At 39.8% G+C, this 121,896-nt stretch overlaps 2 protein-coding genes across 2 annotated transcripts; one reads left to right on the top strand and one right to left on the bottom strand.

The window, feature by feature from the left end:
• Window positions 1-350: 350 nt before the first annotated feature.
• On the bottom strand, window positions 351-94,660 carry TRPM1 (transient receptor potential cation channel subfamily M member 1). Its single transcript, XM_056500248.1, has 28 exons — window positions 94,545-94,660; window positions 67,272-67,374; window positions 34,069-34,148; window positions 33,143-33,338; window positions 32,680-32,893; window positions 31,885-32,009; window positions 31,029-31,200; window positions 28,439-28,613; window positions 26,834-26,957; window positions 26,399-26,471; window positions 25,688-25,788; window positions 23,986-24,159; window positions 23,668-23,802; window positions 23,351-23,401; window positions 21,720-21,860; window positions 21,168-21,197; window positions 18,488-18,777; window positions 17,721-17,949; window positions 16,215-16,337; window positions 15,744-15,875; window positions 15,073-15,201; window positions 14,525-14,776; window positions 13,822-13,996; window positions 11,937-11,957; window positions 10,190-10,334; window positions 7,920-8,119; window positions 6,664-6,796; window positions 351-4,822 (listed from the first exon to the last, which is right to left on the bottom strand). Exons 2-28 carry the CDS (start codon window positions 67,272-67,274, stop codon window positions 3,562-3,564), a joined length of 4,884 nt encoding a protein of 1,627 aa, XP_056356223.1. The 5' UTR covers window positions 67,275-67,374; window positions 94,545-94,660; the 3' UTR covers window positions 351-3,561.
• Window positions 94,661-98,846: 4,186 nt separating this feature from the next.
• On the top strand, window positions 98,847-120,012 carry KLF13 (KLF transcription factor 13). The gene is made up of 2 exons (XM_056499545.1): window positions 98,847-99,912; window positions 118,459-120,012. The coding sequence occupies exons 1-2, from the start codon at window positions 99,372-99,374 to the stop codon at window positions 118,743-118,745; spliced, it is 828 nt and encodes a 275-aa protein (XP_056355520.1). The 5' UTR covers window positions 98,847-99,371; the 3' UTR covers window positions 118,746-120,012.
• Window positions 120,013-121,896: the final 1,884 nt, after the last annotated feature.

Here is a 121,896-nt window from a genome sequence, read left to right as displayed (position 1 = left end):
CTGGACAGGACAGTGCTGCAGAAGCATCTGTGGGACCCCAGCACCATGCTGACATTTGGAAAGCTCACCTGCATCTCATGAAGGGCTCCAGCAGCACACTGGCTTTGTGCCAGCCCAGAACACCTGTAACAGGGCACAGTTCTCTTATTCATCTTGCAGAGCTAATGAAATGATCCTGTTAACATCCTTGGTCGTGCACCTTCCTCATGTTCCTGTTTCCTGATAAGGCCTTGCAGATGAGTTATTTTTATTTTTATTTAGAAGAACAGATAAATATTTTGCTGAAGATGATAGTCAAGCACAGAACCTTGGAAAGCACCCAGATAAGCAGCATGGAGAAACCATAGTTGGAAGGTTTCAATGGCTACTTTAATGAATTGGTAAATAATATGGAAAATTGACTTTCTTGATTCTCAGGTATCGAACTCCAGCTTCTAAAATGGATAGAGTGACTCTGCAAAAGGAAAGGCTTGTGAGGGCAAAGTTAAGCTAGTCCTTGAATGATGCCATGTAAAAAGGGGTAATTCATAGAATCAGGTGGTAGGGTCATGAACCTGCCTTTGCAAATATGACAATTAGTCACTGTGTTGAAAACATTTGCCTTGAGGGAAAGGGAAATGTCTGTATTGCAAGATACTATAAGGTGAACAAATTTAAATTTACCTCAGAGTAATAGCTCTGCATAGACAGAGCCCTAGAGCACACACCCTTTCAGCTTGACCTGCTTCACTATAGGTCAAGTACATAATAAACCATGGCAGTGGAATTCCCAGTGACATTGCTGTGAAGTCACCACATACTTAGCAGTGAAGGGGGAACATCTTCCTGAAAAGCAGCATTAAACATGCCTCTTCAGAAATGCAAATTCTCTGCCTGCATCCTTTCAGCCAGTATTCAAGCAAGCATGGAGGCAGACATGCAAATGTGTTGGTCATTATTCTGCTTAGTGAGCTCCAAATCTATTATTGGTTTTCTATGTATGTACAAAATCATATTTAAATCTTATTAAAATGGCTTTATGTATAAAATGATTCTGCCAAAGCAGTGTGGTTACTTAAGATGTAGTGGCAGAGAGGTTGTCATTCAGTTCATGCTGTGCGAGAGCACAGAAAATATCCAAACCTCTTAAAATCATCCCTGTATAGAAAATTTTATGGAAAATTACTGGCAAGTGTTAAGAAAGAAACTTTACTTAGAAAATGTTTGGCCCATGCACTGCATAAGAAGAAACAGATTAGTGAAGTGTTTTGACATTATAGAGAAAAAATTGGTATATTGAAGTAATTTGCCATATTTTTCATGTGTTTCTTTATAAATATTTTTACACAAAGGAAGTATATAAATACAAAGGTAAAATATTTTCATTTGAAATCTACATACTATCAAATAAATCTTCGATGTAAATGCTAAAAAATTAAGTGGTCAAAAGCATGATTAACAGACATTTTATAAAGACAATGTAACAAGTGGTATGCAACACACAGTATTCCATTCCACAATGCATACTGCTTGTTTAGCACAGTGCTGCAAAGCTGCATCCCTTTGTGTTTGTTAATGAATCCATTTCTGGTGAATGTGCAGGCAAACAATAAAAAGGCATTGGCAAACAGGAGGCTATTTTAACCACATATACACAATGGCTATGTAGTTGCACAGAATGGTAACACAAGTAAACATGGAAGTGAAACAATTTCAAGTGTCATTCTGTTCTTACAAAATGTCAAGTTCCCTAAAGCTGAAGAAAAGAGAAGCAAAATGTCAACACTGTTCCAACAGCAGTGGAACCAGTAAACATGCTGGTAAGAACCAAGATAGCAAAAATCCAAAAGAAATTGACAACTTTGTGAAATGTCTCAGCACTTTCCATAATCATTCAGTTTGGTAACACTACTGCAGGGTATAAGTATGGATGAAGTATGAAAATATAATGCAAACAATACAAATCAGTTACCATTAATGCATTTGCAGAGTCTTCCATCAATCTCTGCATTTCAAAAAACTGTAAGTATCATTGTTAAGGGGGATACTAAGACCTGCACTGTGGGGCTGATGGTGAGGGAAAAAAGAAATTATATCTTTTCAAGATAGCATATGAATGAGTCCTGATAGGTAATGAGTTAAGAATAAACCTTTGACCAGTATTCTGTGAACAAGTAACATGTCTAACTCATTTTCAAAATTGTCTGCTCACTGGTAAGCATCCCCTGCAAAGAGAGGTGCTGAATATTTGGGAAATCAAAGTTCCTAAAACTTAACAGAGAGGAATGATGCAAATATGACACCTTGCTATTATGAAGAAAATTATCAAAACCTAGTGCTTAGAATGCCACGGCAGAGACAAGTGCTCTGGATACATCTAACTACAGGAGTTGATTTCCACTCTGAGTCCTCAAAACACATTTGCTGTAGAGACTTTCTTCTCCTTTGACATTTGTTTTTGAAATTTACTCAAGAAAATGTACAGAATTTCTATTCCCACCTGGAAAAACCTGTATTTTGTTTACATGAACTCCTAGAAACTGTTCCTTGATCTTCGTGTGTCATAATGAAATTGCAAAATGGAAGGTGAGTTTGTCACTGTAGATTTGCTTCTAGCAAAGATCAGCTGTATTTTGATCTCACCTGATCAGAACACCTTTCCTGTTCTGTTTTGATTTGTTTTCTCTTACAGGCATCTAAGTAAAGCCAGAATCTTATTCTAAGTCTACATGGACTTCTGTTGTAATCCTCCTTTATACAGAGCACTAATGCAGATCTTGGATTTCTATTATTAAAATCTCCATGTACTTGATATTCTTAGAATCTTCCTAAACATTTTGAAACAATTATCACTGTTTTTCAACAGTTTAAGGCTGTCAGCATGCTTTGGGTTGGGGACAGATGTGATCCTGAAAGCAAGATTATGCCACTAAAGTTCAAGGACAGATTAAGGATATGTCTACACGTGGTTTTCCAGGTCAGATTTCTTTAAACACAACTGTATTTTGCCACTCTGGCCTATTTTAGTGGATGAAAACTCCTATGTCGTGCCCTTCTGAAAGAGAAGCTAAGAAGCATGCATGAAATCAGAAGTGAAAGAGGGGACTGCATAATTTTTCTTTGCCTCCAACCATTTTGTTTTGATCTGAAAAACACCATGGCCACAAAGAAACCAGCTGCATATGTAAGGATGGAACTAAGGCTGGTTAAAAATTTGTTCAGTTTGAGAAATCTTCTGATAAAATTATTGCATTATAATATTGCTCTTCCTCTAAGAGCTTTTATAAAGAGCTTGTCAGTAGAAGAGCTTATGCAGGAGGCTGAAATGGAACAAAGGAAGATCTATATAGTCAGTGTCTGTGGACTATACCTAGTTTTTATCTGCCCCTGAGAGAATATCTCCCTTTTGCCCAACCCAGCAAGCATTTATTTAAGAACAGAACATGTATCTATTAAGTTTAAAAGAAAAGAAATACATATATTCAAAATTCTTCTTCAGAATTTAATTTTAAAATTGCTAATTTGTTCAATTAGTCACGCTGCTTTTCTTGACTGTTGGTAAAACAGGGGCCATAAGCCACTTTAACATTCAGTTTCTGTGGATGCATTTTCTTGTCTGGTTTTCTGTTCTGCTGCACTGCCAAATGCTACCACCAAATTAGTTACACTGCTGGCGTGTCCTGGTCTATTTAATTTGTCCTTTACAGACTTGGCTTTCCGGGAATGGCTGTGCAAACTTTTGGAACGTACTGTTGGGAACCCAGAAGTCCTTTCTGGCTTTACTGACAGTAAATTCTCCTTCTCGGCCTTGGCAGTGGCAGGCATAGAGGTGTAAGAGGCACTCAGACCTGCTTCACCAGCATTAGTCTCATCATCTGTGTCCAACTGCTTCTCCTCTGCTTGCCTTTCTGCTTCAGAGATCAGCCCCGGGTACTCTGGAGGCCGCTCTTGAGAAAGCTGCTGCTCAACTTCGTATTTCCACTCTGTGGCCCACTGTTCAATTGTAGAAGGGCACACCTGATCCATAATGCTACTATAGGCCGAGGTCCACTTGTTAACTCCTCCAACCAGCTTTCCACCTTGTGCAAATATAAAGCTCCTTGACTTCATCATAGTGGTTTGACAAGCACTGAAAGTTTCAGGAGGAAAATAGCGCATTGCTTTGGATTTGTCCAAGGGATAAGAGACAGTCGCTTCTAACTTGGTACGTTCTACTTTTAGCTGAGTGTTCTGGAAATCTAGTCCTGCTACTGGCTGACTGTTCATAACAGCGTTCATCTGGCTTACACTTTGAGGAATCATTCCATCAGTACTGAAAACCCCCCACTTTTCACTCCCCAAACTGCCTGAAGCAGAATGGGGTCTGGAAACATTCTGTGCAATTTCTAGTGTAGATTTACTGTGATCTCCTGTAGTGACTGCATTAGCACTCGAGGTATGGAGTCCAGTTTGGTGTTCTGGAACCAGCATCCTTGAGTCTGCTCCATCCTCTTTGGTACCAATAGAGTGGGCTTTTCTACGCATGGCTGGCGACATGGGCGTGCTGCTATCATCAAAGGTCAGCTCGTCGCCGCTGATGTGGTATTTGTACATGCTGCAGCCATCAGAGCTGTTCACACTGCTCTGCCTCAGCAGGTAGGCAGCATCACACTCGGACGAAGCCTGCGAGCGCGGGTACGTCAGCTCGGCTTTGTCGATGCCCGCCAGCTTCTCCAGAGCGTTCACCATGCGGCCAGAGAGCTCCTCCAGCTGAGACAGCCGCAGGTCCACTGTCTGCAGAGAAGCTTTCATAAAGTGCTCTCTCTCATTCACTTCTTCCAGCCTCATAGACATATTTTCAACTCTATGGAGTATAAAAAGAAGCAGAGAACAGAACCTGTAGACTGGTGCAGTAACCCATTATAAGCACCCAGCTCCTGATTTCTTCCTAAGGCAGAATTTTGTGGTGTGTATCGTGCCTCGTTCTTTTTTCCTATGGGTAGCAACAAAAGCACGAGCATTTTCTTGTTATCTATGCTTTCTGTACACTATATTAGAGGGGTATTTGAACTTAGCCCTTATATTCATGGCATGAGTGCCCCTAGGGACAGACTACTAGCTATTAACATTTCTGTGTGCGCCACCCACTGTGTGCTCAGTTGTTCTCTTTCACTGTGGAGCATCAAATTAATTACATGAAAAGTACTTTCTAATGACGTGGTCACACGATAACTCAAAATAGCATCAAAGAATGTTGTAAAGCAGGTTCTGCAGCTGTATGAGAGAGAAACATACACTGGTGTTGATGGGACTGCTTTAGCTCTTGAAATACCTTTCTATTTTGTATCAGCTGAAGGGAGTGAAACTATTATTTAGTTCAATTAAAATAATACTTTTCCCCATTTGCTTATCATTTATATCATAATGGATGTGATGGTACTAGAAAAATGCATATAAAAGTAATTAATTGGAATGTGGCTTAGAGATCATATACTAGTAAATCTACTGTGGAAATTAAATTAAAGTTTTCTTGCTCCCATACACAAATGATGACGAAGCATCTGGAGCAAGGAGCCATGAGAAATAAACAAATCTGCTTTGAGGCCATAGACCATAGTGAATCAGTGAGGCTTATCAGCCCTGCTTTATTCTCTGCCACAATACCTAGGACAAAATACACAAATAACCAGTGTGATAGAAACTACTCGAATACATGTAGCAAGTTTAATTTACTTCTCTATTCTCACATTTCAAATATAATAATGCAAGATGCTCAGGGCCTCTCTCAAGAGAAAGAAGTTTATCTATTAAAGAATTATATGTCTCACACAGCTAATTAATAAAAAATATAAAAATGACAATACATATAGACAAATATGTATGTGGAGTACTTTATCAGAAGAATACTGTGAGGTAGATTAAGGCAAAAGAGCATTTAAAATACATGTAATTCTCATAACAGGGAGAATTTTTCTTCATTTCAAGGGAGTGAAAAAAGACTCCATCTCTTTATTTACTTAGATTTACTGATAGAATAGGCAGAGCCTTTGGGAACAGTCCTGCCAAAAGACCTGGTAAAAAATGGTATTTCCATTAGCAGTGTGTGCTTACACAGCAAGGTGCAAACATTACCTAGTCCTCAGAAGAAGCATAATGATTTACATGTGAATATTCCCCATCTTTTAAGTGGGGAAGTTCATACTGAAAAGCTAAATGCCTTGTTCAAAGCCTGCAAGAGAATCTGTAACAGAGATTAAAATTCAGCAGTTGTGAGTGCCAGACCCTAATGTAAACCACAGGTCCAAGGGAAGAACCCTTAGTGCTTTTGTCATTAGCTCCCATGTTTCCTCCATGAATGGAGGAAATTCAACAAGCAGCAATTTTCTGAAATGGACAAAAAACCATAACTGTGATCCTCAGATGGATGAGAGGTATGAAATTCATCATAAGCAAAGATGTTCTCATAACAAAGCTACCCAAACCAGGAGATTTAGTGACACAACTGAAGGAATAACTAGAAGTTTGCTCTTTTGAGAGATACATCTGCTCAGATAGTTATTTGGGATTCAGCTCAGCTTCTGAGTTGGTTGTGGTTTTCCTCAAGATCAAAATCTATTGTATTTTTACACAACCATGGATATAAAGAAGGCATTAAAAAGACTGATCCTGACAAATGGTGTGGATGGTTTTTGTTTCAATAGGTACCTTTCAGAGGTGACTCTGATGCGTTCATCATTGGATGATTGCTGCTCATCCTCTTTCTCCTGGAAGTATTCTTCTACACACTGCTCTTCAAACTCATAGAGCTTTTTTAGCTCTTCATCACTCAGAAATAACTCTGTGAAAAAGAGAAAAACAAAAGAGGAGTTTCATTTTTCCGAACTTCTGGCAGACAATTTAAATCCAAATTAGTGGTTTATTTTGGGCATGGACATACTGCAAATTCTACTTCTGCACTAAATGAACAGATGATTTTTTTTTAAAATAAGCAATGGGCACTTATCTAAGGATGGGCAGAATTGTGAAGGCAATGGAATGCATTATGACCATCACCTGCTTCCATGGCCATCCACAGGGCCCTCGATGTTCTGAATGACTTTGGCACTGTATAACAGCTGTGCATTGAATAAACTGACCAGATTTTACAACATAAAGACTTGGGCAATCTCTGCCAGTTTGACTGTTCCTTCATTCAAGTGTTATTCTTAACAGGATGCCAGTTATAGACAACAGATAAACTTAACAGATTGTTCACAGATATTCTTTGGATGAGATGTTAAGGAATTTCTAATCACATAAGAAAAATCCAAGGGGAATAAAAACTTTTGGAGACAATTCATCCTTTATCTGGATTTGTCTCTGCATTTGGAAGGAGCGTTACATTTCCTTTTTTTCCTTTTTCTTTTTCCTGTTGTGCAAAAATATTTTCTGTAAAATTAGAAATAGAGGGATGTTGTGAGCCTCTGATTATTTTCATGAGGATATAATAAAAATATTAATTAACAGTTACAAAGCATGTTAAGAGAAGAATTCTCACAGTTTCCCTGTGAAATGACAGACAAACCTCTAAATGATAGTGGGGATACTTGCAATCACAGATTGCTCACAATCACAGAGCTGACACTATAGCTGACATTTGAAAATGTGATCCCTTCTGAAATTCCTATTTGCCCCTCCCAACATATGGGCTTCACCACGACTTGGTAAAACCTGAATTGAGTAGATACCATCTCACTGTTTTAAGAAAGCATATTAAAGGAAGTCTTTATTAGCATCAGGAAGTTGCAAATTTTTAGGCACCCACAGAGCCCAAGAGCTGCTAACTTGATACAAATACTGGCCCATATTGTCTTTGCAAATACATTTGATGGTGAAGGTGAACAAAACAGTTCAGTGTTTTAGAAGCTGCTGCTTTCAGCTAATATGGTGCAAAGAGCTCAATTTAGAGATTTCCTGCATACTCAGTCCCCTGTCACGCTCGTCCTGGTCTCCATCATTCTTCTTGCAGCGGCAGCAGATCCGTTTGATGATTATGTAGATGTGGCTGAAGATAATCATTGGTGGTGGCAGGACAGGTCTGTCATGGAATGTCATGATCAGCTGGTATCTCTGGAACTTCCAGACTTGGTTGGATATTGATTTTACCTCAAAGAAGGTATTGCTGAAAGTAAACACAGGTGCTGTTTCTATGAGGTTCCTCATTATCATTGAGCAAGTACCATGTTGAAAAAAGCAACAGCTAGATAACCTCATGGAGCCACATGATTTGCTGGTGCTACTGAAATAAGGATTAAATTGAACTCATGATTTCACTACACCTTTTGAAGGTAGCAAACAGAAGGTGCTCTGCATCCCTCAGGCACCACTCAGAACAGTCCTCTCAGACCATTTGCTCCTACTGCACAAATCCCTTAGTGCCAGTGAAAAGAAACTCACACAATTTATGCATCACATAATTGGTGTTTTGGGGCTTAGTTATAAACTATTTCTTTTAACACATGCCAGTATTTGATGCTACACAAAGTATTAAATCCATGGAAAGTATTTTGTATGCTAAACTCAGAAGCTTCACATAGTCTGCCTTTAATATGCTAATCAGCCTGACCTACATAGAAGACTTCTCAAGTTTTCACAGAATGTCCTAAATTCAAACTTTACTCCCTCAAACTTCTGACTTGAAAACATAGTGCATATTCTTGTAAAGGAATTTTTTTCTTGGAAGCTTCATCATTTTTACAGCAAAGTAAAGGTGTGTTATAAAGATGTTTAATTTTGGAATTCAGTTGATCTGAAGTGACAGTAGTCAACCCAGAGATAACAATAGTCACAGTTATAAAATACCAGCTAAGAGAAAGAAGACTTGATAGTCTGTCTTAGAAAAGGCTTTTCAAGCTATTTTAAAGTATCTTCAGACAGTTCACTCCACCTCTATGATGGTAATGATACTGGAACTTCCTTTTTGTATTTTCTGTCCTTTTATTTCCTAACTTGATGGGGTTTAGAATGTCTACATTCATAAAAACAGTTTAAACACCTCTTAAGAAACCAAAGAATTCCTGTATACACATAGCTTTTGCTTTCTTTAGGTTAAGTATACATGAGACTGTGATAATGACAAATAACAACCTGCCTTCATTCCATGTCTCCTTTACAGCAGGAATTCCCCAGCTAGATCTCGGCCCTGTGCAAGCAGGCTGGGATGGCAGGAGTTAACAGCATGACCTACTTCCAAAACTGCTGATTCCTGGGTCCTTCAGCCAATAATAGCTACCATTGTAAGATTCTTCCCCTTCTCCCCAGCTATGTGACTGGCATTTGAGTACTTTACATTCATGACCTTTTAAGCTACATGCATCAAATGAAAGACAGGCTTTGTGAGCTGCAGATTTCTGGGCACATGAAGTACTGTTTTTGTGTTTGTGACACAAGCTACAACACCAACAAGCCCTCCAACACTACATGCTAGAAGGCAACAAAAGTGGATCACCTGCTTTTCTCAGGTGCCTCTGTTCAGAAAGTATTGCTAGCAAGTAATTAGTGTCTTTTTGTTAACCCCTACATCATGAGAGGAAAAGCATGCAACCTAAGTGCAGGTAGGAAGAACAAGCAGCAGAAATTTATTTAGTTTTACTCCAGATAAGTCCAAATATGGATATGTGCATACTGCACACTGCTTGCATTGGCCACAGACCTTGGCAACACACAGCCATCCTTCCTGTTTGTTCAAGGCAATACAGACTATTTTTTTGGGTCACAAAAGGACTCTGCAAGGCCCTATTTTCTTTTTCTAAATGGAAAACAAAACAAGACAAAAAAAATCCAGATGATGTAGTGGAAATGCCTTGGGCTTTTGATGTTCAGGGTTTTGTTCTGCTGCTCTCCTGCAGAGCTGTCACTGCCAGTGGCTGCCTGGGTTCCTGCCAGGTGTGTGCCAGGTTTCATGGATTGTATTTCTCTCCTTTCCAGAGCAAGCTTGAGGCCTGTCACTATCCATTACAAGAGGTAGTGAAGCACTTCCATTGGAAGCAGCCAGGTTCTCTCACATGCATTGCTGTAATCACTGGCACATTCAAAGCCACCTGTCCTCACTCCTCTCCCCATTGCCAGTGTTTGCCAGTCACATCCATGGACTAATGAGATTCTGAGAATGCAAACCCTTGCAGAATCAGCTGATGGGCTCAAACACAAACTCTATCTCGACAATAAGACAAAGATGCACGATTTTACGTACTTGAAGACAGCAATCAGCAGGTTTACCAACAGGATATTTGCTACCAAAAGGTAACAGGCCATAATAGCAGGAGTGAGCCAGGCTCCTGGAATGCAGGGAGGGAGACGTTTACCATCATCATCATAAAGATTGTCCCCACAAGGAGCTGAAGGAAAAACGGGAAAAGTATTTTTCACAAATTGCCTGATACTTAAAAATACTATTCACATTTATGTAATGATAATGCATGCATAAACACTGCCAAGTTTTGTCAGTTTATTTCCAGAAACAAGTATGTAAAATTTCTACTTCAAATTCTGCTTCTAACATTTCCCATATTAGTGAACAGAGAGGCAACTCCTTTCTGTAGTGTGCCTTTCTATTCACATTCCCATGGACTTTCTTTTTCTCACAGTAATAGAGACCAGATCTTAATGTGTATACATACATATTAACAGTGGTATTACAAACAAATTATTAAACCTAGCTTGTGAGCATACCTTGCCAAAGAGATAAAAGCATTGCCTTAGTGGGACCAGATTACTGAGCATAAATTCAACATTTATGGGGGCCCAGTGTATTGAAGAGGCCTTTAATGGCCCTGACCAGCTTCACTGGAGATTTACACCTATGCCCCCTCTGCACACCTGTCCCTGCCTGAGCTGTGTCTCACTCTTGCCTCCAGGATGGACCTTGGACCAGTGTTAGTGCCCTGGATGGACCCTTTCTGTCTTTGGCCCTGTCTCTTTTTGTTCTTACTGGATTCTCTAGATGGATCCCAGGCTACTACTTGACTTGTCTGGGGCTGTTAATGTTACCAGCAGGTTAATGCTACCTAAAAGATCAAATTCTAAAATGAAAATTATATAGTAACACCAAAATAAGACTACTGAGAAAAGGACAAAAATTGAGAATATTGATCAAACCAATATAAAATAATTGTCTGAAGTAATTCTAAGATTACATAGGTTGTCTTGGGTAAGAGCTCTATTGGAGTTGGGTAAATGCAGCAAGTTTATTCTGTCTCTTAAGTGCAGTGCAAACATATCTGATTTCAAACACAAGGCTAACTTTTGGAGCTATTTAGTAGCAGATAAAGTTTTTGTCAGCCACAGATTCTTTAGCTGTAATCTAAGCAAAGGAGAAGTCTGACAGTTCATAGCAGATTTAGTTTATGTGAATAGAAATCCCAGTATTTTTAAACATTTTGCAAAAAATCCCAGTGCTTCAACGTCACTTGAAAAATACTTCAAAAATTTTGAAAATAAACTAAGCTTGTTTAGTGATGTCTCAAAGAGCTATTTGAACTGTAATTAATACCAATTTACTTGCTTTTCAAACATCAGACCTACATTTTTTCCTGGTTTTCCTAAGAAAAGTATAGCAGGAAAGTTAAACGAATCCTAATTTTATTCAAATGGACCAATGAAAATACTGCCAAAACCACAGTAATATTGTGTCTAGGTAAGCAAACGGAATTAGCTATTCAATGTCACTTATGCATCATAATTTTAGAAAAACCCAATTATTTTACTGTTGGTGTACTAGAAACAAGTCTTAGCAACAAGTTTAACTCTGTTAAAACTTTGATCTGCATTTTGTATTAGAACATTTTTCCTCTGCTTATTTTCAAATGAAACTATTACTAGAAAAACATTCACACCTGAATATTGGATGAGTGCTGTAATTAAAAGGAGTAACTAGTCAAGAAGAAGATAAATGAACATATTCAGCTAAATGAGACAATCATCTCTCCACTGAGACTTACGATTGATTTCCATGGCATAGACTGAACACAATTCCAAAGGAACAGAATGGAGAAGGAGGCAGGGAGAGAAAAAAGAAAACAATAGAACAGTAAAGAAACAGAACCCAAAAAAAGAGGATTGGAAATACAGTTCTGCTGCCAAGAAAAGATAAGCAACTCAAATGTCAGAACAGTAGAGACATACGCTGAGAAAAAATGTCTTTGTTAAAAATGCATTGCATTCTGCAATTTCCTTTTCATGCTGTTTCCCCCAAATGTTACATATGGCAGCAAATTAATGATAATAATATATCACAAAATGCTTCTGGCAGATGATCATTTAAATATACATGATATTTCTGGCAAGTAAACAAAACTGGCTGTCAACATGAAGCAACTCAAAATTATCACACAAAAATCATCCTTTTAGCTATTATGGAAACATTTTTCTCCTTTTTTTTTTTTTTTTTTTTTGTCCTTCCCTTCCCCTACCTTCCCTTCCTTTTTTTTTCTTTTTTTTTTTTTTTAAACCACCCTGCCATTGACTCTGTCAGCTGTTTCTTTTGAATAGCTATGTTTATATTATTAGGCATGCTATTGTACACTGTAATAATGGTATCATTATCACTGTAATAATCAGTATCATTAATGCCCATTTTGACTACCAGTCTGGATACTTGCTTGCCAATTCCTAAATGCTAGTAAGTCACAGTATTGAAAGAAATCCAACCAGGCTTCTCTATTGTTTAAGAACATGATGCTGTTGAGTATAAGATGCTGATAACTTCTTGCTTGTGCACTTTATGTCAGGTCTCTGGTTGGAGACAGACACATGACCCAATTACACTGAGGGATCTTGTGACAAACAGAGTGGTTTATTGTTCCTCACCTCCTTTTAGAGTGGCTTCAAAACTCCTGTGCTTGAGTACATGACTGGTTAAGATCTCTGTACTGCCCAGCTCCCTGGCCAATAATATGTCTGCAATGGATGGAATTGGATTGGCAAAAGGTTTCCTTCCTGGGTTTGAATCCAACCTATCATTGCTTTACCTGGGGACTTATTTGCTTCTATAATAAGCTGGGCCAGCCAGATTGGGTTTTCTGTTATGGCCAGATATATTTGTCCAGCCACAGTCCAGCTGGAACATCAGTTTGTATTATTTCAGATAAAGTGCAAACTTTATGATACACACTAGAGGAGGCCAGCTGCACATTAGACAGTCATACAAATTTCATATATTAACACAAAATTAGCAGTAACAGGACAGCTTACATCTCCTTTAAAATACTGACACCTATTTTGTTAAAGTGTGCAGGTTTTCTGTAAGAAAGGCTATTTCCATATCCCAAGCTAATCAAGTGGGGTTTGCTTTTTTGGTTTTGTTTTCCAGCAGGTGTAGAAAAGGACAACATGAGTGATTCATTAAATGGAAATGTTTCTGAAAGTAGACAGATGTATGACTGGGAGTAAAAATGTATGAGCTCATTGCTTGCAAGCTGGAGATGAAAGGATATGTGGATTTTAACCTCTTGCTCAAGGGATTTATTTCTTTTCTTCTCTTGGAAGTGACTCTTAGTAAACCTTTGAATGAAAAGAACATTTCAGAATGGTATCTGTTGATCCCTGCAGGTAAACAGAACGCTTTATACTGCCATACTCTTGGACAAGAGAATATTCCAGACTGGATCACTTTCTGTGTTACATGAATTTGAATATAAACCAAGAGAGCAGACATGCAAGTGGGGAACAGAACAGTGTTCAGTCTCAGGTCTGCCAATAGAAAACAACAACAATTTAATAATAAAGCAAAAACACTACTTCCAAATTAAAAGCAGTCTTTAATTTGGATCTGATCATCTGCCTCAGAAACAGGAAACAGACTCTTACTATGAATTCTACTCTTACGGTCTATCTGGTCAGCGAACACCTCTCCATAGATCATCCAGTAGGGCATGTAGAAGATGTTGCGAGCCAGTCTCCAGGAGGGCTCCTCGTCCGGGTGCAGGATCGCCTGGCGAGCGACCCCAAAGCTCATCAGAACCACAAGCATGATGACCACAAAGTACAGCATGTCAATCATCTGCAGGGAGAGACCACAGAGAGGCTCTCAGCAGCAGGACTGTCTGCCAGCATGCACTACAGCAAACAAGAAAATAGCAAGGAAATCTCCTTGAAATCGTTCTTTAAGTACTACTCAGGTATTAAGCATACATACAAATGCAGAGAAAGCAGTTACTTAAAGGATACCAGATTATATTTAAAAATACTTAAAAGGCTAAAATCTTTGCTATCCCTGTTCTCCTTTGCATCAAATGAACTATGCTGTGCTTGCAGCACAGACCTCCCCTGTGGCTGCAAGGAGATGATATAATCATTGCTGTACCATCTCCTGTGCACAGCTGATGGTTTTCTGGATGATCCTGGTGTACTTGCAATCTGTTATTGCATGAGTATAACATCTTGTGTGTGAGCACGTGAAATTCACGTGGCAGCTTTTCACAGGCTGTATTCAGTGCTACTCAACAGAAAACCTCTTTTTAAAGCAGAATGGAATCTGGTTTCCCATGGAATTCTTAAAGAGATAATTTAAAGCAATTTAGGCACTAACCATCTTTCCAATCATCATGACGTAAGGTCCCAGATATTTGTTCACACCAAAGATATCCAGCACCCTGATGTACCAGAAAATGATATCTACACAGTAAATCACTCTTCCATAGCCCATGTAAGGCTGGTTCTGCAGGCGAAGAATTGCTCCTATGATGAATACTGAAATAGCCACCAGGTCAGTGATATTCCAGTATTCCTGGAGCCAAACTTTGATTTTTTGGCTCAGCTTTCCAGGCTCTGACATCAGAATCTGAAATAAAAACAAACAAACAATTAGAAAAAACTACAAGTTATATTTTTGAAGTAATGGTCATGAAAAAAGACCAATCTTGTAATATTCAACAGGTGCCTGAGGCTTCCTGCACTGTCAGCAAAATCTGTTTCAAGCAATAATATTTTTAGTTATTAATATATTTTAGAATATGAAACTCTTTTCTCTCCTGTATGGCCTCTCAACCCACTCTGTGCACAAGTCCATGCCACTATAATCTCTAAAAGTAAGCTTCATTCTAAGGATTATGGGATGTTGGTATGGTCAGACTGTACCTCTCTGACTTTCTCCAAAGCCAGTGTCACAATGTAGGAGATGACAATCCATTCCTGGACCGATGGCCACCGTTCCATCCGCACCAAGATGATGTAATTAAATAACATCAAGTAACCAAGGTATGATATCTGCCAAAAAAGAGGAAAACCCTTTATGGATTCTAGAGGATGTATCCTAGGATCCTTCCAAATTAGGAAGTATTCAGTTACTTGAGATTACTTACATACACACACACAAAAACCCACAGTCTCCCATCTAGGCTGCACCCACCTGAGCACAGGACAAATGGCAATGATACTATGGGGTTACTTCTTGGGTCCTAAGGGACATTTCAATGCAGAACAGAAGCCAGGTCCTTTAGAAACCAAGAGAATCCAGCCTAGTTTGGATTGAGTTTGGATAATGGATCTTGCACTTAGTTTGGTACATTCCACCCAGAGCCTCCTTCACAGCATGTAGGAGCTTTAGAGGCTGACAATGTAAGCTTCAGTTATTCATTCTGTCCCATGGTCTGTGCATTTTCCTCTGAATAAAGGAAGTGCTTTACCAACTTTCACAAAAGCTGGTAAAATATTTATTTATTACATGGTTATTGCTTTTACATTGGAGTCCTTTCAGTTTCACAGGCATGAGAAAAACAAACACTATCAGTTTAATCATCATGACTTACTGTGTAGAACCAAAATTTGACAATAGGTGCATTGTAGAATTCGTAGATCTTTGTTCCAATTGGAAGGCTCTGTTGTTTTTTCTTTCCATTCTCTTCATCCCCTTTTCGAGAGCCTGCATCTGCATTTGCATCCTGGAAGACCAAAGTTGTCAGATTTCATCAATACATAGCAGTAAAAATAGCAGTTCCCCTCAAACACAGCCCCAGCCAACTGTTAACTGTGCAGGGGTTCCCCTGAGCAACAGACATTTTTAAAAAAGTAAATAAATAGAATTCTGTAAATCTGTGGAACTACACAGACACTTCCAGTGCCCTGGGAATCCAGTCTGTACACTCCCATAATTCTTCACTGATTTTATCCCCCAGAGGCAGTTGAGATTTTAACCTGAGAGAGCCACAGCATAATCAGAAAAGTCAGAAAAATGAGCATTCCTGAGATATTAGAACTTTCTAATAATCTCCATTACTGACCACATTTTCCTCCTCTTTTTCTTTGCCTTCCTCATTTTCTTTTGATGTCTGGTAGGAGTAGTCATCATAACTCCTATACTCGAGGAAAAGGATGGTGGGAGGGAAGAGAATTCCCATTATAACCTGTAAACAGGAAAGAATTCAACTCAATATTTGTTTATATTATATTTTCTTTATATAGTATTCAAGATATTCTGCCATCCTCAAGCCTGTAGAATGAGTAAGAACTTAAGAAGCATTGGCAATAAATATGGCACTCTGGAAAGCTTGCCATCTCTACAAATACCCTGCAATTAAGAAATTGTGCTCCAAAATTAGTATGCAGAGAAATGTCATGGAATGGACACAGTGGTGGTTAGAAGAGGCCCTCAGGTTTGTTACTGGAGTTTGTAGTTATTTCAGTCACATACTATAATTAGTTTTGATAGTTTAAAAAAAACTATGAAAGGTAAAAGAATCTTTGCAGATAGCCCTGGGAAAATTGTCTTACTGTATGAGATTGATTAGATACAGAAACACAATCCAAAGTACAGAAAAGGAGCAGAGAAAAGAAGGCAGGTAATGAACCTAGAACAAACATCAGGAGGTTGATTAATTCTTTGGAGGAAAAAAAGGAAAATAATAGACAGATGTGGGAAGTACCATGATGCAATTTGAAAGGCAGGACAGTTTCCTGAAGATTTTAAACAGATTTAAGAGGTAGATATGAGAGAGTGGAAATAAACTGAGAATGGCAGAGACAGTGTCACGTGTATGTCAGCAAACTTGGGAATCTGACCTGGGAAAACAGATACAGCTCTTTGTCAGTAAGGGGGATTTAAGGAAATAAGGATGGGCCTCCATATGGGTGAGAGCAACTGCATAACTCAGCAAAAAAAGGATTACATTCACATGAAAACACACAAGCAAACACTGCTCTGCTTTCTTAGCATTGACTCACTCATGTTTCCTCTTCTGTGAGAGCCCTCTCACATTACTCAGTTTTTTATGTGAATCAGAAAATTAGGAAATACTAAAATCAGTAAGAGAGACTGCATCATCAAATCACAAAAGCAGGAAATAAAAATCACATGGTTTCACACTATGCAATTGCACAGATTTCATTCTTTTCTACACTGAGCCTCAACTGGTACAACATTAAGCAATATAAGATGCATGTGTCCATTTATGGTTTATCTTATCTCTATTCTCATTGCATGGACTCCTAAAGGAGATACTTTTGCTTGTCTCCAACTAATTTTTAATAGAAGGAGTATATTCTTAATCAACAAATCTCCTGCTTTATTGGAAGCCACAACTTCTCTCTCAGATTCTAATCATATTAAGTGTTTTATGGAATTCTATTTTCCTTTGTCATGGCATAATATTCCTTAGATATCCTGAAACTGGAAACAAAAGAAATTAGCTTTAAAACAGATACATTCCTAAATCTCTAAGTAATATGCCAACATTATGTATAACAGAGTGCTCCATGCAACTTTTCTTGGAAAAGAAGAGCAGGAATACCTTCAGGCCGGGGTTTTTCCGCATGCGCAGCCGCCCCATCCACATGTCTGTTAGGAGCATCTGGCTGCAGGTGTGAGCAATGAAGTCCCTGTGCTTGGCTGCCACTGCCAGCTTCAGGCAGGTAGAATTACTCCAGTTTTTCAGTTCATATGTCAGCAGTTTCATGGCAATCTGCTCATCATGTTTATAGGATTGATCCAAGAGTTCAACAGCCAGCTGGCCAAAATCTCTGGAAGACACAAGATAAAATCAGTGGAGTTTGACTTAGAAATCAATCTGCTTTGGGGTTTTAGCTCTGTTCACTGCGCATCATATTTCTCAACACACAGGTATAGTGACAAGAATAACTAATCTCAAGCTTGATTTGGAACAGTCTATGAAAGTTCCAAACAAACTGTTAGTGAACAGAGGGGCTTTGCTTAGACCAATAACATCTTAAAGGCAGTTTAGATATATCATCAGATACTCCTTAATTTATGGGAGTAAATTCTGAAAATAACTTTGTGAAATAAAATTAGCTAGTTTTACAGAGAGGAGCTGAAGAAAGGACGCATTCTGTCAGAAAAAATGCAAGTCTTCTCCTTGTTGTGTTGCCTTGAGATACTGAGACCATGTTTAGCTTTTGCCTTTGCTTTGCATTTTTGATAAACTGGCTCCAAATGCTATTCTGTGAAACTACATTTAGAAATGAATTGTACTGAACTACAAGTAAAGCTCTCAGCGAGCTTATGGCAAGTGGATATAAAAACTGCTCTGCATCTACTAACTTTGAGTTGTTGTCCAGATCCTGAGAGATGTCATCCACCAGCTCACTCTCTGAAGACTCATGGGCCATAGACTTGTAGAGTTTACAAGCCACCAGTGCCTTGGCCATGGATTCCTCTCCTCGTTGCCAAAGGAACAGGGCCATCTTCTGCCGTTTCATGAGCACAGCCCACACCATCAGCTCATGGAAGGGGTACTGAAAGCGGCTGACTTCTGGGTCATCCACATCAATATCAATCTCTTCCTCCTTCTTTTTCTTTTTCTTCTTCCCTTTGGTGGGAGGTTCGTCATCCTGGGAAGAAAAATTGCTCCCATCATTTTCTAACAGCTCACCTGCCAACAGCACCATGCATGGAACAAGTACTGAGAGAACACATTAATACTCAGAGTTCCAATTTGGTTTTGCTGTTTGCTACCATGAATGCAATAGGACAGAGCATGCACTGGGCAAGCACACACAGATTTTATCCAGGGTGCTGCTTCTTGTACACACAATTACAAGTCACCCATCCTGGAACTGAAGGCATAACTTCACACTGCATTGTACAGAGATCTCTACTTCTTGTGGAACTGCACAGGCTGCTCTGCAACAAATTAATATTTAATGAATTCCTCTGCAGTGTCAGTGGGACTGTAACAAGGCTGAATTCCCTACAGATAGGCTCCAATTCTGTGTGTCTGTGTCTATCCCTGCAGAGCAGAACTGTACATCTTCCAGGTACCAGAGCACTTTCCCAACTGATGTGCAGGCCATGGCAACATGCAAAAGGCAGACAGGCACACAGCACCCTTAAGAACAGCAAGATACCAAAGGGAGTCTTCACCTTGGAATAAGCAATCTCCTCTTATGTATGCAGTGCACATGGAAGGTATTAAGTATCCCATTTCTTAAGGGGATGGGGAGGATAGGCCATTACTACAGGAACCAACATGGAAGTAACTGAAGGGAAGTAGTGAATGAAGCAGGATCCTGAAGGGAGAAAAGCCATGGTTGGGAAAATTAGGGTTTAAAAAATGTAGGAAGAACATTGCATATATAAGTGTAGGCAGAGTTCATCATCATTGTATACCTGGAGTCCAGTCTCAGAAGTGGATTGTAAAACAAATTGCTATTCTATAGAGTCAATTCTCACTCAAGCAAGCTCATCATAATGCACTATTTTTCAGCAAAATATGAATTTAAATCCAAATTCAGAATTCAGCCTCCCACACCATTTCCAAAGATGACTCTTTAGCTCAGCAATTGATCATGTACTTCTTCAGCAGGTGTAAGAACTGCAAGTGGTGACCTTTGTCTTCTAGGAAAATTCAGGGGTCATCAATTGCACAAAGTATTTAGCATCTCTAAAGCACAGGCCACAAAATCCCAAGTGGAGGACAAAAAATTAGGTCCTCTACACTCTAGGAAAATAAAATAAAAACAAAACCCCATGTAAGATAGAAAGTGCTGATGAGTCTAAACTTCCTGTTTTAGAGCTGCTAACTCTGGAAATTAAAAAACCCAACCACACAGAGTCACAGCAATTTACTTATTACTTCAGCAAAAGAAATGTAAATGTTCCTTTAACTTTTTATTTCTCTTGGAAGAAGGAGAGGGCTCAACCTGCAGTCAAGGGGAAAGAACACTTCAGTTCATGCCATATAAAACGTTTCTCACTGAAAGAAATAGGAAGATCAAAATGTGTTTTTGGAGAAGCACTGTGATCAATGCTGATCAAAAAGGGTTGCACACCTCTGAGGGGCTGAGCTTTTGGCCTTGATCCAGTAGAAAATAGGAAGCTGATGAGAGATTAAACACAACCTCTTTCAGAGGCTCTCTCCAGATTTTCTCTGTTGAGAAAAGGGCTCCTTATCTGCCTGGAGAAACAGAGGCATTTGTGTGGGGGGTATGGTTCACATCACCTACAGCACAAGCCAAATGAACACCTACTGTGCTTGAGCACTGTCACAGCATTAATAAAACCCCACTTGCCAGAGAAATGCACCTGCCTCTGGATGTCATTGCTTTCCTGGTCTAGAGTGGTTTTTTTTTTTGTTTTGTTTTGTTTTTTTTTTCTTTCCCCAGAAACAAAAGTAACTACCTCCAAAACAGAGTGAGTTTTTAAGTAATCATCCCAGATTAGTTTCTGCTCAATTACACATTTCTGCAGACACGAAAGCAATTGAGGTACAGGCTGGACCCAAAATTCTGGATCAGCATCACTGTTTACAAAACATGGTGCCATGATGTTTTATAGTGGAGGACAGCATCTGACCACCTTGGTTTTCACTTAAGTTAAATGCTTTCTCTGTGGTAAAATGTCATTAAGCACAGAAACTGCTATTTCATGGTTAAAGGAGATTTTGCCATAAATAGCACTGCTGGATTATATTATCTTTTCAATATCATTAATGTATACACAAGAATAATTAAATCTACAAGATGTTCCACCATGAAGCATGTTATTACATAATAGTAATAAAAACTGCCTGAAGACCACTAAGGAGAGCTTTAGGCAGTTCAAAATATGCAACTCTTCAAAAAATCTGGTCAGAAGTAATTAATACGTTTGCAAAATGGAATATCCTGTCTAGTTGAAATTTTCTGTAAATCACTGTAATAATGAAAAAACTAAGAGCAAGAACAGAACTGTACCAATAAATGCTTTGATAAAGCCAGTATTTTAAATAAATCTAACTTACCTCCATCCCCAGCAGTTTAAGAGCTTTTGGCTGAATATTGAAAAATGGAAAAGAAAATCAGTTAGATGGGAGGAAAATTTGAAAGAGCAAACAATACCAAGCAAACCCATTTTTATTTACAAATGTACAGCATTTATTATGAAGCTTACTGTTACAAATGATTGTACAAATAATGCTGCTATTAGTTACTCTTCATTTACACTGCATTTGCAGGAATTCAATGGGTTAGGAAATATCTATCCTGCACTCAAAGGAAAGATTTTAATTCAAACTGAAGAATTAAATAGTTAGGAATACTTGGATTGCAAACTGCTGGAATAGGAGGAAATTCACCTCCAGATCAATGTATTCACCACCACTCATGTCCTCACATCCTTTAACACAAATGTCTCACAACTTTCTTACATAACTTCACTCCTGTACTTTCAACTTCTATCTTGCAACTTCACTTTAGGATTTAATATGCAGTGTTCCACAAAAACAAAGGAACAGAATGTTACTTATTTTTTAGCATCAGCACAATGGCCACATCCAGAATGAACTCATTCTTACCCTCTTTGGTCCAAATAAATTATTATAAAGAGTCCGGAAACTTTTCCGAGTATAGTTGCAGCGATAGGCTCCACCCATGAGATACTCCAGGACAAGACCAATATCTATTAGGCTGATATGATAATCTGGTGGAAGATTTCCCTACAAAAAAAACCCCCACAACTTAATAAGGATTTAGGATAAGAAAACATGACACAGATGAAGTTGCCTGGCTAGACATAGGTCACAATTAAATTGGCACATGGGAATTATTTACAGCCACTGGGTTCAGTCTTTGAACATTTGTATGAAATTAGCTGATTCACATAATGAAAATTTTTGGGGTCATTGCTTTTTTGTTTTGTTGTTAACAGAATTCACATTTCTGAACAAATTTTCATTTGATTTACTCATACAGTGTCCATACAAATTTATGTTATTTACAAGGGTTATATTCGTGAACTTGAGAAACTCCATACTGATTATCATTAATCCAGTATAAAAGCATGACAATTTCATGGTGAATATCTCTGATAATCATACTTTACATACTTTTTTTAGTATAAACTTATGTTTCATCATACTATCTACTGTTGAGACTGCAATGCAGACCATGTTTAATGTGCAGAACCAAAAAGCAAAAGGCAAATTCTAATTTCAGCAGTTACAGCTAAAGCTGGATAATTGTATTGACTCCACTGGAAAAAAAAAAAAAAAAAAAGTTGTTTCATTGTCCAAGCTACATCCTACAGCAATGACTGATTCTACATCACCACTGAGCAGCTGCTATGATGGAACAAGTACAGCCTGAGGAAGCACATCACCTCCAGGTTAACCCAACTGAATCCCCGGGATTGCCGCTGAGGGAGGAGCACGGAGATGACATGGAAACAGGAGAGACAGACAGACAGACAGCAGAATGCAGACAACGTTAGTGACCCTCACAGTGACAGCACTGAATGAGAAAAGTCTTGTCAGATGAAGCAGATGAGTATGAATTATACATTTACACAGTGCTGCATAATCCACACATCTGAACCTCCCGGAATAACTGGGAGGTTTCCTTGCAGAAATGAATAAAGGTGATTTCATGTAGCTGAATTTTACTGAATAAAACTTCAATCCCTCTAAAGACAGAAAATATGACAAATCTCACAATAGCCCCCCCCTATTCACATATAATGAACAAATGTTCATGTAATGGAAACAAATGAATAACAAATTTAGGACAGAAGAGATTTTCTCCTATGTAAAAGTTGAAATAGTGGGAGAAAAGTAACTGGAAAACACATGAAGAAACAAAGAAAAGGTGACAAATTCTGCAGTCATGAGTGGGGCTTCCAGTTAACCTAGCAGGCCTTTCCTTCAACTCCTCCCCTGTAATGCTGCTTTCGGAGCTTCTTGTAGAGAGGAAACAGTATAAACCTAAATCTCAAATGTCATATTACACTATAGGAGCTTAATTTAGTTAACTCCTTAGTTTTTAAATTACTAGCACTGCCACACCCGAGTCACTGTTTGCCACAGGGAGACATTTAACTTTTCTTAACAGCTGCCATCCAATTTCAAATGCCTGCTTGGCCCCATGCTATGCTTGCTTTTACTGTTGATTCACATGGCTAATGCAATCACATAAATGCAACACTGCTTACCTTTTTCACATCTCTGACTAGCAAATGCAGTGTATTTGGTGGACCCAGTCTCTGAAACAAAAATAATTAATGGCCCATTAGAGTTTCAGTTCTTCAGATTCTTTGCAAACACGAACACAATTAATGATCTCTAGATAACAACCATGTGCCATCACACCCCAGAGGGGTGAAAAGAAGGAACTTGGCTGCAGTGACAAACACCTTTCTATCAAGAGCTCTGTAATACTCCCTTTTTACAAATCTTTCTGTGGGGATTCAAGTCACATACAATACAGTGGCAAATACCACAGGGCTTTTTAGCATTTCTGCTCACTCACGGTATTGTACAGCTCCTCCAGGCGAGGAATAGTCAGGAAGTGCTGCATGTTCACTCCATTCTCAATAAGCAGTTTCACAAAGTCCACTCGATCCAGGACCAGTGCATCCAGCATAGCCTGTTCCAGGGAGTTCACCTGAATTGCAGGGTGGAGAATTGAGACCACATGAGCACAAATGACTACAGCTGATCTTGTGGGAATGTGCAAGAGAGCATTCTACAGAATCAAAGTATGTATCTTCCTTCTGTCCTTGTACCTCAGAATGAAAAAAAAAAAATAAATCTTCAGCAGTTTTTTATACAAATACTTCTATCTCACCCAGTTCAGGAGTTCAAGTTTTCTTGGGTCTGTTTCTTCTTCTGGTTCTTCTTTTGCTTTTCCTCCCTTTTTCTTCCCTTTTCCTTTCCCTCTGCCTGCTTTAGCCTGAGGTGCTGGAGATTTCTTTTCCTTCTCAGGAGCTGTACCATCAGGAGCTGTCAGGCTTCCTATAGGCTGTATTTATAATGAATTAAATATTAGAAATGAAATTCATCTTACAGTAAGTATTGAATTGAGCACACTTCTACCAATCTCACTCCCCTGTCACCACTTCTCACATTGAGTCAACTAAAAATGATAATTTCTCTAAATTTAAGAGCCTTTCTACATAGTCACAGCTTTACTCTTTTGAAAAAGCTGTTATGTCTAACTTAGTAACACTGAAAGTCAAAGCAGTGAAGGAGATTGACCAGGGAGAATTTCTCTCTAAAAATAAAATCCATGTGAGAAGACTGGGACACTTCAGTTGCTTTGCTGACTCTGAAATCAATAGTTGTCAAAATAAATAGCAGCAAGAGCTGGACAGCAAGAGCTTAACAAAATGCTGCATGATGCCAAACAGCATCCATACTGCAGAGCAGAGAGGAGAGGAGAGAGAGCCACTCACTGGTTCATTTCTGTTCTGCAGACTGTATTTTTGTTTATACCTCTCAAGTCAAATTTATCCTTCAGCTAAAGTCCTCCCCCCTTTCAGCCTATCTGCCCAGGACAGAGGCACACATGCACCACACTACTTGTCTGTGATTTGGAGGCTTATCTTGCTCCAGATAATATTTAGGTCACATAAACTCCACAGAGAAAAGAAGTGGATTATAACTACCTGTGCTCTGCACTAACTACAGGACTGAGCCTTTAACAAGACTTCTTTCCTGGGGTTTTATTAGTCCTAAAAATCTCTCCTCTGCCCAGCTATCACAAATCCATTCAAAAGCCTGGACAAAACTGCATCTGCCAAGTGGCAGCACAGGCTGGTATGAAAGCAATTTCAATTTCTATGAGCCTGGAATAACTGAATCCCAGCTGGCTGGCACTGCTTCCACAAACTGCAGTGCAGGAGAAGTGTGAGCCAGGCCAAAGCAGTAACAGGCTTCAGTTCTTGGTGGGATCTCTGAATCTAACCACAGTAACTTGGAGACTGGGGCATTCCATCCAATTCAATATTTAAAAATAGTTATACTCCATAATCTTTAGGATTATTAAATCCTCTCTGTAAAAGCATTTTAATGAACCTTGAATATTGAAATAATCACATTACTAGGAGTGAAGGACTAAAACTGCAAATGCAGCAACCTGTGTTTAAATTTAATGATACAGGCTTCCACGTGAAATAAGTCTCTCCATTATGCACAGCATGCACATGAATGGTATTCCTTCAAGTGTCATTTTATTGCATAGCTACAAGAAAGAAAACTAAGCAAAAAAAAACCACCAAAATTCTTTCCCTTCATTCTTACAGCTTCTTTCAGGATCCTCTCCTCATGACACTTTGGAGGAATTCAGCATCAGATGGTTCACACAGTTAAGCACAAAGCATCAATACAGTGAGACATGAAAATAGATTAAATAAAGGATTTTAGTTACACAGGTGAACTGCAGTGTTTCACCATTACTGCTAGTGCAGCATCAAAATCCAAGGTGCAAATATTACACAAATTAATTTAAACTACTGACAAACAAAATGACAAAGAAAACTTTGCCTTACTGGCCAGTGGTGTCCAAAGACAAAGATTTGGCTGCGTGCAATATCTACACGATTCCAGGCCAAAGCCAGGCTGAGCTGGTCTGGAGCAGAGGCATTGGTACCTAAAGAGAAACACACACATGTTTCATATTTCACACATGAAGCAAGACTGGACTACCTTCTGCAATAGCTAGAAAACCACAAACCTGGCTCCATATCATACTGCCATTTGAGTAATTCTGGCACAAAACAGTGGATTCATCCAATTGATTTATAGCATCTTTCATTTAACCTCATAATCCTAATTGCCAAAGGATTAATGAGATTGTCCCCCCCCTTTTTTATTTTTTAAGCTTCCACATTGACTTTTATTCTGATGCTAAAGACAATTCTACTTAAAGACTCCTCTCAGCTCCTCTGGCTGATACTGTACATAAAAGTGTAAAAATTCCCTTCTTTATTCCTTAGCTTTGGGGACTCCAGAGATCCCAAAGATATAGAGCCTGTATATAACTACTGTATACCCACAGACAGAAAACAGATGTTTCAGCAAACATAACAAACCCCTAATTAAATATGGAACCAATCCTATTGCTCTAAGGTTTAAATGGTACAATCTGAGACCTGGAGCCATAAAAAATTTTCAATCTAGATTTTATGCTCATGCTAATCTGAACATTAACCAAACACATTCAGGCACTTTAGAATCCAAGTACAGAATTCAAAACCCACCTTTGAGGAGAGCAGTGAGGATGGACATCTCAATGTCATGCTGCCCTTCCGAGCCCATGCGGAACACGGTGATCTAAACCAAACACACAAAATCACAGCACAGGAAAGAGACACTAAACACGTGCATAGAAAATAGAGCAGAATGGCACAGCTGTGTCATTTCCTACAATTTAAAATTCTTCAAAAAGTACAGTTCCACTACATTTTTTTTGACATTTAATTTTCATAGAAGTATCCTATCAATTTACACAGGAGAAGAATCTGATATTTATTTTTGGGGCTTTCCAGAAGATGTAATCACTTCTGGGCTTATGCTTAGGAATGAATGTGTACATTTAATGCAGCTATATGGGGGAAAAAAAGTTTAAACTGTAACCCTGGGAAAATGGCATTTGGAAGTACTCTATATTTGTGAACTACTTTTAGGATACTTACAAGTTCTTTTTTTTTCATGCACTCCATAAGAATGATGAACAGCTGATGAGCTTGAGTCCTGTTGTAGTTAAAGGTCTTCTGGATGGTAACTAGAAGCTGGTCCCTAAGGGATTCATTTATTATCCTAAAGGAAAAGTGAGACATAAAAGAAGACATTGCCAGAATGAATATATATTCAGAAGGCCTACTATTTAAGAAATTATAACTTCCAGGTATTCCTCTTATATACCATAAATATACTTATGTTAACAAGTTCAGTCTTCAGGATTTTATTGCTAGGCATTTTAGGATCTCTACCTTTGCCTCTAAATGTTCCAAGTTCCTTTGCATATAGCTAAAAACCGAAAAATACTTCACATTCCTTATGTTATCTTGGTTATGGTCTTAAACAGAGGACTGAACTTGCTAATGGATCTGAAACCTCATAATACCCAACTGAGAAACAAATGAACAATCCAAAAGATAATTAAAGAAATTAGATTGAAAACATTCTAGAAAGGTCAGAAATGTTTGATCTCCCAAAGCAAAACAAAACAGCCCTTCAATCTTCATCCATTTCCCAATAAAACACATGTATTTTCAGATTATGGTAAACATTACCAGCAGGTGCCTGAAAGGTGCTGCAAAATTCAAAGTTCACTGCAAGAAAATGATTGGACTGGCAAAAAAATTCTCATTATAGATCTGCCTTACTAGATGAACACATTTATCATAATTATTGGAGAAGAAAATCAGATACTGCATCATATGCACTGTCACTGGGAGGGAAAGTCATGCAGTGAGCATATCTCAAGGAGACTGATCCTGATAAGCTCTTTCAATTACCTGTGAACTGATAGGAAAAATAAGAAAGAAAAGGCAAGCCAAATTTGATCTGAGCTAAGGAAGCTTGTTAGACAGAAAGGAAAGTTGCTGAATCATAAATACGTTGGTGCAATTAAATATGTGCTAAGCACCAAAAAAATCTAGCCTAAGAGCTGCTCTTCTAATTCACCAAATAATATCCACACTGCTTGCAACACTAGTTGTCTGCTTAATATTTAATCCAAGCTAAGCTTCAACTTCAGTCAAGGAAATAGTTTCTATCTTAAGCATGAGACAGTTAATTAAGACAATATACGAGGTGTTTGGCACGAAGGCAAAAGCAAGAGAATGAAGGAAGCCCAAAATTTCCACAGCTGGTCTGACACTCCTGGGCAGTGAAGCTCATTCAAGCAATATCAGGCAGTACAAATTTTGCAAATCCATGCACCAATTAACCTCAGCCCTGGCCTGAAGAAAAGAGTTACCCCTGGGAACTTGTCCTTGCTTCTACCATGCCCAACCCAACACCAAGTACCAAGTACAAAACCCTGATGGAGCTTGTACAACAGTGTGCTGTACTGAGAGCAAGCTCATTTCAAAGGACCATAACATGCATTCAAGGTGGTGACAACTTCTGCTCAGTAACTTCAGGCTTAAGACCAAACGGGCAACAAAAGCTGAGTGACAGCAGAATGCCTCTGCTAGCAGCATTTTGTCCTTGAGGCTTTTTGTTGTAATGGAGCTCTATGAAAGCAAGGCATACAGTCCTACACAGCTTTGTTGAAGATTTGGAAAGCTTACCCTCCTTCTTCTGAGTACTTGTGTGCAAAGGACAGGATGTCGGAGGCTCGCCCGCTGCCGTCACAGATCACCACGGGCAGAGGGGGGTCCTCCCGCAGGCACTCCAGGACGATGGAGATCACATTGGGGCCTCCTTCCACTATGAGCCCAACTACAGGAACACCTTGCCCCAGTCCTGCAAAAACCAGAAGGACAGAAACAAGGCAAAAAAGGAGTGTTACTGAAACTTAGTTTAAGAAATTGGGATAAGTGGATGTGATTTCTGTGTTTACAGTTTCCAGCCAGAGCCCTTGGGAAAAGTGATGGCCAGCTCACAGCCAATGTGAGCAAAAATGTCCATATGCTCTTCTCCAAGCCAAAAGGAAAAGAGTAAGATATCTTTCTGCCCTTGCTTTTGCATCAGCTCCATATTGATAACTTATCCACTCAGTGTTGGTGGATGTTTGTCACCTCTCTCAACAGAAACCAGGCACAGAAAAAGCAGCTAACATGACTGTCCTATTGCTGCATCAGCTTCACTGTTACTTGGATGGCTCCCAGCCTTTGATGCTTTACCTTTTCATTGGTTACCTATGGGAAGTCCTCAGTAAGGTGACATACCTATGCTTATACCTAAGGTAGAAAAAAGAAATCAGTGTTTTTATCGTGAGGCTGACATGGTTGGCCGATGGAAGAGACGACAGCTGAGCATCCCTTTGCTGTCCCTGCCTCACTGTGATCTCCAGGCATAGGATGACAAAGGGAAGCCCACAGGTCACATGGTCTCAGTAGCCTTGGTCACAAAAAACTTAGGGAAATGAAGGACAAAACATTACCTGAATGCTGACTAATTCCACTCTCATAAGCATTTGAATTCAGTTCTTAATCTGTGAAATGACCAGCGCTTTATAAAGATGCACTTTGTTTGTTTGGCTGAGAACACATGAGAGAGTTCATATTTTCAACCTTGATTCCTCTCTGAAGAACAGGAACACCATGCACAGTAACAGTAGAAGCTTCCTGACATCCTCCTGTCAGTGCACCCCAGCTCTGATAAGGAGGAGTCAGAGCATGGGCTGGCCTGTGTGTCCATGAAATCTTTAGTGATTCCTCCTGAGATTTCCAGCAGAGGTGCCTGTGCTTGGAGTGATTAAGAAGAAACAAAACAACTCCCTGTACGTTGTAACTAGCAGGTGTACTGCAGCCCTTCTCAGAACAGGTTTCTATGTGTATTCCCAACTTTGCCCTTCTCACAACAAAAATCATCAAATACTACCTAAGTCAGAGTTGATATCCCCAAGCCCCAGTGGTATTAAAAATTGCAAGGAATGACACAGAACATCTTGTCTCTGGGCCATGAATTCCTGATCTTCCAAGCCAATGCTTCCCTTTACAACCTTACAGTTCTGCCAGCACTTCTGCAGAAGCCAAAAATGACAAAAGCAGGCTGAGCTGCTTCCCTCTGTGGGCAGCAGTACCTGGCACTGCCTCCATGCTCAAAGCAAGGGGCAGCATTTTCCTGAGCTGTTGCTTAGGCTCACCATAGGCACAGGGCAGTACTTAGAGACTTCCCAGAACATTTGGACCTCATGGCTGGTGTCTAATTGTGCCTTTTGGCTTTACCTGGCATTTTACTTAATTTTTCTGATCTACCTGAAAGAGCACTTAGACCCTATAAGAAACTTCTGTGGAGTTCAATGCAATTGCCATTCTGGATATTTATTTTCTCTTATTTTTTTACAGGCCTGCACAATTTACAGAGGCACCAGTAAGAGGTAAGAAAAGCAGCTGGTATGTCAATTCTCCAGTAGCTCTTAACTGGTGTGTGAATTCAAAGACTGTTAACATTTTTTTTGACCATTTTTAACTAGGGTTATGGGGTTATTTTTTAATAGTTTATGTATTTTTTATTTCACCCTAAAATTTTTTTTTACATGTTAATGAAAATATGTCTTTTAAAATAATTTTTTTCTAAATAACAATGACAGAAGTCCTAGAAAATTATTTTAGTGAGGCCATAATGACTGGAAGAAATTTTGAAACTGCACAAAACTCTAATTATGAAAGCATTAAAGTGAAATATCTTAATTATCATTAAAATCAAAACCCCTGCTAAATTTATCACTACAATCAAAGAATTTTGAGTGTGATACTTCAAATTAAACAAATCCCTATATAAAAGAGAAAATAAAATGCTTGTGTGAACATTCAGAATCAGAAATCACTGAGGATTCCTGTGAGCAGGAAAAAATCCTGTGAAAAATCCTGTAAAAAACCCTCATTCTGGGTGTTTACTGATGCTTATGAATTCTAGCCTAGAAGTGCACAAATTCTTAGCATTTCCTTTTCCTTAGATTCTGCTTTGAAGCTTCTCATCAGTATTATTTGTCAATTTTTCTTCACCCCTTTTTGCAATCCTTGCTCTATGGTTTTTCTGCCTGGATCCATGTGGGATCTTTCACCACTTATCAGACAGCACGTGAGAGTCCTGACCACATTGCCACTGGAAAGAGCTGGAAGAAGCCCTTAATTTCCATAATTTCAAGTACTTCAAGCCCTCCTTCCCCCCCTTCAAGAGGTCATGGTTCCAGTTTGCCCCCCTCATACTCACGTGTGTTAATTTTCTGGAGGGAAATGTGTTTTTCCAACTGGCGCCGTAATTTTACTTCAGCTCCATATTTACCTAATGTGCCATTGTCTGCCAGAATGAAGTGGGTGTGGGAACTGTTGAGCACAGAGAGCTTGCTGAGAGGGTTTGACATTGTTTGGTAAACTCGTGTTACCTGTGTATCAAGAGGAGAGATGCACTTAGATTAGAACTAAGAATCAAATGGGAAAATGCCCCACAGACCCCAGCAGAGGCACACTCAGAGTCTTCTGAGGAAACAAAGAAAGTCTACCTTAATAGCCAAAACCAGAGTAGAATTAGAAATGGAGTTTGCTTTTACATTTCAAATCTGCACTCCTGGCAGCACTGTTTTCTTTGGAGGATGACAGTCAGATTGTGCACTTCTCTGCATGTTCCCCTAAGCTCATTACCTTGCTCTCCTTGTTCACACACTGTGTTGTTACATAATCCTCTCAGTCCATTAGAAAACACATTCTCATTTGGAGTTCCTAGCAATTCATGTGCCATTCCAGAGTACCCACCTACAATAAATGCCAGCCTTGCACACATAAAACACCATTACATGACCTGTAGAAGGCTCAGTGTGCCACACTGAAGTCAGGACATAAAACTATCACCACAGAGAGGTCTTTCGTATGAAATCAATGGAAATCTCACTAATTCCACATTTATTTTTAGGTCATATATGACAACGTGAGAAATACACTTAAACAAAAGGGTTTTTTTCCAAGAAATTGTTACATTTCACCTCCTAGGCATACTTTAGAAATGGAAAAATATAATGCTTCAGAAATACTAACAATCTATTTTTTACACAGCTCTTTCCTTAAACACTTACATCTCTTCCTATGAGATCTTCCTTGTTTTCTACAATGCCCCAAGGTGCAATTCCTACAGCACATATTCGTCCTCTGGATTTGGAAGAATGATCTTTCAAGGCATCTCCCACGTGACGAATGACACCTATGGGTACAATTAATTCAATTCATTTTTGGCACTTTAGATTGATCACTAAACAACAGAATTTTCCTCTCATGATGCTACTGGGTTGCTTTCACTACTAAATTAATACTGGTACTTTATAGTAGTTTTATGTTGTAATGGTTGTGTGTAATCCCCAATAATTTCTCACATTATTGTGCTGAATTCAGTGAAGTCTGTGCATGACTTACCCCACTGCTAACTTGCCACAGTATATTCTGCACCCTTGTCCATCTTGATGTAAGTTATTCATTGGACACAAATCATGACAACAGGAAATATACTTTTAGTAATAAAAAGATCTTTGTGCAAAAAAAAACATGCTAAAGCTTGGCAAATTTGGAGTAGGAAAGAAGGATAATCATGTACTAAAAGAAGTGTATTAGAACTAGTGGTAGATTCTTGATACTGAAATCTGAAATCAAGGCTGAAATCTGCTTTCAGGGGAAACACCAAGTAACACAAATCAACACTGACCCAGGAAAATCTTATAGTCTGGGTAGGAGATTAACACAAATGATTACAATGCTCCTTTTTTGGTCTGGTGGGTAATGACTCATTCACACAGACCTAAATCTTCCGCCTGTGGGAAAGATTAGTGAATGAACATCACTGAATTCCTAAGTAAACTAAAATGATGGCAATTGCTTACCTGTACTAACACCACCAGTGAAAATCCAAGCTCCTGTGGTCATGGCAGCCTTTATCAGACCTTTTCCAAACACTTGCTTTAATTTTGGTTGCATTTCAAAGTTCTGGAGGCCTCCATGGACAGAGATTAAGAGTTTGGGCAGTTCCAGTTGCCAGTCTTTCACCATGAGATGCAGCAGAGAATCCGGTTTAGTGTCATACGACACACGGATGTACTGCAAAGAGCAACGTGTGATGTTATCACTCAACCTGCTCTGTAATTGTCTGAGCAAAGAATGGTTTCCTTTCATCCTAAAAAGAGAGTTTTACAATTTTCAAACAAACAAACAAATCTAAGTTTGGATTTCTTCGGAAGAGAGGAAAAACAAAGAGAATTTTTAATTGCTGTTACTTTTACTGCTAAGAAAATTCAAGAGTCTGTTGAACAAATGAATAAATACCTGAGAGCACCCTGTGCCCCTTACCATGGCCTTATTTGAATGTCCTCCTCCCTGGAATTCCAGGTTTCCATAGGCATCAGTTGGGTATGCTTGGGTGTGTTTACTGACAGACCATTTCTCTGGCTGAGCTTCCACTTGCTTCGTTTCTTCTTCATTTTTATTAGCTGTTATACTTGGAGGAGGTGGAATATGCTGGTTAATGAGCTGGCCACAGCAGCACCTGCAAGTTAAAATTTGAAGTGACTTTGATTACAGTATCGTCAAAATAAATAATAAAAAAAAAATCAGAAATCAGATTTTCAACTGCCCAAGTCTTGCTGCACACAAATCACAGAAACACCTCTCACATGCACAACTAGGCCAGAATTAGCAGGCTTAGGTGTATTTTAGCATGTGAAGATAAAAAAATACATTTCACTTGGGTTATGCACTGGAAAACTGTTCTAGATAAAAGGCCAGGCAAGGAGGAAGAATGCAGAACAGGAGCACTGACCACCCGTTTCTTATTTAGAGGTGACAGCTCACATATGACATCAACTCTTCTGTTATCCACACAAGCTGGACCACAATAGGCAGCTAGCCCATGGAGTAATATCAATATTTAGACAAAGAAATCAAATCCCTCTGTCTGCTATTGGTAATATCATACCAGCTGTGAAGGATGGCATCACATTACTGCACCTTTGCTTTCAGAATTCAGTATGAATCTATCATGGTTTGCAAAGGAACTAACAACTCACTGCCTCTCCTGCTCCCAGCCTTCCCATCTCTGTGTGGCATGTCCCATGGCTCTGGGCAGACTGGAGTGCAAGCATGACTTGTGCTTTTGTTCCCCTGCCATCTCCCTTTAGGGGCAGTGACTAAACTGGGTTTCACACGTCTAAACCCAAATCAAGTTGAGTTTCTCTGGTATTAAGCTTTTCTGTTGAAACAAACATTTCAAATGTTACCTGGTAGAGTCTTTGTTGTTGGCAATTACATAGATGCATTCTCTTTTAGAAAAGGTCTTCTCTATCCAAGCCTTCTGACCCTGAAAAGAGAAAAAAGGGGGAAAAAAAAGAGAAATGTACTGATATATTTCTATGTGGCAGATACAGTAACATTCACCTTCTATTTCAGCTACTAAATTCATTACATCACTTTTAAGCACCAGATATATCTGCCTATGAAGTGATGTGAATTTCCATGACTTGGATAAAATTCAAACCTTGAATGTGTGGAAAAACCCTTACACAGAAAGACGATGGTCTTGAAGTTTTAAGGTCTACCAAAAAATGCACCTGCTCCTTCCTACTGCAGTAAACAGTAAATGGATTTAATGTAGTACAGAAAATCAGCATAAATTGTGAAATAATAGATAATAATATTTACTCCAAATAAGGATTTAGTATCATTCTTTGTATGCAGAAAGTGCTCCTCAGTAACTTTCCCTTACTAATTAGCTATCACCTCAAATAATTTTTTCCTATTGTAAATCAAGTTCCAGTCTTTCCTGCGGCAGCTTGCTCTGAATGAGATGTGTCTCAGAAGGTGCCACTTTAAAATTGAAAGGCCATATGACAGTAGAAGCACAAACTCTTTGGGTATCTGTGAAACAGCAGGAAGCAAATGACCCTCAAATTGTGTTGGCCTATTATACTGTTTGCAAACCAATTTTAAAAAGTGAATTCAAAGGAGCCTTTTAATTTTAAAGAAGAATAAATGTTTAAAAACACTCACAATTTGATGACACTGATAACTTTGACTTGCTGATAGAAGTTGCCTCTCCTGAGTTTGAATTATGAAACTGTCTTTTCAAGTTGCAAGCAAATGGACCTTTTGCTTTAGTTTCTGCTGTGGAAGTGAAATTAAATCTTTGCAGACACAGAAGCTAAAAACGACACAAGAACTTTCAGGCCGACTTTAATAAAAGGAAGGGGACTTTTCCTAGAGAAAGAACTAAAAACCTTGCTGATTTTGATTTAAGAAAGTGAGCTGCAGATGCCTTCAGCTGACCTGCCAGCAGCTGTGAGCCCAGCCAGGCTCCCCGAGCGCTGCGCAGGCAACAGCGATGGACGGAGGGTTTCATTCTCATCTTCCTCATGCGAGGCAAGAGCTGCCTCTGCAGCTCCTTTGTTGACTTGTTACTTCCCATCTGGCTTCTTCAATTACTCCACTATGTCTAAAATTATAGAGGACTACTCCAAGTTCTCTCATTGCAAGTAACTGCAAGGGAGCTCCCACTTCACTGAAAAGGTCTCCACAATCTCTCAGGTACACAAACATTCACCTCTCTCAGGTGCCTCTGAGCCAGTCTGGGCAGTCAGTGGCCTGGGAGATCCTGCACCTCTGCTCTCCACTCTCATATTGCTGATTTACCAAGGCAGAACCATCTTGGGTCATTTTAGAAGGAGTTGTTTGGGACCTCAGAGCACAGCAGCAAGGAAGAGCTAACAACTCACAGACAAAACTTCCAGTAGCTAACTTCACTTGCTTTTTGAAAGACAAGGCATGTGGCTCAGGCATTTAGCATAAAGAGATTGGTCATGTAGCAAAATAAGAAGGAAAAGAGTATTAAATTTAATATTGAAAGACTGTGAGACTTTGTTGGCTTTTCTGTCATGACTCTACAAATTCCTTCTTCAAATGAAACTAAAGAGTCTTTCTTCCAAAATTATTGAAAAGGTTCTTTTTATGCACCTTCTGGCAAGGCTTTTACAACATGACAAATTTTAGCAATGGTGTTATTTGAAGTGGAGCTTAGAAAATGCTTTTGTTCTATAGTATCAGGGTCCAGTTCAGAAAAATCCAGAAAACACATCCCTGACAGGGAGATCCATGAGAGCCTGTGGTATGTGGAGATGGGTGATTAAATCAAAGAAATGCCATTTACCTGCTCAGAACGAGATTCTGCTATGTCATAGGTATTCAAGCAGTTCAAAATATTCAGAGATCCAAAATTAGTCCATTTGACCTGAATCACAGTACTTTTTCAAAATTAATCCAAAACCACACAAAGTGTAAAATTCACTGCTGTTTAACAACTATGTTCAGTGTTGTTACTTCTCATACAGTTAATGAACTATAACATTATAAAATGAGCTTAACAGGAACCTGTTACATAGCTTACATAATTTCTGTACTTCTTAAATTTTATATATTTCATTTTTAAATTAAATTGGTTTTATTATTTTATATATTCTAAGCATATTCACTTTCTCCCCCTGATTTAAATGTCCAGCTTCTGTGCTGTCTCTGATAACTCCTTGACAGAAACCCAAATCAATCCACAGTGCAGGAAACACTCTTTAAAATAAAAACTGGAACAGATGCTGACACTTAACTGTTCTGCAGAGAATACTGGAAAATGCAACCTAGAAGCATCAAATCAGTTTGAATTGTTACACTATCCCAGTGAATACTGCTTTACCTTATTCCTTGTAGCTTACCAAAGCACAGAGGGTTTTTTTTGCTGTTTTGAGCATTTAAAAATAGTTAATTAACCACTGGATTAAGTCACAGAATTAACATCTGTGTTTGGTATCCAAAAGAAGCTCTACAAACAGCTGAACTCTCAGCTGTGCAGTTGCTCTCCAAACCCCTCTATTAGGAGTTCTATTATCTACAGCTAGGTTGGAAAAAGCCTTCAATACTCACCCCTAGAACCTGTTAGGAATCAGCTGCTGCAGGCACTACAGAGGGACAACACATTATGCTCTACTGGCTTATTTTTCTGTGCTAATGAGAGGGAGGCAAAAGCAGGCATTACAGACTGGGGAAATAAAAACCTCAGCACATTTGGTCAGCCTTTGAAGTTTCACTGCTTTTGTCTGTCTAATCTGCTTAACCAAAGCTTCATTATAATCCAGTGCAAATACTTGAGCAGAAACATTTACTATCAGAAAATGTGCACTTTCTCCATTTACTTTGTACAGATTCTGTACATTTCTCTCTCTGGATTGAAAAGCTCTTGGTCTTTCAAGGAAAAGTATAAGTACACATACTGTCTCTTGTAAATTTGAAAAAAAATAAACACTTTTTAACAGCCTTGGAATGGATGAATTGTTAAAGGACTATGATAGGTCAACTACAGTTTTCAGACCAACAGCCAACAGGTGGGGGTTTTCCATACACCTCTGAAAAAAACAAAAAATAAAAACAACAGGTCCCAATTTGTTGACAGTAGTGAAGTTCAAACTTGATTGCTATTGCAAATCCTGAAAGCATTAATTAGAACCTAGCTTTGAAAAAAACATATTTCAGATGTTCAGTATTATATTGGTTCTCCTTTATGTAAACTGGCAACAGGTTACCTAAGCTATGATAAAAACAAAACCAAACCACTGCTAATTCTTGTACTTCAGCCTAGAAACCAATAAGTTGCTAAGAAACAGCATGAATTAATAATGGATTTATATTATCCCACTATAGGGTTTTACTAGTTATCCTTGGCATTGAAATGGTGTCCTTCTGCAGAAATGAAAGGAAATCAGTATAAATGGTTTGTAAATTAGAGCAACAAAATCAAGACCCTAAACCACTAGTCACCTTGCTAATACAGGAACTAATGAACACAAGAGCTAGTTTTACAAAGACCAGTTATCATTTTTACTATCCCAGTTATTGCAAAAGAATGTCACTATTTGCTGAGAAAAAAGCAGGTCTATGGCTGCAGCAACTGAAGAGAATTTTCCTTCACTCCCACAAATATATAATTTCAGTTTTCTACTAAATTAACATTAAATTTTATGCATTTCACTTCATATATAACCAAGCATTCAATGAACAAATACTGTTCCTGAATTTCAGGCTGTACCAAAACAAAACCTGCAGCCCTGCTTCACTGCAGCTTTGTGCAAGAGCAAGAGGTGGGCTATGGACCAACAAATACATCCTTGGTGAATCTCCAAGGTGGGAAGCCAGACAGGAAAAGAGAGCCCCTGGAAATGTCATGGTAAAAACTCTTACAGGACATTGTGTCACCAGATGCTGTGAAGTTCAGTAAAGATATACCCCTGCAGGATGGCACAGTATTTAGAGATTGTGATAAATGTGATGACCAGCAAAGGAAGTGAGAAAATTTGGGGAGTGCAAAGGGGCAGGGATGAGAGTCAGTTCTGTCACTGGAGCACATCCAAAATCCACACTTAGGTGGATCTAAAAGCAGTAGTGAGTTCTCTGAACTCCAATGACCCCCAGAGTGCTGCTCCTTGGAACAAGGACTCGTGGCTTGACTTGCTTGTCTTGGGGACAGGCTGGGACAGGGCTTTGGCCTCACCCTGTAACTGCAGAGCAGCCACTGTCCCACAGCTCAGAGGAAGGAGCTGCAGCCCACAGCTGCTGCCCTCCAGAGATGCTCTGCCTGGACCAGGCTCAGCTGGTCAGCAGGCATGTGAGCAGCAGGGCTTGGTGCAGGCTGCACAAATGGACAGTGCCTGGGCACAAATGGACCGAGGGAACCAAACAAATGCATGTCATGAATAATACAGGGTTTGACAGAGCTCTTCAGGCTAAATCAAGCACAGAATAGCACAAAAATGGATCTGGCTGGGCAGCAGAGCTTACATCTGTGGGCTAATACAAATTATTTTGATCAACAACTTGTTAAAATTGTTGTAATTTTTGGAAACATTCATCTGTAGCCCAATTAACACCATTTGACCAACTTTTCAGGTAATCCTGCTATGGCTTGCAGTATTCTGTTAAAAAGGTGGCATTACCAGGGAAATAACATCTCCACCGTGTTGCCCAATTATAAAATTAGAATACTCTATAGAATTAAACTGGGATATTTATGATAGATTTGAGCACAGGCATGTTTGCTTTGATGAGATAGTAAGAGAAAGAAGTAATCTGAATGTGAAATGATATTCATATCAAGAGAACGTGTACTCTTTCTTAAAAGAAAGTAAAAAAGAACAATGCACAGTTGAGAGAAAAAGGAAATCATTATATTAGCAGAATCTCTGTTACCTGGAACTTCAACCCTGCCATGAGAAGAACAATTTCTATTTTGCACTGCCTTTAAATCCAACATCCCAACTATACTATCCATCATTCTTCCTCACTTTGAAGGAACAGTTTTTCCAAGTGCCCAACTAATTAATCTTTCAGGTGATTAGTTCTACTTAGAAATTACTTTCCTCCTAACAACAGGGTCTTGCTTGGAGAAAAATCCTCCAAACTATGTGATTTATGTTAATAGCTAATTCTGTCATCACTCACAAACTGGTAAGATTTTACTGAAAAGTTCTTCATTGCTAAATATGTACAGGGCATAAAACCACAAAGCTGTTTTAAATTTGTGTTATGCCATGAAGAAGCCAGAACCATGAACAATGTCCCTAACTACATAACACAGTGACAGCCTATAAACTTACTAAATTTCCAACACTCTCATTAGCATGAGTTCTATCAAAAACCTATTTGTAGAATGAAGAATAGCTTTAGTAATTGTTAGAATATGAAGTACCAAACAACGCCCAATAGAAGAGCATCAGGAAGGGATTTGTAGCAGTTTTAAGAGTCTTTAAAATAAAATCCTATTTGCTCCAGACAATTTTTAGTGATAGAGGGAGTTCTATCAAATCTTATATATGATCTAGACACAGTCATTTTACATTTTATTGCTCATTTTGAACCCATGCTCTTGTAGCAACTTTGTCAGGGAACCACTGGCTCTGTCACAGAGACTAATGCACACCAGGCAGGATTGCAGTGTCTAAGCAAGGCAAGCAGTGTTTGTATTTCAAATTGAGGCCAGAAATCCCTCCTGCTGCTGGTGTGCAAACCAGAAAATGGTGCTACACTGCATGGAGAGCTGTAAGGAGCTTTCATGGCTTCATTACTCTCTGTGTTCCTGGAGGGGCAGGGTAAACATCTGCTGAAATAAGAAATTCCATTTTCTCCCCATGTTCATTAACTGAGGGACAGAGTTTGCAAAGCATGCAATAAGAAGTAACAAGCTCTTTTTTCAAAGCTAAGACAATTCTGCTGCTGCTCTGAGAGATACACAGCATTTCCCCAGAGGTTTTGCAATGGGAAAAATACATGACATAATAGTATGGTTTGAGACCTTTTTCTTTATGAAATAGGGCAAACCACAAATGCAAAATATCTGAAGAAAACGACCACATGTTGCATGGAATATTGCTCATCTATGAAAGTCTGTTCTCAATGCACAGTTGTAATTAGTACCACTTGAAGTACAAAGCATGCTGAATAGTTGGGCTTGAAGAAATTGTGACACTGAAATTTTCAAAATGCCAGTACTTAAGGCATACCAAGATGCATGCTAATAAAACACACTTTAAAATTGCTACAAAATACCATTTCTATATTCACAACATAAAGAAGACATGCAAAACTTGTCTCTAAAGAAGAAGTCTCTAAATTCTGGAGATGCTGAACAAATGCATATTTTGAGAAAAGATACCATAAACATTTAGTTCTCCTGCACCCTTTTTGCAAATGTATGCAATACACTAGTTAGCCAATCTGTCTCTGAAGAAATTAACATTAGTTTGCAGCACATAGAGTTTTCCTGACAGCAAGATTCTCCAGGTAGAATTCTGTTAAAGAGTTTGAGCTGTTGAAAATTTGCAACTTTCTGTGGCTAATTTCACACTCAGTAGAGCAATTCTTTTCTGAGCATTAGCTAAGACCTAACACTTTTCACAGAATATGCCATAATCAGATGCATTTTATTCCCTGCTGCTGTCATTTTCAAAAAAGAATTTCCAGCTATTTGAGCTCTTGGGCTGCAGACTTTGCACAAAATTATGTTTCATAATCTTTCAGAAATTCCTACAAAAGCATTGGAATTCAAAGTTTAAATTATTTCCTGCAGACTCTAAATGCTAATGTTTGAAATACTGCATTATGTACACCAGAGAGTTGGCAACATTCATTGGGAACTTCCTGAAAACTTGAATATTTCAGGGCTGAAATAATTACAAAGGGTGAAGGCGATGGGAGGTTGCAGAGCTTACAGATTAAACAGTTTTCAAAAAATCTGGTCAATATTTTCAGTCCTCATCTAAAACTCATGAAGAGGTGAGTGAGGAGAATTAACAGGTGCCATAGAACAGAAAACAGTATGTCCAGTGATGTTTCTGGATGTTTTTTACCATGGTGTGCAGAACATTGCTCCTTCTCTTTAAAATGCTGGCCACAGTCTATCCATGATTTGAATTAAGGTGATAGGGGGAGAAACTATAATAAAAGTTTCCATTTTCTGGATTTAATCTGTTATTAAAAATGGAAGAGAAAACTTTAAAATGGTGAATTAGGGGAGCTGAAGGAGACTGGAACAGGGCAGTTCCAGCTGTTTCCACGGCTGTCTGTGGCTCAGGGCCCTAGTGAGACCACAGCAAAGGGCAGGGAGGACACCACAGTGCATGGGAGCCTCTCTGGAGCTGGGATTCAAAGAGCTGGGGTAACCAGGGCTAAACCTGAGCTCCCTTGGCTTCTCAATCTCTAGAAAGATTGGTATGTGAATATTCAGAGACCACAACCCAATGAGCTTTATGGCAGGAATGCATTTCTTCACAGGACAGCAGCAGCACTGAGGGTACAAACATGATGGGGCTGCTGATGTTTGTTAAATGCTTTTCACTGGGAACCCTCCTTTATTGCCAACACTCACTGATGTGGGGAAAACCACCATAAACCACCCTTTTCCCATTCTAAGTCTTCCATAATATCTGACCCACCATCAGCCCTTGATAAACTCTCCTGGAAACAAATATACACAGAAAGAAGTTTGCTTATCAGAAGGTGTATTGCCACAAGAGAGCACCAGAAAGTAATATTACTAATTTTGAAAACTCAAAAGAGCCCCCTCCCCAAAAATGAAAAAATCACAGCCTACAAAACAAAGTAAATCCCAGAACTCCATCCTCATTTTCTGCAGAGGTAACTCGAAATTAGCATTCAAAATACTGAAATATGTGAGGTACATTATCTTTGCCAGCATTTCTACATCTCATTACAGTCGCACTCAAACAATTTTTTAATTTTGACGTGTTGAGACACCATTTTGGGACCTGAAAACTCATTTTGTCTTCTTGCAGTTAGTAATTCATATTTCTCATCCTTCAAAATGAGAAATCTAAGGAGTCTAATCAGAACACTGTCATTTCAACAGAATTATCTTTCTCCCATCAGCTGCAGGTCACTATGCAGCTGCTCAGCACACATTTCAGTTGTGCACATCACTATTACAAAGGTAGAAGACTATCAGGAATGAAATTAAAAATGACGTAAAAGCATGTCCTACCTGCTTATCTCTGGAAGTATTTCAGAGTTTGGAAAGATGAATTACAGCTAGAATAAATAAAGTGCATTTAACTCTGCACTTCTGTCCCATCTTTCTTTTATTGTTCAGACTTCTCATTCATCTTACTGTTAGGACTTCCAGTCTTTCTGAAGTTCATGAGAATTCCCAAGGACAAGGGTTTCCACCACTTTAAGAAGAGAATCTCATATGATAAGCATGTGAGCAGCTTCTTTGTTCAAACCAATCTCATGACTCCCTTTGAAGGTAATCCTTTAGAAGTCTCATGACCCATCTCTCTGCCCAGAGGGTATTTTCATCTCATGGTGGAACAAGGCACAACAAATCTACTTTGATAGTGCCCAAATCTCCAATTTGTTAAACCTCCTTTCCTCTCTTCAAACAGTGGATGTACTTGCTGTAAAAATGCCGGCTCTGCAGAAAGGCTAAAGTAGGAGCTGAAACTTTTAATTTGAAGTATCCCCTCCCTTCTGCTAAAATATCAACCCTATTTGCATAATTGAGACAATTGGACATAATAGTCCTTTCAGCAGTCCTCATTAGATGTACAGCTCTACATTCTTTGAAAAGAAGAAAAAAGGAGGTCATACAGCATTAATTATATCTAATCCTTTTTAGAACAATTTGAAGTTGGACAAAATGCCATGCTAAAACAGCTGAAGTCGTAAATAAGCCATTAATTTTGTAACTTTACATATTACATGCATTTTCATACCCTGTTGCCTTTGTCAATATAATTAATCCCTTTGCAGAAAAGCACCTTTTTGCATCTTCTAATACTTTAAAACCACCAATGGCACAGGACGCTGTGTATTGCAGGTAGTTCTTTGTGCCAACTTTCAACATTTGCCTTGCTGAGCCAGGAGCCAAAATAATTGCCATAATGCAACAGATAAGAGTGAGATCCAAAATCACATCTAAGGATAAGAGTGAGATCCAAAATCACATCTAAGGATCCTGCTGTCTGGAGCTAAAGGCTGCCTGCCTGGTCCTGCTGCACTGCACTGCTAGACTCTAAACTTACTTCCCTGTTCCTATAACTTATCTCCAATGGATTGAACACTTGCCCACCTGTGGCTAGCAACAAAATATTTTACAGATATAATTTCAACTTCTGTCTGCCCTAAATGGTAAAGTGTGCAGCTGAAACTGCTTTGGTTTAAAACCAGACCCTGGGCCTCCCAGTGAGACAAAGTTCCTGCTGGCTTAATGAGAAAAAGGATGGAGTATGGAACACTCTTGAAAGGTCAGCACAGAAATGGAGAGAGGACATAGAATGAAGTCCACAGATGTTTCTTTTGCCAGTGGAAATTAATTTGAGAGGCCTTTATGGATGCCTCTCTTATCTAGAATGTGGGGTACTCTGTGAGCTAGAAAAAGATGACCTATTGGACGAGAAATAATATCAAAGATATAAGCCAAAAAATTAATACAAAAAGGTGATTTGAGCACTTAACTCCCTCCTGAAAATGGAATACAGTCATGGAATATGGTAGGTTTCTTTGGCTAGGTACTCTATAGCAATGGATGTTAAAAAGGAATTAATTCCTCTCTTCTCCTGAGCAAGATCTCCTTGGCCAGCATTATGTAAGAATGGGAGCTGTTTCTACATTACCTACACTTGGAAGGCACAACACATTTTAAGAACAAATAGTGGAAACATCAGCCCTGTGTGCTTCGTTCTTCCATTTGTTAGCCCAAACTGCAATGACAGAAATGCACACCTGAGAAAGTACAGCATTTATAAAAAACAAACACAGGCATTGCAGACTCCTTCCTTATCAGAAATTTGATGGACCTGCAGCCTGCCAGCATTCCCCTTTGGCAGCACCATAACTGCTCTGGCACTTCAGTTTGAGAGTCATGAAAGACAACCAAGACATGCATCTACCCAAAATGAACAAAATTGTCATTATTAAAAACTTCAGTTTAAGGGGACTGAGATCAAAGACCCTCTACAGGCAATACAAACACTTTCCTCACTTGCCATTGCAAATAAAGAACAAGTTTTGATAATGCTGAAAACTACACTTTTCAGACTTAGCATTTGAAGCAATGCCACAGCTTTTCAGTGTCTACACTGAATACTCTGAACAGTACTTCAGATAACACATAATTCTCTTTCTCTAAAAATATAATGTAATAACACAATAGTTGTAGAATACAATAGGAAATAGCCAGCATGTTCCAGGGGTGGGGTGGGGAACAGCTCTGTGAAAGCAAAGGGCCTTATACACAATGTGTGTAAAATAAACTGTAACCAAGTTGCCTAAAAACCTAATAAAAGTGCACTTCTGTTGTTAAGGGCAAACAGCCCACTGTCTGCTGTGCTTACTGTCTGAAAAGCCTAGGACAAAATTCTGCATGGTAAGAGGAAGAAACTGCTGGCATTTAATTCTAAATGTATAATTCTGCCAAGTTCAGCCAAAGTGCTCATTCAGAGTTCAAAGGAATAACACACATGAGTGAAAAAAATTACATTCTCAGAGAAAAGGCCTCTAGACAAAGGATAGTTTTCATGGATGCCTGCACTCATACTATGGGAAGGCTCACAGCACTTGGAGTTTGTTTTGTGACATGGCTTGATATAAATGCACTGTGAAGGAAAGGGATAAAGATATGCATCTCTGCTGCCCTCACTGTGACTGTCTCAGAAAAAAGTTCCCTTGGTTTCTAACAGTACCCATATGCTTACAGGGAGTAATCAGCAAAGAAGAACTCATTAATTTGGTCTTATTGATTTAAACAGTATTTTCATACAATAGAGTCCACACCAAAAAAAAGTTTTAATTACATTCACTATCAAACCACACCCTTATTACTCCTACCACCAAAATAAAAATATTCTTGCTTCACTGATAGCAAAAAACTTATTCATTTTAAAAAAATCAACAAGTTTTATTACAAATGCTGCAAATTCAATATCTGGGTAATCAGTTGTGTTTATGTAGGAATAATGGACAGCTCACATAACTTTTCCCAAGTGGTAAGTTTTGTTTGGTATTTTTGATAACTCACTCACTGAGTGCAGCTAATATTATCCTTTCTAACAAAAAGATAAAACACATGACACTTTTCTGATCTGATGCATTTGTTGGTCTCTCCTAAATGTGTGTCTATCAATGAAAACAACACAATGTATCATTTCTTATCAGATACTTATTGGTCTTGAAACTACTCCCCTAATAAAAGCAAATTAATTCAAATTGTATGATGGGAATTCTCCCCCCTGAATTTCTTCTCCTGCATGTTTATATAACATTCTCTGAGAGCTTCCAAGCCATATCATATAGACACTCATGCATACACTGATCAAAAGTAAAATTTATGGAGAGCAAATGTGGGAGCTGAACTTTGAAACACCAAAATGCACTGTAAGAGATGCAATGTTTTAGGGTTTTTTTGTTTAAGACTATTTGTAAAACTGTACACAGTAGTTTAGTTTTTTGATTTTTTTTACAAAGAGTAGGAACTGAGACAGACTACATGAAAAACACCTAAGGTATATATTGTAATCTTCCTTTCCACAGGCATTATCACACCAAATCCAAACTTGAAATGCCCCAGTAAACTATAAAAGCAAAAGGCACAAAGAAGTGAGCAGTAATTACAATGTGACATGATTAAGAAAAGGTTGAAGAAGAGGAGAAGGTGGCAAAACCACAAAACCCACTGTCAAAACCCCCTTGGATCCAAGTTTCATCATTTGAGAGGAGCCAAATGCTACTTAAAAGCCAAACCTCTTGTTATAACAGAGGAAAACTGCAGCTCAAGGAAGCCTCTATTTCTTTTCTAGCTGAATTAGGGCTTGAACCAATCACCAGGATTTCAGAGGATAAAACACTACTAACTAGAGAGAATTGTGATGAGGATTAATACAAATGTCCCAGCTATGGATGCCAGAATACATGAGAGATGATGGGATGACCATGTCACTGCAACTGCTGGTGCCTGTGGTACAGACAGGGCAGGGCTGGCACCTCCCTCACTGAGCTGTGGGCTTAGGCACAGCACTGTCTGCAACCTCTAGAACTCCAATAAAACCTGAATTAATTCATAAAAGTCAAAATGTAACTCCAAAGAAGAAACAGTTTGATAGCAAAATGATCACAAATTCTCTTCCTACCAGTGATGAATCACCCAGGCATTCTGGGTGTAGAACAGCTGATTGAAACAACAACTCAACAGCCTTGAAGAGCAATCAATTACCATTATAACTCATTAACAGAATTGGTAAGAAATGGCTGAATACCCAATCTGATTCCTATAACCCAAGCTGCATTTAATGTAATATGATAAACTCAGCACAAAATGGGTTTGGATGGATTGAAATTATCTGTCTAGCTTGAAGTACAGGCTATCATCCTCAGAAAATGTATTATGAACTTAAATAGGATCTGATGAAAGCACACAGTGCAGCAGCAGTAAAATATTTCACTTATTCTTTCCTTTATACAATCCACTCCCTCCCTCCCAGTCTACAATCCATTGAAAACACCTAGTTCCTGGAAAATATATACTCCTGCTTATGCAGGGAATAAGTGCTTTTAGGTGGACAAGACTATAAAATAAAATTGATTGTTCCTTTCAGCTTTTTGATGCTATCACTGCAATTCTTCTCAGGATGACACAGATGTATAACTAAGTTAAATAATTGCCTTCTTTACTTCCCAGATTCAACTCTGAATTCATCTGCAGCACGCCTGTTGAGTTATGTCAAGTGATTGGAACTGGAAAGAGTATTTTTAAAGCAGAACAGACAAGAATTGATGCTAACATAAGAAAGGTTGTTCGATCCTGTGAGAAGTGTGAGGGAAATTAATTATTTCTGGCAAGATTTCACCCACTGATATATGTTTCTGTAATACAATCAAGTGCCATAAGTACTATTCCTCCCTAAAGGAAAGTTTTTAAACTTCACATAGTAACGGTGGAAATGCAAATGTTCCACAATTCTCCTTCCCCCATCCCCTTTTTTTGGTGTTTGTAGAGGCTTCATACAGAAAAAACAGCAACCAACTGTGTGTTCTTCTTAAGCAGAACTGACATCAAAGATGAGTTGTGACAAAGAAGAAAAAGTGCTGATCACTCAGGGCAGCAACACTGGAGTGCAATCAGTGCCAGCTGCTCCACGGGGGACTGAGCACTTGAATTCTTCTCCTACCTGGACTGCTCACATCCAGCTTTTAACACACAGGCATTGGCTTAACTCTTGATTCTGTAAATACTTACACACATCCTTAATTTACACTATGGTGAACCCACAGATTGCTACAAAACTATGCCATACCCAGAGAGCTGTTCACAGTCAATGATATGTGAACACATGCACAAACCAGTGTCTCCACAACATAGAGAGCACTCTCTGTTTCACCAGCTGTGTTCATCTGAAGAGTTTAATGTACAAACTCCCACTTAGCCCTACACACTAGGCAGCTATCTATCTCCTGATCAAAGTTTGTGAAGTTAGTGTTAGTCCCAAGCCAAACATTGGAGGCATTCTGGAATCATGGGACATTTGACTGGAAATCTGCTGTCATAAATTCAGGTCCCACTGATAAATATGGGTTAAGATAAATTAAAACCACAGTATGTTGCTGAAACAGTATGAGGCACAGCAGCTTTCAGCTTTGTCAAACACATTATGTTCCCCCCAGTAATTAAAACAGAAATGCCAGCAAGCAGCAAATACTCTTGTTAGAGAGATTCTGAAGTTAATAATTATTCTAAGAATTACTGGGAAGGGGAGGAAATCTCTAAATCTTATTTAGTTTCAGTAATCTTCAGCTGTATAACTGCTAGAAAAGAATTTAGGAATTTTCTCCCTTGTGTATTTAGCTTCACATTTTTAAGAAAGTATTTTATTTGTTACCAAGTGTAGTAGTGGCTGAAAATATGCAAGTTTTTCTGAGTAAATTTCAATAGATGCCATGAGACATGCATAATTTACCTTTTAAACTTCCATTTCCAATTTTCTCCTCAGACTAGCACTTAGAGAAAAGAAACACATGGGTTACAATATCATCATTTCACCTTGCAATGCCATAGAGTGTGCAAGTCAGCAGGTAAATTTATATAGACAATCTTCTGTCTTTCTATTCAAGATAATCTTCAAGTTCTCTTTGACTGAGGATAGCATGTTCAAATATGGCAGCTCCAAGCTTTATTATATCCCTCTGTAAAAACTGGGGTAATTTAAATGACTCAGTGACTCTGCACAGCAGCACCAGGCACAAAAGCAGAGCTGACAGCACACCTAAGGTTAACCCTAAAAGCCATTCTACAGATGCATTAATTTGCTGAGCTTAAGGTTTGCTACCAGTCCACTTGAGAGCTGAGCAGGACACACATCCAGCCCCTTGCATCACAAAAACAGCTGGAGAGGAATGTCACTGGTGGCCAACACAGCAGCATAAGGCACAAGCTGCTTCAGCATAGAAGTTAAATAGCAAAATACTTATAAAGGTTAGACTCTAACAGCTGATGTTTGTTGGAACAATAACTGAGAGCGATACTTGATACTGAACAAATGCATACTTTGTAATAAATTAATTTATTTTCAACGGAAGGCTGTCAAATTAATTACTTGATATATTCCTCATAAAAAAAAAGAAAAAATTAAGAGAGTTCAAAGAGAAGATGTTGTTCATTCTCCTATCCTGTGCTGCTGCCATACTCATCACAAGACTGCTTTTCTGACTTGTTCAGTGTGAGCAAAGTTCATCAAACATAGAACACAGTTTTAGAGCAAAGCAGGAGTTTTGAAATTTGAAATAAACTTATAATAAGTAAACAGAGCTTCTAATGAAAATTGGTAACAGGCTTTATATGGGAAGACTTGACCATATCTATATGGCTATTTCCATGCTGACTCATCTGAACAGATTATAAGGAATATAAACTCACTACAAAAGGTCTGGTACCCTGCTGGATCTAACCTGAGATGTGAGTACTGAGAGGTGGAAGTACAAAATACATGATCAAAAACATCCAGACTTCCAATCATGCCCTGCTAGTGAGACTGAGAGATTGCTAAGTCTGACAGAAATTTTTTTTTGTTTGTAAAGTGCAAAACATAAATACATATATATGGATAAAAGTACACATGCAATATATTATACACTCCTTTGAAAACATTTAGCAATCCACTGGTAATTTAGCTGTACCAATCACATCTGTGCTGCTTTCATGTGGCAGACTGAAATCTGGGGCATTATCTCCCTTCTGAGACCTGCTCTGTAATAATCCTGCTGGAATGCACAATGTGTATCAGCCTCCTCAGCCTGCCCTTTAAGAGTGAATGTCTCTTGTATTTCATCAAAGCTAAACCACAGTAAGTTACACTTGTTGTGTATACGTGCAGTGCTCTGGTTAATCAAAATATTTGCAGCACTTTCCTTTCAGATATTATTTGGAACCCATGAGAATTTCTCTTAGATGACTTCCCTGCTTGCTTTTCCTTTCATTTGGGAGGAGGACCATAACTAACATTGTGGGTGCACTCTGTTTGGACCATACACTTGCCTGTTAATATAGTTACATTAACTCTCATGGTTTTTATGCATTCAGCAAAATTGTAGCATTCAGGGAGGGTGGCAGGGAGCAAAAAGGGAGAGAGGGAAGGAGAAGCACCTATTTCTGGTCTAAACTTTCTGCTACCTAGGACCTTCTTCTCTATTATGACACTTTGTCTTTTTAACAAAAGTAATATAAAAGTTTTGCATACTGGCTTCTTGATAAATTCCACTAGGCCTGAATAGAATCCTCTTATCCTACAGCTCTATAAGCCTAGATTTCAAAGAGTGCTTCCAGAGATCCCACTGCATTTATCTCAACATCCTTGGGAGTGCCTGCCACTCTCTTCCTGCTTAGTTGGTAGTAAGGCTGTGGTTTGACAGATACAGGCTGAAGTCTATTCTGGTCTTGGATCCTCTTCTGTCCTCAAACTATCACAGTTTTGAAAAATCCTGAGATGATGCACTCCTTTTCTTCTTGAATGACTTCCTGAACAAGCCCAAGAGAGTACTACATCCTGGTCAAGGGGCATCCAGCCTCACTGAGGGGTTTAGGAAAAGTCACTATAAAAATACAGACCATGTACAATTCACTATGCACTGCACAGAATAATTCAGACTCTTCCTGCGTGTGAATAACTCTCTTTACTACATTCATTATTGTTCATGCTTCTGACAGAGGCATCTATCCAAATTATGTAGGTATACTTAAATTATGCCTAAAGTCAAAAGAATGGCTTTTCAGGGAATGACAGAAAGCATCAGTGTGCTTATTTTATGGGCTTTGCAGGCTGGAAGTTCCCATGAAAGATTAGGTAAGATGATTTGCGCTTTTCAGTTGCAAAGCTCAGGATAAGCTGGATGTTCTCAGGACATGTTCTCAGCACTGTTCAACTTTGCTGAATGTGCAGTTCCATTGAACTCTGATTACTACAGAATTACAGCTCACTGGCATAAAGCACTAGCATGATATTTACTTTTTGTCCCCCATCAGCCATTCAAGAATGGTGCAGGGGAAAGAAAACAACATTCTGAATCAAGAATCACAGAGGAAACAGGCATCTTATTTAAAGTACTGACAGCAATCTTAAATTTATCAAAATGCTATTTCAGGACTATCAGTAAGCAAATCTGTGCACATAAAGCACTTTGCACTTTTTATGAACAAGAAAGCAATAACCTTGATTTACAGTTACAGGCTGCAGGTTAAAGGAGTTCTTCCTAAAGGGAAAGTTTAGGATCAGTGCTTTCAAGCACTGAAATGCACAAGTGAATAAAACAGATGCAGAACCCAAAGCTACGAGCAGGAGTTGATGAAAGCACGTTGTAATTCCACATGCTCTGCTGCACAGCCAAATTACACAGACCAAACACCTCCTCACTTTTCCAGAACAGAAAGGTGGGATTTGGATTATGGCTTTTCAGACTGCTCTGGTGAAGATCTTTAAATGTTATTGTAGGCTTCTCCAGAAGAAGGAACTGTTTTGTATGAGAAAGAGAATAGTGTGAAAATGTCACCTGAGAACTTCTTGAGAGTAAATGCATATTTTATCACTGTAAATGAATCTGAACAGGGGCCAAGAGCCAAGCAACTCAACCATCAAACTTAGATTTGCATTGAGCAGACACATCTACACAGAGAATAAGGTTTAGAGTACCTTGTACTTACTGGGTATGTTAGAAGTCACTAGCATTCTTCATAATTCATCCCATGTATTTATTGCTTTTAAGTGTAAAAATGGTCATTCTTACAAACACTCATATTAGTCCTTCAGAGAGCAGAGGCTGCTGATGACAACCACTGCAGAAATGGCTGGTGTGCTGCTTTTACATTCACAGAGCAATCATCATCACTATTAAAACAGGCTTTAGGTTTCCTTTAGTGTCTCTAACAGATCAGTGCTGGTGAAGGGACCTAGTCAGAGAACTGTCAGCACTCACTGAACAGAATGAATCTATGGACAGAGAATTCTAAAATGGATCTGCTCACCTCAGCTGCTTCCACAGCTTTCTACAATTACCTGTAACAATAGTACCATGACTGAAAAAATCTCCAAATAAAAATAGTGAATTCACATGTTCTGATGGACAAGGTGCAATTACTTGCTAAGTTGGGTTGCTTTCATTCTTCAGTCATGTTCTTTACATGGGGAGCAAAATAACATTTGATACACTAAACACTGACCAGTGCTGTGCCAAATCTGTGGAAAACTAACAGACATGAAAGGATGAAACAGTTACAGTATTTTAAGACATAGTATGAAATCAAATCTTTCCCTAAATTCATTATTACAAATTTCTTATTCAGATAAACATGAATCTTGAAATGACAGAAAATCAAATAAATTCTAAGATGCTAGGCATGCTTTTTGAGAGAAGAAAGTCATAAGCATCTGAATAAACATGCCTTAGTCCCAAGATCCTTCCAAAGCTTTTAAAAACACTACTCACTCCCTCCCACAGTGGGAGATATGAAGGATTCATAGCTTCCCAAACCTAGGTTAATTTTAACAGGTTCCTCCACATGTATTTAAAAGCCTACATACACGAATCTGAAGGAATTATGTATCTGAATTAATTTGTCTCTAACTTCTACAGCAAATATCAAAGGGAGTGAGCTGAGAAGGATTTCTAAAGTGTCAAGAAAAATAAAACCATGAATATAAGCCTCTGCTTCAGTCTCCCACCCTGAATGCTGGTACTGCTGTGTGGAAAAGCATCTGGCAGGATTCAAACACAACAGGGCTTGCTGGGTTGAGCTTTAATGGCCAGCACAAAGGGCAATTTTTAGCTTTTACTCTGGTTGGTCCCATCTTTGGCAAAGGGGAAGGTGGATCAGCTTTTAACCATGGGAGGCAGTAAAAAACAAAACAACCCCACAATGAAACTTTAAATGCTGAACAATTTGTTCTTAGGGACTCAGAAAGTCTGATAGTTTAATGTTTCTACCATCATGTAGAGAGCTTCCTCATCTGCAACTTTGATGAAAGGTGGATATGGAACACAAGTCCTGAACTGCAGTAAAACTATTACATTCCAGCTCTGGCTGCTACCATGTGGCTCTGCAGATGAAAAAAGCTTTATCTGACAGAAGTCTCACGAATTCTACCTCTCAAAAACTTGTGCACTAGTGTATACCACCCTCAGGGTAAGATCATTGGCACTTTAGACCTGCAGCTTCACTCACTACTGATTAGACTCCTCAAACAAGAACTTTTTGTTTTTAAACTAAACAAAGAACATCTCTTTAAATTCATCTTTAGGTGAAGGGTCATTTGGGCAATGCCTGTTTGCTCAGTCTCATTAATATACAAATACAGTTTGATAAAGGATGAAGTTAACTACAGTACAAGATGAAATCCCAAGAAAAGGCAAAGGAAAAGAGGCAGGATTAATTTCGAGAAGGACATTTAAAAAAAGTGCCCAAACTACTTGGCAAGAGAAACACACCAGCTGCACTTCACTAATCCACAGCTGATCCTTGGAAAGAATCACAAATCCACTCAACCATCAGGCTGAGTTCCATTTTATTGGCAAAAATTGAGAACAAAATGGAATCAAATAAAAGTCATAATACTGGCTATTAAAAATTTGGCTTGGGTTTGATAAAGTGTGTTTTATGGATTCTCTGCATAAGTCAACCACAGAACATGAAAAATTGAAACTAGAAATATTAAATGTACAAATTTGCTGGAAACTGTTTCATTGTTATGGCCTCGTGGCTGCAAGACATTCACCCACTGAACTGGCTGCAATGTAGTTTAGTACCAGTTCAAAACAAATTTGGTAAATAACATTAAACACAGGCAAGACTAAATCTATCACTCCTTGTTTTGCTAATGATCTTTTATAATAAACACATCTCGGAAGTTTAGCACTATAAATTACATAAATTAGAATGAAAATACATAAAGTATTAAATAAAGCAATCTTGTTCTGAGTTTTATTAGGTAATATGACAGGTAATTCCTTTTTCTCATGTTTATGGCCCTTTGATCAATATGTGAGCATTTCTCAGCACTGGAGAGGGGAGGAAGGGAGAAGGGGAATATGGAAAATGAAAAATCAAAAAGGTAATACAAACTTTGCTTTCAAGGCTCCTGTCTACATTAATGATAAAAACAGCTCTATGATGACTGCTTGATTAAAAATTAATTGCTGGGGTAATTTAAAGATATGGCTTATTTAAGAATTAATGTATAGGAATTAAATTGGACTATTCAACGAAGTCTTATTATAAGGTACACTTGGAAAAGATCCATGATCTTATTGTGTAATTAGGGATGGAGGGGGAATCTACTGCATCTTGGAAAAAGAATGTTTCCTGTCATGTCTGATATCTGTCCTGTGCAATAGCTGATCCATTTTCTTGGCTTACTACTAGGGATTACCAAATTTTAATATAATGCTGCAGAGTGAGGTCCTTTCTATATAGCACAGCTCTATCTAGTGGCTGATTAATCCAAGTGCACCTGGCTGTTGAAAGAACACTAAATCATTAACATGATGGAGGCCAGGAAAGCCTCAGGAAGGTGACACTGGGTTATTCTGAGCTACTGTTACTCACCTTGCATAAGCCTGGAAACACACCAGCAAAGGTTGTACTGGCACCTAAATCCTGCCTTTCCATACACTGAAAAAGTTGATTTGGTCTGGAGCTCTCTTGGTACTGAACATTTTTCCCAATACAATTTATTTGCAGGAACAAGCCAAGGGCTCAAATACTTATTCAGGCAGGGTGTTAATACTGGCCTGACAGATAAGCCCAGTGAAGCTGGACAGTCCCTGTGCTTCATTTAATGCCTGTTACATGCCTGTGCTCCCCAGATTATCTGCCAGAATGGCTGTCTGAGCAATGCCAGAGATGGCTGGGAGCCTCTGTGTCCACTTGCTGCTGCTGTGGGAGGCAGGAAGGTTTGGAGCTGTTCCCCAGCCCCAGAGATAAATACTGTGGGGTAACACACATTCCTTAGCAGCCTGAGCTGGTGCCTGTCCCTGTGAACGTGACACATTGAACCTGAAAAAGCTCTGAAGCCCAATGCAGAAAATGCAAGTGGCTGCTGCATTTTTTCCCAATCTCATCATCCATTCTAGGAGATATATAGGACATTAACCTGTGTCAGCTTCTAATTGAACACAGCAGAAGGAGGGCTGCTGACTTCTGTCCTGTGTAACTGAGTAATGGATTCCATCAGCAAGGGGGAAAGGTCACTGCTTTTTGCTTTGTGCTTACATTTTTCCCAAGCTCATCATCTCACTTATCCAGTGGAGGCTTAAGGAAATGATGGGTATTCACATAGCAGTCATTAGAATAATGCTCTAATGATAATTCTGGTTAGGAACTGCAAAAATAAGTATAGTTTCATTTAAACTAAAGCAATCCTGCTGCAGATACCAGTGTAGCAAAATTAAAATAGCAATGTAAAAGCACTGCATCTGGGGAAAAGGACTCATACCTGCTGCATATAGCCAACAACAAAATATAATGTGGATTTTAAACACATCAATTAAGGTTAAGCCCACACAATAGTTCTAAGAAATCTGCTTTGAATGTTGTGTAACTCTACCAGAAAGCCTGGAAATCACTTCTCCTTTAGAATTATTAGAATACATGAACTATGGGCCTGTCAATACTCCTGCAGCTGGGGTTAGGTAAACACATCTCATTCAAGCTGCATCTGTTTCTGTACATACTGTTCCAGAAAGAAACTTCAACACAGCTTCCTTATTTTGTGTACAGGAATTAAATAGACTTGCCCAGTTTTCATGTCCTTTTCAACTCACATTTTATTTAGCACTTCTGCAACCATAACACTGGTTGGCATAGAAAAGTTTTACTAGTATATTTTCATTCTAAATTGTTCAAATCTGCTCTAAATTAAGAAGTATTCTAGCAAAATGATGTCTTGTGTGCCTGTGCACAGAAAACAAAAATACTTTGAAGAGCAGTAGAGTCATATTAACACATATATAAACTAGTGAAAATTTAGTATCAGTAGAATATTTTACCTTCTCAACATGACAATTATTTGAAAATCAAAGCAATTTGACCAAGTTGGATACCCCATATCCATACCACTCCCTGTATCTTCATTTAATGAAATTTTCATAGCTTCTGTTTTCTTTCAGAGGGAAAAAAAAAAAAAAATCAAGGTGACATCAAGATGACTTTCTCTTGCTCTTGATTCAGGTAGTTTGTTAATGAACCAGACCCATAAGATTAAGAGGGCTTTGTGGAGACCAGCTCACATTATTTTCTAACAAAAGAAGTTCTAAATGCTTAGTCAGGTGCCTGAACTTACACACCTGGCACCAGTTCAGGTTCCTGGTGTCTCAAAGGTGTGCTCCCAGGGCTGGTATCCCAAAGGCCTAATGGAGACCTCTCAGCAGCTAGAGGCCAGAGAGGATGGAAAATGGCTTAAATTCAAGTAGTTTCAAGTAAATTCAAGTGCCCCTGTGCTCTTCTCCTAATATGCTGTTATACAAAATAAAGGCAACAAGGCTCTCCCTTAGTGCTTAAAAAACATGACTTCAGAACATCTGTAATTCAAATGAAAAAACATTTATAAATCCTACTGAGTGACACAGGTGAATGTCAGAAAGATCAGAGATTGCATCAGTGGGTTTATTTATTCCAACTACTAAAGCTTTATCAACATCAAAATGTTAATACCATAGGATTTATCATGGGAGAGGGAAGTAATGATTAAAATTAACTAGGCCACAGACTAGAGTGGGACACTAATGAAAAATGCACCAAAAAAATTAATTTAGATGAGATCAGTGTGCTAATGTGCCTGCCCCTGGGTAGCATTTTTCTGAGGAGGTGTTGCCTTCTTTGACCAATGAGTCTTTTCTATTCTGTTTTGCATGAACTACTCTTTATATGTGTGTAGTGGTTCTTTAAATAAAGCTCTTTCTCTCTTGATTCTCCATTACACTATGTCACATTATCCTTTTTGCTGCTCTTAAAGTCTTAAAATGCAACAGCACTCTCTGGTAAATTAACTACTCTGAAGACAGAAGGCTGATACAAGAGTTTGGGATTCTGTAAGGATGAAAGACTCCACTAAACAGCCAGAGTTACTCTGATGAAATACTACTACATACTACTGATGCCAGGTCATCTCCTGTCAGTGTTTCAATGCTCAGAGCTAGTGATTTAGGAAAACACACTGATTTTCACCTTTCAGCTGCTCTGTTCAAACCTAAGTCTGACAAATACAAACAAAAAAATATCTGATCTGCTTCTGGATGTGAGAAGAATAAAGATTTTGTAAGCATGGTTCCACAGAATTTTGGAGTGAAATTAGAACTAAATACAAAAGCATGTGCAAAATTCAACAGCAAAATCAAAATATTCTCAGCTTGGGATACTAAGTGGCAGGCTAAAAAAAATTGTAAAAGATTAAAAAGTATCTCTGTCTAGGAGCAAACTCAGAGAGAGGAACTGGATCTTTCCCTGCTCTGCTGCACAGATTTCTGGGCTGACCTAGAACAGCCTCACACCTGATCTCTGAATTTAATAGACATTAAATGGAAAAAAACTTGTCAGCTCATGAGCAGTGCACCTGATTCCCACCTGGATTTGCAATCTTCAGTTTCATGAGCAAATCCATGTCTAGAACCAAAAGTATTTAGGAGACTCACTTCAATAAAATGTAAGTAAATTATTAAGTGATTAAGAAGCAATTTCAAAACAGCAAACCCTAGGCTCTGAGCACTGATCCAGCTAATCACATGGTGAATAAATCTTTTAAAAAGCTTTGGAATTTACCCTTTACTCTTCAGCTCCAAACTAAAAAAGATTCAACATTTGCAAAAATACAACATAAAAATCACTAACAATGTAGAACAGGCCAAAGATATTTATTACTTATTGTGAACATCAAGCCTAAAACCAAATTCATCCTTCTTCACCTGTCAGTTCCTGTAAAATACATTAACAAATAAACCAACATAGAAGCTAATGATTGCATTGTATTAGGATGATTGTACCAATGATTGTATTAGGAATAGTCTCAGGTACTGGGCATCAAAAACAATAGAGGACGAACCCCCAGACAACTCATTGCTCCATTTTTTTGTGTAAGAAAAATTTTAATACATGACCTGCAACAGGAAATTTGGGGAGGAGAGAAATTAAATACAACTAAAACCACCAGAAATAAAAAATTGAAAACATTTAAATATCTATTCTGTTAAAAAAATTACAAACAGTACATTTAGTGAAGCTTAGTAACCACTGCTTGCTTTCCCCTGGTAGGGACTTAAGCAGCTATTAATCACATGAAAGTAGATATTAAGGAATATTAATCCATACCAGCTGTTACATCTTTTACTGTGCTATTATTAGAGATTAATCTTTATAGAACAAGGTTGCCTTTTCATGTCATTTCCAAGGGGACATCATACAAGCTGATACTGTTTTACAGCACACCTTCATAAAGAGTTGAAGCAAGCAGGTGCTAATGGTGAAATTTTCAACTTCATCCTCAAAATCTAAGCCATTTATGCTTAGAGGAGACACTGTAGTCACTTGATTAGTTAATTTTTATTGTGAATGCAAAAAATTGCTGTTATAGCTTCCTATTTACATCAAAAGAACCAGGATATTCTTCTAGTGATATTGAATCTTCTCTTATGGAAAGTTCAAGGCCTTGCAATTTTCTACCTTCAGTACCTAGGAATTTATACAGTTTAAAACTTCTAACGTGATCTAGCTGATGGAGCCTTAAGGAGGAATATCTAGGATTTTAATAGATTTTTAACAAGACAGAATCAACATCATGAGCATAAAATTCTCAAATGAAACATAAACCCCTGTCAGGTAAGCCAGGTTGTTGAAGAGCAATTGTTTTAGTTATTGGATACACTTCATAGGTGACTGCATCTGCACAGTCCAGAGAAATTCCTATTGGATCACATGTTGATGGAATGCTACTAAAATCACAAAAAGCATCACACTCCTTCAAAAAAGTAAAATTACTGGCAGAAAAGGCCAGCATTATCCATAAAAGATTATGAGATTAGCATGAAAAATAAGCTTCTAATCAGTTTCTTGAGTTTTGGATAAGATACTACCAGCTGCACTAAGGAAATCAGTTGTCATAGTTACAGAAAAAAAAAAAAAATCAACATTCTTTATACCTGCAGTCTCCTGATTTTCTTAAATGCAAGACTCTTCTCTAATTATGTCACAATTACTCATCAGGGTATCTCTGTTTTTTTACTCATTTGATGTTAGATTGATGTTCCAGACTGAATGTGTGGTGGTTTTCCAGCACAGCCTAAATGGTGAGGAAGCAGCTCTTTGTTCTGGGCTGGGCTGAGTCCCTGCTCTCCCACTCTTCCCTGCAATTCTCTCAGTGTCTGCTCAGCAGCCACTGCCCTGTCACCCAGATTTGCTGGAGTCTGCAGAGGATCCCTTTCCTCTGCCTGGACAAGCTGATCTGCCTCAGCTGCTGCCTCTGCCCCCAGCCTGGGCAATCTGGCATCTACAGCTGCCTTTCACAGCCCCTGCTACCTGTCTTTAATCCTCTCCACCCTCCTTTGCATCTGCTGATGAACCAGCTGTTGGTTATGTAACACTGGTTTCCAGGCCTTTTCCACTCCTCACAAATAAATTTTGCTATTTCCTCTCAGCTTCATGACACTTTCCAAGACCAGCTGGCTTTCTGATTCCACCCTGCTAATGCCTGTCTACAGGACTTCTCCCATCTCTAAACTGGATTAAGTGCTAACCCTGCAATGACACTTCTGCTGCTTAATATCAATAATTTGCCTGCTAACAGCTGGCAAAAGCACAGGGCAGAAAAAAGTACTGACAACACAAAAAATAACATACATACTAGGAGGTAAAACTGGGGCCCAAATGTAAGCCCTTAAGCAGGTTATCTCATGGCTTACTTTTTATTTAAAAAGAGGCTTAAAGCAGGAAGGTATATGATCAGAGGAACATTAATCAGTTTTAACCAGCTATAGCTTTTCTAACTTTTCCATTAACACAGATCACAGAATTGGCACTAGAGATTGGGATCCACACACAACAGAAAACTGTTTCTGTGGACAAGACCCATAAAAAAATGAAAGGAAAAGGGAGTTTCCCAATTTCACCAAGTAGCAGCAAGACATTGAAGTTCAATTGCTGATACAATCCAACCCATTGCCCAGGAAACAGCCCTTTTTCAATGCTTTCTGCGTCTTGTTTTACTCTGCTGCCTAGATTTTTCATACTCATTTTTAATTCCTTAGATTAAAAAGAATCTCAGTCACTTGTGGAAGTGATTCTAGTAATGCAGAGTCTAAAATGAAAAAGCACCAGAATGTTTTTGTTCTCTGAGGCAGTGGCTGATTCTTCAAACTTAGGACTGGAAAGTCCAATCCACATCCTTCATTGCAAGATCAACCAACCTACTGTTTCTACATCAGACATGAACTAATACCACTTTCCAGGAAAATGGTTTTGTCCTTTGTTTATCCCCACTTGCATTTTCTAGGCCTCCTACAGTCACACTCTGCATCTCCTGCTACCATAAAATAATCCACCTCAGAAGCACTCTAACATGCATTTGTTGTTCTCTGTTTGGAAGTCAGACAGATTTTCAGTATTCATGAGAATTTGTTTCAGTTTGTAGTAAGTATCCACCCTTGACAGATTCCTCCAACAAAGTACAGTCAAAGTGAAAACTGCTCAAGGCTTTCTGCTCTGATTTCTCCCTATTCAGAGCTGCATTAGGCTTATTTGAGTCTGCCACTGAATAAGCAAGAACCAGCAAGAGGGGCAGCATGACAATCAACTATGGAAGATTTTTGTGGGAGACTAGGTGGAATTCACATTGGGAAATCTGCAGGAAAGCACAGTTGCAAAAGGCACAAATGCATGCAAGTCCCACAGTTGCCAGAAGTGAATATAATCTGCTGAACAGAACAGCAGCAAATTGCTGAAAAGTACAGAAGCATTACCCCATAACTCTCAAGGTGACTCTGGCACTCAGTCCATGCCATGAGTCCTATACAGAAGTCGTGTCACATAAGCATCCAGCTGGGGGACAGCCTGCACTGGTTGTACTTTTTGGGGGTTATGCAGTATTTGACAGATATACAGAAGTTCTATGAGATGCTCCTTGTATGTAACAGCTACCATCAGTTTTAAGAATCTGCCAAACATTTGGGCTTAAACTGAAAAAGCTGCCACAAAACTGACATTTACCTTTCTGAAAGCCCTCATGACATAGCCGTTGCATTTAGGCAGCACCTTGGGTAGAAGCACATGAGGCTTTAACAGCAACATAGTGCAAGACAGAAGCACTGATTCCATGCTTCTATCCTATCTTGAGCAGCAAGCTTCCATGCCTTTGTGGCAACCTTTCCTTCGTGCTACAGATCAGATGTTACTCACTGAATGCTCACACCAGCTGCCTCTGTTGGATGTCTGCAACGCACTGACTTGTAAGGACAGGGTTTATTTACTGCATTGCTGCGTGCCTGGCTGTGCTGGGTGAGTCATTCCTGCAGAATAGAGACTCAAATCCTTAGGAACAATTCCTGACAACAGAGAGATTCCTAAAAGCCTAAAATACCTTGCAGTGCCTGTCTTGAGAAGAAACAGAATGCCAAGAAAAACGTCACAGATGTGCCAATGAGAGCCTTTTGGTTCTACAACTCAAATTGGACAAATCCTCTCCTATACTGATATTCTTCCTTTGGAGGGTGTGCCACAGCAAAACAAAAGCCTTATAACTCACTTGGCCAATTTCACACCAATTTTCAAGCTTCATTAAAAATGGTAAGATAGATCAAAACAGTGACTTAAAGAGGAGAAAAAATTTCTGCCAAGAAGCTACATTCTGTCTCATCTAAGTAAATGTATTCATCTCTGGTTTGTCTGGTTATTTACAAAGCATAGGACAAGTTATTTGCCTAAGTCTGAAGGTCTAATAGTATTTTCTCTTTTGTAATCCATGGAACTTTTTCCAATAAACCACTGGGAAATACTGCACTACCTTCAAGATATTACAAAGATCCATTATACTTTCTATAGTAGCACTATTGAGATTTTTTAAGTTTTCTATCACATTTAGATAAAATATTCTTTAAATTTTTTGTTAGGCATTACTGTAACTTCTTGTACCACATTTGATAGCCTGGAAGAAGACAGTGATAAAATACATTAGTGGCTCTATAAAAGCTTAAATCTGAGCATCTGGATACATTTTTATACAGATAATCACAGAGAATTTACAAGCATGGAAGAATTATAGGCAACAAGAAATAAATGCAGAATAAAGGTATTTCAATAAAATGGTTTTCTCTTCAGAGGAATAGAAAATTAGTCATAGTAGGTACATCTTAAAGACACTTAGACCAAGTCAATGGAGACAGCAAGCAGAGATGAAAGCATTGTTTAGTACTAGGAAAGTAATTTGAACTAATTCCCATCAGTGGGAAAGACAGATCAGTGATCTGCATCCAGATAAACTGCTTCTTTTGTTAATAAACTGAGATGGTTACAAGACACAAAACCAAAACACAGACACTCAAGGACACTCCTTTCTTAAACATTATGGGTTTCACATTTCATTTAGAGCATTCTCTGTTGAGGTAGAGAATTACACATTTAATTGCACAGCAAGTAGCAACAGCTGGTTTTGTAAATTTGCTCAGGAAATAAACTTTTATTTTCCTCTACTATTGTCAAAATTAGGGGACTACACAGGAAAGATAAGCAGAAAACTGGATGATAAAATCATGGGCCAGGACCACACACTGTTACACATTCCTCAGAAAAAAAGCAAGAGCAAGAGTGGCAAAAGGGAAAAAGATTAGAGTAGCAGGTGAAATTTTCATTATAGACCTCAATGCTTGGCCACATCACATGCCTTTACCCATTTCCTACACAGGTTTTCCTGACACATCCCAAAGCACTACACCCCTTCCAGGCATACACATTCAATACCAGTTTCAATTCCTGTTTTCAGCTGTACCATTAGCAAAAGTTAACATTCAGCACAAAACACTCTCAAGCACAGCAGTGCCCAGTTTCCTGCCTCAAGTTGTCCTGACTCCCAGCTAGGAGCACTTCACCTGCCTGGGTGATGACAGTGTGCTACTGACATCAGAGAGCCAGCCCCAGCATTTCTGGCAGAAGTAACACAGCCTATTAAATAAGCATAAAAATCTAGTTTCTTTACTCAACTCCAATAACTTTTTTCATGAAAGATAAAGTTTCTGTTTCTGAAATGAACATTAAAGGAAATAAACACCAAAAGAATTAGGAAAAACAGAATAAGCAAGCCATGAAAGAAATTTTCAGCTTTTGAAAGACAACATTTTCTTATAATAAAAAGTCAAGAGAAACAAAGTCTGAACTGTGCTCCTTCTACCTTCATTGACTAGTCTTTCCCATGGGAATAGTGGGACAAAATTAAGCAATTTTTGCCTGAATATTTTACTCTGACTTTATTCCATTAAAGAAGTAAAATGCTGTATTCTTTGCAGTATCAAAGCAGGCTTGAAGACATTTTAAAGGGGAAATACTTTTCAATTTCCTATATCATTATTTCTGAGCCCATTTAGTTAGAATCTGACTCTAACACTGTGATGACAATAAACAGAAATTTGAGGTAAGAGGGTTGCAGGGGTTCAAAGAGTAGACAAAAACTATTTCTCATTATTTGAGTGGAATAAGTTTGAAAAAGGCCAGTTAAGCTGGAATCTAAGTGATCCTGAGCTCAAGTTAGTCTATATCTCTTGTAAAAAGAATCTATCAATAGACAAAATATGCACATAAATCCTCTTAATAGCTTGAAAACAGTTAAGAAATTAATTCTTACTATTTATTTACGACAAACAAGCTTATGATAACAACAGTGAGCTCACACATAATAAAGAATCACTCATGTCTACTTTCTCATGCCTTGTTTTTTCATTCATAACCTACACAGCAAATACTCTAACCACAGACTGAATTTCTCATAGAATCTGTAATCTGCAGTTCAGTGAATCACATCAAAATCTTGTATACATCCTACCAGTCTTCACATTTACTGCATCTAAATTGGTGGCAAACACTGAGTATCAACAGTCATCAAAATGTGATGTTGAGTATGGGTGGGAATAATTACAGGCTAGCCCTGTACAGTGATGTTTAACCCAAAGATCCTTTAGTCAGGGACTTGTGGAAGAACTCCTGTAACAGGAATAAGATTAATTGCTAGAACCAGTGCAATGAACATGACTGATACCTCAGACTTAAACAAGCACAAAGGGAATAGTTCTCATTTATAGCAGTGCCAGTTGTTAAAAGAGGGCCAAAGAGAGCCTGCAGCTGTTTCCCTCTGGCTGTACTGTCTGGGTAATTGCAGACTTACCTTCTGTGATCCAGATGCTGAACCTTTAAATGAAGTGCGTTTGAAAGAGCCACTCATCCTCCGTAAGGAACCTGTGAACTTTCCTTTCTTACTCCCCTCCATCATGGAACTAGCACCCCAGTATAAAGAAAACCCTGATTTCACTCATGTAGTTTGAGCAGGCTTTTTCCTGAAGCCATCATTAATTATAGCTTAAATAAAAAGACAAATGCATAGAAAAAAATCAAAACCAAGTGATGAAACTCCTGTTCTGACACAGACCCTGTCACAAGTGTTACCAGCAGCCAGCCAAGCAGAAAAACAAGGCAATCCACTGATAGCAACTGCTGGCCCCCTCCCTCTTCTCTACTGCCTCTATAATCAGGCTTAATGCACACAGCTTCTGCAAGCTATGGTTTTTAATGGACAGAGATTTAATAAATGGTGATTGAAGGTAAATCTACTTTAGAAGCAGCAGCCCAAAAGGTCTTTATTTGTGCAAAGCACAGGGCAGTCAGATGGAAATTGTTTTGGTATCAGTAGAAAGGCACATGAAAAGAGCAGATGGTCCTCAGCAGACCATGGGTTAGAGGCCTGGTGGGGCCTTAAAGGATAACTGCTGACAGCAAGTGTGCCTCACCAGGCCACAGGATAAGAGTGACAAGGTTTTAAAAGCAATCAACCCATAAGATTACCAGCTAGACTCTAACTAATTAGGGAATGAGGGTAGATAAGGTGTGGTGTGTATTACCTTCATGAATTCTCACTAATATGTCAATGGATTTGTTCTGTACTATTCTGCCTAAAACGTGCAGAGTGAGATCAAAAGGAGGTAGTTAGGAGAAGGCAAACAAGAAATGAGGATGAGACAAGATGCTTTAATAGAACAACAAAATAATTATGGACTAGGAAATATCTAGTTGGCTCCAGAAGACATCAGGCAGTCTAGCTGAGATGTTAGGATATGGGCTGGGCTCAATGGTCTTGAAGATCTCTTCAAATCTAATGATTCTGAGATTCTGTGAGTTTGTTACAGACTCTGGTTTAGAAAAAGAAAATGGATGAGAGAGCTGAGAAAACAGAGATTGATTTCAGAAAAATACACAGGGACAGCAGATCTGTAACTGTGAGGTTAAGTCAGAACCACTAACTTAGAGGATTTAGCTAAAGAGTCATATTTTCCTCATTATTACATTTTTTTAGGTTCATCCCTTTGTGCCTCAGTAAAGTTGGCATAGGTGCCTGCTTGCAGCTGGTTAGAGAAGGCACAAAAAACTGCTGGAAAGATAAAACAAAACAAAAGAGACTGGTACACAGAGATGCACCAAATTTGTTGTTCTGGTCAGCAAAGAACAAAAATAGGGACATAATCTTCAGAAAGAAGAAATTTAGAAAACAAATCTATTCTTCAAAACACAGAGTAGAATGTAAGGAATTAACTCAATTAACTCGGTCCCTTTGGATCTGTGATTCTAAGATGTCTGACGTCCCTGTAGCTGTTCTTGGTGCATTTTAAGGACCACTCTGGAATTTTTCAAGTCATCAACACCAAAGGGACATTTGTATTCAAGAGGCAGATGAAAGCAATCAGTGCAACAGAAGCTGCTGACTACTAACCCCAGCTGAAACATCAGGCAACTAAGCTGATGCTCTTGCCCCCACTGTGTTTATATAATTCTTCATGGACCACTTCCACGAGATTGGAAAGCAGGGACACACACCATGCTGGCATTTTCAACAGCTCTGTGGTTGACAAGCACAAGTTTAATAGATTTTCCAAAAGAGCTGGTGGTTTAGGGACTGTAGTCTCACATTAGGAAACCTTTTAAACAAATGTTGCTATGAAGGTTCTTGTCTCATGTGGGAGTTTTCTGCTTCATCAGTTGAGCTGATTCAATGGTTTATGAGGCCTGGATTAGATCTATGTAACCACGTGGCCTAAATCAACACAGAGGCAGGAAAGCACAGTAATCTCTCACAACAGGATATTTATTGCTGGATGACAAATGAACATTTGGCACAGTATGGAAGTGAAAGACCCTTAAAATGGTTGTGAAATGGAATAATTCATGACATGAAGTGACACACCTGTCTATCATCCTCCATGTTTTGAAAAAAAATCAAACAGGTCAAGCTTTGATTATTAAAAAAACAGGAGTATACACCTCCATAAAGGAGCAAGCAGGGTACAGGCAACACTATTTGCAAGATCCCCATCAAGGTCCTTGACAGCCTGCTCTCTGGGAAAAGCAGGATGCTCCCATTTCAAAGTGCACAAAAGTAACACCCTAAAATACAATTATTGATACCACACCACAGGAATTTAATATCTGCACTCATGAACAGATCCATGTCCCAAAGGACCCACCACAATGTGTTTTTAAAAGTAAATAGTTGGGTCAGAGCCTTAGCCCACAGAAAAACATAGAGCCCACAGAAAATACATAGAGCTGTATTCTGTGACATCACATCAGAGATGTTTGATGTTAGTCTAAAACAAAAAGCAATAGATTTAAAGCTTTAATCTGTAGTCTGTCATGCCAGCTAAAATGTTTCCACTCACTGTAGTAGTCAAACTAAATATAGAAAGCAGCAGTCCATAATCCAATGAACTTTATTTACACTGACAGGAAGGAGTAATAGAGGCTTAGACCTCTGTCAAGACCTACATGTACAAGAGATGTAAATTAGGCCTTCCTTCACTTTGCATTTAATGTGAGTAGTAAACTAAACACAAGGTTTTCTTTATAGGCAATGGATTATAAAAAAACCAACAACCTAATGCACTTTTAAAAAATCTGATGTCGTAAAAGAATGTTTTTTGTAAAAGAAAACATGCTGGTTTGATGTCCTTTGACATTTGAGATACAATATAAAAATTTCAAGAGTAGTGTTTAACTGGAAAACCAGCCTAAGGTCCATTATACACTTCACAGTCCTTGACTCTTCATTTTGCCTCCCTGAAGCAAAGCACAGACAGAAGATTGCTCAGTGCTGGTTTGGTTACCTACCATGAGAATGAGCCCTCTGGAGGTCACTGGGGACTGCTGGGGACTGGGTGAAGAGCTGACTTCTTCTGTAAACTACATATCCTCAAAGCACTGCTGCAGCAACCTAGGCAAGAGCATATTTGGATTAAAAACATAACAATTTACACAAAAACTCAGCAAGTGACTGGCAGATGTCAGCTAGAGGGAATCTAGTCAATTCTACACCTAAACTCAGAGGAAGACTGTGGGCCATCTTGTGGTACTTTTACTTCAGCATTGTCTGTTTCTCCATCCTAGAGCCTTTCTTATTTAGCAACTCTCTGCCCCCTCCTTTTCACTTGCAAGGAAAACAGCAAGTTTAAAGAAAAATTAAAACAGTTCATGAGATGTGGACAGAAAAGACAAACAAACAACCTCTGTTTGTGCCAGTGGGCCTGTAAATTGGTGCCCATGTGAGCACTCTCACATATGAGAAATAATCTGCACTGATCATATGAACAATAAACCCCATGCTAGTAAATAAGAAAACATATGCAAGTAATCTTATATCAATAACCTGCCAAGGGAGTAGAAACCCACCAGATCACACCTCATCCTTGGAGGTGATCAACCATCAGCTTCCCTGTATTTGTTTAATCATAGAAAAAAATAAGTTGGAGCAACTTGTGAAGCTCCCCTAGTCAGACCTCCCATTCAAAGGAGAGATGACCTGAAAGTTGGATCAAGTGATCAAGGGCTTTGCCCAGCTGAATGCTGAAAACCTCAAAGGACAGTGTTTCCAGTCCTCTGGGTAAGCTGTTACATACTCCACCATTCCCCTACTGAGAGGACTTTTTTTCATTAAGTCCCTGGAATTTCCCCTGCTGCGCTGGTTCTTCTGCACTTAAGAGAAGAATCTGGCTCCATATTTCCTCTCTCTGTTTCCTGTAACACTTCTTTACTTAGTGGAAGACTGCAATTTAATTCTTCCTTAGCCCCCTTCTGCCCAGGCTGAACAAGCTCTTCCAGTCTATCTTTACATCTGGGGCTTCCATAGTCCAGCCACCCTCATCCCAGGGGTCCCTACAAAGAAATGTTACTCTGGATACAAAGCTAAGCTTCTATAAACATTCTATGACTTTTCTTTAAGGATAATGACAGGAAATTAATTACAATGATGTTCAGTCTCAGCACACTCAGAAGTGATTTTCCTTTCAGACAGATAGAAAACCATAACTCTTTCCAGTCCTCATAGTAGTAATTTATTAGTAAATAAATTCATTGTAGTAATAAATTAGACAACAGAAAGGATTACACTGCACTTTATATGATTATTTTACAAACCAGCTTTGCTGAACCTTTTTCCATTTTTTGTGCCTCATCAGCCCTGAGAAAGGACTTCTCACTGGTCTCAGACTTGTCTAGGTGACAAGGCACTTCCTTGTCCTAAAGTAAAACACCTGTTAGCTTAGATTGACAAATGATATAAAGTGGCAGACTATTCATACCACTTTACCATTACGACCAATTTATCTGAATAATCAGGTCAAGATTTTTTCTTCATTTTCATTATTTTTCAAGCACTCTTTTTCTATTCAAACAACTAAAAGCAAGTGGGGTTTTTGACATAGATTTCAATGAGAATAGGATCTCAGTAGAATTACACAAGGTTTTGTTTTCATTTCATTTGAGTAAAATCATGGTTTCAGTATTCAATACACCACTTGTGTCAATGCATTACCATGTCTCAAACAAAGCCAGTTAAATAAATCCAGAATATTTTCGTATCTATGAATAACTAAAGGCTGCAAGAAAGAATGTTTCTTACTCAGCTAATAACAGGGGGCTTGAAAAGGTAGTGAAGAAAAAGAGAAGTGAAAAATTAGAGCATAAGCAAAATGAATAATTTAAGGACAAGTAAGTATGGAAGCCTTGAACTGCCCCACTGGAAACCAACTCACGAAACTCCACTGAAGTGAGAACTGAAAGAATGAGATTGTAGCTCTGGAAGTTCCTTATTTCTGCTTCCCACCACAAGCCAGTATCTGCAAGGTGACAAAAACCTGCTCCCTGCTTGGTAACCAAGGACTGTCTGAAGAGCAGATGTGCAGGAAGCTCTGCTAATATTCAACATACTGAATGATGGAACAAGGCTTCCCACTGTGCTTCGTCATTCCCGAGGTAGAAGAAGCAATTGGTTCTCACTGGGAAATAACTGAATCGTTATCAGTTCTAGAAACGCAGAAGGACAGGCTGCCCTGAGACGCTTTGGTAACGCATTAAGTCCCTAACTCATAGCGCTGGGCTCGGCTGCAAAGTTCCAAGCACAGAGTGAATGCCCAGTCCTGGCTCCCGCCCCCAACACTCGGCACTCGCCGCTCGCTCCTTTCTGCCGCCACCGGCGCCACCTGCTGCTGCTCTGCGGTGCGTGTTTGCCTGGGAATGCGCCCGAGTACTGTCCTCCCTCCAGAAACACAACCATTCTGCCTTCGGCGAGATGAGAGCTGCTGTGCTGTTCTCCCAAGAGGGGGTTAGAGAGGGCTAAGACATCCGTTGTGTCTTCTGATACTCCTTCATCCTAAGGAGTTTAAATCTGAGGGCTTTTTTTAAAACAGTATTTTCATGTCAAGACGTTCTCTATCTTGTCTGTAATAGAAGAGAGGGATTCTCTTTCTTCAAAATGAATAATGAAAGTAAATTTTTAGCCTGACATCTGACAGATGCTTGAGGAGGAAGTACAGAGGTACATATATGTTTTGTTAGGTACTTGTTAAAGGCTTTATTGAATTTCAGGGGGTTTAGTACTCATTTTACTTTTAGGACAAAAAATTGCTGATACAGAGAACAGTAGAAGAAAGAGATGATGAATGAAAAATGCTTGATGCTGTGAGCATGATGCAAGGCAAAGATTCCAAATTAACTGATTTGGTTTAACTGGTGTTATTTTTGTTTCACTGTCATGATTTTCTCTTCAGTGTTCCTTGACCTGAATCAAAAGGGTAGAGCTCTGAACATTTGCAGGTCATCTTACTTTACCAACTTCACTGGAATCTTTTATGGTCACATGTTTAGTATATTGGCTTGTGGGAAAGGTCAGATATGTTCATATTTATGCACAATTACTTGTCCAGAAGAGGGTTAAAAACCTCTGTATGGAAAGGTTTCTCTACCTGAATAAAAGAAGCAATCATATACACCTATGCAAAGACACTGAATTTCATTGTATTTGTACAATCAGTTGGAGTTCTTTGAAAACCATAATCATACTAGTATCTGTCAAAGTGCTTGAGCAAACAATCCCTACATTTTAAAGAACATTCTCAGCTGTACTGATACACCCACAGTTCTTTAGTAATGGGTTCAAAGTTTTGCAAGGTGTTTTAAGTACTTTCCTAACGTTAATGAAACTTTCCAGAAGAGAAGAGCAAGGGAAACCTCAGCTGAACTCCAAAGGATGCTAATTTAAAAGGGATGGCTACAAAAGTTTAACATCTCATATCAGAGTTCATCACCAGAAGAAAGAAAAGGGAGGAGAAATAAAAATATAATACTATGATCTCCCTTCTCTGCATTGAAACTCTACCACGTAGAGGTGTCTTTATTTCAGTTAAATTTACCCATGACAAATGGTGCAGTCCAGAAACAGCTCTAGCACACCTCAGCAAGCACTGAATCAGCATGTTCTAGGTGTCCTTGTCTGACAGAGCTTAGCACCTGCCAGTGTATTGCTGGTTTATTGTCATTGCACAGCTCACAGAGGCCTGTGACATTCCAGTGACTTTTGCCATTATGCTGGATGTCTTCTGACTGTAGTGTTTTACCTTCTGTTGACTGATATTTGTTAAGAAAGGTGCATTAAACCAGTGAAACTTAATTAAATTGAAGGAGATTTGAAAACACCGATGAAAAGAAAAATCTATTGCTCCCATCTGCCTATCAGGTACTAGATAAAAAAGCAGCTGTGCCTTTTGCTGCCAAACTCTGTAGAAGAAGGGGGCAACCCCCTAAAGTTTTCACTGATTTTCTTGTGATTGCAAACAGGAGCTGCTGTAGTGTTTGTGCCAGACAAAGACACATACTCTCATGGGCTGTCAGGAGCACCTCATCCCACTTATCTGTTGACCATGACATCAGCTGCAGCTCATGCCCAGTGGTGAGACGTACCAAGGTAATCACTGAAACAAAGAGCTTCTGGGCAGCTCCAGATCAATGTCCTACCAGCAACACCCAGACCTGAGAGCCACCAGCCTGCTGTGCTGAGTGGCAAGGGGAAGTTACCTGTGACAGACCCATTAGCCAGATGTTGGCCCAGGAGCAATTTTAGAATTCCCACCTTTAGCAGCTCCATCAGTGTCAGGCTCTCCATTTCTGCTAGGAGCATTTATCACAGCAATGCCTTCCAGATGACCAATCCCTGCCACACAGATCTTCAGAGATCTGACAAATGATGGTGGATTTCCTTTGCTGCAAAACTTAATTTTCAAAAAATAATGCTGATTAGAGGACACACCATGAGACAAGTACCTTCCTTTCCCCTCCTTCACCATCTTCTAAGCTTTCCAAAGTTGGGATCACTGAGTCAGTTATCTCTCTCCTGACTACAAAGTCTCAGAGATGCCAATAAAGACAAAAACTGCTCCAAACCACAAATGCTGGAATCAAATGAGCAAAGCAAGACAATCAAACACTACAATCCCAGCTGACCTTGCAGTAATAGGATCACACCAAGATTAGTCTATGTCATAGATTAAGCCCACTGAAGTAATCTTTTTGCAGTCAGCTAAGACTATATGTTTATTTACTAAGCTGGGAAAAACTCAGGAGTGTAAAATGTGTATTAGCTGGAACAGACAAACAGACTGCAGCTACATCCATGTTTAGCACAATTATTGTTTCAACACTGACTTTAAGGTGCCTTCAGAAAGGAGAAACTCTTTTGATGCCTGAAGAGGCTACCAGGAACAGAGGCTAGACAGTGTTAAAGGAATAAAGTAGGCATTTATTAAAAGGCCTTCAAAGGATACACCCTGGGCAGTACAAGAACCTGGCTGTGGCTCCACCCAAGATGGACATAGTGTCATAAGTTATCACACTTTTATAAGTTTTGGTCCATTTACATATTTGGGTTAACTGTCCAATTACAGTTTCAGGCTATGAAGCCCCATCCTCCCAGATTGCTCTCCTCAATTTCCTGTTGTTTACACTCTTTGGGCCTGAAGCTGCAGCAGTGTCCTTGGTTCTCATGCTGGAAATGGGTTGTTCTGTCCAACCAAACTGAAGAGAACTTGCTAACACTTTATATAAAGTTTAGAGTTATATACTAATGCAGTGCATAATCTGGGAAATATGGAAGCTAAAACTTAAGGCATCACTTTAAACAGGATTTTTAACTATATTGTTTGACTTATGAAACTCAGACTCCACCACTTCACATTATCAACACATGACTGAAAGAAGGGAACTGGGGGAATTACACAGAAATAAACCATGTTTTGGCAGGGTTTGCTCACATTCCTTTGTTTTTCTACTCATGGAAACAATCACAGTGTCTCCTGATAACATGGTGACAGTTGTACCAGGGAAAACTGGGTAACCCCAATCTGAGCTAACACTGTTTTACTGAAGGCACAGTGCAAGTGCCACCAAAGCCAGGCTGTGCAAAACCCTGGGCAGTCACCACTGCAGCAGCAGTAGCAATGTCCCTGCCAGCATGGCAGAGTTCCACATGCTACCACCATACTCTGCTATTGTTGCTGAACTTAGCAAGCTGTCTCAACAGATCAAAGTGCAAAATTTCAAATTAACACATCCACTTAGTTGCAAACATATATACACGAATATCCAGTCAATATATACCTGAATATTAGTGCACCCAAAGTAGCCATATGTCCTCAAAAAATTTCATCGTCACGTGCTCCAGAACAACAGAATTACAATGAAATGAGGGCTTCATGAAATATTTGAGACAAAATTTGAAAATAATAAAATCCAAGACTAGTTTGACAGAAGATGAAATTCTTGACCGTGAAAGCAAACTCTAGCTCCTCAAGAAATACTCTTCTGTGCTGTGCAATAGAACATTTCAGGTTTCTTTTTCCCCCTTAACAATTACTACAGCATTTGGGACCCAATCCTTACAGGTATTAAGTTCTCCACATAAAATTTACCATAGTTCAGAAACAAAAGCAGTGCATATTTTAGGGCTTAGAGAGAGTTAAGCATAGATTGGCTTTATGCCAGCCCTCAGCAGTAGGCTGAATTCCACCTTTAATGAAGTTGATATGAATTAGGCTTTTCCAGGATCTCTACGTTTGGTCCTATTGTTAAATTAGAAAACTGTTGTTATATTGTTTCACTGCACCCAACTAATTCTCAGAATACACCCACACATTTGAATCAGAATTTAGGCATTTGTTTTTGGAGGCAATAAGCAGATTAAGCAGAACTCAGTGAACACTGAAGACCTATTTTATCAGAACACATCTAGTTGTAATTGTGAATGAAAAAAAATTCCAAACTGAAAAAGGAATAAACAAGGTGATAAGGCAACTTGAACCACTGCTATTTTTCAGATGAAATCTTAGCCTCAGCTTGATACAAAAGGTTTTAAATGAGTTCTAATGGCAAGTAGTTTCAAGCAAGTCTAACAAGTGGCTTCAATGGAGACAAGAGTGAAAGAAAGCATTTGTAGCTTTGAACACATACATATGCAATTAGTCCTGATGACTGCATCCCCAACTGACTCCATTTGCAGTCACTTCCCTTGATTACTCTTAGCTTAATCCATATTTTGTCCAAGTTGTCCTAGGATAAAAGACAGATTCTTGGAAGAATTGTTTGCCCACAACTTACTTCTGAACTTTCAATTTCCAAACTTGTGTGGTCCAATGAAAGGGTGAAGGCACATGTTGGTATCATTCAGCTTGATACTACTAGCAGAAAGCCGTACATCAAGCAGGACTTCTGCAGCAAAATTAATAGGAAATTTCCAGCAGAAAGGTACATTGAAGAATTTCATATTGACACCCCTGAAACTGGCAGCTAGAGCTGCAAAGAGAATGTCTGAACTGTACTTTATACTTATGACATGGTTGCATAGATAATCAGTAAAAGAGTGAGCCCTCACAAACAAAAGCAGATGACCATAAAACTGAGGTTTTACTGCTGCTATTGAGCTTGGAGTTGACACATTCATATTCACCAGTGCTTCCCAGCTGCTGTGCACTGTACCTCTGCAAAACTCCCAAGCTCTCATCCCAGAAAAGTCAAGGCAAGGAAATTTCTCACCTCAGCCACTCAAGGCCCAATTGATGACTAAGTCATCAAGCTGCATTCCAGTAGCCAAATAATCAATACAGATATGATGAAAGCTACTCTATTGATCTGATTTTCTATTTTGTTCATCTCAAAGTAACTGTGACCATAAAAGATTCCAGTGAAGTTGGTAAAGTAAGATGACCTGCAAATGTTCAGAGCTCTACCCTTTTGCTTCAGGTCAAGGAACATTGAAGAGAAAATCATGACAGTGAAACAAAAATAACACCAGTTAAACCAAATCAGTTAATTTGGAATCTTTGCCTTGCATCATGCTCACAGCATCAAGCATTTTTCATTCATCATCTCTTTCTTCTACTGTTCTCTGTATCAGCAATTTTTTGTCCTAAAAGTATAATGAGTACTTAAACCCCTGAAATTCAATAAAGCCTTTAACAAGTACCTAACAAAACATATATGTACCTCTGTACTTCCTCCTCAAGCATCTGTCAGATATCAGGCTAAAAATTTACTTTCATTATTCATTTTGAAGAAAGAGAATCCCTCTCTTCTATTACAGACAAGAAAGAATGCCTTGACATGAAAATACTATTGTTTTAAAAAAAGCCCTCAGATTTAAACTCCTTAGAATGAAGGAGTATCAGAAGATACAACAGAAGAGACCCCTCTTAGACCCTCTCTAACACCCTCTTGGGAGAATAACACAGCAGCTCTCATCTCCCTGAAGGCAGAATGAGCTTTATTTCGCTTTCTGCATTGCAAAAGATCTTTGACCCAAGCAAATGGCCACTAGAACAGTGGTAGAAAAGAAAATCAGCTTTATTTTCTCACCTGCACCCAATCTCACCCAGTTATCTTACTTGTTTCCTTAACATAGAAAAATGAGAAACACATACCTTATCAGACTTGAAGAAAGCACCACATCCTTGGGGTGTGTGTTAGACAGCAAGATAATGTTCTGTCTAAAATCAAAGTGTTCCCCATAGCCTTTAGCATGTAGAGGTTCTTTTAGCTCTGGTAGAGGATGTGCAAATGTCTGCTTAGGGTATTACTAAAGGCTAATTCCTAATTCCCTTGAGTAAGCCTGCTTGCTGCTATGGACTACTACAGGCTTTATTCCTCTTAGAGACTTATTGGTTGCCAAAGGTGACTGTGCTGTGTCACAGATAATCATGAAACTGATATGGTAAAGGGTTTCTGAAAGTTCAGCTTTGAGTAAAAAGGTCCAGATTTTAAGTCTGTGGCTATTTAAGCCTCAGAACCAAGCACATATTTATGCTTCACTTTTCCAGTATTAGCTGATAGGCAATAAGGTCATGTACCCCTTTCCCTCACAATCCAAACTGCCACGAAAAGGATGAATGACAGCAGATGGAAGCAGGCTGATACCACTCCCTACATGGCAGCAATTATGAGAAGGTTAAGCCATGTCAGAAAAAGCAGTGCTTGTATCCAGTGCTCAGTTTTGGGTGTAGTCTGTCTAATCTTTTCTAACCAAATACCTTTAGAGCCGAGGCTGGTTACCAAACAAGGGAACAAATCCCAGGAGGGGTTAACACTGTAACTCCACCCACGGCAGGAACAAGAACAATGACACTGACTGGAGACATTGTTTGATGCTCCTGCTACTTTAAAAGAGACCAGCTGAAACCAATATGAAACTCTCACGAACCACCTGGAAATGCCACTAGCCAGTAAAGCATTGTCCAAGGCATTTGTGAGCACAAGCATGAATTTATTGACATTCTGCATCACAACTTGTGTTTCTGTAAGGGAAATTCTGCATTTTATGTAAATTTTAACAAAAATCTAAATGAGGTATTTTTGGTGTGGGCTGACTTCTCTCATGCTGAAGTACGTTGTTTAAACAAAATATTTTGTGACATTTCACTTAGGTAACACAAGCAATCTTTGCAGGACAAAGTACCAGGTAAGAAGCTGTCTTGGAAATAAACCTTATTTATATATATATATATATATTTTTTTTTTTTTTTTTTTAATTTGTAAGAAAAAAGATGGGCAGGTGAGTTTCCAAAGAGGTGACAAGAGAGCCATAGAAGTTCTCAAAGTCTATTTAGCCATCATTACCTAAAATGCACAGAATAACACCCTTATATAACTGAAATTACTCTGTGGCCTGCTACTTTTGTAACAATACTTTAGTTCCCATAACTAGCAAACCATTATAAATTAATCCACTTAGTAATTATTTTATTTAGCTTTCACTAAATTACCTTCAAAGTCCTATTTTCTGCACAGCAGAACATGCCATAAAAGACAGCATTATACATGTTTGTACACTGTTCTAAATACAACAGGCTTCAGTAGTACTGCATGTCCTAAAAACAACCAGAAAGGTCGTAATTGATGCAACCACAAATAAACCTTTAATTATTCTTTACACTTCATGCATCCTGGACAGTTCCCACCTGGTTTCTCACAGTTGGATGACACACACCGAGTCCTTCTGGTTTAGGCACGTTTCCTTTTTCCCCCCCACTCTGCCTCGTGTGCAGCCAAAATTGCACACGGCATTGCCAGCAGGAGGCTCCAGCAGATGGCACGAGCAAGCCGCCTCCTGCAAGGAAAGGCGGATCTGCCTCTGCACACCAGGCGGGTTTTCTTCCCACCGGCACAGTTTGCCAGCGGTATGAATTCCCTACTTCAGTATTTACCACTCCCAGATGTTACTGAACTGCAAAAACATGGATCTATCTCCATCCAAAAGGAAGGTGAAGTGACACATTTCGTTGAGGCCAGGCTGGCAGCAACTCCCAAAGAAAAAGAAGCAGGTCAGAATGCATTTTATTTGCACCCCAGAACAAGGCTCAAGAAGGACATGAGGATTATGGGAGAGGGAAGAGGATCAATAACCCGAATTTCCAGAGGATTCTGAACTTTTTATTGCAGAATGAAACACAGCTTCCAACAGCAATGAGGAAGTAACACGTTTTCTGAAAGTTTTAATTACTTGGTTGCATCCTCAGCTACAGTGATCCTTTTCTTATGATGCTGGATTAACAATGCCAAATGCAATTGTAATTTCTAATCTGCATTTCATCAGTATCTTTAATAAAGATCACAAAATGAAAAAAATTCTTGCTGGAACACTGGCCTTTAAAGTGACCCAAAACATGTATTTTAATCTCCCTATACAGAACTGACTATAGCCCTGCTCTTCATACTGCTTAATTTTACTTCACTTTTAGACCTGCAGGGCCATGCACCCAGACAATGATTCCCCAAGAGCAACTGTGGAGGCTGGAAGGTCATGAGCAAAATGTGACCAACAGACTACACATTACTTGCTTCAAAAGCTCTTATGACTGAAGGCAGATTCTAACACATCCATTTATTTTTCACAGAAGCAGACTATGAAAGACATTCCTGGGGATAGTTTTCCCAATTAATTTTCATGTAATGTACGGTTTTGAGAATTTTATATATTTTAAATACAATCAAAATTCTAGCAGCTGGTGAGAGAAACGCTGTGCTCACTGAAATTAGAGTAATGTAATTACAGCCAGTTGAGACAGTTTGTGGATACTGATCTATTTGAACAACAATGCAAAAGTAATTGATGTACCAAAATCTAGACCATAATAAATAAATATAGCAGATAAAAATTACTAAGAACAAGCTACTGTTACAACAAAACTACATTTGACAGGACCAAAACAAGAGCTCTGGCTAAGAAGCTACTGCACATCTAAGGGCCACATCTAAGACACACACAAAACTGCTGAAGCCAGAGTAATACAATTAGCAGCATCTTGTTAGAAAATTAGACTTACAGTTGGTAAAAAGAGAGCCTTAAAACTGTTATTATTACATTAACTTGTGGAAAATAAGGAGATTTATAAATACCATAAAAGACAATTGCTTCACTGCTATTGTAAGCAGTATCAAACCCAGGCATTAATGTTAAACAACAACTAACCTGAAAAATACAAGATTTTAATGGAGGCTGGAGGCTTTCCTTTTAATTAGTTTAATTAAAAAAACCCAACAAAAAAAAAAAAAAAAAAAAAAAAAAAAAAAAAAAAAAAAAAAAAAAAAAAAAAGGGGGGGAGAGACTAAGATGAACATTTATTTTTGTGCTTGGTTAGTGTTCACAGACTCAGAGAATGCCCAGCCACTACTTAGGATGCTGGGCAAAAGGCAATGAAATAGATGAATATACTTAGGCCCTCAAAGTCCCAGAGCATTGCCAATTCCCAGCAAGTCTTTCAGAATGTTCTAGCTCCCACTCTGGCCCATCAACCTCCCCTCAACTATTCCTCCTCCTTACCAGAAGGGAAGAAGGTGCTTCACTGCATCGGGCGATTCCTAAGCCAGAGCCATCTCTGTGAGCAATCCCTACTGACACAAGCACATGATCTTACCCCTGAAACCCAGGGCTACCTTCCAGGCAGCCAGCCCACATACCAGCTCTCCTGCCCAGTGCTTTTGTTCTTAAGCTTGATTAGGGGAGAAGAATTTTTAAGTCCCCGTCTTCCTCATTTGCTGTGAACAGACCCTGCAAAGGTTCAGGGTGTTCCAAGCATAAGGGAGCCAGAGCACACCATGCTCATAACACCTCCAGTGGAGCCCGTGTCACAGCACAGGCTGGCAGGTACTCTGGCACAGAGCCACCATCTTTTCTAAAAGGGTCCAAGGAACAATCAGACAAAGGCAAATAAATGCATTCCTTCTGTAAAGAGTCCTCCTAAGGGACTGTCTCCACTTGCCTGTCCTTTTATGCTGCCAACGTTGTACAGAGGGAGAATGTATGAAAGGAAAGCTGATCTCACAGTCACTTTCTGTGATGCCTTTGTTGGAAATGGGGCTGGGCAAGGATTCTGAGATGACCTGAGAGGTTTTGGGGAGCTTGGACAATAACTGATGCCTTTTTCACACACATTGAGTCAATTTCTTAACACTGAACTGGAATAGGGTGGGCTTCTCCTGCAGTGAGGCAGCTTGGCTATCTCAAATGGCTGACACAGGAAACAGGGACACAGGCAATGGATTGTTTGCTCATTTTTGTCCCTATAAGATCCCTCTCAGCCACCATGTACAGCACTGCTGCAGGACAGCTTTCCCTGCCATCCTAAGCACAGCCCAGTGATACAGGTAAGCCATGTAGAGGTTGTACAGTGTGATGCTTGTTCCCATCTTCTCTAGAAGCTCATGACTGAGCTCAAAAGTAGTAGTGTAAACCAGAAGGGAAAAAATACCTCTGCCTCCTACACATTAATCAGCTTTCAAATCTCTGCAGTGTCTCTCTTTGGACAACTCCAGAGGTCTTCACCTACGTTAGGAACTAACTTAAGTCATGAGGAAAGATGCTCCACCCATTTACCCAAGGAAAAGGTGCATGAGAAGAATGAAGTCAAATAATGCTCAATACATTGGTGGCTTCTGAGCATCCCAGTGACAGTTCAGGTGCCAGAGGTCTGCCAGGGACAGCACTACAGGACACAACATTGCTATCTATGACACATGAGATACTCTCTATGTACTGTAAATCTCCTTAGCTGCTGAAGCTGTCTAGAATCATAGAAGCAGAAAATGATAACTTCCCCCTTGTTGGGTTGTGGGTCTTGTGCTCTGCTTCTTACAGCCATGTCACAGTATGGGCCAAAACCAACATTCTAAAAAACATGGCCATCAATTCAAAGGCAAAGAGAACAGAGAATTGGTTTTTTTTTCTAAGTTTTTTTTTCTAATTTTTTTTTTCTTGCTAAAGAGAAGTTTCTGCAATAAAGAGGTTTTACTGTGACTAGTACTAAAACTAGAAGAAGAGGAAAAAAAGCATCCTCATTTGAAGTGGTTAAACTGTATTTTAGGAATTCAGCTATACAACTAACTTACTATTTTAGTCGTGAGCAGTGGCTGAAATGGGGTAATTATAAATGCTGGCAGGCCTACTTACATAGAGGAAACAAACTTCTACACCTATTTGTATATAGTTTGTAATCCAGAAATGAACAGACGACTGTGTGCAAAGTCTGGTTCTCCTGATCTCACACTGATGTCAGTTCCAAAACCAACATTTCCTTCATTCAAATTCCTTGAACACAGGCCTACTTTCCATATTTGTACTCAGAACAAAAAATATTGGAACAAACATAAGAATACTGTACAGCAGGTGCTATGCAGCTCAAGATCTTTGTTCCTACTGGGATAGGCGGGGTTTTGTACTTTAACTGTGCTGTTAAGAAGTTTATATGAGTCATTGCCTCACCTCTTTCCTGCCTTATACTACACCAACAGGCATGTGGGGGTTGGACCATGTGTGTAGTTAAAAGAAACTAGAGGAGTCCCTGCAGAGATACAAGTTAGCTGAAGACACAGCTAATCTTGATTTTGAATGGTAATATAAAGGGAGGAAAACAGCTAATCCTAATGCGTCCCAGAAAAGCCAAATGAGGAACTAACCAAAAGTACTCTAGCACTCTGAGTGCTGGCACTCCCACAGTTATTTGATAACCAAGGCAGAATAAATAATCAGCCAATTTTTTTTTTTTTACATTATCTCCTGGGAGGGGGAAACAGGAAGGGAATGTAAGTTGTCTTTGTGGAATGTTGTCAGATGAGAATTAAAATTCCAGTCTTTACTGAGGCCTCTGCTGGAATGTGCAAAGCACTGGGTACATTCCCCCATGCACATACACATTTTTTGTTTTATTTTTCCATGGCATGCTGCTTTAAAGGCTCACAGCTGCCTTCTTACTTGGTTTCTTAGTAATCTGGGTACATTAACACAGTGACACCCAAAGCTGCCCTCCTCACCCTGGTGCCTTGGCAGAAATAGAAGCTGTTTCACCCAAGAGTGAGACATCTGAAAGTCCATGCTGGGACTAGGAAAAAGTATCTTGAGGTTTGGTATGCTGCCTCCACTGAAAGTTTCTCAAACCTTCAGTGGTCAGCAGTGGGACAGTGTGAGGCCTGACAGCTCTAATTTCACTTTCAATAGTTAGAACTTGGTTTATGCACTAAACCACCACTGTTAATATTAACCATCTATGACACTGTTGATTGCAGCTGCTACCCAAAGCATTTACCTTTCACAAACAATAGGATATTCTTTGCAGGGAGAGAAGTGGAGGAGGAGAGGAGAGATGCCATTTTTATTGCCATGGCAATTTCCCAGAAAATGTCTGAAAATCACAGAGAAGGCAGGCCTGTAGAGGGGACAAACACATCCCTTCAGAAGAGGAGAGTTCACAACAGAATTATATAAGTCTTTTTCCTAATACCAAATAAACAAATTATACAGGCCAGTCATTGTAGGCAACTATTCAATAAATCATAAAACCACACTGTATGATAGTGAAGTCAGATGCCAATTACTTAAGTCTTTTTACAATCCTTTCCCACTCAAGTCAGAGGCAAATATCTAAAACATTTATAAATGGACACTTGGAGCTGGATTTGTTCCAGTATTTTTTTTTTTTCAATTTTTTTTTGCCTCATGATGCAGACAATACTTTAAAAAAATTACTGTATACCTTAATGCCATTTGCTTTGCTGTAGATGTTTGAGATGTGCAACTCTGAAAATCCCACTAAACATTATCTAAACTTCTAGGAGCTTAAATAGCTTTGCAGAAATGCATTCCTGCATGAAACTCACCCTGTGCTGGGGCCTGTAGAGGATTTTGCCATCTCTGTTGAGAGCTAAGGTACACCAAGGCCTTGTGATGTTCTGAGCAATGAATCTCATCCTGATTACTCTATTTGAAGCTGCACATGCCATGCTCTCAATTAGCACTAAAACTCAGATCACAGGGTATAACTTCTGTATGTGAGAGGAACAGAACAGCTCACAGTACAGAGCCAGGCTTTACATAACAGACAGCAACTCCTCCTCATGACACTGTCAAATATTATGTTCCTGGAAGCCCCACAGTGCTAAAAGAGATTCTCCTTGCATGGAAACTTTCCAGACACTTCAAGTAAGGTCCAGCTAGCAAGGGCTGGCAACACAGAGTCCTGCCCATGCACCTTATCACTGGCCTGAACGAGTCCTTAGTCACTACCTGCAGTTCCTGTTGGACTCACTGATGGCAATTAGGCTAACAGTTGAGTTTAAATTTTAACTCATAAGTAATAAACATTGCTTTTTAAAGAGTAGTTCAAGTATAGTCCAAATTCCATATGAAAATTTTTCTTTTCCAGTGGCAGAAGAGCTTCTTGGATTGGGCAGCACTGAGCACGTTCAATGTCACAGAATTATTTGGCTCCTCCACCCTATGATGCTGTTCAGCCTAGTTTCAGACACAGTTAAAGCCAGATAAAGTTATCCAGGGAAATCCACATTACTCAGACAAACAACAAGATTGCATTGGGTGTCTCCTGGGTTTAGGAATCTAGGCTAAAAATAATCTAGCCTCTGCACAACTATGGTTAAACTGCTGATAGGAAAGATGAGGAAGAGAAAATTCTTAGCCTTCTGAGCATGTTTACTCTTACTTTCTGAATACAGAAATCAGAGTGAATTCTTGTCTGGAGGCCAAACTCCAGTCAGCCTAGGAAAATATAGGATTCCCCAGACCTAACTAATCTGCCTAGTTAGAAGAACAGTGCTTGAGTCACATGCCTATCCATATATTTGGGAAGTTAATTTTTAACAGTTCTGACCTCATTTACCAGGACAGCCTGTGTTTCTTCAACCCATCATGTAGAAAATCAAATTGCTTCATTGGAAGACCCAGTGGGATGATGAGCCTGCTGTGTTCACAAAATTCACTCAGGTTCCCTTTGTTTGTGTTTCCATCCAGATCTTAAAAAATTATCCAGGAAGAGGATAAGCTTTAAATGTTAAAAAGAACATATAATCAGTTGTCCAAGACATGTTCACTAACAAAGCAATACTGCTACTAAATTACTTTGGACCTGAGTAAAATCATGTTTCCATCAATGTTTTGCTTGTTAAATGAGACAATGGTATATATAATTCTTTACTGCAATATATTTTTTAAAGATTGTGTTTATCTATAGAATTTTGAACATGCAACTGGCCAGAGTGAACTGAACATTATTGTATCTTCAAGAAAAGGAAAATGAGCATATTTGACAGATAATTTGAAGTGCATGTGGGCAGATATTTTCTAGTCCACATATTTACTTCCATTAGATGTGTTGGGTTTTTTCCTAAGGGTCTCAACAAAATTACTTATATTTTTCTGGAACAAATATGATATTTTAAAAGCCATTTTTCACAAAATTATCCAAATCTAATTGCAGTCTCAGACAAAAAACCAAAAAACCAAAAAAACAAAACAAAAACAAAACAAGACAAAAAAAAAAAAAAAAAAAAAAAAAAAAAAAAAAAGAAAATTCCACAGTATGAAGCCAAACTTTTCTGACTGGTTTAACCAGCCTTTTTTTTTTTTTTTTTTTTTTTAAATTCTTTCCCATTTCCCTTTTGCCTAAATAAAAAAAGTTAAATAATGACACTGTTAAATGTATCCCTTCCTTTTGTGGTTCTAAACATGTTTGAAGAGAGTCTGACACAGATCTTTACTTACCTCCTGAACAGGGATTAAAAGGACATATGGCCCATTTTACCATCAGCTGTGAACTCCTGACCTCTTACTGCATTTTCCTAGCTATAATCTCCTTCTTCTTTTGTTTTTTTATTAGATATTTTCAGCTATGACTCTGAAAAACTTCTGCAGTCCCTAAAGCTTCAGACTGTAAATTTCAAATGCAACACATTATAAAGGTCAGTTATTTGCAGTGAAATATACATCAAAGTTTGATCAACACAAATGAACTTACCAAATTACCCCCATCAAATTGGAGGGACTACCTGGCTATGGACTTACCATTATGACACAAAAACATTTGAGCAACGATGTCTTTAGATCATCTGCTATACAAGGGGTGGAACTAAGTGACATCTAAAGTACATTTCATAGTACACAAAATAATAATCAGCCAAATAGTCCAAAAGCAAACATTACAAAATGAGTCCAAGAGCAAAAAGTGGGAGTGTAAGCTGCTGAAAGTGAGTTCTGAAAGCACCAGAATCCTTTGAAGAATTCTAATTTGGTTTACTGTGTTTCCTCTACTAGTTCACTGATAATTCTCTTTGGTGTTCTGGAGTGATGGCAGGATGACATCAAGCCTGTACCTGACTGATGATCCATGCAGAGTTGCCTGCACTAACAGGCCAGTCTCTGTGAGAAGTTTTGGCATCACAAAGCCTCAGCAGTCCAAGTCTACCAAAGGCCAAACCTCCTGCCTACCTGCCAAAATGTTCCAGCTGAGCAAAAAGTACTGCCCATCTCCCCTGCAGTGTGGTACCAACTGGCACCCGGGAGAAGCCCAAAAGAGGAACATACCGAAAACAGTAAACAAAAGCCAAGGGAAAACAGGAGATTCCTCATCTTTAGAAGCTCCCAATAGTATGATTTTCAGCAAGGCTACATAAGAAAGTAATTGTTACTCTGCCAAAGCCAAAGGCAGAATGTGGGTATGCAGAGCTGAGATCCCCCTGATCAATCAGGCCTGCAGCCCAGTATTGGCATTAATAAACAGATATTCTTATTGACACATGAAGCTGCACTCTGCAGTTAAGCTTTTTTTTACATTCAGAAATAAAATTTGGTATTTCAGCTTTACAAAGACAAACTATAAACCCAGACCAAAGTTCCCCATGCTACAAACTTCATCAGGAAAATCCCCTCTGGCAACAAGATGACCAGTCTCAGTGCAGTGACTGCTACTACCCAGCAAAATGAAGGTCTGTGGATAGTATCCCTGTTTATTTGGCTCAGCTGTGCTCAATTTGCCAACTATTCAAAGAAAAGATGACACCCCAGCACACACAGCACACAAACAAGGCTACCCTTGAATGACTTACTAATTTTGTTTGCCCATTTCAGAAGGCACTCAACCCTCTCACTGTTTTCATAGAAGATTTATCTTTTTATCATGTCTCAACTGTTTTTGTGCATGATTCTACCATGCACACAGATCTGTATTTATGGAGACACAAACAGCACTTGCCTATGATTATTTATCATGTTGTGACAGAAGCCTATGCTCTAATCCAGTGGGAATTTACTAGCAGACACTTTTGAAGAATAACATGGTGCCACAGTCTCAAGAGGTTCATAAAGTATTTGTGGAGCAAATCAACCCTCTAAAGAGCAAAGGGCAAAAGCATTACAAATGTGCACTTGAGACTCCTGTTCTAATGCTGTGGTTTAAAGTGCTGAGGGTGTTCCTGCATTTAAGAGATTACTATGGCTCTCTTCACCCTAGATACCTCCAAGGTAAACCCTCCCTCTGCCACTGGTTGATTTGTTTTATATTAAAGGAGGTGATAGCAAAGGGTATAGGAAAAAACCACATTTGTCCTGGAAAGAAAGCAAATCCCCTAATACCCAGGGAAAGCAATAAAATGAGTGTCTCAGACACTCCTAACCCACTCCAACTCAGTGACTCATGCTCATTTGCTCTCACACGGCTTTGCTGGCAGAGGCATGAAAAGCAATTGGCCTTATTTTCAGTGCCTGTCACATTCACAGTTGCTGATCAGAGATACCACTCCTGCCCAAGGGCTGGGTGGCTGATGCATCCAGTTGTGCTCAAGGGTGAAGGAGGAGGGAAGCTGTTCCATAAACTGGTAACAACCTGCTGCTTTTCAGATGAAGGCTTACAGGGAAGGTGCAAAACTGAAAGCATCAGATGTGGGCATCTGCTCCCCCATCTCTTTTATACTGACAGAGATGGAGTGCTTCCGACTAGATTTATCCTTTGTTAAAAACAGTGGCAATACAGAAATAACTTGGGGGAAGGGAAACTGTTGCCATATTCTAATGGACTTGGACTGAAATAATACCATTTTTAAATGACTAACAGGACTAGTTATCATTGTATTGAAATAAAAAGCAAATAGAAATTAAGGTTCCAAGCTGCATGCTAACTATTGAAGTAACTTTTATAATATGCATAATTTTTTTTTTTTTTTTTTTTTTTTAGCTGGGTTCACACAGGATACTAAAGCAGATGGCTCTAATCCAGTACGGCAATTCCTATGTCTCATTCAGCACAGCCTCTTTTTCTCTTTGACTACAGAGGATATACAAATACATTACACAGTTACACAGCTTCTGCAGTGAGACAAAGGCTCTTCACTGGTTTTACAAAGTACGGTTTGTGTGTAGTAAATGATATCCCTCTGCAAAAGGAAGCACTCCATTCCTTTCTCCACAGCGCAGAGCGTGGGTGGACTGCTCAGTGAGCACACGTCGGCCTTTTTCTTCCATGTGTCCCACTGACCAGAAAGAAGGGGAAAATCCAGCAATTGCGGTTGGGACAGGTGGAGATTCCTGTGCCAAACCCCGGGGAGAAAGAAACACGCGGGGAAGGGATAAAGACAGTACTCTCCCCTCAGGGGACAAGGGACAGGTCAGAAACCTCCGCTGCCGGGCCTGCGGAGCAACACAGAATTACCCTGAGGGAGAAAGGGGCGCACAGAGCGTTACCCTCCGGGAAAGGGGCGCACAGAGCGCTCCCCCTCAGGGAGAAAGGGGCGCACAGAGCGCTCCCCCTCCGGGAGAAAGGGGCGCGCGCACAGCGCTCCCCCTCAGGGAGAAAGGGGCGCGCGCACAGCGCTCCCCCTCAGGGAGAAAGGGGCGCGCGCACAGCGCTCCCCCTCAGGGAGAAAGGGGCGCGCGCGGAGCGCTCCCCCTCAGGGAGAAAGGGGCGCTCAGAGCGCTCCCCCTCAGGGAGAAAGGGGCGCGCGCGGAGCGCTCCCCCTCAGGGAGAAAGGGGCGCGCGCGGAGCGCTCCCCCTCAGGGAGAAAGGGGCGCACAGAGCGCTCCCCCTCAGGGAGAAAGGGGCGCGCGCACAGCGCTCCCCCTCAGGGAGAAAGGGGCGCGCGCACAGCGCTCCCGCTCAGGGAGAAAGGGGCGCGCGCACAGCGCTCCCCCTCAGGGAGAAAGGGGCGCGCGCGGAGCGCTCCCCCTCAGGGAGAAAGGGGCGCGCGCGGAGCGCTCCCCCTCAGGGAGAAAGGGGCGCACAGAGCGCTCCCCCTCAGGGAGAAAGGGGCGCGCGCACAGCGCTCCCCCTCAGGGAGAAAGGGGCGCGCGCACAGCGCTCCCGCTCAGGGAGAAAGGGGCGCGCGCACAGCGCTCCCCCTCAGGGAGAAAGGGGCGCACACAATTCCTCCGCAGGGAGAAGGTGCACACACAATTCCTCCGCAGGGAGAAGGTGCACACACAGTTCCCCCTCAGGGACAAGCTGCACACACAGCTCCCCCACAGGGAAAAAGTGCACACAGTTCCCCCGCAGAGCCAAGCTGCCCACACGCATCCCCCGGCCCAGGCCCTGCCCCCTCTCTATAAATAGCGCGGCGCGGGCGCGGCCCGCCGGGGCACGCGAGGACAGCGGCGGCCGCGGCTTAAAGGGGCAATGGCGGCGGGCCCGCCCGCGCCCGTCCCAGCATGGCCGCACCTCCCCCGCGTCCCCGGGGGTCCCCCGGACCTCTGACTGCCTAAACTTGCCTACAGTAGGTCCTGACTGACAGAATGCAGTAAGGTACATCGGTAGTGGAAATTTCCATTTGACAGGGTGAGGATTTTGTCAGGAAGAAAGGGGCTAGAGAGAGAGCCTGCCCCTCTTATGTGATCCTCTCCGGAATTCAAAAGGTTGGGATAACCCAAACAATGATCTTCAAAACGTCTCAGCTTCTAAGACCAGAAAGACATTACCCTGTATCTTCTGAATGCAAAACATGTGCTCTAACCAAGGTAAAAACCTCACCAGGCAGGACTTTGATCTTATCAGGCCCCACCTGCACAACAGCAAGCATTCGACAGGCTTTTAGTGTCTGAATCTGCAGCTCAGCAATAACTTCACCAGCAGGTCACTGAGAGCTGGAACCCATATGAAAGGGACTAGAGAGTTATCCTTGGCTCTGCACCTCTCTTACCAGGAAACTACATTAATTGCTGCTTTCCACCTCTCCCTCACTCTCAACAAGCCACAAAACTTGGTACACTGCATTCAATCTTCAGGGCTTAAACAGAAATTACTGGCTTGGCCCTCTGCCTGGCTGAATTAAGCCAACCTTGAACTTTGCAAGATGACTAAATTTGTAATGTAGTCAGCAACATTTGTGTTTCCCCAAGTCCTCCCTTTGTGGTCTGGACACAGCACTTTGACACAAGCTGCTGACTGCTCTCCTTCTTCCTACTCACCCAAGCCCAATCGTGTAGAAGCCAAAATAAGAACAGAATGAACTCCATGTGTCCACCAGCTGCAAATCTGTCTCATGCATCAGGATTTCATGGCTACTTTACACCTAGCAGCATTATTGCTAACATTCTGAGAAATTAACTTCATCACAACAGCAATAAAACTCTCATCCTATTTTTCTCTGTAGTAATCATGGTACCTTTTTTTCCATTTTCCTGCTGCTGTCACCATCCTTGGCACAGGTGGAAATCTGAACTTGCCTGTTCTGATCCATCTGAAGGGAGCAGAGCCAATTCTATACCAACAGCTCTTTTTTTTGTATCTCCACTCCTTGGCCACACAGAGATACATATAGACTCTCCCTTTTTATGGGTTTGGGATTATTTCTCACGTTGAAATTTGTATGCAGGAAAAAAATAAATAATCACATATACAGTTAAAGCCCTTTGTGTTTTACACCATGCAGTTACAATAAGGATACACACAGATACACAATTCCCAACTACTACTCTAATTATTGCCATCTCACAGCCTTTCAAGTGTTTAGCTTGGTGGCACAATCACATGAGATTCACTAATACCATGATTTTTGTACACTACAAACTCTTCACCCACCAAGTGTTAAAGCACACTTCAGCATTAGAGGCAAATGTTCTTATCCCCTACCCCTACTTGCCAGAATGGCAGACAATATATTTTGGTAAGCTTATTTACTACATGTGATTTTCTGGCAAGTTATGGTATATTTAGTCAACTAGACTTGGAATTAATACTTTTGATTTTCCAGTTTTCTATACCATACAGCCATAAACACATGAGCTGGAATGCTCTGTTAGCAGTTTTTGAATCTGCACCTTGCACCAATGTGAAGTGAAACCCCACAGAGCTGGGATGGTGGAAGTAGGAGAGATAATTTATTTAAGCCTTCTACAAAGAAGAGAATTATAGAGGGGTCTGTCTGGATTAAACACATTTAATTTGAAAGTTTTCAAAACTTGTTTTTCTTGTAAAAAAATCAGCTTGTTCTGGCCAACAATCTTTAAGAGGTCTTTGCCAAGTTATGAAACAACACTTCATCAAAACATAGTATTGTGCACAGCATGTAAACATTTGCCATAAAGGTTGTGCTGTTATTCTTTCCAGCCACAGATTACTCTTGTTTTCATAAAGATGTTTCACGAGGAACATCTAATTTAGCTAATATGATTCTTTTGGTTTTGAAATTACATACATACTTTTCAGAGGCATCACCGAAGTTTAATCTCCAGCATGCTGAAAATAATGCACCACAGTTCCCAGAGGGGAAATTTATATGCAGTTAAATTACATATTCATGGTGAACCCAACAGCAAACAGATAGACTGCTGAGAGAGGAAGTCTCAATCAAATCAAAAACCAAAACAATCTGCTTAACCCAAACAAATTCAGAGATAAACTAACCTTCTTACTTGGGGATAACACAGTATTTTGATTACTAAACTTTAGTCACATGTGTATGAACATGCAAGAGCACTAGAAAAAGAGGGGGAAAGTCTTTAAAGAAGGAAAACAGGATAAAATAACGTTATAGAGAGGAGGTGTTATGACTGGCAAAAAGCATTCAGCATTTCTACAAGAACAGGAATATTTTTCAACAGACAATATCAAAGTTAATAGGAACAGTGGAAGAAAACTTCGAATGGAAGGGCAACAGGAAAAAATAACTGAAAAAGCTGAGGCAATTTAATGAGAAAAAAAGATGTGTGTATATCATATATATAAATAAATGAGCTGCATGAGCTATTTGGAGTCTGTTAAATTGATAGTTCTATGCCAGCCATTTCCTAAAACCTAGCAGAGAATTTAATTCCTTATAGTGTTAAGGAATGTGCACAATGTTCTTTGTTCTTCAGCTTCTTAGTGTCTATTAGTACTGCAGTAACACCAAGCTCAAAATCTCTCTGCCTAACAGGGCTCAGTTCTCAGGATGGCCTGGGATCATGGGGCAGCAGGGTTAGAGGTGTGACCCTGGTGATGTGGAGGTCAGCAGGAAAAACCCAACATTTGCCAGAATGTCCTTTAGTTTTAGCTTGTGGAGTTTTGGATAAGCTAAGCACTGGCAGTGCAGATCACCTCAGGTCCAGCTGGAAGCTGTGGAAGTTTTGTACTTGATTTAGCAGCCTCCAACTCAGCATCCAAAATAAAAAGTCCAAAAGGACTGGAAGGTTTTGAAATAGTTGAGATTAATGGCTTGACAAAGGCCGCAGAGGAGTCTCGTTCCTCCAAGTCTGGATTAAGTCTTATTAAATACTTCTCCAGCCTTGTTTGGGACTTGGGGCAAAGTGAATCAAGGAGAAATAGAAGTTCAAGCAGTTTAGGTAACAAGCAGAAGGTAACACAAGTTTATAGGAATCCCTGGGGGATCTGTAGCACTAAATATATTTAAGAGATCCAAGGCTTGAATATTATTTACTTTTGCACAGCATAGGGGCATTGCACAGACTGATATTCCTGAGGGGAAAGAATTCCCATAACAAGTCCAAACCAGTACATATCCTATTAGGAAAACATCTCAGAGTTGTGGTAAACCCTGAATCACAAGCATTAAACTACATATTTTGCTTAGGCATTAGTCCAGGCAGAGAGATCAGACAGACACAGTATGACACCCTTACTAAGTATTTCTTCATCAGTTCATATTACAGCTGCTGACAAACAAATGCATAATACCTAATCAGGGTTTCTGCATGTCCTGGGCCATGAAACCATTGGAGGAGTGTGTAGATTAACCAATGTATTTTTCTTGTAATAATTTGCTTGTCATTTCGTTCCCACAAGTTCCATATCCCACAGGGGTTAAATGGCACAGTAACAGAGTTAAAATAGATGCAGGAAAGAATATAAGACTCAAAAATAGATGAGGAATCCAGGAGGCAAAGATACAGGAATAGGTCTTTGATACAGGCTTCAACAAGTGTGTGAGGGGCTTTGAAAAAAAGCACAAAACTTGAATCATTTGCCTCATTAAATCAATGTGGGTTTGCCAGTGCTGTTTTACTGAGGCAGCACTTCATGCAGAGAGAGAAAACTTGGATTTGGTCACAAAGTGAATGAAAAAGCAGTGTAGTAGGAGACAGTGACAGACACAGACATCTCACTGTTTATGTGGAGTGCAGTCTGGTGGCCCTTGAAAGACAGAGATTGGCTTCAAGTCTGCTTTATGCAAGCAGTTTGATAGCTTTTACATGACAGTATTAGAACAAGATCTGCTTTTGTTCTGCAGGGACATGACACACTACCCCACCCAACCACCCCCCAGCCTTGTGTTTTTAAGGAAAAGCAAGGCTGGAGGAAGCCTCAAAGGATTTAAAACTATGAAAGTTGCTAATTCACAAATCTTTAGCCCTAATGCAGCAGTGCAGCAGATTGTTTCAAATAAGTACAGTGCATGCTTGAACACAAAGACTAACTACACAGCTGAGTTTGTAAACACTCTGCAGTGACATTCTTGGGGTTCTGTAACCTACAACACACAAGTAAGTGAACCAGCAGGGCAACCAGTAGGTACTGTAGCAGCAGTTCCTCAAACACCTATTAGCATGTGTTGGCAGCTCAGAAAGGAAGGCTGTTGAGCAGCTATGCTGGGAAATAAACATTGCCTAACCCTGAGAGTAACCACAAGAACAGAAAAACAAGTGTTACTGCAGCTAGTGTCTGCCTCCCACAGCACTGATCCCTGACTGCTGAAATAAAAAGACTGAAGGTCACCTCAGGATCTAACTGATACTTAAATAACTTTCTTATATCTATATAGTCTGCAGTTCAAGTCTGGTAACCACTTCCACTTCATTACTCTCCACCCCTCCAGAAAGTCTGGCTACTAGTAAAACAAAATATGCTATCTCTCAAAAACTTTCTACTAGGTGTATTTACAAAGTAATATGGGTATGATCTTAGAGTCAAGCAGAAATAACTGCTTAATCTGTTTGGATTAACGAGTGTGGTAGACACAAACATGTGGCCCAAATTCCTTTCTACCTGGGTATTATGCAAGCTCTTCAGAGGTTAAGATTTGCTCACCCTCAAACCATAGAGTGAGATGGTAAGCCTGAGATTCACCAGCAGATCTGGCTCTTAGCAGTAAAAAGAAAACATGGCATGGGTTGAGTAGCTCTTTTTCATTTATGCCTCTGTATTTCAGATAGCAGAGAAGGATCACATCCCAAATCCTAGAAGAGTTTAAATGCAAGCACTTTCTGGCCAAACAAAAGTCTATGGATAAGCAATCCCCCTCAGGTGTTCAGGGATCAGATTCACTAAACCCACAACTGTATTGTAGTGTCTGGAATGGAAGAAGGAAGACACACAGAATGCTGTACCCCTCTACTAAAAACAGCAGCAGCCCCACTGCCAGTTCAGCCTTTATTGGGAGGGAACAATTTCCACTGTCTATGGCTCATACACAGATGAGATGTGAGCACCATGCATGCAAACACTCACACACCTCCACCTCCCAGCAGACAAAAATGATCCAGGTGTGAAGGTGATCCTCCATGAGACCAGCCCGTGGGAGAAAAAGAAATGTGAAATAAGACTGTGCTGTATGTTCAAATTTCAGCCAAGAGTAAAACTGAAGCAAATGGCAGGAATTTCTTGTTTGCTATGAGGCATGAAGCCAGAGCTAGAAGAATTGCCTCTATTCAGTGTCTCAGAAACCAGGAGTGGATAAACAATTGGACAATGGGTTTGGTGTCCAGTTTCACTGCACTGAGTCAGAAGTGGTGGGGATGTATAGTTCAGTACTCTTGGAGTGCCCACACTTGCACAAGGATCAACTGTAGCACCATTGGGGCTGAACCACTTGCTTCTTTAAGAAACAAAGAAACCTGGCAGAGGCTGAAAAGCACTCCTTCCCCAAGCCATGGATACCACTTACTTCAAACAACCAGGAATGCCTGCTAGAGCTCTCCAATGCCAGCACTGGACTGAACTGCATGGAGTAGAAAACACAGGGAAAACGCATTCCAAAGCCCTTTGAATCCATTAAATACTGCAATACTCAAAGAATAATCCTGGTAGGAATTGCTTGCTCTCTCTTGTAGCACAAGGAACAAAGTGCATCACAATCCATAGGTACAAAATTGATCAGAAATCACAGTTCTTGTTTCTATTGTTTCTGTTTAGTCTATGAATCCTACAAAGAGTGTGTAAAAATAAGAATCATTCCCTGTAACCCTCTATTAGTCTAGAATAGAATCTATTTCTGAAAATAACTGACAACTTGAGGGTTTAATCTCAGTGGAAGATGGAATGTCATAATGTAAAGTCATAATGTCCCAAGACATTATGTTAAAAGGGAAGGCAAATAATTACCTTGATGTTTTTTCAATTTTTATCCTATATACAAAAAAGAAAAGAAGCCCCAATTGCATAGGCCTTGTGCTCCCAGCCTTCCTTAGGGGCAGGGAATGGAGGAGCCCAGACACAAAGGCTCTGCATCAACATATGTCTTATTACAGAAACAAGGACTCAATCAGACTATGACTATTGAATTTCAGTTTCTAGCAAACATATTCAAAACCAGCACAAGACTACAGAACAATTATCCACATTATTTAGTACAGGAATGGAGCAAGCTTTTAACTAAAGGTAGCGAGTTTTGTCCCACACCATTCACTTCTTTATTCCTTCCAACATTTTAATGTTGGTTTCCTAAAATACTTTGGTGGGGCATCATGACAATGAACACAACAAACAATTCCTCATCTGCTGCCCTGAGAATGATGGCTACCAGCTAAATTAGGTAATGGACAGAATGTTGATAAAAATCAAAGACATTTTTTCCAGGCCTCTGACTCACCCCCTCTTCTCACTGCAGGTAAGCCAAGCACCAGATGCTCTCCCTCCTCTCTTAGCTGAGAGCCTGGAAGGGACAAGCCTTGTTCCACTCCAGCACCCACACTACCAACCTTCTTCACCTGCCTCCATGGAAAACTGACCCTCTTCTTCCTGTTCCTCCACACCCAGCTCTTTAGGACACAAGTGTTTTCCACTACCTTCTCTCTTGGCTCTCTCTCAGCTTCTCTGAGCACCTGCTGGACTGGGAAACACCTGTGTCTCCTGCTTATTTTAACAGCAAGACCTGTAGCAGGTGGGACTTTTCTCCAGACCACAACTACTACCAGCACTACACTCCTTCCAACACCAGAAATCCCAGGCTTGCTGAAGGATAAAACCCTTGAAAAACTTTTCTGCAGAGCCTGAAATCTCTGTTATCAGAGAATTAAACAGGAAGTCTTAGTTGATGGTTTATTTGTGGATAATCCAAGTAACAGATGCAATAGAATGTTAAAACTCCACTGTGCTAATTGTTCCTCTTCTGTCTCTGGCCCACAGCTCTGGGGTTTGCACCAGCTTGCTGGAAAGGTGCCCTTCTGCAAATACTTAATCAGACCTAAATTAAATAGAGTTATGGCAGAAGGGCAAGAGGGTTGTTAAAAAGAAATGGGAGAATTAAAGAAAGGTGACATGGTGAGCCTATTCTAGCAGGAAGTGAGAGAGATGAGATTCTTCTAGCAGTTTCCCTATTTTTGAATACAAAACTGCAGGACTTCCCTATTCTTAATATTGCATAAATTATTCACAGGAAATATTCCTACAAGGCAAATGCAGTCTTCAGTTAAGCAAAAAAAAAAGCAGTCAAGCTTTCACAGCCTTTCCTCTCTTGATTGTCAGAGCATCTTTATCTACTACATGGGACGTGCTAATTAAGAGTGTGATGCCTTATTGCTCAAATCCTCTCCAAGACATCTTCCATGGGCTTTGTCTATAACTGTGCCATTTACTTCCCACATTGCATTACATCTCTGGAAATGTACAGGAGCAGTGTGTTTGTAGAGCACAGTGGGCACTTTGTGTGGCAGAGCTAATCCTGTGGGTTACAAGCAGTGAGCTCAGGGGTTGGGAAAGGCCCCCTTGGAATCTTGTATCCTTGCCCCATGGTTCACTCAGATTAGACATGCTTTTTGTGTTTGTAATTATGCCATTCACTACTTACATAAAGTCCTTCTAGCAATCTTGACAAAAGATGGTGCACAGTCCATAACATACATGGTGTATCTCCTGAAGACAGCTTTGAGAAACTCAGAGAGGGTTTCCAATCCTAGCATAGTGTTTGTACTGTCTCAAAGTCACTCTTTGCTGCTGCTATTGTATTTTACAAACTTAGCCTTCTCCTCCCCCTCCCCCTTTGTTTCCTTGTGTTTTCTCCCTGTTTGAATTTATTTGCCTTAGTTTTTCTTATTAAACATTTCTGTTCTGTGGATGCTCTCTCTTTGAGCTGTATCAATGCAGTGCAGCAGCACCAGCTCTACTCCCTGCCTATGTGAGAAACTCTAAGGTCCTACTTCAGAAAAATAGTGTTGATTTTGGTGGACCTTAAGGACACAGTTAGCTCTTTCCAAACCAGGGATGCTGGCTGGAGCACAGCTAAAGCAGAGCCCCTGGTAAGCACCTGGTGGACTCCTTCCTGCCCAAAGGAAACCACAACTCACCTGCCCTTTCACTAAGGGTCAGCTGCTGTTGACTGCCTCACTGTGTTTGTTGCTTCCTCATCATGAGTTTCTCAGCTGGGGAATGCCCTAGCCCAAATCAAATCTTTGTTCAGAAATGAGCAATAGAGTCAATATTATTCTTGTGCAGCTATTTTGAAATACACAGCCATCTTCTTCACTTCTGTGGGATCTGTGAGCCCCAGCTAGAGGGTGTGCTCTGACAGCACAGTAATGCACACATTAACATTTTTCACCCAAACAATGGCATCAAGTATATTATTTAATATTTTCACCATATAGTCAGTAAAGCATTTCCATATGTTATTAAGTGTCATCACATTCCAATCTGAACTGCCTGCATGAGATTACTTCTGAAAGGTATTGCAAGTCACAACATTGAAATACAAAGAACGAAAATAAAATTTACCTTACTTATTAAATGAAGGTTTATAATTTACAAACAAGTGCTGTCATGGCACCGTACTAATTGCTGCAACAAGTAATTAAATCTGCATCCTTATTTTGTCTGTATACAAGATTTCTGTAGCAAGCCTCAGCCTTCATAGTACAGCTGAAGAAGTAGATAGTTATGGGAGAAAGACACAAACATATCCAGAATGACTGAATGAGATTATAAAATGATGCCATTTCTCTTATTCTAAGACACAGCATGGCAGTTCTGTACTGTGGCATAAATACACAGAAAGGCCCATGGCTCCTCAAAAAGCATCCCACTCACTGAAGACGTTTATTATGATTTTTTTTTAATATCTAGGTTTCTTGGAAAATACATGACATCATGTCCCTCACTCAGAGTGCTTTGTTCAGCACTTGTGCTATGCAAAATCAGGGAAAACTGCTGAGCAGCCAGCCCTGCCCACCACCACCGTGGGACAAGCAGTCCCTTGTTCTGGGCTGCTGTTGAGCACACTCATTGTTCAGATGAGCCCTGACATGCTCAGCTGGACAGAAGAGCACTGGCAGCTGTGGCACAAACACATCAGCCATGCACAGCATCCACCAGCCCCATTCAGAGCATTAAGCTGTCCCCTGATAGATGAGGAGGCTTCTGAAGACAGAATAACTACACTGGGGAGAGCACTAAAAATGAGACAAGCAACTGTTGCATTGTCTGGATTTTATTAGTGAAGCACCAGAAAATAAATGTAACGTTACTAAGGGGAAATCTCCTGTTCCTCCCAGGTACAGGCAGGACTACCTGCACAGATGCTGTGGCTTCTGCTGCAGGTGCTCAGCAGGGGGAAGACAAGAGGGTTTGAGAAGAGCTGCTCACAGATTGCACCAGAAAGCTAAGGTGGCTAGTGTTACACAGACCACTAAACCTTTCATTCCTTCCAGCTCCAGCAGGGATCCTAAGTTCATTGTCCACCTGAAGTACACAGGTAAAGCTTTGCCCTAAATCCAAATGACTACCAGCATGTTGTGTACACTGCTGAATGTCACTGAACTCATCCTCCTACTGAAAGAGGAATTTTTTATTTGTTTCTGGTTTTTTTATGATACACAAACCACCAAAAAGGAAATTAATCTTCTCAGGAAGGCAGTGAATATTCCCACTGCAGAATGCATTGAACCACTTAACTGCACAGAGCACAAGCCCATTTTCTAGCAGACCTAGCCAGACCACATTTTCCACTACATTTTCATTTTGAAAACAGCTGAATGCACAAAATGAAAGTCAGTTTCATTCCCCAAGTAAATAATCTGGGCTAAGAGTAAATAAAGCAGTGCACTTGGAAAACTATCAGTCTGTATTCTAAACACATCCCAGTTAGTGCTGTTTGAGCCCTTCTATGTTGGTTTTCTTTCAATCTGAGTGAATGCATTTGATTCTGGTAAATCCTCTGAAGAGCTAAGTCTACACTTATTTTTTCAACATTTTCTTGAAGTAAATTCTGGATTACGTAATTACTCAGAAGCAATATAAAAAGATGCATTGGAAATCCATGTTGCCAGTGCTCTCCTGTGGCAGTTATATTCAGGAAACGGGACTAATGCATCAATTGGGAAACTAACCAATTTTAAAAATGGCAAATTTTCAGTCACCTGTCAAACCATCTGCATACCTAGAATTCCCCAGGACAATATGTGAATAGTGCCAAACAGCAAACCATGCTTGGGATATATCCACAGGCAGCTCAACAATAAGCGAATAGTTCTGTAGGCAGATGAATTGAAGAAAACTATTTCCTAGGCTAATCAGCATGGGCAGTGACCCCCATGTGTCCCCGGCGCTGCACTGCTCTGTCTATATAAAATAAACCAATCTAAATTCTGCTGAATATCGAGGCTTCGGTTTGTCATTTATAACAGGTCCCAGCGCCTGTTAAACCGTCTCTTGCGGCGCAGCTCCGGCTGGCGCCCGTCCCAGGGAAGCGAAAGCGGCGGGAGCGAAAGTCCCGGGAGCTGCGCGGAGGGCTCCGGGCGCGCTGCTCTGCGCGCTGCGGCCGCGCGCGGGGGCGGAGCGCGGAGGGCGCCACGCGCGCGCGCCCGCCGCCGGCCAATCGCGCGCCGCCTCCTCCCCGGCTGGCCCCGCCCCCCCCCGCGCGCACCGCCCACCTGCTGCCCCCGCGCTGACGTCACGCAGTGACGTCACGCCCAGATGTTTCCCCCAGGCCACGCCCCCGCGGGGTCCGGGCGGTAACGGGAGCGGTAACGGAGCGATAACGGAGCGGTAACGGGAGCGGTAACGGGAGCGGTAACGGGAGCGGTAACGGGAGCGCCAACGGGAGCGCCGGTCCCGCTGTCACCGCGCCATGGCAGCGCTGCCGCACCGCCCCGCCAGCCCGCCGCCGCTCTGAGAAACACGGCGCCAGCCCCGAGCAACAAGCTGCCCGGGCCAGGATCTGTCTGCTGCTCTTTTTCTCTTCCATTGGACCGCCAACGCTTTTTTCGATTTAGTGACAAGCTGGGTGTGATCGTCACGAACAAAGTGTGGGTTTGATGGCTGCTAAGTCAGCCCTTACTCCTACGTACCGATCCTAAAAAATAAGGGACGGAAAAGTCTGCTTGTGTAATCTTTTTAAAAAGGGAAAGAGCGCTGTTGTGTTGGGTTCGGTTTTTTTCCTATTTTTGTCTTCGTCTGTTTGGATTTCTTTTTAAACTTATGAAAAATGGCAACAGCAGCGTATGTGGATCATTTTGCAGCAGAGTGCCTTGTTTCTATGTCGAGTCGTGCTGTTATCCATAGTCCCAAAGGGGAGCCTGATCCCCAACCTGATGCAGCAATACTTCCTTCATCCAATGGAGAAGATAGACGGGAAGTCAGAGAAACCGGGAAAGACAATGGATCGTCATTACTTGTGGTAGCTAGCATTTTAGCAGATCTGAACCAGCATGTCCCAAACTCAGCTGCTCTAAGGACGGAAAAAACAGAGACGCTTGATGTAACAGAACAAATACACATTTCTATTGCTCCCAAGGAGTTTGGGGAAGAAAGTGTGTCTTCAGCTGGTAAGCATGGAGGAGAAAGAGCAGCCACACCTACTAGCCTGGCTGCAGTAACTGAGCCAAGCCCCAGACAAAAGAACAAACGCCTAAGAAGCTGGACTGACCCTGGATCACCCCAGAAAAAGCACAAATGCCACTATGTGGGGTGTGAAAAAGTTTATGGCAAATCTTCCCATCTTAAAGCTCATCTAAGGACCCATACAGGTTAGTTGCAATCCAGCCAGAGATTTATTTGTTACAGCTTGGTAATTAAAATGAAAAACAAAACCAAACTTTTATTTGGCCACTGTTATGGTTTCACCTCTCGGAACTCAAGCTCGGGAAAACCAAACAACAGCAAAAAAACCCAAAAAACTAAAACTAAAAAAACCAAAATCTCTGGGAATAAGCCCTTACTGGGCACAGATTCAAAGCTAATGTTGCCCTTTTTTATTAATGCCACGGGGAGCAGCATGCGGGTCATCTGTGTGGATTGTACCAAGCTGTAATTTTTAGCTGCTGGCCTTCTTGTTCTGTGTGTCTCCTACTTCCCTTTCCAATACTTCTTACCTCCCCGTTTTTCCTGCTCCATGCTCCAGTCCCCCTCTTTATACCAACTTATCACTTCCCACGCAAGTATTGATACTCCTGATATTTTAAAATTAAATGTTCTAGAGGCACTCCATGGCTGTGTATCTGTTTCTTTCTTTAGCAGACACTGTGAAAGCTGGAGTAAGCAGAAGGTAGATGCCAGGCTGAGCACGAGTCACAAGGAGACACAATGAGTGAGGAGAGAGGGGGATATGGGCAGTGTCTAAAATGCTTCTGGCAGCTGGGTAAAAAATAATTCAAAAGTAAAAAAAGAAACATTTGAATGCAATCAGTAACTTGTAAGCTTACTTGGTGAAAGCTGAGCACTTTTTTTGTTGCTACTGTAATTTATGAGACACACCCACAGAAAAAAGTGGAAGTCTTGCAAGCGTTGAGAAAGTTGCGGTGAAAGAATTAGGAAGGCCATCTTGAAATAGGCCCCATGACCTGCCACACCTCTGCCTGTGCTGGGAACAGGGTGACTTCCAACCAGGCAGGGGACACCGAAAACAGGAGACCAGCCTCTGCTGCAGGCACCGACCATAGCACGTGTGTCGAGGCACCGAGGAGAGCAACTTGTGCAAGGTGTTCCCCTGAGTAATTTCAGCTGGTTTGCTAAAATGTGCGGTCAGTTCTCTTGAAAAGAGCAGCAATAGAGTTACAAATATAGTTACAACATGCTAAAGATGATGTAACTTTCAGCTCCGAGGTGTCAGCCTCGCCCGTGCTGGCCCCACTTCGAGCGTGGCTTCAGCTTTTCCTGAGATAAAGCGAGAGCCGCTCTAATTTGGTGCTATGCTTTGCTCCCTGTGGGAGAGAAGAAAGCCCCATCGAATTGGAGCATATGGATGGACAATTCCCTGTGGCACACAGCCAAGGGAACAGCGTGTTCCTGGCGCTCGGCAGCCTGTCCTGCTTTGTGCCGCCTCGGGACTTGCACAGAAAAGGTGTTTCCACTTGGCTTGCAGCGAGCTGTCTCCACTAATTTTCGGTTCTTTTGCGATCTTATTGCTGGCATTAGCCATTGTCCTGAAAGCGAAAGATAAATTTAGCACCGTTTCTGGGTTTCCAAAGCAAGCGGGGAGCAAGGAGGGGAACTCCAGCAGCCCCAGATAAAGCGGGGAGGGCTCGGCTTTCCTCCCACCCAGGCGGGAGTGTCGCTCCGGAGTCATTCGGGGACGCTGGCCAGCCTCCAAGTTCTCTTTTTTTTTTTTTTTTTTTTTTTTTTTTTTTTTTTTTTTTTTTTTGTTAACTCTTCATTTCCTGTGCTTATTCCAGGACTGTAGGGCTCAATTGGTTATTGCCGTGGCTAATGGCACTAAGACAGCACGTGTGCGTGTTAAAGGAAAAGCAGAGGACAGTTTTTGCCCAGGGAGTGGCAGGACCCTCGGGGACTACAGCTTCTTTGTTTTCTTTCGTCTCCAGTGTCTGTGTGGGAAGCTTTAAGCAAAGCTGCCAAGTTTCCCTCCTCACTGGCAACAGGTCTGTCTGTGGATTGAGTTTTAAACAGGCTTAAATGCCTCTTACTCTCCTTGCAGAATGTTTTCGAAGGTGTTTGAAATTTTTTTCTATCTTTAAAAGAGATTAGGACAGCCTTGAAGAACTGTAAGACAATAAGAGTTAATCTAACAGAAAAAGTGATTACTTCCAGGACTGGTAAATGTTTGTTCTTAAAAAACACGGTTTATTGTCTGCTTTAGAAACTTGCTTGTCCCCATCTGCTACTGTGCTGAGAAAGTAAATGCTTTGCTCTTCGTGGTTTGAGGAAGGATAGACCAGATCCTTGAGCTTGTGTTGAAGAGATGCAGAGCCTTCCAAGCACTATTGCATCAAGTCCAGCCCAGCTCACATTGATAGGCACTGAGAGCTTGTCCTGTTTTCCAGCTGTTTGGTGCTCTGTGTGAAATCCTTCTGATAATTATAGCCAGATATCAGAGCTTAAACACATAGAATAAAAACCATAGTGCAGAGGATGCTAACTCTCCTATTTAAGAACCAAGATGGAAATGCCAAGAGCATCTGCTTTTTGTCCTTTACTCAGTGTACAGTGTTTTTTAGTACTCCTATTAGGATAAAACTGGAGCAATCCAGTGTACTTTTTTGGTACACTACTGGTTAACCTGTCTCAGCCTTATGAATACTTCACCCTTATCACACTGAAAACCCTTGAACCAGGCAAAAAATTTTTTTCTTGAAAATCTACTCTGTTCTCTCCACCAGCTTTCAAAGCTCCCACCCCCCTGTGTTTCTTTTCATGTTCATGTTTTCCACTCTAGCCTCTCACTGAATGTCCTGGAGTTCAACATGATCATCAACCACAAAGCCCTTGAAGTTTCAGTGTTTACCAGGAGGTTATATTTAGTGTCAGTGGGTAGTTGTCAGGTCTGAATATTTTTCCACTAAGGCTCCCCTGGATCTCAAAAGCTCTGTTGTGGTCCACAGAGGCAGCACCTCCATTTGTCCTGAGCTATACTGACCCCACTGATAAAAAAGGGTTTCACTGATGCATGGATTTTAAAAATCCTCCCCACTGAGAAAATTCCTAAACACAAAGAACTTGCAAAAATCAGATAAATAATCACATGACAGAGTTTCCCTTCATCTAAGCAGGTTTTCAGCACAAAAGTCTGGACATTTTCTGTAGTTACTGCAAACCAGTCAGTCTCTTGATGCCCCAGTGGTAGAAGGGAGACAATACAGAGCAAACTACAATCTTATAGAGCCTTGTTGAGGACCACTGTGTTGTGAGAAGCTGTAGAGAGTCCCAACTTATTGCATTATGTTACATATTTATATGTAGAGAAAAACTGATGGGATTTGAGCAGGGAATCACAAGAATCCTATGTATTGCATTTCCATTTTTTGACATTACATCTCTATAATCACATATTTGAGGACAACCTACTGAACCTGTATGGATAAAGGTTCTTTTTTGGCTTATGTACCCTTTTTTACTCATCAATTGCTATATGTTGTTTCCCTAGCTATAATTTCTCTGATTTCTTTGTAGCTGGTATAAGTGAAGATGGAGAATTTAATGATGTAATTGTATTTGAAAACAATCTGGGAATAAAGCAATCAGACCTCACTGTGACAAGTATGACAAGGGCATAACAATTAGGCTGGACAATCAGGAGTAGGATGTGGCCTGTGTTCAGGCTGGTAAAGAGGCCTTTATAGAAAGCACAAATAATCCCTTTGAAATAGGGGTTTGGGTTTCACTTTCAGTTCTAGTAAGTCTGATTTGCTTACACTGTGTTAATTCAAAACAAAACAGTGAAGCACAGCTTCTGTTGAGTTCTGAATCAAGATGCTCTCCATGTCTGTAGAAACCAATTAACCAATGGAAGAAGCAAGTTTTTCTATCATAGAAATAAACTTCACTTTCCACTTTAGCACCTGGAAATTACCAGAAACATAACTATTTATGTGAAAACCCATGGACTAGACCTGGCTGAGGTTTCTTTTAGCTTGTCTCTAGGCACACAGTGAGTCTTGAAGGCAAATAAAATACGTGCATGTGTGCAGAAGGTGGGCAGTGTTTGTGAAGCCCCAATTCTTTGCAGGACAAGAGGAGAAACCCAGTCCAGGACCTTCTGTGCCACTCCAGAGCAGTGCAGAGCAGGACTGCAGGCAGCTCTTGTGAGCAGCAGGATGAGATGAGTGGTGCTGGTGCTTCCACCCATCCTCCTGAGCTGCCAGTTTGCTGCTTTGCATGCCAGGGTTTATGGGAGCTGCACTCCCTCTGAACAGAGGAAATTGAAAAGGCTTTTTCCCAACACAGATTTCCCAAAGGTGAAAGGACAGACTCAGTGAATTTGTCCATCTGCATGTTGTGGCTCCTGGCTTTGATTTCTTGTGTTAAGTTAGAAACAGCTCATAGGCTGTGTATGCTTCCTTCAGTCTCATTAGCAAACACCCAGATTATCCAAAATCTCTGGGCTGTTGTGTCCTTAAATGCCTTCCACCTCCTCACTTTGCTGCGTGTATCAAAACATTTTCTCTAAGGTTTTTGTTTCTGAGATGGGCACAAATGGTGGCTTCTGGACAGATTCAAATGCCAGTCTCATGAAACAGTGTCTTTTGAGCCTAAGGCACAAGCTTCTTTCTCACTGTTAAGAACTTCAGCAGCCTGCTACTTTTTTTTCAGAAAACTGGTAATATTAACTCTTTTAATAAGCCTACATTTTTAAAAACAATGCAGATATTCAAAGCACTGTTTGTGTTTCCTCTGAAAGAGCTCTGCAGCTCCTTTACATCCTCTAAGAAAATTTCAACACATGAACAAAAGTCAGTAGAAAACAGAATAACTTCCCTCAAAGGCTTGCCTGAGTCCTTACCCTACAAAGCAATTCTCAAGACTAAAGTTCTGATTTAAAAGTATTCATTTTAAGTCTGGATCAAATAATCTGTGTTCATTGAAGATAACAAAATATATACATTCTATAAGTTTCTTAATGTTAAAGTCTTTGAAATAAACATGGGGCACAAAAAAAGAGTAAGCAAATTTTAAAACATTTCAAAGGGAGCTAAGTCAGAAAGAAAAGAAGAGCTCTTACTCACTCCTTTTACATGTCTGCTTCAAGACTGAAGAGTAAGATTTAGTTAATTCAAGACATTTAGGGTTAAATTAGGTGCATGGACAATCCAGCTGGATGACATCTGTATTTACCACACACCTGATTAATATTAGGGGGAACTACCTCTTCTACAGGTTTCTCTGTGAAAGGCTTCCCTTTATTTCCTTTCCCCATTTCTTCTCCCCAGTCTTTGTGGAGATATTAATCCTGCAGAAAACAGAGAAATGAAGTTTCTGTTAACAACAGAATTTAGGTATTGTAGCTAAAAAGCATTTAATCCTGGTTACAACCATGTGTCTAATGAAAAATCAGAAACATCACATACTTCTCTTTCCACAAACCATTTTTCTTTTAGCATGGAAATGGGACTTAGGTCCAGTGTAGTGAAACCTATTACTATTGGACCTGGTGAAGATGGATGACCCTCCAGTTGTTTTCCTCATTCCACTGGTAGTAGTTCCCTTCTCAGTGGCAAGACCTAGGTCTTACAGAGTTGGGAGTAAACTGGCAAGCAAGGTTTCTAAGGAATGGACAGTTGAAATTGATTCCTGTGTTTGTATTAGAAATTAATCATGGCCCTGCGGACAGGAGTGTTCAGAATCATCTGCAGAAAACTTTTCTGCAGTAGCATTTCTCTACAACACAAGAAAGTGTATGTGACAGAAGTTCTGCATAAACAAACCTTTTTGCTAAACTGGAATTCCTTGTGAAACAGACTCACAATTGGATTCCATCTGAGAAGAAGGCACTTTTAACCATCTAAAACACAACAGTTCCATTGTGTTATTGTCTGGCTGAACATGGTTATGGCATGTCCAAGAGCAGAAACCTGGAACTTGTTTATGTTGAACATGTGGTTTCTAGTTCTGTTTTTTGAGTTAAGCATGTTCCAACTTCCCCCCCACCCCTTCCAATCTTGGATCAGCTGTCTGGAAGTCGGTGCTGACAGAGCCAAAAAATACTCTGCTGTTCAAATGCAGGACAATTTTTGAAGGGTCCTTTCTGTAGAATTTCTATAGGTATACTTTTTTCCCCTTTGTTACCCACTTGGCTTTTATGAGGTAGATTTGCATGGGCAGTGAGATCATTATCTTGCTGTATTTGGTTTAACAATAGCTGGACAATGTGGGTTATTTAAGTGCAGGCACTGAAGTCAGACAAGCATATCCTGTATTTTTCAGGTCTTGCAGATTCAGCAGATCTTACAGGGCCTCCACTTAATATAAAAGAAAAATTTTTTTAAAGTTCAGAGTGCCACCGTTGTGGTTACTTGTAGAAAAACGACCTCAGAAGCTTTTTTGCAGCCTTAACATAAAAAGCATTTACTAACCAAGAACTTGGCACAAGTCAAATGGTATTAAAGTAAGCATATCCTGGAATGACCTCTAGTGCAAGGAAAAGATTTGCTGTAATCACTTACAGTCCTTTTGAAGTGCTCTCAGGAACACAGGCAAAATACTGGTGACTGGTATCTGCTGGTGGTGCAATGGATCAATAAACTATCTTAAATTAATTGCATGCCTAATTTCTACCAGACCACCCTCTATTATTTGGTTATAAGTTATATGGATTTTTGGAATAGAGGGCCTTGAAAAAGGCACATGAAAGAACAGTCTTGCTGCTGTTTCACATCTTTCCATCTGCCTGGCTCCTGCAGCCAGCTAGAATATCCCTTGACAATAAATACCCAAGCAGAATGGGCATGCTGGTTATGTCCTTACCTCCTTCAATAGTAGTTTTTGAAGCTGGTAAAGGAGGGCAGCAGAAATGCTGACTCTTCCAGAGTAAGATCAGGTGAGGTACAGCAGCCAGAAGGGATGTATTGAGCTTTTTAAATAAACAGCAGTCAGTATTTCCACTAGAGGAACTTAGAATGGAGCCAGCTGAGAAGGATTGGTACATCTTCAGGTGTTTCCTCCAAATTTTTTGATGAAATTGTGAGCTGTTTGACAATAGATCAGGGAAATATTTATTTTGCAATTTTGGGATAAATAAATAAAAATACATTGGTACCAATTCACATACTAGATTGGGACTTTGAAGACTATTTTATGTTCTTGTAAACCTCCCAGTTGAATATAGTTATTTCCTACCTTCATAATCTAGTAGTTTAAGGCTTACTCTGCTGTAACAAATAGAAGAGAGATGCTGCTAAAACCTCCCAGAACAAGAGACTAATTTTTGTTATTTATATGTAGTGGCTTACTGAATTTTAATTTGCAATCTCTTTTAAATGCTAGCAGAAGGACTGCAGATGAGCATTAATACATGAGGGCCATGGCAGTTTTTGATTGTTCTGGTGACTGATATATTTTCCAAGCCCTGTGTGAATTGTATGCAGCTTTTTTATGCATGTGAAACTCTTCATAAGAGCACTGAAAGCCCCTGAAAGTCAATGGAAACTTCCATTTGCTGTAATATGTCTAGACAAGCAGTGCCAATTGAATGTTTAGCCTTACTGTGTAATAAATCCAGGTTGTATTTGTAAATATGTCTTCTAAATTCTCCTCACATGACCTAAACTGAATTTGTTAGATACCCCAAAGGATTACTTTCAGACAGGATTCTCATTGGTACAAAATGCAAAGATATCCCATATTTATACCTTCTATTCCCCCAGCTTTCATCACTGAAAACTACTGAATTCTTCTCACTAGCATTTAAAATTTCTCAGACTGACAAAATTTGAAACCAAATTCTAGCTTAAATAGAAATGTATGAGCAAATGTATATGAGCAACCAGAAAAGATAGTGCTTTGGAATTTATAGGTACCCCTACACAGTGTTAATCACATAAACAGGCCTATAAGAAATGTATCAAAAAGCTCTTTTTTTTTTTTTTTTTTTTTGAATGGCAGAGATGTAGAATTTGGTCATGGCACAAAGTAATTCTAATTACTGATTACTACTTTTAGTAGATGCTAGATGTAAATTTGATAGAATCAGTTTTACTTCAAGCTGTATGATATGAGGTAAAACTATCTCTAGTTAATCACCTACTCTTTGTCTTTAAAAAAAAAAAACCTCTCAGTGTCCCTAATAAGAAAACACATATGGGGTTTTTAAAGCACAGAATCCTGTGTTTCATTTGAAAATAAACCTCTTCCCAACCCACCACCTGCAAATATAAAATGCATATATATAGCATTGCATTGATAATACACAGAAAAGTGGGTTTGCACAGTTAAACATGACTTTTTGTGAACTCTGATTCTGGTCCTCTGGGCACTGCTGAGACTGAAAGGGGAATTGGGCAACCTGCTAGATTAACTCAGCATTGCTTGAACAGTGGAACCTGGAGGGAGAATTTTCCCTCTGCCCAAAACCTCCAGCTCTTACCTGTGCTGCAGAATCCCTTACACTGTTCATATGGTGAGTTTTCAAAGAACTGCCAGAATTTGGGGGGTCTGAAGCAGTGACCTTAGGAGGAGCTTAGCTGGAAGTTGTGGGAGCACAGTGTTACCCATCATTCATCCCAGTACTGCACATCTTTCTTACATCTCATCTGCAAATGTTCACTATCACACCAGACCCAGGTAATTACCATGCTGAAAGATTTGCACCATTTCCCCACATTTTCCTTCAGCTTGAGTGGGTTTTGTTGTGTTGGCACCTCCTTTCAGTCTGCAGGATAATGTCACTGAGGGCACCACCTCACTGAGCAAATCAGTGATTTGAGCCAGCATCTGTTGGAGCTTGGAGTGCAAATTTAGCAGTCTCACTTCTGGGCAGCCATTCTAATTAAAAAGTGCCATTGGTCACTTTTAGAGGATGAAGTGGTTGGGCAGATTGCAATGTTATCTTTGCTGTGCTCATTGATGTCAGCAAACATTGTACAACAGTTGGCACAAATGTTTTACCATGAGCCTTGTCCCAGACTGGGACATGCAGATGAAATCTGTTTAGGAACATGACTGCCAGATACCTTAGAGTAAAAGTGATAATTTACAAAGCTCCAACTCTATACTGCAGAGACAAAATGTAATGAGAAACAGCTTCTAAATGCTGCTTGTCAAAGTACAGATGTTCAGCACCAGAATCTTCTAAGAAAAGTTTCAGTCAGTCCCCAAAGGGGTGTTCTTAAAAAAAAAAAATTAAAAAAAAAAAAAAAAAAAAAGAAAGACAACAAAAAGAACAGAACATTTTGTGATTCTGCTTCTTACTCTACTGCAGTGTTTGGAATTGACTGATGTTTCCAGTGAGCAGTGTGGACTAAGCAAATACAGCACAAACTCTCACCCAACTCATACCAAAAGGGCCTGCATGGTGCAGGGCTACACATTTCAGAGACTTTTTGCTAACAATGAAAAGTCATGTAGAACTTGTCTGTTTTCTCTGCATTTCTGAATGTGACTTTTCTGAGCAGTGTGGCCCCTGGAGAAAACAATATCACTGACTTTATCAAAACAGAATCACCTCTGTGATAATATGCTATTTTAAACCTATGTCTTTTGCTTGATACTTCCTCTTCCCTTCCCTAGAATTTCAAATGGGATTATTTAATAGGCTGCTGTTAATTCCTTGAGGGTTGAGGACTCTAACATGAAAAAGTCCTAGCTCTCCCTTTCACTATGTTTAATAGATTCATTAGGATTTGTGGACTTCCCTCCTCTCAGTCTAACACCAAACCTCTCAGTGAAAAAAAGAATCCTGACTGATGCTCTTACAGATTGTTTACAGGAATATAATTTAATTTCTACATGCAATAGACTACAAATCACTAGATAAATTTTTGTCTTTAAGGCAAAAATTACTAAAATCTTTTTCTGTCAACAGGAATATAATAAGTTACAAAAACATTCTGAGAGGATGTTACCTAGCTGGTGCTTTGCTTTTGTAAGGAATTCTTGAACAAGCAGCAATACTTTCTGAGGTTATGTCATCAGTTTCTGCTCCTAAGGCTAGCAGGTGAATTACAGACTAATTAGTTTGGAAAAACATTCTGTACCTCTGCTGAACTTCTGTGGAAACACTTGCATAAAGTTTCTTTCCAGGAGCCAACTCTGGTTCTGTATGTAGAATATCTTTGGGAAAATTATAGATATACACTATCACTTGGATATGACCACTGCTGTTTGCAAGAGACCCAAACTCATTGGGTATAAGCTGCATCTTTCTGGTGTTGGCAAGCAAATTGCTTTCTTGGATATTTAGAAGAATTTCTCTACAGAAAGACACGGAGCTGATGTGGTTGGTGTGCTTGGTAGTTTTTCTTCTTTGAATGCTCTGGGGGAACTGAGTTCCAGTCTCATTTGCAAGGAAACCCAAATTATCACATAACTGTTTCTTCAATCAAATGGTCCTAAGGAGGATCTACCAGACTCATTTGTGCAGTGCATATTGCAATTCCTGAATCTCAGCCCAAAATCCACAGTTGCCAGAGCTGTGCTCAGCAGGAGCTAGGAATATGGACAGGAAATCAGGTTCAAATCATTTTGTGGTTCTCAGATTTAGGACTGGGTTGAGCAAGAATCCAAATGGAAATAAGAACAGCAGGGAAATTCTATGATCTTTTTCAAAGTAAAAATTATATCCAGTACATAGGGTTTTGGCCTGCAGAGTTACTTGGCACTGATATCTTTTAGAATTTCACAGTAATGGTGCAATTCCTATTATATTCTATAGAACTTCCCTACCCCAGGAATCTTCTGAAAAAATTTGGCTGTAATAAGTTCCTATATTTTAGTTTATTTCATTAGCCCCTGTCCATCAGGCATGTTAAGTGTGGCCAGCTGATTTCCTGCAGACAGGGAACAGGTGCTCCATCTCAAAAACACACAAAGGCCAGTGAATTTCCTCTCCTAACCCAGAAGAGCAGGTCTGTTAGAGAACAGATCTGCACATTTAATCAAACAAGTGTAGAAAAGCAGCAATAAATGTGCTGGAGCCACCAGGAATTTATGTTTTGGGAAGTAATAGGGATCTTTCTACTACAAGTTATCTGCATTTCCAGTTACTGAATTTTTACCTGACATGTATGGACCCATAGAATTAAGAATCTCTGCTAAAGAATCATTGGTCTCTCACAAGATGGAATGGTTTACATGTGAATAAGGTTTTTAAATACTTACAGAGAAAAGGGTGGCTGCTGGGCATCCTTTCTGGCATGATTCATATGTATAAACCATATGAGATGTAACTGAGCTTGACAGAGTTTTAACAATTAAAATATTAACTCATAGAAAAGACTGAGAAAAAGCTGAAACTGGAAAGGAGCAGGTAACTGGTGCTCTTTTTTCCTTTCATGCTGTTGTGGTTCAAGGAGTCTACAAGGAGATGCAAATAAACAGTGAAGGTATTAACAAAATAGGACATATAAATGAGACTTGCAAGAGTTGAATGTTGAATTGTAAATTGCCTTTTCTAAAGAGTTGGCCTGTTTTAAAAGTGGGCAGTTTAGAACTTTACAACTGTTACAATAGAATCTATTTCCTCTATTGCATACAAAAAACCTGAGGCCTGGTTTAAACAGGGAGGGTGGTTTAACAATCTGGGCAGAAGATTTTGGTGTGTATGCAATAGTCTTATACCTTGAATAAAAGCTGCCTTGTGTCAAGGAACAGATTTAGTGTTTGATTATCAGCCCAAAAAGCCACTTTCAGAGCTGCCTGAAGCTGATGCTCAGCATGGCCAGTGGCAGATGCTGCTCATAAACTGCTTCAACACCACCTTGCTCTCTGGCAAACAATCCACCCAGAATAAGAATCAAATAACAGGAAAACCCACTCCCTCTCTCTTCCATACAGTTGCAATAAGCTCTTAGTATCAGATTTTTGTGCTTATAAATGTGGAGCCCCATGTTCCAGGCATGCTGTGCTACTGTGATGTTGTTGATTGAACAGTTCAAAAGTTCACAAGGAGACATTTCACAATTACAGCCAAAGACAGCTTCACTAACCTCTGTTTGCTTGGCTTCTAGCAAAATGAAATCTCATCCTGTCCCCAAATCCTGGGAGCTGCTGTGCACATGAAATGTCATAACTTACCCACAAGGTCTATTCATGCCAAAGTATGTGCACTTCAGCTGGAGGCAAATGACATTCAACATCTTCCTGAACTCAGATAAATAAAGTGCAGGTCTCAGATTAGATGAATAACCCTTTAGTCTGTTATTTTGCATAGCAGGACAACCTTTCATTAATTTGATAAGCTTTGCTTTTACAAGCATTATCCTGTTTTTAGTAGAATAGAATAATAAAAAAAATCATTGATATGTCAACAGAGAAAAGACTGATTCATGAGGTCATATGATTCCTTCTTTGCAGCTATTCATACAACTGCTGGGCAGAGCTCATGGAGCCAAGGTTTCCCAATTTCAGCATGAATTCACCCACAGTTCACACCAGATTAACATAATTGGTCATTACCTATTTAATTACACTCCCACTTAAAACATTTCCATTGTCTAACCAGAGATCATGAACATTACCATGCAAATTTATTTAAAAGCCATCACAGCTAAAAATTTGTGAGGCAGACCTTCACTGAAAGGAGCCAGAGGTCATTGTACAGACAGGGATGGTTTATGAGCTTGAGTTTGATTTCAAGCATTCTTGCAATGCAGGTATCTTCAGGTTCAAGTTTTTATCCATGGAGATGTGTTTGCAAAAGAATCTCATGAAAATGTTATGACATTAAGAAGTCACTGTGTGCCATTTTTGGTTCCTGCCATGAGCACCTATTGGCTAATTCTGTATAATTGGCTGTAATTCTGTATATATTGGCTACCTGTATAATTTCAAGTGTCATACTCTGGAGCTGCTGACAGACAGGTGTCTGACCTGGAGCTGCTCTGGGTTTGCAGAGAGGGCTGGGTGACAGACTGAGCAGCTCTGAGGCAGCACAGGAAGGATGCAGACAGGAGTCTGCCATGGAAACTGCTTCTCTGAACTGCCCCTTCCTGTAGGTACATTGGGATCTGTTGTTTCTGCTCTCAGAAAGACATTTTTCCCTCCTGGAGGAGAAAGAATCAAGTCTGGGGAGTTTGTTTTCCTGGCTTCAGTTGCTGTCTGCATAGCATTGTCATTAATCACCTTGTTTTTTCCAACACAGGGTGAGTGGTGCAGCTGAAATCAGCTTGCAGCTGAAAAAGTGAAGTAAAAAAAAATAAATAAATCAATAAAAACAGTGCTAATTATGACATGCACTTGAAGGGCCCTCCTCTAGTCCCTTGTCACTTTAAAAGGTTTGAATTGCCTCATCAACAAGACAAAAAAAGAACAAAATCCCACATACCTTCATCCATGTTAGTCTGTTTTAAGAGACCTATGTTGAAGCCACAATCTTTGTATGAAAGGAATGAAGAAAGTCCCTTAAACAACAAATTTTTGGCTCAAGGCAAGAACTCTAGGCTGAAATTCTTTTGCTGGGGTGATGCAATAGGTCAGATTTGCTGATTAGGACATAGATTTTTTGGATTTTCAACCCCAGTATTCTTTTCAAGTATATTTATTTAAAAGTGTAATTGACCAATGGAAAAAGAAAAAATTCACCATCTTTTAGTTTTGTCATTCAGTAATACCTAGGTGTGTTCAGAGGCTTTTTTACAGTGTTTTTTAATTTTCTAATCACAATAGATGTTTAAATAATCATACTTCTTTATTACATTCATAGATCTGAGTAGAAAAAAAAATAGAGAAATACAGTAATTGAAGTGCTACAATACTAAACTTCAGAGTTCCCTTCTTTGCTGAGTGTCATACTTCAGTGTGGTTTGCAAATGACACATAGCTAAAATAAATCTTCATTTCAGAATAACACAATTTAATTATCTGGCATTTAAGAGCAAAGTCAATGCACAAAATAATATCACATGAGCTCCTTTGGTTCTCAGACAGACCTGTCTGTGGTGAAGGCTAGGACAGAAATTTTCACTACTTGTATTTCTCTGGAATTGTAGCTGTTATCATTATTGTATCTGACCATGTGTGCTGTTTGAGCTGTTTTAGTTGCTGTGGTTGTAACAGATAAATCAGAATGTAATCTGTGCTCCCAGATGGAGTAACACAAACACTTCCACTGCAAACAGTAACACACACTGACTTCAGATATAAACCTGCCACTTGGAAATTCCCCCTTCAAGAAATATTCACACATGTCTAAATAACTCAATGAAAATGCTGAAGTGCAGAAAATAAATGAAGGCTTTCAGTCAGGGATGTTATGGTGGCTGTTGCACTCCTGCACACAGGAAACATAAGATCCAGTAATTTATAAATGTAGTGCCTGGATCTGTTAAGGTCAAAGACGTGCACACTTTAAAAGTGAATGAACTCTGTGGATGCCTGGGTTTGTGCCTGCTGGAATTCTGAGAACTCCAGTTCCTAAAAACAGATGACATGACAGATATGGAATTAGCAGGACTTTGCATGCTTCTAGTGTTGTGTGCCAGCATCCAGGAACTTGGGAGCTCCCACTGCAGCTTTCCTTGGGTTTGGGCATTTCTATCACACCCCCACACGAGATTTCCAGTGTCTAGAGACAGGCTAATTCATCCTTTAACTTTTCACTGAGAACATTACTAAAACATCCTCATTTCCCTGGAATAGTGAAGCTCAGTACTGCTGAATTTGCTACTCTGTTAGTTGTGTGTCAAGGTGGCTGAGATACTTTAGAGCAAAAAACCCCAATTGCATTTGGCTTATTTGGTTGTGAAATATCACCCCCAAAATCATTAATTTAAAACTAAGTGGTTTCATTTTATAGGAATTTGAAATTGTGAGGCTTTGGAAATTTTTGATCCCTTTTTAAATCCTCGATAAAGAAACCACCATTTGCCTAACCTAACATCAGAGCCCAATTCTCTCTTGCACTGAGATTGTGGATTTGCTATTTGACTATGCAAAAGGGCTTTTTTACAAACAAGAGAATATCAGAAATTAAAATAGCCATAAATACAAATCAGTACAATTGAAGGATGACCTTTCCTCTTTTTTTTTTTTTTTTTTTTTTTTTTTTTTAATAACAGCCCAGTCTCAAGGAACATAGTCTGCTTGGCTGAGTGTTTTTCCCAAGACAGCATTTCCTCTCCTGGAGGAAGGCCTCTTCAGTCACATCTCTATTTAACTGTCTGCCCCTCATCCTCCCCACCCAGCCTGCTGATCTGTGCTTCCAAATATACTCTTAATTATGTATATGAAAATGTAGAAATACAAGAATAGCACACAGCAGCATGTTCAGGCTTCTAGTCTGTTTTTATAACAACATTCAACCCTGTTCTGGGAAGCAGCAGAACAGATTAAAGATCACAGAAAATTGTTTCTGGTTTACTGTTTCTGATTTTGCAGACATTCATGGAATTCCCAGGATACAAATTTCTTTGTTACTGCATGGCCTTGACATGTGCTTGAGGATGCCAACATAAAGTGCAGAGCTATTACATGAGTTAAATTGGAAAAATAGCCCCCAGTATGTGGTTTGACCTGATAATTCTCTGATCTGTTGGGTAGTGGATATGACACTTCAAATTCTTCACATACAATTGCCTAATCTTTATATTTGAAATCAGAAAATGGTTGGCTTCACAATTGTCTCCAACTGTTTGAGCATTTCAGTCATTAGCAGGTTATTTTCAAAGTATGCTTAGGCCTGTGCAATACTTACTATCTTTTTATTATTGATATTCAGATGCTGGATACCAGAGAGATGAATTGGTGAGGCAGGAAGCAGATTACTCCAGAGTCTGTACAGGAGGCTCAGTGTACAGGAAAAGAGTCCTTAAAACTCTGTGGTGCACTAGAAGGATTGTACAAATCAAGCTCAGTAGACACCAGATCTGGTGCCACCACCTCTGTAGTTTTTGTTTCCCATAACTACATACAGTTGCCTCACTATATAATGATTGAAAAATACAGAATAATACAAAGGATCTTTATGTAATATGATAAGAACAGGCTGGCTCTAGCTGCTTCTGAATCCTTTCCAGCAAGAGATGACAGAGGGGCATAATTTAATGCTGTTACTATAGCCCAGGCAGCTCTGGGTTTCCTTGGCAGGCTGCTCTGCCAGGCAATATCTACAGCAAGGTCTGTGCCCCTGAGAGAATTCAGAACTCAGTGCACCTGCAGAGCTCACTTACTTTCACTTGTGAGCACTTCAAGAAGTTTCTTAATGCAGATTTGCTCTACCTGCTTTTTTTTTTTTTTTTTTTTTTTTTTTTTTTTTTTTTTGACTGGATGGAGTTCAGGAAAAAGCCAAAAATGTTCTTGTTTGTGTAATTTTCAATTGAGATCAGCTGAATCTAATTCCCAAATGTGATGTTTTTCCATCAGTTTGTGTAACTTAAACACATTGTAGATGTCATGTGCCCTGGCAGAGGAGCTAGAAAGGTTACCAATTATTGGATTTGGAACATGGATATCCAAACCTATTTAAAATTGTGAAAAAATAATTTACAGTATTCCTTATCTTTTAGAGGCATCTCTTGCCTGCCTCTCCAAAGTTAAAGAAGACAGAGTTGCATTTTGATTAATTTATTTTCAAGCATCTTTATGTTTTGGAAACTTAGGACTGTTGGAGACCTGTTAGTAAAGCTCATAATGCACAAAGATACTGCAGCTGCCAGGGCACAGCATCATGAATCTCAGTGTACATATTCACATACTTCCTGCCATATCTAAGATACTTGAAAACACTTCTACAATTATCTGTAAGATTAGATTATTCACTGAGTGTATAAAGGTAAAATTCTGACTTCAACATTGCCTGAAAGAATCTTTCTTGTGTCATGTTATAGCCATTTAAATGGTGAAAACTCTCTGAGTACATGTCCATGGGCTGCTGCTTATGCAGGAATGTTATACTGTGGCTGCAGGTTCCCTAATGAGATTAGGCAATCAATTCATATAATCTCTCATTCTGTTGATTGCTTTACTGCTGGCAAAAGGACATTTATATAACTTACCTGCACAGAAAACCACATCCCTTCTGTTTGAGAGATGAGAATGATGACAGACTGAATTTCCATGTGTGGTTTTGGAGCAGCTGCTGGGTCTTGCCTTAATTAATACCCCACAGCAACTTTGTTCCAGACTGTGTGCTAATTTTTTATGAACAATAATGACTCTTACATCTTCATGCAAGGCATCCAGCATTTCCTCACAATGCAGTTTTTCTTTGAAGAGGAATTGCTAAACCTCAACAAAGCTGGGAAGTATTCTAAAGAGCTGTTACCACTGCTAGAGTGATGCCAGCTGTCAGTGGAAAATCACTTGGCCAAGAAACTTAAAGACAATTACCAAGAAGATACAAAATCAAGACTGGAGAGGGCTGAGGAGGAAAATAGTCCCTAGAAAGGAGAAGGACAGGGATGATAGAATATAGTGGAAAAAATACCACATTTTTGGCTCAGCACCCAAATCCTCACCATCATCAACATCAAATCAGACAGAGTGAGAACCTGAATGTTCTCATCCAGACCTGATGTGCAGGGAGGAGAAGGGGAGACAAGTTGTGCAATAACTTCATCACCTGCTAGTGCTAGATAACACTGATCTTACACAATCCTGCTTCAATATTCTATTTACTTATAGGGGCAGCTTGGAGGAGTGAGTGAATGTTCTATTAACTTATAGGGGCAGCTTGGAGCAATAAGGGAATAAACTATTTACTTATAGGGGCAGCTTGGAGGAATGAGTGAATATTCTATTCAATTATGGGGCAGCTTGGAGGAATGAGTGAATATTCTATTCACTTATGGGGCAGCTTGGAGGAATGAGTGAATAAATTATTCACTTATGGGGCAGCTTGGAGGAATGAGTGAATATTCTATTCATTTATAGGGGCAGCTTGGAGGAATGAGTGAATATTCTATTCACTTATAGGGGCAGCTTGGAGGAGTGAGTGAATATTCTATTCACTTATGGGGCAGCTTGGAGGAATGAGTGAATATTCTATTCACTTATAGGGGCAGCTTGGAGGAATGAGTGAATATTCTATTCACTTATAGGGGCAGCTTGGAGGAGTGAGTGAATATTCTATTCACTTATGGGGCAGCTTGGAGGAGTGAGTGAATATTCTATTCACTTAGAGGGGCAGCTTGGAGGAGTGAGTGAATATTCTATTCACTTATAGGGGCAGCTTGGAGGAATGAGTGAATATTCTATTCACTTATAGGGGCAGCTTGGAGGAGTGAGTGAATAAATTATTCACTTATGGGGCAGCTTGGAGGAATGAGTGAATATTCTATTCACTTATGGGGCAGCTTGGAGGAGTGAGTGAATAAATTATTCACTTATAGGGGCAGCTTGGAGGAATGAGTGAATATACTATTAACATATAGGGGCAGCTTGGAGCAATAAGGGAATAAACTACTTAGTGAATATGAAAGCTCAGTACAGATATTATTGAGTCATAAGCTCAACAGACCACGAGAGATGTGAGATACCCATTAAAGGACCAGGAGCCCAGCATCCCTGCAGACCCAGCCATCAAATAAGGTATACGACCACTGATCAAATACCACATACGATCAAATAAGGTATATTCTGTTTGTGATTTTGGAAGGCCACACCTCCCCCCGCCCCGCTCCCAACCCTTTCCCCCCGCAGAAACGCGCCGGCGGCAGGCGGTGCCCCCGTTCTAACGCTGTTTGCCCCCGCAGGTGAGCGGCCGTTCGAGTGCAGCTGGCAGGGCTGCAGCAAGAAGTTCGCTCGCTCGGACGAGCTGGCGCGGCACCACCGCACGCACACGGGCGAGAAGCGCTTCGGGTGCCCGCTGTGCGACAAGCGCTTCATGCGCAGCGACCACCTGAGCAAGCACGCCCGGCGCCACGCCGCCTTCCAGCCCGGCATGCTGGGGGCCAGGGCCGGTGCCCGGCCGGGCTCGGGCAGCGAGCGCAGCCGCTCCGGCGCCTCCAGCCCCGCCACCAGCCCCGCCAGCTCCCCGTAGCCGCCAGCGCCGGACCTGCGCTTCTGCGTTCGGAACAGCTCCGTGCCCCTCCTCCCTCTCTTTTTAATATCTGCCTCTCTCACTGCAAATTTTTTTAAAGTCGGATTTGCTTTACCCGACCGCGCAAGTGGCTGTTCTAACCTCGTGGACGCATAAATTTACCATGCTGTCTCAATATTTCATCTGTTTTGCAACCGCTCTTCGTTGTTATTTATAAGGAAATGGAAAAAAAAATCTTTAAAAAAAAAAAGGAAAAAAAAAAATCCGCTTAATTCACCTCAGGTGTTGAAGTAGTTTGTAAAACCGGGTTGCACAATGTAAGCGTACATACACTTAAAAATCAACTGTGTTGGATTTGTGTCCCCTTGCTCCTTTCTCAGGGATGGATATTTATGTTACACAATAATTACAATGAAGACACACCCTAACCATGGCCTTACTCTGTAGATGTAATTGCACTCAGAAGCTTTTTCGTTGGGTTCTTCACACACTGGGGAAAAAGTGAAAAACAAGCAAACAATAGAGAAAGCAATCCAATACTGGAATGTAGTACCAGACTCTTCCATCCTTCATTTTCCTGATTTTACACCTTTGTTGGGGACTCCTGTCCAAACAGGAGTCTTGTCTTTCTTCAGGCTGCCCCCTGCAAGCTGTCTCCTCACTTCATGCTCCAAAGATGCTCCAAAACCAACTTCCAACTGCAAAATTCTCGATAAACTTGCTTGTTCGTTTGTTTCGTGCTAGATAAAATCCTGAGAAAAAAAATTTTCAACAAGATGCCTTAAAGAAATAACCTAAATGATAAAGAAACAAATGTACACTGGGTAACATTTTATGGCAGGGTGGCCTGGAATCTCAGAGACTTTCTGTTGTCACTCTCTCCAAGTTGTTGTCTGCACTGCCTGTTCAGTATGAGACCAACAGAATATTCAAACCACACTGACTTGAACAATTCCCTTTATTTCTTCTTCCTTTGTTTTGTTTTGTCGTTTTTTTGTTTTTTTTTTAAATGAACTATGGAAATAGCATTACTGAACCAATGCCCACCAAAACTGTTATCAAGGTACTTACCTACTGTGCAGCTCTATCTTAGAAAGAAAAATTGGCTAAGACATAGTTTCTGTATCCTGTTGCATCAAAATTGTGATCATTGATAAAAGGAAGTGAAAATCATAAGGTATCTTCTGACTGGAATAATAAAATATGCATTTTTAAGTTTAAAATAAAATGACATTATAGCTCAGCACTCCTTCAAGTTCCTCAAAAATACACATACCAGCATAAAGCAAGGTGCTCTTATTTCTGAAAAACTGCTTTAGAATAGAAAGGGAATATTGTCTAGTTTTCAATGACTTTCAAATACTTAACACTAGATAGAGCACAAGGAGATAGATTTTTTATGTTTTATATGGTAGGAAATAGACTAGAAGACCAGGAGCATACTGGTGTACTGAAAACCTCTCTGGCAGCAAATAGACTTTCCTTGGTTTGTCTGATGGTGCATATTATCAATTCAGGACCTTTTCATTCTGGAATTTTGGGATGTTTGCTGTTTTTACTGTAGGGTATAAATGCAATTAAGTGTAGCATGGTGAAAAGAAACACTCCACACCAAACCTGTCATTTAATATGAAGTGAATGCCTCCAGATTCCCAATGAACCTGTATCTTACCTGCTGCTTTGCATTGACCCAGTTTTGCAAGGTTTTATTGTACTGTATGTTAACTGTGAGAAGCTAATACAGATTCCCAAGTAATTTCATAGGTACTTCCATAATATACATTATTCCTAATACTACACCTTCTATTAGTTGCATAGATAAATACTCTAAGTATTTATTGATACAACTATAAATCTAAACAAGTGTTGATGTTTCAGTATTTTTTAATGTTCCTTTGCTTCAGATTCCATCTCTGTTAATTTTGCTCTTTGAATTGGAAGTCGTGAGAGGCACAGTTCTACTGTTTTGTTGCACAGAAAATGAAAGAATATATGCAAGATAACAAAAAGAGTTGGATGAGTTGCCCAACCTCTAGAGTTAGGGGAAAACCAGATCTGTTGGCCTCAATAGATTTCCTCTTTTCCTTTTTTTTTTTTTTTTTTTTCATCTCATGTACTGAGATGCACAATTTTAACAACTTGATATAATTCAGGTAACAGGAATTCACATTCCAATATTTTCTGTGACTCCCAGAAGTGCTCTTGTGCTGTAGTTATCAGAGAGGCATCTAGCCCAAGGAATTCTACAGGTCAGTGTGTCTTGGGCACACACTTGAAAACAAGTCAAACACATTTCTCATGATACCTTAAGAGAGGGCTATGGAGGAGAGAGGGAACAACCAAAATAAAAAAGAGCACTATGGATTGGCAAACATTATAGGCTTCATGTTCCAAATTAATTTTGTTGTAAAATCACCTTTTTCCAACAAGAGCATAATTTAATCTTCAGGAAAGGTGGAACCACTCCAGTTCATTTATTTAGGACTTAATAATTGAGCATGAATCAGTTTATGCAGTACAAACAAGTTGTTTTACTAGCCTGAAGAAAGGATATTTGCACCAGGTTTTATTAGTACTGAGATTAAAAGGTTATGGGACAACCTATTCTGAGGGACACAGAACCATGGAATCTTTAACTCAAACACTGAACTAACATTTTACACATATTCTTCACAGATATTACTAACAGTTCTTCAAGTTTAAGCAGGAAAAAATAAATTGGTTCAAATTTCCAGTTTAGTCAGTTCATTTAATGAGAACACCATGGGACTGTATATAGCCAACATAATGACATTTTCAGGAAATACTCTGAAATTGATTATTAAAACTTTTTTGGGTTTACTTTTAGCTGTAAATACCTCAGCATGTATTAGGCTGACAGTCAAGTTACTGTGTTATAAAATCCCAGATGGAGGGTCACATATCTCCATTAAAAGTTTAATCCATTATAGTTTTAGGATAAAATTATAAATTCCAAACCACTCATATCTTCCAAATCTGAATGTGAATAAAAACACTTCTCTTAATATTTTCATGTGGAAAAAGTGTTTGGGGTTTTCTAGCACCTGCTAGAAATGTCTGATAATCAGCAAGGTCATCAGACTCTGTTCTCATGATGGTCCCTCCTGAGTTTTGCAGACATGAGAAGCCA

Source organism: Oenanthe melanoleuca, chromosome 10, assembly GCF_029582105.1.
Source record: "Oenanthe melanoleuca isolate GR-GAL-2019-014 chromosome 10, OMel1.0, whole genome shotgun sequence".
Taxonomy (NCBI): Eukaryota; Metazoa; Chordata; class Aves; order Passeriformes; family Muscicapidae; genus Oenanthe; species Oenanthe melanoleuca.
The sequence above is the reverse complement of the archived record's forward strand: the minus strand, read 5'-3'. Positions and strand labels throughout refer to the sequence as shown.

Bases quoted from the DNA above. Each gene is read 5' to 3' on its own strand.
- TRPM1 (XM_056500248.1), bottom strand. The intron at 21,861-23,350 runs GTAAGCAGTGTT...TTTTTTTTGTAG, and splicing joins TAGTCAGAGATGTGAAAAAG to GGAAATCTTCCACCAGATTA. The intron at 8,120-10,189 runs GTACGTAAAATC...GTTTACTTTCAG, and splicing joins CTGCTGATTGCTGTCTTCAA to CAATACCTTCTTTGAGGTAA.
- KLF13 (XM_056499545.1), top strand. From the start codon at position 99,372: ATGGCAACAGCAGCGTATGTGGATCATTTTGCAGCAGAGTGCCTTGTT. The intron at 99,913-118,458 runs GTTAGTTGCAAT...TTGCCCCCGCAG, and splicing joins TCATCTAAGGACCCATACAG to GTGAGCGGCCGTTCGAGTGC.